The sequence below is a fragment of the Pseudochaenichthys georgianus genome, chromosome 6 (assembly GCF_902827115.2).
Source record: "Pseudochaenichthys georgianus chromosome 6, fPseGeo1.2, whole genome shotgun sequence".
NCBI classification, from domain to species: domain Eukaryota; kingdom Metazoa; phylum Chordata; class Actinopteri; order Perciformes; family Channichthyidae; genus Pseudochaenichthys; species Pseudochaenichthys georgianus.
The window spans coordinates 38371852-38516030 of record NC_047508.1 but is presented as its reverse complement, the minus strand read 5'-3'; the positions used below and the strand labels follow the sequence as shown (position 1 = coordinate 38516030).

At 40.9% G+C, this 144179-nt stretch overlaps 5 protein-coding genes across 10 annotated transcripts; 2 read left to right on the top strand and 3 right to left on the bottom strand.

The window, feature by feature from the left end:
• The first annotated feature begins 22843 nt into the window (after positions 1-22843).
• On the top strand, positions 22844-25387 carry LOC117447542 (uncharacterized). The gene is made up of 4 exons (XM_034084262.2): positions 22844-23029; positions 23165-23320; positions 23564-23656; positions 24959-25387. The coding sequence occupies exons 1-4, from the start codon at positions 22928-22930 to the stop codon at positions 25265-25267; spliced, it is 660 nt and encodes a 219-aa protein (XP_033940153.1). The 5' UTR covers positions 22844-22927; the 3' UTR covers positions 25268-25387.
• Positions 25388-36451: 11064 nt separating this feature from the next.
• Positions 36452-67714, bottom strand: sin3aa (SIN3 transcription regulator family member Aa). 5 transcript variants are annotated; one of them, XM_034084886.2, is made up of 22 exons: positions 65137-65344; positions 63239-63455; positions 61378-61575; positions 60825-60931; positions 59349-59655; positions 58434-58682; positions 57089-57241; positions 56757-56912; positions 56550-56639; positions 53607-53725; positions 53307-53517; positions 52948-53064; positions 51288-51526; positions 49619-49802; positions 47310-47889; positions 45427-45596; positions 45010-45180; positions 43739-43831; positions 42244-42338; positions 42135-42156; positions 41767-41959; positions 38222-38310 (listed from the first exon to the last, which is right to left on the bottom strand). In XM_034084886.2, exons 2-21 carry the CDS (start codon positions 63422-63424, stop codon positions 41816-41818), a joined length of 3591 nt encoding a protein of 1196 aa, XP_033940777.1. In that variant the 5' UTR covers positions 63425-63455; positions 65137-65344; the 3' UTR covers positions 38222-38310; positions 41767-41815. The 5 variants fall into 5 exon arrangements, with proteins under 5 accessions (XP_033940776.1, XP_033940773.1, XP_033940774.1 ...); XM_034084885.1 differs by lacking the exons at positions 42135-42156; positions 65137-65344 and adding an exon at positions 67660-67714 and having other exon boundaries at positions 36452-38310; XM_034084882.1 differs by lacking the exon at positions 42135-42156 and having other exon boundaries at positions 36452-38310.
• Positions 67715-70337: 2623 nt separating this feature from the next.
• ptpn9a (protein tyrosine phosphatase non-receptor type 9a) lies at positions 70338-97203 on the bottom strand. Its single transcript, XM_034084763.1, has 13 exons — positions 96683-97203; positions 89686-89829; positions 84777-84866; positions 82055-82179; positions 81455-81560; positions 80460-80570; positions 78802-79118; positions 77244-77331; positions 76824-76893; positions 75558-75636; positions 75258-75408; positions 73143-73350; positions 70338-72557 (listed from the first exon to the last, which is right to left on the bottom strand). Exons 1-13 carry the CDS (start codon positions 96713-96715, stop codon positions 72367-72369), a joined length of 1713 nt encoding a protein of 570 aa, XP_033940654.1. The 5' UTR covers positions 96716-97203; the 3' UTR covers positions 70338-72366.
• A 5228-nt stretch (positions 97204-102431) lies between these two features.
• snupn (snurportin 1) lies at positions 102432-113163 on the bottom strand. 2 transcript variants are annotated; one of them, XM_034085110.1, is made up of 9 exons: positions 113086-113163; positions 111368-111532; positions 109801-109978; positions 109333-109437; positions 106333-106429; positions 104588-104688; positions 104354-104431; positions 103799-103879; positions 102432-103407 (listed from the first exon to the last, which is right to left on the bottom strand). In XM_034085110.1, exons 2-9 carry the CDS (start codon positions 111523-111525, stop codon positions 103087-103089), a joined length of 1119 nt encoding a protein of 372 aa, XP_033941001.1. In that variant the 5' UTR covers positions 111526-111532; positions 113086-113163; the 3' UTR covers positions 102432-103086. The 2 variants fall into 2 exon arrangements, with proteins under 2 accessions (XP_033941001.1, XP_033941002.1); XM_034085111.1 differs by having other exon boundaries at positions 104588-104685.
• Positions 113164-113738: 575 nt separating this feature from the next.
• snx33 (sorting nexin 33) lies at positions 113739-134250 on the top strand. Its single transcript, XM_034085328.1, has 2 exons — positions 113739-116008; positions 130861-134250. The coding sequence occupies exons 1-2, from the start codon at positions 114568-114570 to the stop codon at positions 131112-131114; spliced, it is 1695 nt and encodes a 564-aa protein (XP_033941219.1). The 5' UTR covers positions 113739-114567; the 3' UTR covers positions 131115-134250.
• Positions 134251-144179: the final 9929 nt, after the last annotated feature.

Sequence of the window (144179 nt, the reverse complement as noted above, 5' to 3'; positions counted from 1 at the left end):
ATTGTAGTAATGTCTGTATAGACCAATTGTACTAGAAATAATTTGAAACAGTTTAATAAAGAATGTTAAACTATATTTAAACTGTAATTGAACTTCAACGTATATCAATTATCTGATTCCAGTGGCCAGTTGGAAACAGACAATCAACAAGGTTTTCATTTTGCAGCAACAGCGCAAAAGTTTCAATTACTGTCTGACTACATTGCAGTTAGCTGACGCTTTTATCCAAAGCGACTTACATTAAGTACATTCGACCAGTGGCGTAGCCAGGAATTATTGTGTGGGTGGGCCTGGAGAAATGTAGGTGGGCCAGGGGGAGACATTAAGTGTGGGGTCTGAGCTGAAACTTCATTAATGATTGTAATGATTTTTTAATGCACCAATAGAACTTAAGCATAAATTAGCAGTGAAAACAAACATAGGCACGGCGGCCTCAGAATGTGTGTAGAACTGACATCCACATAGGGATGGCTATCGTTAAGGCTTTAACGGTACTACTACTTTTATCGATAGCGCTTACGCTTATGCTCCAGGTTCAGTACCAACCACATCATAAAGTACGCGGACGATACAGCAGTGGTGGGACTCATCAGGGACAACAACGAACAGGCCTACAGGGAGGAGGTGAAACATCTGACAGACTGGTGTAACACCAACAACCTGATCCTGAATGTCGATAAAACAAAAGAGATGATTGTCGACTTCAGGAACAAAAAGCACCGTCACCCACCACTCCACATCAACGGCACAGCAAGTGAAGACTACAGGCAGCACCAAGTTCCTGGGGGTGCATATCACAAGCAGTCTGACCTGGTCCACTCACACTACATCACTATTTAAGAAGGCACAGCAGCGCCTACACTTCCTGCACAGCTCCCCCCTCCCATCCTCACCACGTTCTACAGAGGAACCACAGAGAGCGTGCTGACCAGCGGCATCTCCATCTGGTCGAGAGACTGCAACGCCAAAGACTGGAAGTCTCTGCAGAGAGTGGTCAGGACAGCAGAGAAGATCATCGGAGTTTCTCTCCCTCCCATCAGAGACACCGCTCAGAAACGCTGCCTGACAAAAGCCCAGAACATTTTAAAGACCCCACTCATCCTCACATGCTCTGTTCTCCCTGCTGCCCTCCGGCAAGAGGTTCCACAGCATTAAGAGCAGAACAGCCAGATTCTGCAATAGCTTTTTCCCCAAGCCATCAGACTGCTGAACAGCAAGCAGACCAGTAACATAAAGATTACATTACGCTGTGTAAAGGGCACATATTTGTTATATAGTATGTCTATTTTATTTATATGTATAGTAAGTCTTTATATTTTAAACGCACACTTTATCTTTAATTGTATCAGCACCACGTCACTATTATTTATTTATATGTACAATTTTAGCAAGTTTTTATATTGTCCTGTTCCTGCAGCCAGTACAACGAAATTTCGTTTTAATAGTACACTCTGTGTCTTGTTGAAATGACAATAAAGTATGTCTATCTATGTCTTATCGATCCGGTCCTTTAACATTACTTTTATCGGTTCTTTTGGAGAAAAAAAGAAGGTAAACTAACTAAACAAATTGTGAACAAAACTAACATTGCTTTTTATTTAAATTAAATACATAATATTTCACATCAAAAGAAACAACAATGTTTTAACAAATCATATTAAATAATGTGAAGACAGAACTGTAAACAGAATAGCTTAAACTTTAACAAAATAAATAACTCAGTTACCTCTAATCATTAACCCATGTTTGTATAATGTAGTTAACTCGGTGTGTTGCTGCTAGCATACACAACACCTGACGTGGAAACGTTCCTCGTGGATGGGGCTACAGAGCTGCTAGAAAGACAGTGGAACCCGGTGCATTCCTCCGTCTGGATGTGGAGCACTTTTGCTAAATGTTTAGACAAATTGCTCGTGTTACCGCCCTCACATGATAAACTCTTATTCCACTTTTGATAACGAGTATTGTCCACATAGACACGGCTATAGTTTAACCACACCTCGGAGCGCGTTCTCTCCGCCATCTCCTCCGTGTGTGTGTGTTGCTGCATGTTGTAGCGGCTGCGTGTGTGTAAACTGCCCCGCCCCCTCTCACACAGACGGGGGCGAGATCTCTTAAACGGAGTTGGCGACACTTAAACTGCAATGTAATGTTTGTGTAGCAATAATACATACAACATATATCGGGGGCACAGGTTGTTTATCCTTGACAGTCGCACAATGGGCACACACTGAGTGTTTTCATATTCAGCAAATGTGTACACGCTAAACTGCAGACCTCAAGATGAAATAATACTTTCATTCACTCACGGCAAAAGTTACTTTACTTACTATAAAAACTCACGGTAAAAAAATGCACTCCCTATTCCATTGTCATGAAGGTGGAATCTAACTATATCCAGAATACGTTTTATTGGATCCAGGCAAGAAAGATGTTTATTTCTGCTGTAAAGTTGGGCATTTTAACATGGGGGTCTATGGGAATTGCTCCTTTTTGCATCCATCCCCTGTCGGCCACTAGATGAACTGCAGTTTGTGGCACTTCCTTCTGGGCTTCCCGGCTCTGCGCTATGAAGCGCTGATTGGCTGTGGGTGGGCCAGACGTGCATGTGGGTGGGCCCAGGCCCACCCGGGCCCACCCACAGCTACGCCGCTGCATTCGACTAGGAAGACACAACCTTGAAGGAAACAGAACCCTATAAGTACATCAGGCCTCACAGAGCCAAGCACCTCAAGTGCTTCTCAACTGGCTATAGATAAGCCAGTCCTCATGTCTGAGTCTGGTTCTGTCTTATCTTCTTTGTTTTGGAATGTGTTCAATACATTACGTTTTTTTATTATTCATTATTACCATATAATACATAGATTTAAGAATAAATGAAACAAATAATACAACATTGAGCTGTTTGAGCTTTTCATCTTTACATTATTGTTTCATTTCTCTCAGGTCATTTAATTTTGGTGAAATAACTGAAGTTTTAGTTCATTTTACCCTGGCTGTGGACTGATTCATTATGAGTTGTTACAACGCATGCACAAGACGGCGGGTAGACAAACAAACACGAAACAATTATACAAACAAACACTGCAGTTAGACAAACAAACATAAAAACTCTCAACAACTCAGCCTGACAAAAACTCTTCCAGCCTATTTTAATCCGAATTAGGGAGACTTTCAGAGGGGCCACTAATTATGAGAGCCCTCTATACTCATAATTCTCGTGTATCAGCAATTCATACAACATTCTCAAAACCACACATTGAGCACTTTCTTTAGTTCAAAAGTGTCAATAATCGCGGATAATGCTGTATGCTCCTTTTTTCTACGTGCAGCTCTCCCCAGGGGGCGGAGAATCGGCACCTCAGCAGAAATGCTATTTATCCTCTGAAAACTCCTAAATTCGGCGATTTGTTTAAATACAAATCTTGCGACATTGCTTCTAATTCAGAAAATCCACTTTGCTGGTGCATCTCTCAAAAGTTTCTCTGAATATTTGTTGTGTGTAATTGCCTGGTGAGTTAATTCCAAGAAGCACACACAGAGGACATCGATGAAATTCGATATTCCTAGGTTATCATTAGCCCCAAATATTCTCATAGTTTTCACATAGGCCGTGTTTGCTCGTAGACACCTGTCCCAGCAACAAACACGGGGAAATCGGCCAGGACAATGTCCCCTTGACACCGATTCCTGAGGTTATAGATTAGCCTCCAGATGTAATGAGTAGAGAAACCCAAAAAAATGCAGCAGCTCAGTTCTCTCAGGTAATTTTAATACACCGTTGATCTCAAACGCTGGCGAGTCAATCTCAAAATAGAAATGTACTCACCAATGTTTCAAAGATCTGAAGGTGCCTGTCCGTGACGCCAATATGTGAGAGAGATTTTCTTTTCAGCAATGTTGATGGAAGAAATGGAGGCTGGAGTCCGCTTTATATCAAACACTGAGTTTAATGAGAGCCAACGGCCGTGAGTGAGCTCAAGACATTCACACAACATGCTTTGAGGAAACCCTGCAACTCACTGAAGCATTACACAGAAAACACAGACGATCTACCGGAGAATCCGGGAGGGGCCTCTATTTCGCGCGTCTTCTGATCGATAATCACAAGTACATGGATTCAGAGACAAAGACAGTCTGTTAAAGTCCTCTGGCAGTTAGTCACAGTCCCCCAACAGGAAAGCGGAACCTTTAACCCTTTAACCTATAACCTTTAAACCCCTGCTCTAAGTTATGGCAGACCTATGTGAAACACAAAATGCTTTTTGGTATAAACACTAAACAAAATATTTCCCTCACAATTGAATAATAAGTGCAACATGTACACTTTTGTGTTAATATTTGACTGCTATTTGAAGTATTATATAGCCTATTGCAAAACAATATGAAACCTCAGTAACTACTCTGCAAGATGTTCAAACTAACCAATTAACCAAATATCTGGACATCAGTTAGAACAACATCACGGCGTAGCAAAAATAAACCTGCTCATAAAATGATTGGAGCAAAAACTGCAAAACACACACAATCTTTTCAAATGCTTTGGACTGTGACACAGAAAATGAATACTGTATCTTAAACTCCTCAGGGATGTTAAGCCTCTTCACAAAAAAGCGGGCATGAATCATATTTGGAACCAGACACTCTTGGGACAAACAACTCGAAAACCCAAAACAAACACTGTCTGCATCTGAATCATATCTATCTGTTTCCATAACGCCTCCAGACAAAGAGACAAAACCAACAATTGCAGAGCTTCAGCCTCAAAGGAGGACTAGCGACCATAAAGCAATGGTCTGAGTGTCTGTGGCAGTTCCAACTGTAAGTGGGGCACATTTCCATACGATGTGCATCATCCGTTTAATTGGTTTAGTCTGAAAACACTTTAAAGGGCAAAGTCGAGTGGATTTTCTCCGGCTTCATCAGCCTGAAATAAAACGAAAAGATGACGGCACATCAGAGGATTGGACTCAGTCATTCAAAGCTTGGTATTGTGGATCTTAAGGGACGCATGATTACGTTATGAAGCAGTTTCTTCTGGTTTCATCATCAACAGTTTGCAGTATGACCGACATTGATGGCCATCCTTTTGACGGTGATGCTATTACACACACATCATAGGATTTCTTTGACATGTTTGCCTCATCCTGTGACAATGTGGGGATACTGTCATAACCCAACAATCTCCAAACAAGACATTTCAAATTAAAACCATAGACTTCTTTAAAAAGGTGTTTAGAGGGAATTAGAAAAGCGCTTAGACTTGTAGGGTCCAGTGTGCTTCAAAAGATCTAGTCTAAATGACATCTAATGGATTGAACGGCTACACACACACCGCCTCGTCTTGCATTTCTTTGAGGCCTTATAATTAGTACAATTGAGGACATGGTTTTGACCATCTGTACTCAAAGGCATCCATTGCGGATGTTGTAAATGTGTATGTCGGATTATTGGCTCGAGGCTAGTAGCACCATTTTAGTCCAAAATCCGTCCTCAACCTGTGCTCTTGAAACCTGATACTGGGGTGTTGTGTTTGTATGTGTCTGTTACCAGGGAGATAATTCAGGAAGAACAGTTTGGGTAACAGATCTGTCCATTTGGAGAAATTTCAGATACCAACAGGTATCACCCAACAGGTAGCAACAGGTATCATCATCTCACTCTGGGGCAATTGTCTCATGCTTATTTTCAACAATCTTGAGGTACGTTAAAAAAAGTAATTCACCAAGTGCACTTTGGCAACAATGTAACGCCTAGTTCAAATACATTATTTGGCCAAAACAGACTGGTTTCAAACCACTACAAAATGAAGATGCATGCAACAAGTACTTGGAGCATGTTAAGGCCTCCGAGACTGACTATAACAGGTGTTTGTTGAAGATGTAAAAACAGCTTGAAGGTAATTTAACATTTCGTTGCCAGCTGGCTGTAATGGCTACTCACTATCATTTATCTAAAATCTACGATTATCTTTTTGTTTCCTGCAGACTTTCGGGGCGGACGATGTAGTTTGCACAAGGATTTATGCCCGGGAATGAAGCTCTGCAACTTCATCAGGCGACGGGAGAGAGACCCGGTTGGACCACAACGCCTCGACTGAACCCAACAACACTCTGTCATGCTAACATGCTAACACATTCGCAACATACCCTGTGTAATCTCTCAGCATCAGTCTGCATAGTCTCCAAAAGCAATAGCAATGTGTCCGTTATCTGGTTAGTAATAGTGAGTATTGTGTCTGCAGTAGCAGTGTCCATATGTGCAACCCTGGTGTCGGCTGTGTGTGTAGGCTTTAGTCATGAGACGCCTTCATTAAGTATTCATGTTCAATGACAGGAAAACAATAAATAAAAGGAACAAACAGCAGCAGCGCTTCTTTCTTGAAAACATGTATTCCTATTAATGTGCATGACATTGAAGTGCACATCAAGCATGCTTAATACATGCATGCACACCTCCTGGCAGATAGTTTCCCTAGTTGTTAAGGCAGGGGTTTCAAACTCAAATTCCTCGCGGGCCACATTAGCATTAAGGTTGCACTCAATGGCCGGTTGTAACCATATAATATACATGTATAAATATATAATATATACAAAATAATGTATTATATACATTATTGCCTCTGCATTGGATTATTATCGGATAGGGTAATAACTTAGTATTAACTACGTCTGAAGCAGAAGTCCAGGGCAAATAATTCTCTTCATGTAACTGTATAAGAACGTATTATATTCTTTGCAAGCTCTTGCGGGCCACATGAAATTTAGTCGCAGGCCGGATTTGGCCCCCGGGCCTTGAGTTTGACACCCCTGTGTTAAGGCATTCAAATATTACATGTATCTCCAAAGCCTGTGAAAGAGTAACTGTGTCCAATCTAACAGTCTGCCTTGGTGGTGACAGCATGCTATTTCTACACCCTGCGATGTTGGGTTGGTAAGAGGTTCAATAACTGGAGCAGCTATTCCAAATGGTTTAAGTGATAAGAACAAATTGGCATGAGGTGTAAAATACACTTACAAATAAAAATCTTGTTATTTGATTGAAAGCTACTTTTTTTTCCACAAGAAAGTATTCATGCTTTGTAATAAACAACACAGACAGTTTATCTGCAAACTGCTTAAAGTAGTACGGATAGACATACAGTATTTATTCATTTAAATATCATCTGTTAATAGAGGACACAACTCAGTGGGTGGGGGGTGGACGATCAACTCCTGCTTGGGTTCAACACTATCTTAGGCTAAATCAGGTCTTCACAAGTGTCCTGCTTTGGTGGTCATTTCTAGGCTGTACGATAAAATATGGAAAAGGTGATTTGGAAGCCTTTAATAGACATGCTACTGAAAGGCAATACTGGTGGTGCATGTTTTGGAGTATCCTGCACATCTCCCAGCTTCGACAGATCTCAGAGACACTTCTTAAAAACCCTAAACTGCCTCTTCAAAAGAGCTTCAAACCCCACAGCTTCAAACCCCACATCCCATCATGCTCCAACCTCACAGACACTCCCAAGAGACACGTCTTTGTGTCCGATAGACTTCTGAGGCACAAGATGAAAGACAGAGTGGAACAGCGAGATAAGAACCAGCCTGAAGAGAATACAGTTAAAGCTTCTGAGCAGTCGACTAATCACAGAGGCAGGCGACATTAAGAGCTTCCATTCTTCACGGTGAGTTTTAAATCCCATGAGGCAAGAGGAGACGTTTGCGTGGCGTATTTTTGAGTTCAAACAGAAGTAAGAAATGAAGAAAGTTGTCCTCATGTGACTTCATCCCCGAGAGCCCTTCATGTGGAGGCAACTTTTATTGGAAGGAGCGGACACAGTAGCGTTGTGGTCACTTCCTCTCTCTGACCTCTTTCGCTTCTCTGGTCTTTCCGACCTCATTGCCCAGCGGTCTGTGCTGCCCCCCCTCGTTTCACCAACACGGTGCTCAGTCAGAGACGAGGCTGCTGAATACAAAGTGCCGGGAACAGGAAGCCAGAGAAGCAGTGATGGGAGCAGAGTTGTGTCAAATATAAAATGCTATTACATCTAAAAAAAAAATGGTTGGGAAGCTAAGTAACTGTAAATCACTTACGTGTGTGTGGTGTGTGTGTGTGTGTGTGTGTGTGTGTGTGTGTGTGTGTGTGTGTGTGTGTGTGTGTGTGTGTGTGTGTGTGTGTGTTTGTGTTTGTTTGGTTGGGGGTAGCCAGATGTTCCTCTTTGTGCCTTTAGGCCATAAAACCCCCCCAATGGTCGCTCTGTGGTCTTGCTCAGATTCTCTGCCCCTCCAAAGGTCACACCTGTGATTGACCTCGGGTGCAGGATTTTAGGAGCAGAGGAAAGGGGAGATTCCGTCCAAAATGCAAACCTCTCCATGACTTGTCTTTAAAACGTTCTTTAAGTCCTGTATTAAGTCTTCTGTTATGTAGCGGAAAATCCCATTTAAAAATGAAGAGCAAAATAGTTTAGTTTACTTCTCTGTCTGTTCGGATTTGGAAATGTTTATGATTTATTTTGTGTGCTCGTGAACGAGAGAAGGAGAAAAAAACATCTACCTTTGAACTGCAATTACTTATCTTAAAAATTGCAACATTATACTCCTTTAAAAAATTGCTCAATTCATTTAAACACATTTATTATGTGCACAATAAAACCTCAACAAGTATATTGATCCTGGCTTAACCAGCGACCTTTACTCTATTGTTCATAAGCTCAGTATTTGACAACTATTAGGATTGTAGTAATGTCTGTATAGACCAATTGTACTAGAAATAATTTGAAACAGTTTAATAAAGAATGTTTAAACTATATTAAACTGTAATTGAACTTCAACGTATATCAATTATCTGATTCCAGTGGCCAGTTGGAAACAGACAATCAACAAGGTTTTCATTTTGCAGCAACCAGCGCAAAAGTTCAATTACTGTCTGACTACATTGCAGTTAGCTGACGCTTTTATCCAAAGCGACTTACATTAAGTACATTCGACCAGTGGCGTAGCCAGGAATTATTGTGTGGGTGGGCCTGGAGAAATGTAGGTGGGCCAGGGGGAGACATTAAGTGTGGGGTCTGAGCTGAAACTTCATTAATGATTGTAATGATTTTTTAATGCACCAATAGAACTTAAGCATAAATTAGCAGTGAAAACAAACATAGGCACGGCGGCCTCAGAATGTGTGTAGAACTGACATCCACATAGGGATGGCTATCGTTAAGGCTTTAACGGTACTACTACTTTTATCGATAGCGCTTACGCTTATGCTCCAGGTTCAGTACCAACCACATCATAAAGTACGCGGACGATACAGCAGTGGTGGGACTCATCAGGGACAACAACGAACAGGCCTACAGGGAGGAGGTGAAACATCTGACAGACTGGTGTAACACCAACAACCTGATCCTGAATGTCGATAAAACAAAAGAGATGATTGTCGACTTCAGGAACAAAAAGCACCGTCACCCACCACTCCACATCAACGGCACAGCAAGTGAAGACTACAGGCAGCACCAAGTTCCTGGGGGGTGCATATCACAAGCAGTCTGACCTGGTCCACTCACACTACATCACTATTTAAGAAGGCACAGCAGCGCCTACACTTCCTGCACAGCTCCCCCCTCCCATCCTCACCACGTTCTACAGAGGAACCACAGAGAGCGTGCTGACCAGCGGCATCTCCATCTGGTCGAGAGACTGCAACGCCAAAGACTGGAAGTCTCTGCAGAGAGTGGTCAGGACAGCAGAGAAGATCATCGGAGTTTCTCTCCCTCCCATCAGAGACACCGCTCAGAAACGCTGCCTGACAAAAGCCCAGAACATTTTAAAGACCCCACTCATCCTCACATGCTCTGTTCTCCCTGCTGCCCTCCGGCAAGAGGTTCCACAGCATTAAGAGCAGAACAGCCAGATTCTGCAATAGCTTTTTCCCCAAGCCATCAGACTGCTGAACAGCAAGCAGACCAGTAACATAAAGATTACATTACGCTGTGTAAAGGGCACATATTTGTTATATAGTATGTCTATTTTATTTATATGTATAGTAAGTCTTTATATTTTAAACGCACACTTTATCTTTAATTGTATCAGCACCACGTCACTATTATTTATTATATGTACAATTTTAGCAAGTTTTTATATTGTCCTGTTCCTGCAGCCAGTACAACGAAATTTCGTTTTAATAGTACACTCTGTGTCTTGTTGAAATGACAATAAAAGTATGTCTATCTATGTCTTATCGATCCGGTCCTTTAACATTACTTTTATCGGTTCTTTTGGAGAAAAAAAGAAGGTAAACTAACTAAACAAATTGTGAACAAAACTAACATTGCTTTTTATTAAATTAAATACATAATATTTCACATCAAAAGAAACAACAATGTTTTAACAAATCATATTAAATAAGGTGAAGACAGAACTGTAAACAGAATAGCTTAAACTTTAACAAATAAATAACTCAGTTACCTCTAATCATTAACCCATGTTTGTATAATGTAGTTAACTCGGTGTGTTGCTGCTAGCATACACAACACCTGACGTGGAAACGTTCCTCGTGGATGGGGCTACAGAGCTGCTAGAAAGACAGTGGAACCCGGTGCATTCCTCCGTCTGGATGTGGAGCACTTTTGCTAAATGTTTAGACAAATTGCTCGTGTTACCGCCCTCACATGATAAACTCTTATTCCACTTTTGATAACGAGTATTGTCCACATAGACACGGCTATAGTTTAACCACACCTCGGAGCGCGTTCTCTCCGCCATCTCCTCCGTGTGTGTGTGTTGCTGCATGTTGTAGCGGCTGCGTGTGTGTAAACTGCCCCGCCCCCTCTCACACAGACGGGGGCGAGATCTCTTAAACGGAGTTGGCGACACTTAAACTGCAATGTAATGTTTGTGTAGCAATAATACATACAACATATATCGGGGGCACAGGTTGTTTATCCTTGACAGTCGCACAATGGGCACACACTGAGTGTTTTCATATTCAGCAAATGTGTACATGCTAAACTGCAGACCTCAAGATGAAATAATACTTTCATTCACTCACGGCAAAAGTTACTTTACTTACTATAAAAACTCACGGTAAAAAAATGCACTCCCTATTCCATTGTCATGAAGGTGGAATCTAACTATATCCAGAATACGTTTTATTGGATCCAGGCAAGAAAGATGTTTATTTCTGCTGTAAAGTTGGGCATTTTAACATGGGGGTCTATGGGAATTGCTCCTTTTTGCATCCATCCCCTGTCGGCCACTAGATGAACTGCAGTTTGTGGCACTTCCTTCTGGGCTTCCCGGCTCTGCGCTATGAAGCGCTGATTGGCTGTGGGTGGGCCAGACGTGCATGTGGGTGGGCCCAGGCCCACCCGGGCCCACCCACAGCTACGCCGCTGCATTCGACTAGGAAGACACAACCTTGAAGGAAACAGAACCCTATAAGTACATCAGGCCTCACAGAGCCAAGCACCTCAAGTGCTTCTCAACTGGCTATAGATAAGCCAGTCCTCATGTCTGAGTCTGGTTCTGTCTTATCTTCTTTGTTTTGGAATGTGTTCAATACATTACGTTTTTTTATTATTCATTATTACCATATAATACATAGATTTAAGAATAAATGAAACAAATAATACAACATTGAGCTGTTTGAGCTTTTCATCTTTACATTATTGTTTCATTTCTCTCAGGTCATTTAATTTTGGTGAAATAACTGAAGTTTTAGTTCATTTTACCCTGGCTGTGGACTGATTCATTATGAGTTGTTACAACGCATGCACAAGACGGCGGGTAGACAAACAAACACGAAACAATTATACAAACAAACACTGCAGTTAGACAAACAAACATAAAAACTCTCAACAACTCAGCCTGACAAAAACTCTTCCAGCCTATTTTAATCCGAATTAGGGAGACTTTCAGAGGGGCCACTAATTATGAGAGCCCTCTATACTCATAATTCTCGTGTATCAGCAATTCATACAACATTCTCAAAACCACACATTGAGCACTTTCTTTAGTTCAAAAGTGTCAATAATCGCGGATAATGCTGTATGCTCCTTTTTTCTACGTGCAGCTCTCCCCAGGGGGCGGAGAATCGGCACCTCAGCAGAAATGCTATTTATCCTCTGAAAACTCCTAAATTCGGCGATTTGTTTAAATACAAATCTTGCGACATTGCTTCTAATTCAGAAAATCCACTTTGCTGGTGCATCTCTCAAAAGTTTCTCTGAATATTTGTTGTGTGTAATTGCCTGGTGAGTTAATTCCAAGAAGCACACACAGAGGACATCGATGAAATTCGATATTCCTAGGTTATCATTAGCCCCAAATATTCTCATAGTTTTCACATAGGCCGTGTTTGCTCGTAGACACCTGTCCCAGCAACAAACACGGGGAAATCGGCCAGGACAATGTCCCCTTGACACCGATTCCTGAGGTTATAGATTAGCCTCCAGATGTAATGAGTAGAGAAACCCAAAAAAATGCAGCAGCTCAGTTCTCTCAGGTAATTTTAATACACCGTTGATCTCAAACGCTGGCGAGTCAATCTCAAAATAGAAATGTACTCACCAATGTTTCAAAGATCTGAAGGTGCCTGTCCGTGACGCCAATATGTGAGAGAGATTTTCTTTTCAGCAATGTTGATGGAAGAAATGGAGGCTGGAGTCCGCTTTATATCAAACACTGAGTTTAATGAGAGCCAACGGCCGTGAGTGAGCTCAAGACATTCACACAACATGCTTTGAGGAAACCCTGCAACTCACTGAAGCATTACACAGAAAACACAGACGATCTACCGGAGAATCCGGGAGGGGCCTCTATTTCGCGCGTCTTCTGATCGATAATCACAAGTACATGGATTCAGAGACAAAGACAGTCTGTTAAAGTCCTCTGGCAGTTAGTCACAGTCCCCCAACAGGAAAGCGGAACCTTTAACCCTTTAACCTATAACCTTTAAACCCCTGCTCTAAGTTATGGCAGACCTATGTGAAACACAAAATGCTTTTTGGTATAAACACTAAACAAAATATTTCCCTCACAATTGAATAATAAGTGCAACATGTACACTTTTGTGTTAATATTTGACTGCTATTTGAAGTATTATATAGCCTATTGCAAAACAATATGAAACCTCAGTAACTACTCTGCAAGATGTTCAAACTAACCAATTAACCAAATATCTGGACATCAGTTAGAACAACATCACGGCGTAGCAAAAATAAACCTGCTCATAAAATGATTGGAGCAAAAACTGCAAAACACACACAATCTTTTCAAATGCTTTGGACTGTGACACAGAAATGAATACTGTATCTTAAACTCCTCAGGGATGTTAAGCCTCTTCACAAAAAAGCGGGCATGAATCATATTTGGAACCAGACACTCTTGGGACAAACAACTCGAAAACCCAAAACAAACACTGTCTGCATCTGAATCATATCTATCTGTTTCCATAACGCCTCCAGACAAAGAGACAAAACCAACAATTGCAGAGCTTCAGCCTCAAAGGAGGACTAGCGACCATAAAGCAATGGTCTGAGTGTCTGTGGCAGTTCCAACTGTAAGTGGGGCACATTTCCATACGATGTGCATCATCCGTTTAATTGGTTTAGTCTGAAAACACTTTAAAGGGCAAAGTCGAGTGGATTTTCTCCGGCTTCATCAGCCTGAAATAAAACGAAAAGATGACGGCACATCAGAGGATTGGACTCAGTCATTCAAAGCTTGGTATTGTGGATCTTAAGGGACGCATGATTACGTTATGAAGCAGTTTCTTCTGGTTTCATCATCAACAGTTTGCAGTATGACCGACATTGATGGCCATCCTTTTGACGGTGATGCTATTACACACACATCATAGGATTTCTTTGACATGTTTGCCTCATCCTGTGACAATGTGGGGATACTGTCATAACCCAACAATCTCCAAACAAGACATTTCAAATTAAAACCATAGACTTCTTTAAAAAGGTGTTTAGAGGGAATTAGAAAAGCGCTTAGACTTGTAGGGTCCAGTGTGCTTCAAAAGATCTAGTCTAAATGACATCTAATGGATTGAACGGCTACACACACACCGCCTCGTCTTGCATTTCTTTGAGGCCTTATAATTAGTACAATTGAGGACATGGTTTTGACCATCTGTACTCAAAGGCATCCATTGCGGATGTTGTAAATGTGTATGTCGGATTATTGGCTCGAGGCTAGTAGCACCATTTTAGTCCAAAATCCGTCCTCAACCTGTGCTCTTGAAACCTGATACTGGGGTGTTGTGTTTGTATGTGTCTGTTACCAGGGAGATAATTCAGGAAGAACAGTTTGGGTAACAGATCTGTCCATTTGGAGAAATTTCAGATACCAACAGGTATCACCCAACAGGTAGCAACAGGTATCATCATCTCACTCTGGGGCAATTGTCTCATGCTTATTTTCAACAATCTTGAGGTACGTTAAAAAAAGTAATTCACCAAGTGCACTTTGGCAACAATGTAACGCCTAGTTCAAATACATTATTTGGCCAAAACAGACTGGTTTCAAACCACTACAAAATGAAGATGCATGCAACAAGTACTTGGAGCATGTTAAGGCCTCCGAGACTGACTATAACAGGTGTTTGTTGAAGATGTAAAACAGCTTGAAGGTAATTTAACATTTCGTTGCCAGCTGGCTGTAATGGCTACTCACTATCATTTATCTAAAATCTACGATTATCTTTTTGTTTCCTGCAGACTTTCGGGGCGGACGATGTAGTTTGCACAAGGATTTATGCCCGGGAATGAAGCTCTGCAACTTCATCAGGCGACGGGAGAGAGACCCGGTTGGACCACAACGCCTCGACTGAACCCAACAACACTCTGTCATGCTAACATGCTAACACATTCGCAACATACCCTGTGTAATCTCTCAGCATCAGTCTGCATAGTCTCCAAAAGCAATAGCAATGTGTCCGTTATCTGGTTAGTAATAGTGAGTATTGTGTCTGCAGTAGCAGTGTCCATATGTGCAACCCTGGTGTCGGCTGTGTGTGTAGGCTTTAGTCATGAGACGCCTTCATTAAGTATTCATGTTCAATGACAGGAAACAATAAATAAAAGGAACAAACAGCAGCAGCGCTTCTTTCTTGAAAACATGTATTCCTATTAATGTGCATGACATTGAAGTGCACATCAAGCATGCTTAATACATGCATGCACACCTCCTGGCAGATAGTTTCCCTAGTTGTTAAGGCAGGGGTTTCAAACTCAAATTCCTCGCGGGCCACATTAGCATTAAGGTTGCACTCAAATGGCCGGTTGTAACCATATAAATATACATGTATAAATATATAATATATACAAAATAATGTATTATATTACATTATTGCCTCTGCATTGGATTATTATCGGATAGGGTAATAACTTAGTAATTAACTACGTCTGAAAGCAGAAGTCCAGGGCAAATAATTCTCTTCATGTAACTGTATAAGAACGTATTATATTCTTTGCAAGCTCTTGCGGGCCACATGAAATTTAGTCGCAGGCCGGATTTGGCCCCCGGGCCTTGAGTTTGACACCCCTGTGTTAAGGCATTCAAATATTACATGTATCTCCAAAGCCTGTGAAAGAGTAACTGTGTCCAATCTAACAGTCTGCCTTGGTGGTGACAGCATGCTATTTCTACACCCTGCGATGTTGGGTTGGTAAGAGGTTCAATAACTGGAGCAGCTATTCCAAATGGTTTAAGTGATAAGAACAAATTGGCATGAGGTGTAAAATACACTTACAAATAAAAATCTTGTTATTTGATTGAAAGCTACTTTTTTTTCCACAAGAAAGTATTCATGCTTTGTAATAAACAACACAGACAGTTTATCTGCAAACTGCTTAAAGTAGTACGGATAGACATACAGTATTTATTCATTTAAATATCATCTGTTAATAGAGGACACAACTCAGTGGGTGGGGGGTGGACGATCAACTCCTGCTTGGGTTCAACACTATCTTAGGCTAAATCAGGTCTTCACAAGTGTCCTGCTTTGGTGGTCATTTCTAGGCTGTACGATAAAATATGGAAAAGGTCATTTGGAAGCCTTTAATAGACATGCTACTGAAAGGCAATACTGGTGGTGCATGTTTTGGAGTATCCTGCACATCTCCCAGCTTCGACAGATCTCAGTGACACTTCTTAAAAACCCCAAACTGCCTCTTCAAAAGAGCTTCAGCTTTTAAAACCCCACATCCCATCATGCTCCAACCTCACAGACACTCCCAAGAGACACGTCTTTGTGTCTGATAGACTTCTGAGGCACAAGATGAAAGACAGAGTGGAACAGCGAGATAAGAACCAGCCTGAAGAGAATACAGTTAAAGCTTCTGAGCAGTCGACTAATCACAGAGGCAGGCGACATTAAGAGCTTCCATTCTTCACGGTGAGTTTTAAATCCCAGGAGGCAAGAGGAGACGTTTGCGTGGCGTATTTTTGAGTTCAAACAGAAGTAAGAAATGAAGAAAGTTGTCCTCATGTGACTTCATCCCCGAGAGCCCTTCATGTGGAGGCAACTTTTATTGGAAGGAGCGGACACAGTAGCGTTGTGGTCACTTCCTCTCTCTGACCTCTTTCGCTTCTCTGGTCTTTCCGACCTCATTGCCCAGCGGTCTGTGCTGCCCCCCCTCGTTTCACCAACACGGTGCTCAGTCAGAGACGAGGCTGCTGAATACAAAGTGCCGGGAACAGGAAGCCAGAGAAGCAGTGATGGGAGCAGAGTTTGTCAAATATAAAATGCTATTACATCTAAAAAAAAAATGGTTGGGAAGCTAAAGGATCATATAGAGCAGGGGTGTCAAACTCAAGGCCCGGGGGCCAAATCCGGCCCGCCACTCCATTTTATGTGGCCCACAAGAGCTTGCAAAGAATATAATAAGTTTATTATAATGTTACGTGCCGCTTTACAGGAGAACGTTGCCCATAAACTACATGTCCCACAATGCATCTCATTTTGTGACATACGCAATGAAGAGACTTGCAATGATTTTCCCTGGACTTCTGCTTTCAGATATAGTTAATTATTAAGTTATTACCCTATCCGATAATAATCCAATGCAGAGGAAATATTGTAAAATTATACATTATTTTATATTTATTATCTATATATATGGTCTTAAAGTTACCACCGGCCCTTTGAGTGCAACCATAATTCTAATGTGGCCCGCGATAAAATTCAGTTTGACACCCCTGATATAGAGGCTGAGTGATCTAAATTAATGGTTGGATGGGGATGAGTTACACACGTTTAAGTTTTGGTTATATACAGTGCAATGTTAAAGGTAGGGTTGGTAAGAATAGAGAACCGCAGTGACGCGTCCTAAAACCCGGAAGTAAGTTAGCATTTTTACCACTGCCGGTTCCTTCGACAAAAAGCAATGCGATCTCTCCATACACTCAAAAAAATGATTCAAGCCCTTCTTAGACTTGACACATTAAAAATTGTTTCACTTTACTTAAATATGTTTATTTAAGAAATAAACCTAAGTATAGTTCATTAATGTAACACAAATTACATTAATCAATTCACTTATTAAATGTATTTAAGACAGAGCAACTCAAAATGAATTGTTTTCATTGGGGACCGCCCCTTTGCACATCCCCTTTGCCCATGCGCAACATCCATGCTGTCATTTGCCGCCTTTTGTCCTACACTGACTGTGGAAACTGACTGGAGAAACTGACGGTGGAAAGTCTATTATTTGGTAAGTATTTGTTTTTTCTAGTAGTTTAGAATGTTCCCTGTTTCCAAGTAATGCCTTTTCATAATATCGACAAGAATATTTGAAAACCACGGTGTTATATTTTTGCTCCGTTTTTAGTTGGGTCTAAACAGCAAGCTAGCTAGCTTGCTAGATATGGTTAGCATTGAATACTGGATAGTAGAGATCATTAGATTATATTACATTAGATTTAACGTTATTGTCATTGAACACAGTACACCGAAATTCAGTTTAAATTCAACCAAAAAATGCAAAGAGTAATTCAAGTGCATGAGGTGAAGCAGCAAGCTAGCTAGCCAGATAACTGGTTTGTTAGCTAGCTTGCTAGATACGGTTAGCATTGAATACTGGATAATGGAGATCATTAGATTATATTACATTAGATTTAACGTTATTGTCATTGAACACAGTACACCGAAATTCAGTTTAAATTCAACCAAAAAATACAAAGAGTAATTCAAGTGCATGAGGTGAAGCAGCAAGCTAGCTAGCCAGATAACTGGTTTGTTAGCTAGCTTGCTAGATACGGTTAGCATTGAATACTGGATAATGGAGATCATTAGATTATATTACATTAGATTTAACGTTATTGTCATTGAACACAGTACACCGAAATTCAGTTTAAATTCAACCAAAAAATACAAAGAGTAATTCAAGTGCATGAGGTGAAGCAGCAAGCTAGCTAGCCAGATAACTGGTTTGTTAGCTAGCTTGCTAGATACGGTTAGCATTGAATACTGGATAATGGAGATCATTAGATTATATTACATTATATTTAATGTTATTGTCATTGAACACAGTACACCGAAATTCAGTTTAAATTCAACCAAAAAATACAAAGAGTAATTCAAGTGCATGAGGTAACAGTATAGGAGGCAGAGCCTGCATGCAGCCCAGTAAGGGCTGCCATTTTCTATCATAAAGCTCAGCAGGTCTGTCCATCTCTCCTGGCCTTAGTGCAGGCAGGCAGAGGAGGACAGGCGGAGCCACTCGTTTCTGTAGGAGTTCAGTTGAGTTGAGTTTTTTACTGCCATATATTTAATATAAATAATGAGATAATATATATGTGAATCTTGCATGGGTAACCTCACTCACAAGCAGGCACCCAGAAATGTAGGCCTGCTTTATAAAATGTCTACTAGACTCTTAATTTTAAAGTGTGATCTGTTATCCTTTTTTTTTTGGGTTGTGCAATATTAGGCAATTATGTGTTGTCTGTGAAAATTCAAATATATAAGCCTTTTAATCACACCTCTAATATATTTTTGTTGTTTTTTGCAGTTTGATCAGCATTAACAAGCACCTTGGGGCAACCTCTTATTTATGGTAAGTACACGGCTACTTTCACAATACTTGCACAAGCTGATCTGTGACATTGTCAGTTGTGTCAATTGCTAATTCTATTTTTTCTCTTTTTCAGGTTATGCATGTGGCAGTGCAAACACTGCAGTTTGGAACTAGCTAGCAGGTATTTGTTGTTAAAACATTTCCGGCAGACACATTCACATTTAAGGGGCAGTTGTCGCTATCCATGTCCATATACTGATTGCCCATGTTCGTTTGACACATGGAGTAAGCTTTTAAATCACACATACAAAACTCATGCTAAACAGCTAACACCAAAGCCAGTAGAATTACCTACATTTCAGTGTCATGTGTGCTCACGTAGAGACTTAACAGAAAAAGATTTCTTCCAACATATTAATGGACATCTCAGGCATAATGAAACTGTACCATGTATGTTTCTAGGATGCACATTTAAAACTAACATTTACAGTACATTCAACACACACAAAAATAGGAAACACAGACAACATTCACTTAAAGACTTTATAGCCAATGTTGTCAGTACAAGTGGTGAGTTGGATCAGTCACACAGTTCTGCAGTTGGTCCAACAGAGTCTGTCGATGTAGACCAGGAATATGAAACACTAAGTTGTGGTGATGCTTCAGAAATACACCTTCCAAATTTAATCGAAGAAAAAATTGCATGCATTTTATTGAAGTTGGAAAATATTGTTCACATTCCAAAGACAGTTATTGATGAAGTCCTTTCTGAACTTCACTACATATTAAGTACACCATCTTTGCCTGTCACTAGAGCTATTGTTTCTGATGTATTACAGAGCCATAAACTACAGGTTGAAGATTCAGTAGTTGGTGAACTTTCCACTGCTCTATGCAATTCTAGTCCATTGGCCACAGCTATTGCAAAGGATGGCCCTCTTGCTACAGCATATAAACGTACACAGTACTATACATCTCATTTTGGTGTTTTAGAGCCGGTTGAGTACATACTAGATGCCCAGAGGAATAGGACATTTCAATATATCCCTCTGTTAAAGTCTTTGCAACATTTGCTCTCTCATAAAGGTGTCTTTGAACATATTGAAACGCAACAGCGGCTATTGGCTGTTCCCCAAGAGTACAGAACTGTAAGAGACGGTGAGTACTATAAACAGAATTCGTTTTTTTCTGATGAAGGTTTGAGAATCTCTGTAAATCTTTATGTTGATGATTTTGAGATTTGTAACCCTCTTGGGACATCTCGAAAGACACACAAACTTTGTGGTGTATATTGGGTTTTGGGTAATTTGCCACCAGGTTCCCATTCAACACTAAACTCAATCTATTTAGCTGTTCTATGCAAATCTGATGATGTTAAGACCTATGGCTATGGAAAAGTGTTGGAGCCTCTCTTGCAAGACTTAAGCATATTAGAACAGCACGGTGTATTTATAGCTCAGCTTGGTCAGTTTGTTAAAGGTTCTGTCCAGTGTGTTATAGCTGACAATCTTGGAGCCCATGGGCTCGGGGGATTTGTTGAGAGTTTTTCAGCTGGGTCAGTATGCAGGTTTTGTACTGGCGTCAAATCAGATTTTCAGACTAAGGATGTCCAGTCAGGTGCTTTCCAACTGAGAACAAGAGACATCCATGATGTTCATGTCCAGTCTGCTCAGGAGAATGCAACTATTTGCTGTGGTGTAAAAAAGCAGTGTGTTTTAACAGAGCACCTTTCCCATTTTCATGTAACTACTGGTTATCCTCCTGACATTGTGCACGACCTTTTTGAAGGTGTTGTACCAGTTGAACTGGCTCGTTGTATGAGTTTGTTTATCTCCAAAAAATACTTCACTTTTGAAAGGCTCACCACATTGATTCAGACATTTCCGTACAAATGGGGGGACAGAACCAATCGCCCTCATGCCATACCACGCTCTTTCACATCTAGAAACACAATAGGTGGCAATGCCCATGAAAACTGGACCTTAATAAGACTGCTTCCCTTTGTGATCGGGCACATTTTACCAGAAGGTGAACCAGCGTGGCAGCTAATTCTAGATCTTAAGGACATAGTTGAGTTGGTTGTGGCCCCTGTTCACACAGATGAGACCATTGCTTATCTTGAAGCCAAGATCTATGATCATAGACAGCGCTATCTTGAACTCTTTCCACATGTAAAGCTCATACCAAAACATCACTTTTTAGAGCACTATCCGCAAATGATTCGTTGCTTCGGGCCTCTAATTGCACTGTGGACAATGAGATTTGAGGCTAAACATAGCTTCTTCAAGCAGGTTGCTCGTCACACCAATTGCTTTAAGAACATACCTCGTTCACTAGCTACTAAACACCAGTTCATGCTTGCCTATCACACACATTCCTCCAGTGTCAAGAAGTCATCCTTGGAGGTCACACATGTCTCAATCCTGCCTGTTGATGTCCTTAATGAGGGAGTCGTGTCTACACTGAAACAAAGTTTCCCAGATGTGACTGAGGTTCATATGGCAAAATATGTGTCTAGCTTGGGTATACGTTACTGCGAGGGGATGATTATTGTACATGGATCTGCAGATGGACTGCCTAAATTCCATGAGATCATTAAACTTTGCATTGTTAAGGAGAAGTTGTGTTTTCTGGTAAAAGACGCATGTGCTTGGAACAGAGAGCATTATGGTGCTTTTGAGCTGTCTGCATCGCCTAATACAGAGGTTGCCGTTATTGAGCTTGCTGACTTGGTAGACCCCTATCCCCTTGCAGACTACATGGTTGGGAGTTTGCGCATGGTAATGTTGAAAAGATTCATCATTGTTAAAGGTGAGTATCATTTTTAAACCTAAATAGTGTGAGCTCTGGATAGCAGGCTCTGACAAAAACTGTAAAACCATTTGTATGTTCATCTTTGATACAATCCTAATGTGTTTCTTTCTTGTTATTCTTTCACCTTGTTTCTGCTCTAGATTAAAAGGTGTTCCATAATGGCAGGTCGGGCGCTTCTGCGCATCATCTTTGCCGACCAGTCTGACTCTAGAAAACTGACCCTGGATGCGGGAATCCCAGCAACAGTTGGAGAACTGCACACATTTGTCAAGACATCTCTTCAATTGAAAGAGGACTTCCGTCTGCAATACATGGATGTTGACTTTAACGAGTTCATGAATCTTACATCTGTCTGAAATTCAGGATAAAAGCACACTGAAAGTAATTTACTCTCCTATATTGTCAAATATTGAGCCCCCCATCACTTTGTACACAGTTGACTCATTTGATAAGACCTCAATTACTGGAAGCTCAGAGCCTCTAATCCCTGCATCATCAATAGCCTCATGCTGCAGTGACGATATGGTGTATACGTCAACCCCACAACCATCCCCTGAAGCTCAGGCCTCACAATTGTTATCCTGGCCCACAGTTTTTGTGGTTCCTAAGCTCACCTACGAGGCTGAATTTGAGCTTCATCTAAAGAATGCAGAGTTTGAGACAACTGGTACATACTTCCAGCCTGGCCTAAAGCTGAAAGGAGTCATTCTTGATGGCCTAGCCCAAGAAATGATCAAATTCACAAAATATCCGAAAGACTATCAGTGTGAAGAGGTAGCTGCAGCGTTGACGAGGGCCCACCCTTGTTTGGGGCAGCTAGGATCCAAGACAGGATTTGGGGGGTGGAAACAGTCTCTTAAGTACAAAAGGCAAAACTATCGTACAAAGCTTGCCCGTCTTGGACATCCTGAAATCCTTGTGAACTCCTTAAAGCACAAGAAAACAGGCCAAGGCAAAGCTGCAGCAAACATAAAAAAACCAAGAAAAGCTGAAGTTAACTACAATCCTCTGCACCCAAAAGGCGAAACCACAGAAAGCTTGGAGAACGAGAGAATTGCCTTATTGTCAGAACTGAAGAAGCGTGACAATGAAGTGGTGATAAAAGCAAAAATGGAAAAAACCTTCTCCCACAGACGCCTTGAGATTGTGGAGCAAAGGCCTTTGATAGGGGACTTCAAATGCAGATGGCCTGCTCTGTTTCAGCAGAGTGAAGTAAGTAAATATTTGTATTTGTTGACAGTCTTTTATTATTGTCCTTTGTGATTCATGTCTACATCCTTGCATGGTTGTGATTCTAATAAACAAGTAACAATTGGTTGTATTGTGCTTGTTAATAATATTTTTAAGGTGAATGCAGAGTTTTTGAGGATCACAACATCACCACTTCAATCAAAGTTCATGTGGCAGCTGGACCACTTCTCAGACAAGCTCTTGAAGATCTTCAAGACCAAAGGAGGACTGAAGGGGCACAAAATCAAGGAAGCCCTTGCAATATCAGATTCGGTTAGTATAAATGCAGAGAACCTCGTTTTTCACTGTATTGTTTTTGTCCATGCTCGTATGAACACATTTAAGAAATTGTCTGCTTTTATAGTGTTTTTAAGGCAATAGCTTATTGTGGAAAGGTAGGGTTAAGGAGTCCTGCTTAGGGACACACACGACAGATACAGCCCTCTACTTTGTAGACTACCTGCTGTGTTGCACATGCATTGTGCTTAATTGTCTTTGATTTATCGCCCCTGCTAGTTTGAAAACATCCACATCAAGAGGGGGTGCATCCTGCGAAGCATCGCGATCTACCTCGACGAGGATCCAGACTCTTTTTTTAAGGAGTATCAGGTATGTTTATCACAATATGTTTTCAATGTAGTGGTTAACAGTGTTACCCACAATTATAACCACCATTACTTACATTTATAATAAGAAAATTATATGGCACACAACCCTATTCCTGTTTATATGTTATCACATATCATAAATACATGCCGAAATAAATAAATCTATACATTAATATAGGAATGAATATATGTAAGAATGAATAAATACAGAAATAAAATAATAATAATAAATAGATACAGAAGTAATTTAATCGGGCAAGTGTTTAAATAAATATAGGAAAAAGTGAATTAATACATTTATACAGCTATAAATACATCTATAAATTAACATAGGAATAAAATTGATAAATACAAATGTGAATTAAAACATGAATATATCTGGAAATAAATACAAATAATAAATGAATGCTGAAATAAATATTTATATATAAATACATCTATAAATGAATAAATATGGACATGAATACATATGTAAGAACTTATAAATAATTAAATAAATACATAAATAAAATAATAAATAAATGCTGACATACAGAAATATATTAATCAATAGATTCATGTTTAAAAAGGTATGTGAATGCAGCAATTACTAAATTGTTAAAGGAATAATTACATAATCACATAAATCAAGGAAATAAATGATTAAAGAATAAATAATCAAATATATATCGAAATAAGTAGGTAAATGCATAATTAACTACAGGAATAACAACAAATTACATGATTAAGTAGGGATGTAAACAAATAACTTAATACCTGAATGAATAAATAAGATAAAGTTGATAATCAAACAGAATGTACAGGAATATATCTTTATAACTTATTTATGCAAACATTTTCTTACAAGCTTAATTTAGTTCTGTGTTGGAGGTCCTAACCTTCTCTGGTATCACTCTGGACATTTTTGTCCAAATTGGTAATTTTTCACGTCAGATTTGGCTATAATGATTTTGTGTTTTTTCTAGATACTTTTTGGAATTTCAATTTTTCTAATCGGTCTTGAATACACTGTACAAATTACACTAATTGTCCATTTAAAAAATGTTCCCACACTTCCCAAAAAGTGTGGGAAAAATATTTAAATATAATATTGTTATCATATCATTTTATCATTCAAGTTTTTGAAAGTGGACATTTATATCCTGAGTGGCCAAATAGGGTAGTACATTTGAGTGATACCAGAGGGTTAGTCTAAAACAGTTTTGATCAATTAGGAGAGCCACATAAGTAAATCTGCTTCTATAAAATGTAGTAATTCAGGTTTTAGTTAACACATGTGTTGTATGTTTGTGTCTTTGTTCAGGCCTCTGCCTCTGAAGATGCCAAGAGGGACATGGCAAACACAGTCATGGGCATATACACACTTCAAAGAGATGTGGATGGGCAGCCAGAGGACGTGGGAATTGTCATCGAAGGCAATATAGTCATGGACAATTTGGGCAGCGTGATTGTGGGGTTTGTCATGCTATTGGGACTTATTTATGCCCTGGATTTGAGCTTTCCGGACAACCTCAAACACACCTTCGAGTTCATGCAGAAGGTAGTGATGAATCTGGATGGGCACAAGCTGAATGGTAAAATCGAAAGTCTGAAGATCAAGTTGTTCGATTGAAATGTGAAAAAGAAGTGACTCATGAGTTCATTGTTGTCATTTTATTCACGAGTTTCCTAATCAGAGCAGATTGAGCCGTTATATCAATCATTTGTTCTGTGCTTTTCTGTATTGTAACTGTATGTAACACATTTTTATTAAATTATATTTAACCTCATTATTTCATTTTCAATTAATTAAATAGGATTTAGGTGGACTAGCATTATTTAAATTCATAAAGGTAATGTTATCATTTTACTTAAACTCTATTTGAAAAATTTGAGTTGGACTAACTCATTTACATTATACTGCATGGATGCCATTAGTTTGAGTTTGAGCCACATATATTTATTGGATGGAAAACCTGCCAACAATAAAATTGAGTTAATCCAATGAGTTATTTCTTTGAGTGTAGGGTTTTGGAAAATAGCTCCAAATAAGGTCTGTGTTTGAGACGGATCACGTTTTGTTCTACGACATTCAATCCATCAGCAGGGACCCCGCTGGTGATTTCTGAAGAGTTTACGTGTCTGAAAATCGATGGTTGTTACCAAGTGGCTGAATAGGACTACAGAAGTTGTCCAGGCCGTTTTACGTCATTACACCGAACACGTAAACACTCCTCTAAGTTAGTTTCTGTTCTGCTTGAAAGCAAGTCCCTGCCTCCTGCAAAGTGTTCAAACAAACGCTTCAACTTGTACCATTTAGAATCTGTATGTTTGAATATGGATCTGAAGTTGGCGTGACGTTGAAGCAGCGACCCTGCTGTAGTTCGTTTATAGCATAAAGTTAGCATTTTGCTTCTGGCGACTAGATTTATGATTATAAAATTATAAAAGTAGGATAGACATGTGGAGATTATCCGGCTGAACAAAACGTGATCCGTCTCGTAAATGTGTTTCAACCACAGACCTTATTTCCAGCTATTTTCCAAAATCCTACAGAGAAATTGCGTTGCTTTCTGACGAAGGAACCGGAAGGAGTTTAGTTCCGGGTTTTAGGACGCGTCACTGCGGTTCTCTATTGTCAAAGCATGTAATGTAGTGAATTACCTACCCCACCTTTAAGCTTAAATACTACAATGAAGGGGCAAGTGTCTTCTCCTCTCTTTTATGCAATGTTCGCCTTTGTTTTAGCAGCCGACTGAAGAGAATGGTATAAAAACAGTGACAAGTGAGGAGGGAGAGAAGATGTTAAACGCAATACAAATAGAAAATCCGGAGCTCACCTGGTAAAACGGGACCAAGTGCTAAGCCTCTGTCCTAACTGCATGTCTTCCCCTCTCTCTCTTCCGTTAGTGTTTATCTCCTGCTGTACTATTAAACAAGGCTAAAAAAAGCACCACAAAACGATTATATAGAAATGGAAATCGTAGCATAAAGCAGATGTGTAAAATGAATATGTTGCTCAGGTTCTTCGGCACAGCGACAGTGAGTGTTGCAGCTACTTGCAATGCTTACTGAATCCTGTTTTTCATGCTGCTGGTAAAGTTCACTACCGAAGCCCACCTACACCCCATGTTATGCTGGTCTGTGTATGATCAATGTCCGTCAATGCAAGCTGACCCAGAACTGTGAGAGATTCCCTGAGGAGGATCTGCAGCTATGTGCTGGGGAAAGGTTGTGGACCCTCGTGCTCTGATGGGAGATGGATGGGCAGACAGGCAGAAGAGCCACAGTGCAAACATTTCTGTAAATATCTCAAAATTACTACATTTCTATTAAAAATAAATTGTTTAATTTACACTTTTGGGTATTTCTCTTGGTATTCAAACCAGTTCATGTAAACTCTAACTTTACATTACAAGTGCCTGACATTAGAGGCCTGATGCTCACTTGTGTATCTTTTGTACAAAAAACAAAACCGAGATTAGATTTTTAACAACCATCAGTAGATACACTTTCTATTTATTCGGTTTTTTGGAGGGGTTTTATCCGTATTTCTCGATCTGTTGAGTTGGGGACAATTATTTTTTAGAATAGTTTTTTTAGATAAAGAAATGTATTCACACACGTTGAACCAGCTCAAGGTAAAATACTGTATTACATTTATTTTATTTGTTCAGTGTTTCAGTTTGGGGCTAATCTACTGCTTTGGTTCAAGAGCCAGGAAGTGCAGTGCTACCATACAAATCTCTCAAATGGAAGACCATTGGGGATCGTACTCAAATCATTTCCCCGGAGCAGGTGCAAGACCCATGCGTGTGATGCTCGGGGCCAACAGAGCCTCGCTGCAGTGAAACGTGTCGCAGCCTCGGTGGCGGTCAGAGGGCTTGGCTCGGACCTCAGTCTGGTCCTTGGGGTGGATATGACGAGAAAGTGGCACAACATCAAAAACAAAAAGCAAATCTGTCTCTGTCCTCCACGGCTGCCAGGGATTAGAAGGTTGTCCATTCAGCAAAACACTGGAACGGCGACTGTTCCCATTCCTCAACGCCAAGGCAGCTGGGACGGGTCGATGCCGCCCCTGCTTTTTGACCTGGTATCCCCTGAAAGAATGAGTTTCCTCCTCAGTGCACCGGGAAGCAAGGGCCAGGGCGCGCGCCTGCTGTGATGTTAATTTAATGACCAGCTGCTGTTCGGATGGCAGGTCCAAACAGCAGAATAAAGGCTTGTGTTTATGCTCCATTTTGTCGAGAAGGGGCCCCTCTGCCTGTCTTACTGCTCTCTTCTGGGCACCAAACAGTGGAGCCTCTGTGAAGCGCAGCGCTGCAAAAGACAAAAGTCTCCCTACTCGTCTCCACTTGGTGTCCCATTTGATCTCCTTCCTTGAGCTTGAGTGGTTTTGGAGTTTGGGACGCGTCTCAAAAGGGCCAATTGAGTTTTCTTTAAAATAAAACGTACTCATTAGTGAATTCCAGTTTAAAAAACAACCATGGTCTTTATTTTCTTAGTTTTGGCCGCCATTCCTATTGGTAATAATAACATTTGTTTGCACCAAAGTTCCTTGATGACATGTGGGAACGGGGCAAAAACATGAAAAAGAGGGCAGATGCAGCGAAAAACACGAGAAACCTGTTGGTCAGACAAGTTAAAAAAAACATCCAAGTTAACCAAATGAATTTGGAAGAGAAAATGAGGACGAAAAGTCTACTTAAAATTGTCTTCATAGTTTACAGAAATATATAACTTTGAGACACCATACTTAGTTTAGCTGAGCTTACAGTCTGATGCAATAAGAAATTATTATCGACATTTCTGCTCATACTAAGGCTCCAAAATCCAAATTCCAGAAATCTAAATATCTGGAAAATGCAAAAAAGTGATCTGATTTAAAGGGGCCTATTATGCTTTTTGGTGGTTTCCCTCTCCTGTATTGGGTAGGGTTCTGTGCATGTAAATGGTCTGCAAAGGTTAAAATCCCAAAGTTTCTCTCCAACACACTCACCATACAACGCTAGCTCATACCATAATGGTAAAACCAACTTTGTGTAGTCATGACGCTGCTAAAGCGACAGTCCAGGCTTCAGAAAGGTCAGAATGCTAACAAGTGAACCTGTATTTGACCCTGGGCAGATCCTGCTGACTAACCCTCCACTCGGGCGTAGAAGGTGTAACAAGCAGCACATTAACGTACATGTATTGGCTATGAACACCAAGGGAGGATGGAAGAGGTCAAGTTCAGCCAAGTGTGTGTTCAATTACCCAGCATGCTTTGTGCCTCTGACGTCCCCAAGGACCTTCTTCTTGTGGTATATTTAGTCACGCTTAGGTCTCGATACATGTCTGCTAAGAGGAGGGGAGAAAAATACAGGACAAATATTCTAATTCTGAGAATTTTTTTTTAACATTTCATTGTAACGCAATAATATGATTGTCACTAAAAGCCTTGTCTCTACATTACAATAAAATATAACAAATAATTGATTAATTAATAAGAATACAAATTCAAGTTAGTAGCTATAAAAGGCATACAAAGACAGAAATGTATAATTCTTTCTTTAATAGAAATGTTTCTTCTGCCCGTAAAGTGTCCAAACCAGGCTTGTCTGGATAAGCGCATTTTAAAAACATAGTCATTGTCCATGCCGGTTTCAGTTGGATTATTTGTCACAGTTGCTCCGATCAGATCGGTCTCCTCCATTTTGTAGATTATTTACGACTTTTGAATCAACATAAACACATCGGCAAAACCCGGCTTACTTTGAGCATGTGTTTTTAACAGTTTAATCCCTTTGTGAATTGTTTCCACTTTCGCTCCGTCCTTTAAATTCTTCATACAGCGGGAATCCAAATGAATGAATGCTAAGTCACTCCAAATATATAGTGCTCCTTAATTATGCTTTCATCCTCCTTTAACAAAATACTCCACATTCATCCAGTTTATGACGAGGTGTAGCATTTTTGAGACTTTGAAACTTTAATTACCACACACACACACACACACACACACACACACACACACACACACACACACACACACACACACACACACACACACACACACACACACACACACACACACACACACACACACAGCAACTTCCAACAGTAGTCATTTAGGGGGGCTCTTGGGGAAAAAAGGTTGGGAACCCCTGCATTAGAGTGTGAGGGATATTAACTCCAACAGACTGTGTCATACTTTCTCATGTACTCTAATGACACTTAGGCATTGCTGTTGGCTTAACAATACAAGAAAAACAAATCTATAGACATGCTGCTGTTTCTGTTAGGCTGCATTCAGCAAGGTGCAATGTCTATCACATTAGGAAGTTAGCATGCTAACAGTTGCTAATAAGTGCTAAACAAAGCCATAAAATACAGCTGAGGCTGATGGGATTGCAATAATTTGAGCAGGGTCTTTGTCATAAATGTATGAGCATCTTCGAGCTAGTGTTGGTGCTATGAAATCAGCAAATTCATTCTTGGCAATCTATAGTAGTTGTTCACACATTTCCCATAAAAAAACCCATAAAAGTGAACCTCATGGTGGCTCCAGAGGAATAGTCAGAAGATTACCAAAGTACAAGGATTTATCATCTGGGAACCATGAATTACTAAACCAAATTTCTTGCCAATCCATCAAATAGTTCTCAAGATATTTCAGCAAAAGCAGTTAATACCTCTAGGAAATGTGCAGCCTGTAGGTTAATAAAGATGTAGGCACACAATATATCCATCCAGAGTTTGGCAGATGACACCATGGAGTAAAGCGGCCGTTAAAAGGATAAAAGAGTTGGTGGAGAGTTTTACATTTGACTGTTCAGCCCAGGAGCTTGCAGCTGTTATGTAAGAGTGCCAGACTTCACTAATCCTTTTATAGCAGGAGAGGAGCCTGCAGGGTTTCTCATCATCAAGACAAATCAGCCTCTAACACATCTGCGCTGGGCATCTAAAAAACATACAGAAAAACACCCTCTCAATGAAAGGGGTAATAATCCCCCTTGAAGTCGTAAAACAGAAGAATTATCAAGAAAGATCAGAGCTTTGTGTTATTTCTAGCTGCTCCAATTCATGCTTCTTATTCTTCTAATCCGCCAGTTTTAAAAACCTTATAACCTTTTCCAAAAAAATATCATTTTGGATTATCTGCCCTTATTAAGCATCCATTGATGTCATGTGCTCACAAAGGAAAACAGTGCCATCATTCAAATGTTGTAAACGTCTAGTCAACGTTGCCAAGATGTTCAACTTCAACAAGAGCAGGACACGTTTTGTACGTCATCTGAAAAAGAGCAAAAGCCTGTTGAATTTAGAAATAAAGCAAACAATGTAAAAAAAAAAAAAAAAAAACAGTGGCCACTCTCAGTGAGTTAATTGCTGTGGACGGTGAGTGCCAAGGCCTCCGAGCTGCAGACCAAATAAAATTAAAATAAACCCCCAAAAGAAAATAGTTCTTTGATCAGTTCCTGTAAGGTCCTCAAAATCCTACCACTGGTAGCGGAAAGATGAGGTGTTCAGGTTGTCATTGGTAGCTCGCCATCCCTCATCAGGGAGAACATCCAGAGTCCACAATTCAGAATTCAAGGGTATCATAAAAAACCCAGCCTCTGTAATATAACACGGCTTAAAACATTGCAAATGTATCTTCAACACATGTTCATCAAATATCATAACTGTGCAGTGTTACATTATCAATGCAAATATACAACACATTATATACCATAATATGGAAAACTGTTACATTGTAAATAAAAGATTCATTCTAAATGCACTACTAAAAACACACTGACGTCAATAACCATGAAATCATGAAATGTAGATCAAGATAAGCATTTACAGTTTAAACAGTAATGCTCAAAACATTGTAGTAAACGAAATAAATGTCTAGTGCTTGTTATCACTGTATAGTAATACACAATATATAGCTACTGTAACTCTATCAACCATAACTCATATTTGCTCAATGTAACTGAACTCTCAAAAGAGCTAGGTGGCTAACACACCACGAGGTCCGCAGCATGCAGGCAGTAACTAGCATGTAGCGTGTTGCTTCACTCACCGAGGGAAATAAAATAACAATCAAAACTCTTTCGCTTTCCGAAGCAGCTCCAACCTCCACCGCCGCCCCGGTAAAACTCTCAATTTGCGCTGTTTTGTGCATATAATGATCACAAGTGTCTCCGTTCGTCCAGCGTGACGCTGCTCCCTCACACACACGTCTTCAACGTCCCCTCACTAACCTGAGTAAGGAGGAGGTGGGACTTGGCGGATTTTAGTCCAACTGCAGGCTAACGTTTAGCAGTAATGCTAACTCGGGTGCTAGCCGCCGCAGACACTTCTCCAATCCTAATTACTCTTGAAGAGTCAATTTAGGCACATTCACACCGCAGTACTTTTCCCACAAAGGTTCATGAGAACTTACTTCATGACAGAGCCATATGGCTCTGGTTCATGAGAACTCTTTTGTCGCGTTCACACCAAAAAGAGCCGGTACTAAAATTAGTTCACCCCCTTTTCAGTCCCTGCTAGAGAGCAGGGACTTTCGTGGGAGAAAAAGGTTCCTCTGTCTGATTGGCTGGGCGGATTGCAAACCACGCCCCGTAAAACTCACAAAACGTTTTGTGAAGCCGCCATTTTATTATCCTTGCATTAGCATTATTAGCATTCGCCCAGCGCAGAAACGCAGAGAGACTAATTTATGGCAACACAAAAGAAAACATGGGAGCGGTGGAGATGAGGAGGTGTCAGCGTTCTGGCGATTTACTCGGAAGGCTTCAGTCGAAGCCTAGTCCCCAACTCCGGGGACTTCCGGCCGGGGACTTTGGGCGGCAGTATACGCCGTGAAGTGGTTTGCGGCCTGCCAGTAAACCCAAAGCAGAAGAAGAAGAAGTGACGTCAGCGGCTTCATTTGCCTAATCTTCCCCAGGGATTTATTCCGGTGTGAATTGCGATCTGTACTTAGTTCATGAGAACTAAAGAGTTCTGATGGACTAAGTTCTCATGAACCTTTGTGGGAAAAGTACTGCGGTGTGAATGCGCCTAATACGAGCTCTGTGGCGGAGACAATAGATCTGCTCTCTGAGTCAGAAGTTGCGGAAGTGCCGACATTAGAGAGCTGAAAGCTGTCGAAAGTTCAGAAGAAATCACGCAGAAGAGCTTTGGGAAAATAAAAAAAAACTTCCCCTCAGCCGGTGCTGCCTTTGAAGAACTCATTGTTAGCGTTGCCAGTGGGAGGCATTCTACTGGCATGTGTCGGCCTCACTCCTCGTCAGGGCCAGCCGGGTAGAGCAGGGGTGTCCACACTTGTTTCACCGAGGGCCACTACAGCAAAATATACGAAGCACTGGGCCACTCACTAGACGTATATCGCCTCATAAATTCAGTTATAACTTAATACAAATCAATCAAATGTAGGTAAATGATGATTGTGACTGTTGGCAGCTCATCCTTAAAACAGAAGCCTCAGATTGATTATAATAAGGAGAAATAGGAATACAAAATTATGTAAATAAGTCATTTGGCTTTTTTCTTATCAAATGTTTGATGACTGAATTTATTTGAAAAGTGGTTTATTAACACGTGAATGCTACTGTGTAATATATTGTTGTATGTACTTTATGGGGTAAAGAGTGTGTGTATTTGAGAGTTTGGATAAGGGGCTGAAAGCTGCAGGTACTGGAAGGGGGAGTGTATGAGAGGGAGATGAAGTTTGGGTGAGGGGACATGTCCAGCCTCTCTCTGTACAGTATGCTGGACCACCCGTGGAGCTCCCTTTGGACCCGGGCCAGATTCCCAGTGAAATTAACTGTTTGCATCACAGAGCGGATTGTCCCACACAAAGAGAGGACTGCCTCTTCCATCTGCGGCAAATCATTTTCAGAGCTTTAGCACACACGTATTATTAACAGAGGAGTGGCGAGTTAACGTGATGACAACAATGTGGTTCCAAATTCAAATACTACCCAATGTGCTTTTGCCATATTCTTATGACTAAATCACATTTTGGGTAACGCTGTTCGTCACATATTGCATAGAAAACCTTTCCAAATGCTAGCATTATTTACAAATCTATTCAGAAAATCTTAAATATGTTTTGATGAAACTCTTTGATTATCAAGCCAAAATGTAAAAACAACTAAACTTGTTGATACTCTGCTTTTTCTCAGGTTAATTTAATTCATTTGGTCGTCCATAGATTTCTGGATATCACGATGGACTCTGTATCTTTTAATGTTCATATTTTACAGACTACATAATAAAGTAGTGTCCAGGGTATTATAAGAGTATAGAGCTCTACCAATGCCAATGCCTAAAAGTGAAAAATGTGTTGTTTTTACACCTCGTGATTTGAATCCTCCCAAAAATGATGGTATGTTCGTGTTTGTATCATGTTGCTTTTACCGCTTAGAATAGTTAACACATTGTACGGTGTCATGAAAGGCGCCTTAAATCAAATGTATTATTAATCAAATGTAACAGGCCCTTCCTTGCGTCATGTTGCACCCTTCGACCACCTTTCAGTAATCCTGCTGACAAACAAACCACACTAAAACACACAACCTCTTTGGCAGAGGGAATACATCCATTTAGACTCATGTAAAGAAAACTGAAATTAGTATAATTGCGGATGCCATTTTCCCACTTCTGCCTGGAGTGTACTGCTTCTGGTGTGATGAGACACTGATCCAATAATCATGGAGGGAAGAGACCAGAGAATCAGAAATGATGAAAGTCGAAATATTACACATAAACATTATGAGCCCATAACCTGTGTAAATACAGACCATACAGCTGCCATGGATTTAAGTCAACGAGTGTTTTCAATTCATGTTCAAATAAACTTAAAATTCAGCATAACAAAAACACAGTATGTGGAAGGTGCTCTTTGTGTTGGTGGACAGTTCAATGACTCCCTCTGCAGGGCTGAAAGGGAATCGATCATTTCATTGCTGGGTTCACCAAGTTACATTTAAGACTTTTTTAAAAACCACATCTCAAAATTCATTTAAATACCCAGTGTATGCTCAACCAAAAGCATCATGGAAAACCACAAGGTAAACTAAAGCTAAGAATTGCTCATTATTACATTACATGTCACTTGTTAGACGCTTTTATCCAAAGCGACTTAGTCAATACTGTGGGCAATCCCCACAGGAGCAATTTGGGGTGAAGGGTCTCAGGGACACAACGACATGCTGACTGCAGTGGGGTTTGAACCTGTGACCCCCTGATCCGAACACCAACCCACTGCACCACACGCCTCCGTATTATTAATTGTTTCACTAGTTCCGGCAGTGGCTCAGTTAGTAGGGGCTTGGACTGGGAGCTGTAGGGTCGCCGATTCAAGTCCCCGACCAGACCTAAAACATGGAGTGTGGACTGCTACTTGGAGAGGTCCCAGTTCACCTCCTGCCCTGCCATGGTGCCCTTGAGCAAGGCACTGGACATCCCCCTTCACTCCCATTGCTCCCCGGGAGCTGCCCACTGCTCCTAGTAGGGCTGTGCAATTAATCGTATTTTAATTGCGAGTACGATTATGGCTTGCGACGATTATGAAAACAGCATAATTGAGAAAATACGATTATTTAGCTGGGTGCGCGTTCGCCCCTCCCTAAAAGCCCACTCGGCCACGTGGGAGTGACATGTGTTGTGAGTGTTCAGCGCGAGCGAAGATGTCAGAACAAGAGCAGACACTTGTTAAAAAGAAGGGTACAACTATTTCCACTATTTGCAAGTACTTTGCCATTACATTTCACATCGCTAAAGATATTTGCCCAGTTAGCAACCAGGGCTTTAAGCAAGTTGTCAACACGTTGGACAAGCTTTACGCGATGCCGTCTCGGTATTATTTCAGCAGGTCTGCGCTGCCTGCACTATATGACAAATGCCGTGGGGAAGTTGAGAGAGATGTGGCTTCAGCTGACTACTTTGCTACCACAACAGACCTATGGGCTAGCCCAGGGGTGCCCAACCAGTCGATGGCGAGATGTGTCTAAAAATAGAACAACAATATTCTGTTTTATCGTTAATGTCCTGTAACATAATCTTCCTGTGCCAGAATAATGCACTTGAACGCATCAAAGCTTTGTGATTGGCCGGCGTCATCCCATGTGTCGGGGCGTGGCTGAGGGTCTTCAGTACAGGTGGCTTGTCACCTGCCTGCGCACATCTCTGAAACCAGACCATGTCAACAGGCTGGTGTTTCTTGCAAAAAATCTTTAAGAGATGACATGAGCAGCACTACCAGCATTTGCCATGGTGGCCTAAACATTTTTATTTGGTCTTAAATTGTAGTTCAACATTTATTTCCTGTTACTTCTGGACCATGACGGTTGGCCAGCCTTAAACGTTTAACTGAGTGGAATAATGAATATGTTTTACCAAAATGTTGGCTATATGTTAAGGGGTTTTCAGCAGGTTGTGACAGTGCACTGCATCATATTTGATTTAATTTATTTTGGTCTAATTTATTTTTAATTTATCATATTAATAATATATGTTTAGTATGGTTTTGGAAGTGCGCTCCAACATATATGTTGATCTTGTTTATTGGTAAAATATTATTTGTTTTAAAGTTCAATAAATGGTCAATGAATAATCGTCAAAATAATCGTGATATCTATTATTGACCCAAATAATCGTGATTATGATTTTTGCCATAAACGCACAGCCCTAGCTCCTAGTACTATAGACTCCTGGTACTAGGATGAGTTAAAAGCAGAGAACATGTGCGACCATTAAAGAGGGTTTCATCCCTCCCAATATTATATTACATGAATAACTATGAACAAATAAATCACTCAACAACTCCACCAAGGCTCCGTAGGCTACAAATGTCGTTTTTATTATTACTTTAAATAATGTCTAAATAAAGGGACTAAAGACATGCTCGTGAGACTTCTTCCATTATCAAAAATATGGTGTGGGGTGAAGTTTGCAGCAGAAATCTATCCAGGAGGGAAGCGTGCGTCACAAGGTGAGACCGTTGTGGAGTCCACTCATCCGGAGGAAAGTAAAGAGTCCCACCATCACCACGGACGGGGTCGGTTGTCAGAAATGGAGGCAGTGATTTTTTTTATAAACCAACCAGTTGTCACATTCAGCAGAAACAGAAAAGTTATTTCTCGTATATAAAAAAACCAAAAGACCTGGATACACTTCTACTTTTCCACATGTTTTTACTACAGAAATTAAAAAGAAAAGACATAAAAGGAACACACAAAGGGGGGAAAACAGCTATTTTTATAATCAACTCCCTTTGGTAAAAACTGTAATAAATGGTCTTGCATTTGTCTTTTTCATATACATACTAACTTTAGCCATTTATCACTAAAGTCCACAGTAAGCTTGGAAAGTATTACTAGCACAACACAGATCTGTCATAAAAAGTCTGAGACTATATACAGTGTATTTACAACGTGAGCGGCATGTGGACAGTCCTCGCAGAATGAGACAAGTGTGTGTGAGTGTGTGTGTAGCTGGTGTATTGGCAGAGGGCGTTTTTAAAAAGGTTGACTCCCAGGGCGGCGAGGATTATTTGTGTTAATAGAACTATATATAATATATATACACAACACATACACTGGAATACATGTCAGTATCTGACATTCACAAGCTATACCATTTTACAGTCTGAGAGCAAACAGTGTTGTGAGGCAAATTTTTCTTTTTTCTTTTTCTTTTTTTGTATAAACGCAACAGTGCTTTTTGAAGTCAACCCGACAATACTGTTTGGGGCTCAGGCACAGTTTCCAATAATGCTGCCGTGTGTTTAGGAAAGTAACCCTCTTTCCGTCTAGTGATACGTACATAATTGTGATTTGGCCGTAACGCAGGAATGTCAGAACCAGATATCTCATACTTTGTCGTGTTCCCTCCAGACCTTCAATCTGGGAAACAAAACTTTCTGAAACATGTTCTTCTTTCTAAATAAGTGCACTTGTCTACCGTTTATTATTCCATGGATACTGTAGAATAACACTATCGTAAAGAAATCCCTGTATGATTGATGGACTTCGATGCTTTTACTCTGATGGCCTCAGTGGAAAATCTGTGGAAAATCGAAACTGAAGCTCAGTTGTGATAAAGTACAAAAAGCACCACTCTATCTCTCCCAGGCTCACCGTTAACGTCTCAAAGCCCCGTGGGAAAAGGCTCAGGGAAGTTTGAGAAATGGCTCCGAGTGCTGGTAAGAGCTCAGGTCTGGACCGGATCGTGACGATTCCTAAGTTTTGAAACCAAAGGCCCTGCGAAAAAATGGGCCCAGCTAAAAACGCTGGTAAAATCAGTAATCCTGCCGCCCTGGGTGCAACACACGGTCGCTAGCTTAATAGTGCTCCCATGTCGGCCTTAAAAACACATTAAGAAGCCCTCGACCCTACCTCTACTCCTGACCTGTTTGACTTGAGACCCAACACCCCCAGAAATCAGTGTCTCTTAGTTTCCCCGCGGCTACGGCGACTTGCTGCGAGGGCCGTATTTGACGCGGTACTTGTTGATGTTCACATAGTGCAGGATCTCCGGCTGGCGGCTGGTGGTGCAGGGTAAGAGGCCCTCGCGAGCTTCGCCCATCAGCCACTTACTGGTCTCGGCGCCCATGTCGCGGGTCACGTGTTCTTTGGCCCACACATCCACCCAGTCCTGGAAGCGCTGGTGCAGCCGAGTGCTCACCCGCTCGTGGGACTGCGGAGAGAGCAGAGGATGTTAAACACTCAGAGGGTAGACAACTGGACGGCGCTGCTATGGACAGTCTTGCACTAATGCACATTTCTACAAGTTATTGAAGTGACTGTTATTTTGTATGTAATGATTGTTGTGCTTTTATTTATGTCTTAATGTGTGCATATGTATACATCAGGGTCGACTGCCGCCGATCATTAACGGGCGATATTCACTCTTAATAGTTTGATCGGTGCTCTCTATAAACAGGGTTCATACACTTTTTCATCAATGACTTCTCCATGACCTTCACCTAATTGTCCATGACCAAAAACATTACTCTTTCCCAGCGGTACCACTGAAGATGGTTTATTTTAACATGGAACAGGAAAATAAGGTCTGCATATGAAGCATGTTGTGCCTATCTAAACAAATAGTACGCTTACTAACTTCTGCACGCTAAGGCAACTCAAATCTCTCACCAGCAAAATACCTCAACAGTTAAATGCCATTTTACGTTTCATTACTATACGATACAGTATGTATCAGGGCTCGACATTATAAATGGCTCGCTGGCCCGGAAGCACTATTTAGACACCCCGGACCAGCATAACGTACTTTCCACTTGCCCGCTCGGGCCACTAAAGATATTGTTTAAAAAAAAATTGCTCCTGTGGTATTGGTATTTTGACTAGCAATTTAGTTAAATTGTTTCGTTTATCAACGCTACAACATAGCGTTCCGTGAGTCGGTTGTCGTTGTTGGGAGAAAAACAAACAGCTGTTTGCTGCGGAGCGCAGCGCGAGCAGGCTCCTGTGAGCGTGCTCCTTCACTAAAGACTATCGCGCCGCCAAAATGTTTTTAATACCAGCGGTAACCGGCCAAGCTCCGTGCAAAAAACAATCTTCAAATAAAAGAAAGTCACCGGAGGAGTTAAAGGAGAGTGACAGGGAGAGGAGAAGAAGAGGGAGAGAAAGCTTCAGCCAGCTTGATCGATGGAGTTGGCTGCAGTGACGCGTCCTAAAACCCTTTTATAATCTATCGATTAGATTTATGATTCGAAAATGATAAAAGTAGGGTAGACATGTGGAGATTATCCGGCTGAACAAAACGTGCATCTATCAAACAGGTTTGTTTTCCACAGACCTTATTTCCAGCTATTTTCCAAAACCCTGTCGAGAAATAAATCCCATTGCTTTTTGTCGAGGGAACCAGCAGCTTACTTCCTGGTTTGAGGACGCGTCACTGGCTGCACCTCTCAATATGATGCCAATATAAACAAGGTCTTCTGTCGGCTCTGTACATCAATGCCGACCTATGCTGACAAGTAAGTGAAGAGTAGACAATATAAAAGGTATTGGCTTTAGGGAAATGTCCCAGCAGTTTAGGATAATGAAGGTTCTAATCTAATCTATAGCCATTACATGTCTAACTCCTAATGACAGGAAGGCAGAAAGCGCATTATATGCCTACTAATAATAATACTCATAATAGCAGACATCTTTTAACAATGACCACAATATCATTATTTTAATAAACCAAATATGAACAATTGAGGAAAATGAGGAAGAACTGATTGTTCAAATGTTGTAGTAGTAGTAATGTAGTTAGTACATAAATTACTATTGCAACAAATGTGTTAATTTTCTTCACTATTAGTCGATCTTTTTTGGACGAATGCTCCGGGCCAGTGGTTACAATGGTGGGGCCAGTGATAATACAAGTCCACCGGCCCGGAGGGCCAGTAGCTTTTTACCCTTAATGTCTACCCCTGTGTATTATCATTATAGTATTACTATTTCGGCGATTAGATAAAATATAAATTATATTTGATGCAACTTTAGTTATATTTCCATGACTTTTCCAAAACTTTGGAAAAAATATTGTTTTCCATAACTTTTCCAGGTTTTTAATGACCGTAAGAACTCTCTATAAAGGCCGGTCAGGAGAGCTGGATCTGATCGATATGGACATAAACGCGAGTGAAGTCTAACCGGACACGAGAGAGAGATCAGAGATCAGCTGCTGAGTCTGACGAGCTTTAGCGAGCTGCATAAGAAACTGACGGGCTGTCAGGAGAATCTGATCTTTTCGATCTGTTACGATTATAAACTGCGATATAAAAATGACTCCCATTAACTGAGTTTTAAACATCAGCATATCCGGTCATAGTCCATAGTCAGACCTGCTAACGGAAACTCTGCTACACAATTATTATTATTATTATTATTGAAACATGACGAATTTGTCCGGTAAAATAAATAATTTCCGGACACTTGACCGGCAAGAAAGAAATCCTAGCGGAAACCCTGGTATGCATGCGTCTGTTGATTGTGTGTGTGTGTGTATATATATACAAATATGTATATCCTATATATATATATATATATATATATATATATATATATATATATATACACACACATATACATATATATACATATACATATTTGTATATATTTTTGTATTCGGGATTGTAGGAAACGGTATTTCGATCTCTCCGTCTGTACCAGTCTGTACACACAAACTGAAAGATTGACAGGCTTCCTGAGTGACAAGAGATTATTTGTAAATGTAAGACTCATTTTGTTATTGAAAATCACGACTGAATGTGTCTACCAACAACATGTGTTATAGAAGAAAAACACTGACCCCCTCTTTCTAATCCTACTTGTAGCTTTTTGATGCATGCAGTACTCACTTGTTCTACCTTTCTCACCGAGGCTGTTCTATCAATTAAAGGCAGATGGCTCAAAAATGGAGAATTACTAAAAACCTCTCTTTAATCTTGTTTTATGTTCAATATAATCTGATGATTTTTGCGGCAGTTAACTTCATTTATAGTTTAAGTCATTAACTTAAACTATACCTAAAGAATGAAGGCTTTCCTGACATGCCTAACATGCCTAAACTTTTCATCAACTAAAACTTATATGGCAAAAAAAAGGGACATTTGAAAGACGCCTAAGTCTTAAAAGAAAAATTGTTAAGAAAATTAACTCTAAGAATACACCTTTTCACTAAGCCTTGAACTGAATTTCCTGAATCTTCCAGTACTGTAACTAGCCGTTGAATAAGAGCGCTCCTCACTGGGGACTCAAAGGATAACATTCAGCTCAGCAGTGATATGTATGCCTTCTGAATCAGCCTTCTGAATCAGCCTTCTGAACAGTGCATAAACAGTACAGGCCTTATTTGTAACATGGTTAAACCGTACACCCCAGCACGTGCGCTCCGCTCTGCATCAGCCAAACAGCTGGCTGCACCCGCACTGCGAGGGGGACCCAAGTTATTATTTGATCGGTTGATAATCATAACTTTGTTGCAAAAATCTCCATTATTATGCACTTTTTCCTATGGTTTCATCAATCGTTATCAATCAAACTCAAAGACACGGCTTCCCTTACAACTTATAACCAGAGTCAGGGAGCAAAGCAGAAATCCATTTATCAGAGTAACTGAGTCGTTGAAAGGTAGTACCTGGTGAGCTCTCAGCAGCGCCGTGCGTCGATACATGTAATCCTCCGACTTAAAGACGTACACCATCTTGTAGGAGTTGAGCTTGAACATGCACTCCATCTTCTCCTTCTCCATGGACTTCTTGCCTCCTTCGCAGGCCTCCTTGTCCAGCTGCTCCCGGCCCTTCTGGTACTTCCTGATCCGCCTCAGATTCCTGATCACGAGCGCAAAACACAGATGTGATATGAGTGACTAATGAGAGCCAGCGGAGAGTCAGAACAAATCCATTTGAGGTCATTTCATCAAAAGGGTTTGCATTTGACTTTCATTAGGGCTGTGTTCAGATTTCTGAGCAAGATGTTATGGAGTAAAAAAGAAAGGTCCCTTACCATTAACATCACCCTATTTGTTCTGAGTCAAAAGAAATAAAACTGCATTCACAATTCAAACAGTTATTTGCAATTTGGACAAATCAAATGTTGTAAAGTGAAAACTCACCTGGTGAGAAACACGGGCTTCTGAGCGAGGTGCTCCCTCAGCTCAGGGGTGGTGGAGTCTGGGTTTAAGTAGCGGCCGACATAATCAGACCAACGCTGCGAACAGAGGACATTCAAAACTAAATTTACAGTACAGATCAGATTCAAAAACACTTACACCAGTATTACCAAAAGGTTGGCAATAGGCGCTTTCACACCAAGTACTTTGCCGTACTTAGTTCATGAGAACTTAGTTCATCAGAACTCTTTAGTTCTGATGAACTAAAGTACAGATCCCGTTCACACCGGAGTCCCCGAGGGAGGATTAGGCAAATGAAGCCGCTGACGTCTCTTCTTCTGCTTTGGGTTTACTGGCAGGCCGCAAACAACTTCACGGCGTATACTGCCGCCCAAAGTCCCCGGCCGGAAGTCCCCGGAGTTGGGGACTGGCTTCAGTAGAAGCTGCTGGGAGTCCCAGCAGCTTCTACTGAAGCCTTCCGAGTAAATCGCCAGAACGCCGACACCTCCTCATCTCCACTGCTCCCATGTTTTCTTTTGTGTTGCCATAAGTTAGTCTCTCTCTGTTTGTGCGCTGGGCTAATGCTAATAATGCTAATGCGAGCAAATAAAATGGCGGCTTCACTTTTTTGGAGTTTTACGGGGTGTGGTTTGCAATCCGCCCAGCCAATCAGAAATGGGAACCTTTTTCTCCCACGAAGGTACCTGCTCTCTAGCAGAGACTGAAAAGGGGGTGGAAAGGTTCTCATTAACTAAGTTCTAGTTCCGGATTTTTTTGGTGTGAACTGTGAACGCACATTTCCTGAACTATACTGGGAAAAGTACTCCGGAGTGAAAGCGCCTAATAGGTGGTAATATTTTTCCAAATGGCTTCCAATGGAGCTTTCCTAGATGGTTTGGTGAACCATCTGAGTCAGGCTAGTAATGCTCCATCACATGTTTCTATTACAGGGTGAATCTTAAACTGAAGCTTGACATTAAAGCAACCCAACGGAGGTTGCTTGTAAGTTTAGTTTTTTCACTCGTAGCTCGGGCTGCGGGGGTGCTAGAGACTGGAGCACGTTGATGCGACCTTCCTAGCCGGAGATATGGCCGCATTTTACAATAAACTTCCGCCGGGTCGCTTAAAAACAAATATCGCAAATCGAATCGCAATGTCCGTCATGAAAATCGCAATTAGATTATTTCCCCAAATCGTGCAGCCCTACTTAAAAGATATGACTGATTTTGATATTGAGAGCCAAATAAGAATCACTCACTCTCACTAAATATCAGTTTTAATGTAAGACCAAATTAAAAGGAAAAAAAAGATTCTGAGTTTTCCTTATTCGGCAGATCACTGACCAGCCGTCAGATTTGTAAATAAAATAAATATGTAAAAACATAAATGGTGTGTGGGTGGAGAGTAAAGGAGTCATTTCTTTTTATTCAAACATTTTGCTCACAAGCCAAGCCCTTGAACTGAAAGTCTCCTAGCGGGATTAAAACGTTTTTGTTACCTCAGCCTCCATGGGCTCGTCTGAGTTGTCCTCCTCCGTGTCGAGCAGCTCCACCATCAGCTGCACCTGCCCTCTATTCTTCAAAAACATCACCTGAGAGAGGGACGGAGAACAAGACAGTGTAAGACAACATGTAAGGGATAATGTGCAGCGAGGCAGTCATTGTCCCGCTTATTACATGGCCACATTCTCAACAAAGTAACGAGATGACTCCCAATATTAAAAGATAGTAGGCTATTATTTATTCAAAATGACATGCATCCGCTAAGATTAATTGTCCGTTGTTACCGTTTGAATTACGTAGCAACGGCAGGAACTGCTTCGATAGCGTTTTTTGAGGACCTTTTTGATTACAGAAAACATTGTTGCTTGCTTTAAAAGTAGCACAATTTATTATTATTGATTGTATTATTGTACTCTAACTGTTTATTGTACCCTAACTGTATTTGTGTCATTGTGTTATGTTCTTTTTTCACATTGATCTTGCAAGATACGTTTGTTGTTTTTACATTGCCAATTGTGTTTGTTGACTTGTGAAGCCCTCTGAGACAAATATGATTTGTGATTTTGGGCTATATAAATAAACTTGAATTGAATTATGTCAAACCTTGGAAAGTATCTAGATATCCCTGCCCTGATGCCAAAGTAACTGGCAACTGAATATGTGTCGCCGTTTGATGCCTATGTCTGGACCGTTGCGTTAAAAGGAGGGTTTCTGCCCGTTACTTCTCCGCTGTTTTCTTGTCCCTCTTGTCTTGTCGGTTTGAAAAGCAAACGGCCAAACGGTATACAGTTAAATCGACCGAACTTCTTTGTGCAGATGTGAGCGTCCTTAACGGTCAATAAATCCTTGACAGCGGTCTGTCTGTTCTGGATTAACAACGTGTCGCGTGTTCTGAATTGACCAATCAGAATTGAGTATTCAATTAAGCCATGTAATAAGTATGTATTTAACGTTCAACATCATAGGTGTTTTTATATATTTTGTATTGACGTTTGGCAGCAGACAATTACACAGTGGTTTTTTTCAGGACATAGTAATTGTACATCTTAAGTTTGTCTGTCCGAAATGCCTTTTTATTTTATCACCCAAAGATAAAAGAAAAACAGTAAAAAGTACGAACAATACGAACATTAGGGAGCGATCAGGACTTCACAGTAAAGACTAAATCTGACCTATGAGGTTTCAAAAGTCGTTTTCCAAATCATTCTTCAAGTGGAAACATGCAATCTCCCCAGTTTCAAAAACGGTAGGACCCGTGTGAGTTCACCTTGAAGCAGTTCTCGTCGGACATCTGCTCGGCTCTCCGCTGGTACAGGGTCTCTGCAGAGCTCCTTGAAGCCTGAGTGGAGAGCGTTCCTCCGCTGGCGCTGTTAGTGCTCTCTGAGAGGTAGAGGTCCGTTACTTGGACACAGATCTCATCACTGACGATGTGCTGGAGCTGGATGGAGAGAGGGAATTGTTTTAAAAAGTGCCCGAATACTCTTACTGTACTAACGGAGGCTTAATGTGACCTAGAAATGACACACAAAAGTACTTTTCCCAGAAATTGGAACCTTTTTCTCCCTGCTATATAGCAGGGAGAAAAGGTTCCCGAAAAATCTTTTTGGTGTAAACGTAACATCCCAGGAACTATGGGACGGGAAAAGTACTCCGGTGTGAAAGCGCCTAAAGGCTGGAAACTCACCTGCCGGACGATGCTTTGGATGAGCTTGTCCATAGTGAAGGCGATGTAAGCGTGAATGGTGAACATTTCCCTCAGAGAGTCCTCATACTGAGAAGCCTCCATGTTTCCATCCAGCAAATTCTTCACCATCTCCAGGAAGGCCGAGTAGTAATCTTCCACCTCAATGTCCACTGCAGAGAAGAAACAATATTTAAAGGTCACCTGTCATGCTATTTTTAGGCAATAGCATAGGTCTCAGATATATAAAAAAATATAAAAAACACGTCTATGAAGTGTTTTGCTCAAAATACCAAACAGATCACCCATTCTAGCCATGCCTCTATTTCACGTCCTGTTTGAAAAGTGCTGATTTGGGATAAAAAGCTTTAACAAAAAAAGAAGAGGAAATTGATTTTTAAAAAGGAGGGGGCTGAGCTCATGCGGGAGATTCTACCGGGAGATTCTGCCGGGAGATTCTGCCGTGATGAAACGCCTTATCATGGATTATCAAGGATTATTTCTGAAACAGTCTGGAGCTCAAATGCTTTCTCTCTTGCCGGTTACACCACAAGGTGAGTTCCTTTTTACTTCCTGCTTCTTCACACACATGCTCTCCAGTACAGGTTAGCTCTGAGTGTTAGCGATGCTAATGTAGACACCGACCATATTACGTCCAAAACAGTCGGGCATTGTTTCTGATAGCAACTTTCTGATCGGGCCGTGGGCGTAAAGCCAGCCTACATTTCCGATATTACGTCATATCGGACGCAAATCTGGATCAACTCCGTTGAAGCCCCGTTTTTAGAGATGTGGGTACGGAGGAAAAGAGAGAGGGTTTTATTTTCTGACGCTGCGTGAGTTCCCCGACACACCGGGGACACATTTATGTATAAAAGACATCAACAAGTGCATTTTGCATGATAGGTCCCCTTTAAAAAAAGTCAAATGGCTGGGTGGATCTATCTGGAAATGAAAAAGACTAATGGCAATTGAAATCAATTATCTACATTTAACTTAATTTTTTATCTGGATTAATACAAAGTATTCTTGTATTTTCATCCACCTTTAGTTTTTTTCTATTAACTTTTTTGTTTATTTACTTTATTGTTTAATAATTAAAGACAGATAACTGATCCCCTTCTCAATTATTATTATTTTTGCAATAGCCTGTAGGGCTGTTCCGAATACCATTTTCCGGGCTCCGGATATTCGGTAGTAATCAGCATCGAATATTCGAATATTTGTCCAGCGCAGGGGGGGTGGGGTGCGTAGTAATCAGCAGCGAACCGCTTCGACACGTGTATTTTGGTTTATTCGCGGCATTCTTTTTCTTATTCTACAGCATTGTTGTTTTATAGTTATTTGTTAATGTATCGCATTGTGTTTGTTACTTTCGTTGCAGTTGTATATGTCTTAAGTGTACTTTGGCTTGGCTTCCTATTTTGTATGGACATGCTTTTATTTTGATGGAGAGTTAGCGCTGTTGACAGGAAATTGTTGTTGCTATGGAAACAACGTGACGGAGATTAATGGAGAAAAAGTCATATCTACATATAAAGACGGAGAAAGTAAACGATAAAGTTTATGGTTAAGTGTTAGCCCCCCCCGAAGAGGCACAAGCTCTTACGTTGATATTGGAGATTTTTTTTTTTTTAAAGCAAAAAATGAATAACGAAATTGAAACCCGAATAGTACTCCAACGAACAAATATTCGGGTACAGCCCTAATAGCCTGCACACATTTTATAAATACTTTTCTCCGGGGTAAATGGGATAGGAATGATGTGATGGAGAGCAAATGCAGGCCAAATGTAAAACAAACAAATGCTTTTCTCCTGAATTAAACCATACAGTATTGTGTTTATTTCCTTCCCTATGAAGAACTGTGTGTGTGTTGCGACTCACTGGGCTCCTTCAGTCTGAGCTGGATGGCTGGGTTGTCGTTCTTCTCCTTCTTCAGTCCCAGCACCTCCTTCTCCCAGTCTCGTTCTCGCAGCTCGTCCTCGATCTGCCGCTCCGCCTGTCCGTAGAGTTTGAGGAGCCGCGAGCAGAGCGTCTGGTGCAGCCGCAGGAAGATGTACCAGTTGTTGTTGACGTAGAAAAGGTTGTAGGCGTCGTCGGAGCTGCGTAGCTTCTGTGCCGCCGTGTTGCTGAACAGCAGCTTGGACTTCGACGGGCTCCGGCTGCCGGGGACGCCATTGTGCTTTTTAGAGCCTTCCTCTAGATCCATGTCCTCTTCCTCCTCGTCCTCTTCCTCCTCCACCTCGGAGAGCTCGCCCCTCTGAGAGAACACCATGTCGGGGACGAAGTGGTAGATGATCTGCTTGATCTTGTATTTGTCCTCCTTCTGGATGCCGGCCTGCCTCTTGACATGGTGGATGATGAGCGCCGCCGCGTCCTCCAGGATCTGACTGTCCTCGTAGGCCAGGGTCAGCTGAGGGCCCGTGGGGGGGGTCACGTTCTCCTCAGACGCCTGCTCCTGTCGCTGCAGAGCAACAAAAAGAAAGTGAGGAAAATGTTTTGTTTACATACAGATCTTCATTTTCATTTAATTGTTTATTTGGCAGGGACAATGATGAACACTTAAAACATTCAAATGTATCAAGCGTAACAGTGCCAGATTTAGCAATACAATTCTAATCGAAGATCTGATCCAGGGTATGTGCAGGAATCCTGAAGTCAGGTGTAATATCTTTTAAGACCTTTTTTAAGACCCTTTCTATACATTTTAAGACCTCATCGCCACTTGGAGTTCTAACCGGTTACCTTGGCGACACACTTTACCTCACATTGACTATATACAGTATTGATTGTCCTTCCTCCTTATTGTCCAACCATTTGGACATTTCCCCAGAACGATGTTGTTAACAACCGGCGTAAACGGACCTTCGCGCGCTATCAAGCAGTGAGCGTGCGATGTCCTGTTCAGATGACGTCAAATCCAACGGGATGCCATAAATAAACTACACAGAATCACACTACACACCTACGCCATGATTACATTCAGGCAGACTGTAGAATACAACCTCTTTGGACCATTTATATACTTATTGAAAACAAGCTACAAAATGTAATACCTTGGAAAATGCCGTTTAAAAAGGTCCCATGTCATGCTTTTCCGGTTATTACCCGTCCCCTTGTGTGTTATGAAGGTTTTTATGCATGTAAACGGCATGCAGAGTCAAAAACCCTCAAAGTACTCCCTGTAGTGAATAAAACTAACACAGTCTACCTCCCCAAAACGCCTCGTTGGAGATTTCTCGTTTTCTTCCTGGGTATCGCTACGTAGGGATACCCAGTAGCCACGCCCAGAGCTATGGCCGCACCCTCTCCCAGCCTTTCACGAAACAAAGCTTCCCAAACCTTTCAGCGATTCATGCCGGATATGTACAGCGTAGGGCACTGAAGAACGATGCTGTTCCTACTTTGTTTGGGCCAGCGGGAGATTCGGGCACACAACCTGTAAGTATTCATTGTTGTTTGTGTATTTATGATGTTTAAAACAAACAAGGAATCTACCAAGACTGTTTAAATGGGTAAACGTTTTTCGGGCTACTAAGTTGGGATCGCGGAGAAATGCTCTCCGTAGACCCATGCTCACAGCGTTACAAACCTTTTTCTTCCTCGATATCAAGCCACACTTATTGTTTTTACTTCGGCTGTGAGTGTTTGTGTGCTCAGGATGAGTTTAGCTTGTTCTCGCTGTATCGCCGACCCGGAAGCCTGTCCGCTCCTCGCAGCAGATCGCAGCAACGAGCCTCGCAACGTCCCGACCAATCAGAGCAGAGCACACTGGGCTCATAGGGAGGGGGGGAAGGGGCTCCAACAAGCCGTTTAGGACAGAGAGTGAATACACATACTATACAGAGATGCTGTTTGAGAAACCAATGTGAGTTTGGAACATTGCACAGTATAAATCTATTTTTAGTATACCACAACAATGGAATTATGATCAGTAGAAATGGCCATAACATGGGATATTTAATACTTTTGAATAGCCTTCATTTTCGCTAAATTGATTGATCAACTTTTAATACTTTTTAAGACCCCGCAGAGACCCTGTGATCCTAGATAAGCCGGTTGAATCCGCACTTTAGACGCAGAGAACATATGATTTTTGGTGATGCTGAACTCTCCTGTTTATCATTATTTGATTGGAAGTTGTTTATGTTATTTTTTTGTAATGCTCTGAGGTATAGTAGAAAGAAACGCACCTCATCATAAATGCTTTCGATTTCATTCAGCATGGACTTGGATCGAAGCACTTTGGTGTCGTTCTGTTTGAAGTTGACGCCCTGATGGTCGAGAGACTTGAGGTAATACTTCTCGTTCTGCTCCCTCCAGATCTTGTTGAAGCCTCGCTGGGCTTCCCGCCACTCCTCCTCCTTAGTCTTTAACCTGGTCAGAAGAGAAAGTCAAGTTATTAACTCACACAATGTTTGAATTCATATTTCAAAGAAAAAATGTAGTTTGAGTGCAGCTCCTTCAGCATCCCCGCTGTCTCACGGAGAGATACCGCAGGTCTTTCCTTCCTGCAGCGGTCAGACTATACAACCAGCACAGCCCCTAGTTGACCACCCCCCCACACACACACCACAACACTCACCCCTTGCTGTTAAATACCAACCACCTATGTGCAATATATATAGATACCGTTAATAACTGTGTAATACATACCTGGCTGCTAAATCCTAAGAACTGTTACAGTATGTGTATTTTTTTTAATTATGTAACTTTTTATTATATATTTTTTTTAATTATAAATCAGCACTGGTAGCGATATGTTATACTTCATGCTATCTGCACAAACTATATCATATGAAAAGCTGAGAGTCCACAGATGCTATTGGTATAAGTTTCATCCCTGTGCGATCGAAACTCACTGCTCTGTGTGATAAATAAAAGAACATTGTACCCTGAAAATCAATAGCGGGTACATTTGACCCGTCTGGCGGTTCTAGTGTTAAAGAACATTCGGTACCAATTTACAATAATACTACCCTTATAAAAAGGGTTTACGAATAGTTTGTAATTAATTTATTAATTAGGTTGTGAACACTTTATAAATCATTAATAAGCTTTTATAAGACATGAGATAAACAGGGCGACTGTGACCGGTTGCTTGCCAAATAGTGAACCCACATTTATCTGTACTGCTAAGAAATAGTAACTCATTAATGAATGGGAATGTGTTTTACACTTTACAATAGGTGTGAAACAAGTTCTCACCTCCCTCACCTTCCACTTTACAATAAGGCTCCCTTTTGGCAACTATAAATGTTAGTAACTCGTAAATAAATGGTCATAAAGAGATGCCAGGAAACATCAAGATGGTTGGGGGGGAATCATCTCAGCGACATCAACAGATACCAAGGATGCTGGCTGATGAAGAAGACGAAGTAGTAGCCAATATAAGGCTTAGTCATCTTGCCAAATAGTGAGCCTGTGTTGATGTTGTCCGGCAGAGGCTCAGTCAGTAGGGGCTTGGACTGGGAGCCGTAGGGTCACCGGTTCCCGGGGGCTGTGCACTAGCTGCCCACTGCTCCTAGTACTAGACTCCTGGTACTAGGATGGGTTAAAAGCACAGAACACATTTCACCGTGTGTGCTGTGTGCTCTGCATGTGTGACCATTAAAGAGGGTTTCATCCCTCCCAATTCTATCTATTCTATTCTATGTATGCAAACTATGTTAGAACTGGTTTATAAATGGTTCTTAACAATTGAAACGGTATTTCGATCTCTCTGTCTGTACACACAAACTGAAAGATTGAAAATAACATTTACTTTTGACTTTGATTCTCTCAAAATAGCTTTTTCCACATATACAGATAGCCTTGTTACAAAGGAAACTAAACATTAGTCAGGATAAGGTTCCCCCCCACCTCTTTAGCACGATGGGCACAGACACAGCCGGGTTCTTCTTCAGGCCATCCAGGATGTCGGGCGCCTTGTCTCCGTATATCCTCTGGATGGCTTTACGGTGCACGACCTCCGAGGAGCCGCCCATCGTGTTGTCCAATCGGAACTTGGCCTGCTCCTCCGCCGACATGCGGGACAACTTCCTCTGCACCGCCTCCAGCCCTTTGATGGTGGCCAGGTTGGTCTCCAGCACTACGTCCAACTGTGGGGGAGAAAACACAGGGGTTTTAATATCCATTGCTGTGTGTTGCAGAGTATGTTGGAAATCTAAATCTCTTCGGTCAAAATAATTTCCCCTTAGCACAATACCGCATCAGTTGCGCCACTTATGTGACAGACAAGAAGAGTATGTGACAGACAAGAAGAGTCCATTCTAATGTCTAACACTTAATGTGGAGAAAGAGATATCCTGTATGGGTTGATTGTGCGTTGATCTGTTGGCATGTAAACAAATGCATAATGCTGCGCTATACTTTGCGGCCTCGCCCGGTTGCATAGCGACGCTTATTGTTCAGGTGTCTTTTGATAAGCAGGTAGTCATATCATTAGCTAGAACTAGCTGGATCTGATCGATATGGACAAACGCGAGTCTAATCTGACGGGAGAGAGAGATCAGCTGCTGCTGACGAGTCGACACGCAGCTCTGCATGATCACCTGCAGCGGTGAGCGGAACAAAACACACACTTCAGATTAGAATATCACACGTATCTATTTTAATAACCTCTCAAACTACCGTAACCAGTTATAGACAGGGGTGCACATATCTGGTACGCAGGTACGCATGCGCGGCAACAATCTGAAATGCGTACCGTCACTTGTGTCACAAAGCGCATTTGCGTACTGACGTACTTGTGAAGCTTTTCCAGAAGGCGGTTAGATCATCGGACGACAGAGTTGGTCTCCGTGTGCACAGACAGGGCTGCTGTTAACGTCGGTCTGTACAACGGAACTGTGCCAAAACTACGCCAACCGGCTGCGGAGGGAGACTCCCCCCCCCCCCCCTTCACTGGAGAACTGCGCTAAAACAGCTGATCACAACGTTCACACTCTGTGGTCACGAAGTACTCCACAAGATTTCAACTTTAACGGACATGTTGACCGGCAAACAAAAATGTGTTGATGTGCAGTCAGGAGTTTTTAAATTCAAATGAAGTTACTAAAATGTTCCAACCATGTCTACATGTTGTCTTATAGCCTTCCCCTATGTCTATCAAATAAAAACAGAAACATACAGTACATCTCCGTTTCATTTCAACAACATTTATTGTCCATTTTTAGAGCCGAATACTCGTATGAGTCACAAATACTAAGAGATTTAAGAAACTATAATAAATAATAGTAATAATTGAATTTTAAAATGTTGTTTTAGCTCAATGAATGAAAGTAAATAATCTTTATCTTTTAGAAAAGCTACAAACAGACCTTTTGCCAGTTAATTAGTTCTTATTCTCTTTATAATACTTTTGCAATGTTCTACTTTCTTTCCTAGAGACAGATACGTCTGTGACTGCCTTGCTAGTACTGTTGTTTGAATCTTTTGATGTTTGCAATGTTTTGCCATTTCCCCCCCACCTGTGGTGAGATCAACCGACAAGGTGTAAATATTTTATGTCCCAGCTCACCTCAAAGCGCTCGTCCTCACATCTGTAGATATTCTCCTCGTACTGAGTCTTCTTGGAGCTGACAAACGTGGAGTCCTCAGACCAGGAGGGGAAGGAGACCCAGGTGTCATTTAAGACCTGGACATGGCAGAAACAAACACTGTGTCATCTTAAAGGCTCTTTATCATACGTGGGATTTGTTCAATTGTTTAATCACTATGTTGGATAAGATTGATCAAGAAAAGACCATGGGAGTTTCAGTTTACCGGTCATAGAAGTAATAACAAAACGTGAGTCGTTATACAAAAATATGGCATTAATAAATGTTCCATATTTAACTCTTAATTATAAGTTTCCCTATCAACTGTTGCCGCTCTTACCTCTTTACAAAGTGGAGTTCTGCCGGTGCATTTGGGCTGCTGGTAGCTTTTGGGCAGAGCTCTGTAACTGGAGCCTAGTCTCTTACAGGAAGCATAATCGATCTCCATGGCGATGCCCTCGGTGGCCCGTTCCTTAGGATACGATTCGATGTGGGACATTTCCCGATATCCCAGGAAGTTTTTAAACCAGTTGAACAGCTCTGGGAATTTTCTGCACAACATAAAAAGGGAAAAAAACAATGTATGACATATACTGTTCCAACAAATATTTTAAATTAATTTTCCAGGACTGATACTCACCCTAAAAAAGGCAGCACCAGCTGCACCAGTTCAGCCCTGGAGATCACCTCCTGGTTGAAGATGACCAGGCACCGCAGGAAGTTGTCGTAAGCCTCTGCACTTCGCAAGGCTTTGCGCACCTGAAGAGACAATTAAATATCACAACAGCATGTAACAGAGCCGAGTGGAGGTATATAACAAAAGCAAAATAACTTAGCAAAGCTTAACTGTTGTAATATTGATACTTGATACATACTTCTGCCCATCCTACCACCTGTCCTCTGGACCCTATCCCTTCAAACCTCCTTCAGACTATCGCTCCTGATATTCTACCGTCTCTCACCCATTTCATCAATACTTCTCTGACTTCACTTTCCAAACAGTCTCAAGGAGGCAAGAGTAAACCCTCTCCTAAAGAAACCCACTCTCAACCCGTCTGATGTTATAAACTACAGGCCTGTCTCTCTCCTCCCGTTCCTGTCTAAAACACTTGAACGCGCTGTCTTTAAACAACTCTCCTGTTATCTCCATCAGAACAACCTTCTGGATCCGATCTGTCTCTGAGGAACTGTACACTGGCAAAGCAGCCTCCCTCTCCTCTGTCATCATCCTGTTGGACCTGTCTGCTACATTCGACACGGTGAACCATCAGATCCTCCTTCGCACTCTCCAAGAACCTGGAGTTTCAGGCTCTGCACTTTCCCTCCTCACCTCATACCTGAAAGAACGTACCTACTTGGAGAGGGTCCGAGTCCGACCCTTGTCAATTAACTACAGGGGTCCCTCAGGGCTCTGTTCTTGGTCCCCTCCTCTTCTCCTTGTACACAAACTCGCTCAGATCTGTCATTAGCCCGCAAGGTTTTTCATACCACTGCTACGCTGACGACACCCAATTAATTCTGTCCTCCCCGCCCAGAGACCCAGGTTGTCGCACGCATCTCTGCTTGTCTAGCTGACATCTCTCAGTGGATGTCTGCTCATCACCTCAAGCTCAACCTTGACAAGACTGAACTGCTTTTCCCTCCGGGAAAAGATTGTCCCACTCTTGACCTAACAATCAACATCGACACCTCTGTTGTTTCCCCGACTCAGACTGCAAGGAATCTGGGTGTGACCCTAGATAACAACCTGTCCTTCACTGCAAACATCGCTGCTACAACCCGCTGCTGCAGATACACGCTTTACAACATCAGGAGGATGCGTCCCCAGCTGACCCAGAAAGCGACGCAGGTTTTGGTTCAGGCTCTTGTCATCTCACGCCTAGACTACTGCAACTCCCTCCTGGCTGGTCTACCTGCATGTGCAGCTCATCCAGAATGCAGCGGCTCGCCTGGTCTTCAACCTTCCAACATTTTCCCACACCACTCCGCTCCTCCGCTCACTTCACTGGCTTCCAGTAACTGCTACAATCCACTTCAAAACAATGGTACTTGCATACCATTCTGCGAATGGATCTGGCCCTTCCTACATCCAGGACATGGTTAAACTGTACACCCCAGCACGTGCACTCCGCTCTGCATCAGCCAAATAGCTCGCTGCACCCGCACTGCGAGGGGGACCCAAGTTCCCATCAGCAAAAACACGTGGGTTTGCTATCCTGGCTCCAAAATGGTGGAATGAGCTCCCCATTGACATCAGGACAGCAGATAGCTTGCATATCTTCCGGCGCAGACTGAAAACTCATCTCTTTCGACTCCATTTCAAGCGATAGAATTACTAACAAAGCACTTATATACTAACAAAAGACTGGCATATCTATTGCCAGTTGAGTACCACTTGAAATGTTTGGCTCTATGAAACCTGATGTACTTTTATGATTTTTCTTCAAGGTTGTATCTTCCTGGTCGAATGTACTTATTGTAAGTCGCTTTGGATAAAAGCGTCAGCTAAATGAAATGTAATGTAATGATCAGAATAACAGTTAAGGTGAGCATATCTTTGTGTTTTGCTACCTAAAGCAATGTCGTGTGTTGTCTGGTTTTGCTTCCCCTGTCGCGAGTTCTGATCGCTCAGTGATGATACTTATATGTATGGAATCTGTGGAATCTCTAGCAAAGCTTGTTTTTGCAGATCCGATAAGTATATCGATCGATTTATACCTAGAGTTCTGTGCTATGTGCGTTAGCATTTTTTCGCTCAGGGCTCATTTAGATGCTTCTTGTGAGACTTGTGTTTTGTTTCAGTAAAAATGGTTCATACCGTCAGTTAGCTGAGTTTCTTCCCGTTTAGTGAGTATGACACATTCATAGTTTATTACATTTTAAGAAGCCAAGAGACAGTTTCGTGAAAAAAAACTGGGGGAAAAGCCATTATAGGGCTTAATGGGTTAAATCTATAATAGTAAATAGGGATGCACGATAATTATCGGGCCGATAATTATCGGTCCGATATTAGGAATTATGACGTCATCCCGATACCAGTATTAATAGCCCCGATAATATACAATATATTTTTAGGGTAAAAAAAAAAAAAAAAAAGGGGTGTGGGTGGATTGGGATGAGGGGCGCTTGTTTTTCACTCGGCTCCTCCCGTTTTGCCAGTACTGTGGTATTAGTGGTTTAGGAAGAGGGGAGTTCTTCACAAATCCAGTGCTCCCTAATACTTCGAACCTGATCAGTCACCTGAAACATCGCCATCGCTACGATGGTGTGTTAAAAGCGTACGAAGACGTACGTACATTTTTTTTTTATTATCGGTATCGGTCTTGAGAAGCAGGAAGTTATCGGTATCGGTTTCAAAAAACCAATATCGTGCATCCCTAATAGTAAACTATCAATTCTTGCCAATAGAAAACACCTCTCCGTCTTGCTTTTTCAAGCTTGTGCTTTATGTAAAATGCCATCTGCTCAACTTGTGAACTTTGCTTCCTTCCTTTACAACCCAAGAGTCAATATCCTATCATTTAATGACTGTTTGCTTCACATAGACAAAATGATGAAACTCAGCAAACACAAAAAAGCTCACCTTCTCAAAGAACAGAGATTCTGTCCCGACTCCATGCTTGCTGGCCTCTGCCACCGAGGAATCTTTCAAGTTCAGTAACTTGGGCTTTTTCTGTAGCGTTATCAAAACAAAAAGCAAGAGGACATCAGTACAATCATTACAAAAACAAAAAGGAAATAAAAAAGCAATAGAAGTGCACCATAGCTTCAGCAGGAGTTGAGGATGTACCTTGATAGGGGGGGTGGCCCCTGGAGTTGGATGCCGGCGGATCGGGCAGCCGTTCTGATTGGGCCGCTGTTTGTTGTTGAGCTGCAGCTTCTTAGCAGTACCGCCATGGTCGTTCCGTACAGCCTCCGCCTTCTCAGCTGTAGTCTTACTTAACAGCTAGGGGGAATAATACACAACACTGTTAAAGACCAAGGTGCATGTACATGCTCTCTTACACTCTGGAAAATCTATCTGAGGTGGAATATGGAGAGTTTAATTGGTACAAAAGCTCCAAGTAGGACACCAGTGCCAGCACATCTTCAGTGAAGTAAGAGGTAAAGTTCTCCGCTCACCACTGAGCTGTTGGCGTCGGGCAGGAATTGGCCAAACTCTGAGAGCAGGTCTTCCTGGTTCTTGAAGAGCCGTGCCACCTGAGCGTACACCTCCTGCTCCGTCAGAGCCGGGGTGTAGTTCCCACCGGCCTCCTTAGCGTTACGCTGCTCCTTCTGTAGTGGAGGAACACAGGTTTAGTGGGATTGATTTACTCTTACTTTTGTAAGAACTGTTTGTTTGTGTGAAAGGTCCTGTGTTAATAAAGTTGATCTCTAGAACTATGTGAAAGTTTACAGATGACTTCTCTTTTTTTTTTACAAACGCACTTCCCTATTACCTATATCAGGACTGCATCTACAGTGGGTTGAAAAAGGTAACATTTCGGAGATTTGCCATCATGTCACTGATCCAGCAAGGCCAAACAAAGCTAAAGAGGAAACTTAGGAAAAGTTGAAGTTAATTAAACAGCAACATTTTAAGTTTCACAAATAAGAGCAGTGTTGAGGGCAGCCCTTCTATATTGAGAGCTCTGCATTTTAAGCCCTGAGGAACAGAAACTATAACCATATGAAAACAACACGGTCCCAGCTATGTACTGACACTTCTCTACCAAGTGTGTGAGAACCTCTCTTAGTCACAACCACAAGTCTGCAGCTCTCCTAATCACTATTGCACCCTTTCATATGAGCAACAATATCATTAGCCGCGTTCACACCGAGTACTTTTCACTCGTACTTTCCGCGTTTAGTTCCGTTAGTACCCCTGATGTCGCGTTCACACCAAAAAAATGACTAAGTGCCGGGAACTTTTCACCCCATTTTTAGCGCCTGCTGAGAGCAGGTACTTTCCTGGGGGAAAAAAGTACCACAGTTCTGATTGGCTGGGCGATTGCAAACCACGCCCCGTAAAACTCGGAAATGTTTTTGTAGAGCCGCCATTTTATTATCCTCGCATTAGCATTATTAGCATTAGCATTAGCATTCGCCCAGCACACAAACGCAGAGAGACTAACTTATGGCAACACAAAAGAAAACATGGGAGCGGTGGAGATGAGGAGGTGTCGGCGTTCTGGCTATTTACTCGGAAGGCTTCAGTAGAAGTCCCCAACTCCGGGGACTTCGGGCGGCAGTATACACCGTGAAGTTGTTTGCGGCCTGCCAGTAAACCCAAAGCAGAAGAAGACGAAGTGACGTCAGCGGCTCATTTGCGTAATCTGCCCTCAGGAACTTATTCCGGTGTGAACGCGATCGGCTCTTAGTTCCATAGGGAAACTAAGTACAGCAAAGTACTTGGTGTGAACGCGGCTAAAGTATCTTTAAAAAAAAGGGACAAAACACTTTATTCAGTTTCAGTTTAGCCCCTGACCTGGTACGTGTGGAGGATCTCCAGGAAGGCTTTGTAGATGTCGGGCTGGCCCTGAAAGCGGTTCTTGATCTTGTTGACATAGTTGATGGCGTGGTTGAACTCCACGGGCTGGTTGTTCTGCATGGGTGGCCCGGTGGGGGTCCCGCTGAGTGGAAGGTGGAGCTGCATGGGCGGGGAGCGAGGAGAGGGGAAGGCCGGGATGGACGGATTGCTCTGACTGCTCGGTGTCAGCGCCTGGGGCTGAAGAGGCTGGAAGGACACAACAGTGAAGGTTAGAGTGGTGCAGGAATGAGTCCTAAAACCAGGGAACAAGTTAGCCTTTTAGCTATCATGAATGCTTGTCTCAAAGTCAACATATTTTTGATTGTTTTTTGGTAAGATGCCTGATATAGGGTTAACACAGGTCTATGAGTCTTCATGTTTGGTTTTACAACATGAAGTATGTCAGTAAACACCGCACTCGTGAATGTCTAAGGCGTCATAAAACGGTGGTTGTTAACTTGTGAATAAATGGGACTTCTAAACGTCCTCACGCTGGCACGAGTTCGACCTTTAGCTTCGTGCTGGTGAATTGAAGTCATGCGACTGAGCTGTAGTTTTTTTATAGCGTTATACCCTCTGGCTTTTGCAGTTACGCTTTGACTTGAATGTGGAAATGATCCTGCCAAACAAAATGTGTAATTATCATAAACGTTTGTCTGTCATTGAACTCATTCCAAAAGCCAATGAAAATGTCCCATTGCTTTTTGTCGAGGGGCCACTTGAGATGCTAACACGTCATGCCTGTGAACTGCAAAACATCTGATTTGTATTTGTTTTCAAACAAGATAGTGGAGAAGGGAATAACAATTGATATGTTGGGATTTTTGGCTATTGTTTGTACAAGTCTGCAGGTGTCCACTAAGAGTTTCTCACCTTGCTCATCTTGGTGGGGGTGGGTTGCGTCAGAAGGGGCAGAGCGGCGGTGGTGGTGGTGGTGGTGGCAGCAGACGGGAGCTGGGGCGGATGGAGGGGCGCTGCTCCTGTTAGTGGGATGTTTGAGACTGAAATGCCATGCGGGGTGATGTGGTGGATCTGACCAGGCGTGGTCACGTTGACCAGGTCGTTGCTCTGGACCTCGATCTTGTAGCCCGGCGGCAGGAAGGTGTTGAAGCCCATGATGAGGTCAGGGTGACCTTTGAAGAGCTGTGACACTCTGCTGATGACCCCCGGGGTGTCAATACTAGAACAACAGCGACACAAAAGACAGAATGAATTTATATCCACCATATTTGGTATCCTGTGAATCAAGTATTTAACTGAAGCTCCTATGTTTAAAAAAAGTACAATAATTTGAAATACTGCGACATCATGAATCCCAATAACCCTGACTCAACAAATGTAAGTTTGCAAGTTAAATTTGGTTGGTTAAGGATCAGATTGTAACTACTAGTTTTTAATGATTTAACCAAAAGTTTTAACTGATGCATGTGGGATAAAACACAAGTCATTAAAACTCAAATAAATGGTTACATTTTTCAGGAAGTGCAAGCGACAACCTTGCAGCTATGGAACCTCTGCATGTGAATGTTTGTACACACTCAAATAAGCAAAATGGTGCCTTCAGATCCTTCCATATCTTCTAGTTATCAAGCACTCTTAGCAAAAAATGGCCCCGTATTAATGTGCATTCACAAATGGCTAAATATTGCTATTAGCTCATAAATAGAAAATTACCAAAATAACAGTTTTTGATCAATTGTTAGTTCGAGAAAATAGAGAAGTTGTTTCAAAGCGAAACCAATGCTGTCGGGGGTTCTGACTTACAAGTTGTTTTGAAAGATAATGATGTTGATGTCGTCAAAATCTCATCATAATGTATTTTCCTAATCTGACAGATGCAGCAGCGACAGTCATCCTAATGTACTTGGGATGTGACTCGGGGTGCATTCAAAGGCTGCCAACATCGAGGGGCATTGAGAGTTTTACCAAACAAAGAGCAGAGCATACCCTTTGAACTTCAGATTGTTTTTAAACAAATGCCAGCTTTACCTACCACCTGTGACGGGGACAAGAGACCGGCCGTTCTCAGCAATGAGGTCAGCGAAAACATACTAATGGTCTTTGTGGAGGCCACAAAGATGGAAAGATTGAAAGGCTAGAAATTGACGTCACGTTTTTTTGGGGAAATGTGAGAATGGTTCTGGTCAAATTGCTATTATGCAAAAAAAAAACTAGTCTATTTGAGATGTATGGCCCTTTCCTTTGGCTTCTACATTTAAAAGAACTGTTCTATTAGGTGCCATGACCCTGTAGTTAAAAAGGTAGGACAGAAAAAGTAAGGACACTTAAAATATAGATTCTGGCTTAATTCCCACTACATTTGTCTCTATATTCAAACATTGGCCTCACCTTTGAGACTTGAACTCTTTCATTATGTCCAGAAAGTCGTTGTAGACCTGAGGATGGTTCCCAAACTGCAGTTTCACTTGATCCAAGTAAGACAGAGCATCTTCCACCTGAGAGAAGAGGGAAAGTCAATTTCACCAACATCTGCCAATCTGTTTCCTTCTAGATTCACTGATTTTGATTTATAACCCAATATTCAAGAAGTAAAAGAGCTATTAGATCATACAACAAATCAACAGTGACAATTAACCACAGCATTGCATTTTGAAATCTTGAGTAAATAAACTAATATTTTAACCCAGGTCTTAAAGTGTTCATTATTAGCTCCACTAACTATTTCAAACAGGGGTAAAGAGTAAACCAGCCTTTTTTTTTTTACCAACCATAACATTGGTCCAAAGTAGTAGAATCTAACAAATCAACATTTTTTTATGGTGTATTTTTAATACACAACTTACGCTAACTTCCTTGACATGAAAACTCAGTGACATTTGCCGCGTTTTACATGGGACGTGACAAGTGTGAGAATCTGTCAAAATGAAACGGGCCGACTGACCTTGAGCCTCTGGAACTGCTGGCCCTGTGCCGAGGCCAGGGGAGCAGCTGTGTGGCTGTGCCCTGACATCACTGAGGGCCCGTGGGACTGGACTGCTGGGCTGTGGTGGTGGGACCCCCCGTGGACCACTGGGCTCGGAGCGTGCCCATGCCCGCCACTGTTCTGGGGCACGGTGGGAACCTGGGAGAGCAGAGATACCTATAACAGCAATGGTAAGAAGTTAACTTCAGTATATCAGGTGGGTTAAATGATGGATAGCAATGTGACATGGTTGTAATAGGAATAATCACAACAAAAACAAGCATGTAAATCAGGGGTGTCCAAACTACGGCCCGGGGGCCAAATGCGGCCCATTATGAACCTTCCCTCAGCAAATTCAAAAGGTATAATGGAATATGGCCCACAAATGAAACTTTAGCTTTTTTTATATTGTAATTCTTAAATACAAAATGTACAAATAAATTACAAAGTAATATTAATGTGTTAATAAGCCCACTTTTCGAATAAATTCAGTAAATTAAGTTAACATATCTTTAAATTACTTATTTACATAATGAAATGAAATACACCCTTCCTATTTCTCCTTATTATAATCAATTTGAGGCTTCTGTTTTAAAAAAGGTCCCATGTCATGGCCATTTCCACTGATCATAATTCCATTGTTGAGGTCTACTAAAATAGATTTAAATTGTGCAATTTTCCAAACTCACGTTGGTTTCTCAAACAGCATCTCTGTAAACTACGTGTATTCACTGAATTTCACTCTCTGCCTTTAACGGCTCGTTGTAGCTCCAATAGCTGCAGCCCCACCCTCCCTGTGGGCACAGTGTGCTCCGATTGGTCGGGACGTTGTGAATCGCACTAAGCTCCATGGAGGTGTGGTTTCCTTGTTTAGTGATACACATCGAAACACAGCCAAACTCATCCTGAGCACACACAAAGTCACAGCCGAAGTAAAAACAGTAAGTGTGGCTTGATATTGAGTAAGAAAAAGGTTGATAAACGCTGTGAGAATGGGTCTGCAGAGAGAATTTTGCCGCTATCCCAACTGTCTGTTATCAGCCTGCAGCCAGGGAGGAGAAATCAGCAGAGCTGCCTGCACTGAGTGTGTGTGTGTGTGTGTGTGTGTGTGTGTGTGTGTGTGTGTGTGTGTGTGTGTGTGTGAGGAAGTCCGTGGATTGGTCAATTTGGACCAATCCGCGGGGGCTTAACGTAACGGCTCCGCGGATTGGTCCATTTGGTTCCGGGTAAAGCATTACCGTATCGCGTCATAGCTCTGGGCGCGGCTACTGGCCATCCTACGTCACAATACCCAGGAAGTAAACCATGGACAATGACGTATCTTCAACGAGGCGTTTTGGGGAGGTCTTTTCTGTGTTAAGAGTTTTACTCGCTACAGGGTGTACTTTGAGGGTTTTGACTCTGCACACCGTTTACATGCATACAAACCTTCATAACACACAAGGGGACGGCAATAACCGGAAAAGCTTGACATGGGACCTTTAAGGGATCAGCTGCCAACACTCACAAGAATACTTTACCTACATTTGATTGATTTTGCCAACTTATAACTGAACTTATGAGGCAATATACCTCTAGTGAGTGGCCCAGCCCTTCGTATATTTTTCTGTATGTGGCCCTCGGTGAAAAAAGTTTGGACACCCCTGATGTAAATCAATAAAAAGGGAGCCATGCTGGAAGATTACAGAAAGAAACATCTGCTTTAGTCTCTAACAGGCAGCACAAACTGATCTAAACTAATCTATGAGCCACAAATGACTTAAAACTGCTGTTTGACCTAGTTTTGAACTCTTAAGTCAGTAAGTTTAAAACAGATCTGCAGTGGACGAGCAGAGCCTACCTGGTATCCCTGGGGGACGGAGTACTGGACGCCTGCTGTGGGCTGCATGTTGTCGGGCACGGCCTCATACACAGCCGGGGCAGGGGCAGGTGCCAGGACCCGATGCTGGAAAGCCTCCGCGTTGCCAGCGAGGCGCCGCTGCTGGGACGCAAAAACCGTTTCCTGATCCTCCAGTCGCCGCTTCATTATGAACTCATACTCGTAAGAGCTGAGAGACCTGTGGATAAAAAGCATATGGAGATCATTTAATGCGGGAATCCATTAAATCAGCCACTTGATTTCATTTATTGTGGCAGTTTTTTTTTTTTTTTACTTCAAATGTGAATTTATGGATACATACAGTGCCAGCTAGAGGCTTCTGTTGTTAAGCTTGGGAAGACAAATATTACATAGTCTATTACCATAAATCCGATGAAACACCCAATGCTTTTAGTGGCCTGAGGGTAAACAGAGGTCAACTACATGGGAGTGTATTGATTGACTAACATGTTATAGCCCATGTCGATTTTGGTGTCGTACTTTGAATCATTTTCTTTTTGAAAATAGGTTTATGTGTGTTGTCACTGATTACATTTTTGAATAAGCTAACAGACGCCACATGTTACTCAAAAAGCGTGCTGATCAGCTCCAGCCTTGAACTGCATTACGTAAGAAAATGATTGTGGCACAGATATAAACAGTACACTCAAATTGTTGACATTTCTTATGAGATCATCATTTTATTTTTACAAGTTGACCTACTTTGTCATCTTTTTTTAAGTTCCTCCTGTCAACTGCAGAGATATCCCTGACGTACAACTCTTGGTTATCCAAGTAATAAATAATGATACTATTCTGCATGACACACGTATTAAACATCATGCAACTTCATCCCCAAGGTCTGTCATGTACTGTACACAAAGTGAGGTGATCACCGAGGGATAACGCGACGATTAAATGCCTCTAAATGTTACCATGCCTTGAATGTAAAGCTTGCAGTCTCCGTAGCCAATGAAACACACACAGCCTACGTCACCGATGCAACAAACAGGTGCTCGCTGTGGGAACGTGGGGGAGCCAGCCTGCCATTCAGAACTTCCTCAAGACAGCAACAACTGCATAAACACGTCAATGAATTGCGTTAAAACAAAGAGAAAGCTCAGAAACCCGACGGGGAAGAAAATAAAGTATGTTTCAAACCCCCAACGTCGAGAAAAAGTGACACTGTCAAGCTAAAGTGGACTCGACAACTATAGAGTCTCGCTCTGAACAGCCGCGGCCAACGAAAACGAGGCTGTGGTGCTCGTAGATACTTCATTTTAACTTGGTTTAATATCGATAAAGTCACAAAAAGGCAAATGCATATATGATTGCTAGACACATGCTAACAACAGCGCTTCACCATCCCCTTTATGGCCTGGCATCACAAGCACCGACCTCGAGTTACAGCCACGACGCTTTCTTGACGCCCGCCATTTAGAGCGTGGCGCAGGACAGCAGCAAATTACACTCCATTTCAAACAGGTAAGCATGACAAGTAGCTGAATTGCTCGCCTCCTGGCTGCCTTTCTACGTTGAAGTATACGAAAGCAGTTTTTGTATTAACTACAAGGATAACTTGTTTTGTCGACAGTGGCTGTGAGCTGCCAGTTAGCTAGCTGGCTAATGTAAACAACATGAGTACCCCAGACACCGAGCACCTAGCAGGGAAGCACATGCAGCTAACCATTAGCGGCTGGTTCGCTGTTACTGTCACATCTAAAGCCAGCATTAGTTATCGATTTATTATAGAACTCATGTCGGGTCTAGTTTGAGGTAATAGAGATTAAAAGCAACATTGATTTCCCATGTGGGGTACTTAAAACGGCTACTAACGGTAGATATAGCTAAAGCTGTGTTAGCTTGCTGAATGAACTCACCCCTCTCCCAAATAGCGAGCTGAAGAACGCAAATGATGCTTTGATTATCCGTTCTTTTTCTGGTTACCTGCTTACTCCTCAGGCCGGGGAAGATACCACAGTGATGTATATGCTAAAAGCAACTTATCATCGGCGTGTGCTTTAAAATAAACAGTTCAAGCTGCAAAGTGAAAATCTCCCGAGAGAGGAAAACAACCGTTCGGTTGGCTCTGGGAGGAGGCGGGGTTTCCGTGTGTAGCCCCGCCCCGACACTCGCTATTGGTCGGTTCGTTCAGAGGCTCCACGGAAGGGCGGAGTGATGTCCCCGGATTTGACAGCTTGAACTGTCAATCAAGGATTTCCTCGCACAGTATCCATGCACGCCCATTTTGACTTGAAGCGCGACAATATCAGCAGGAGTCCCGCTTGTATGGTGTGTCCACACAACTACAAGCTTGTTAATGAAAATAAGTCCTCGTATCTTACTTTTTGTGTTTTTTATGACAAGCCTGTCTCTTTGTCCTGCAGGACTTTCTTATCCTGCACAATATCTGCACACCGGTATACCTACATGACTCTTCCAAGACTGCAAGTATTCATGATGGACTTGTTGTATTTGTATAATATTGTTAATAAAAAGAATCAGAGGTTGCATTAAGCAATTGTTTTTGAAATGCACATGTTTTAATAAACTTGACTGCAAAAATGATCTTGCATTGCTTGCCCATGTAAACACAAGCACACACTCAGTATCACTCCATAAATACAAATACTAATAGCTTAGAATTGTTGTCAAGGAGTATTTAGAACATTTATATTGTACATTTTCGGAGATTGTTTATATCCATTCGTCAGTTAATATTTATGTGTATGTATTTGTATTTTGGAGCATATCCTTTCATAAAGTAGCCCACGATGGACATGATGTCAGCTTTATTTTTGCACAAAACAAGTAGTACTCCTTTACTAGGATATTATCTAGCCCCAGGATTTATGTATGTCAGTTGGTTTGTGGTAAATTGATAAAACAACATGTGTGAGTATAATTAAACAAAATAAATAATAAAGGTCTCAATACTCCGTTTTTACACATGACCCCTCTGCAGGACAGAGACAGAACATGTTTACCTTGTGTGACCCTTGGTAACCCATATCTTACTATATGTAAATATAGATTCAACATCTTGCTTTATATCTCAAATACAAAATATCTAGTATTAAAATAACCTGGTAGGACACAAACATTTCATTTTATTATGTATTATTATATTATGCATAGTGAGTCCTTTCTACATATCTCGCAAGCCTACTTCCTGGACTTTGGTAACACGTGACTCTGTATGAGGGAGTTTGCTTTTGCACTCGAGTCCCGCCTCTTTTTAAACACTTCAGCCAATCACTGCATTCAACCGTCATTACAAATGACCAAAAAGGTGGAACTTCCAAAATAAACCATCGCCCACGACAGGCGGAGCTGCAACACCAGCCCGGGATTCCTCATTCCAGGCTGGCAGGCAGAGGAGTCAGCAGCATCATAGGCTGCTCACACACACATTCACCACACAATACTCTACTATCCTCCCGACTAGCTTTCCCCACATTACTGCTAGCCTCTTTTGCAAAACGTATGCTCCAGACCGAGAGCAGTTTTGACCACAAAAACATATTTTTGAAAATTTAAATTTAAATGCACAATTCGAGTATTCTTTGGCAGCTTAGCAAGTATTTTATTTTTTAAGTTTTGTGCAAAAGCATGCAAGGCTGTGGAGATCCCTCTCCGAACAACACGGTGCCCACGGAGGAGGATCAGCCCCCCTGCATGCACTCCGCGTCAGTCGACGTGCGTATTTACAGTCTGCACTCTCCAAACAAAAGGCACTAATAGAATGCATCATCTGGTAATTGACGCTTTTGCATGTACGCTGGTGGGCACTCACGGTGAAGTAGGGCCTATAGGCGACCCGACACTGCATATTTTCAGGGCGGCAAAGATCCGATCCAGTTGCCCTTACTAAACAATGCCAAAGTCAAACGGAACGGGAACTACGCCGTCGCTGCCTGTGTGGAAACATCGGCCATTCTCCGCGATCCCATATAACACGCAGACGCATTTCTCTGCAGAGAAATAGGGCGACCGAGCACCAAACAAATCCTATTCTTTGTTTACTTCAATAGTGGGAAGTAAAATGTCTAACCTGCCTCACCACAACAACTCCCTCCCCCCTACGGATGCATTAGCGTATGCTCACACATCGCTGCAGAAAAAATGTTTCCAGACAGCGAGATGCCTCACATTTACAACACAGCCCGGAAAGAGTGTTTACAAGCCCACAAAATGACGTCCTGTAGATTTGGTCATCTATCGTGTTATGTTCCTGGCTATTTTGTTGTCGTTCACGACCGTAAAAAGCCCCCTTCAATTCATTTAAAGACACAACGAGGCGCGACTGACCCCAAGACGCTTTCCGTCTCGACATAAACATCGTTCACTTGTAATAGCAGCAATAACAATGGTATTATTTAGTTTAACCAGCTGTTACATACCCAGGAAAAAGACTCCTTACTCCGGATTCGTGTTTGTAACAAAATAGTTGGAGACGCCCCCCTCCGCTTGCATTGGCGCATACTGCCATCCACGTCACTTTATTTTGAATATCACCCGCTAAAAGTGAAGCAGCAGCAGGGAAACAACAGAGTCTCCATGGCTATCATCTAACCTCACCATCTCCACAGTGAAGAGAACCCACTGGGAACTGTGGCCTTATGTTGTTAGGCTCATCTAATATACTGATATAGGTATACTGTATTACTAGTATGCCCTCTTTATTTAGTTTTTAATACTTTACTCCACTAAAGGCTACTTCTTACTCCACTGAATTTTTGACAGAGCAAGATAGTTGACTACAAGTTGGCAGATTCAGCTTTCGTTAACGTATGACTTATCTTTACAATCAAAAAGAAAGAAAAGAGACACACACAGTCATGGTTACAAGTGACAATAACGAGGGGCCTATACATTTTCAGCATTATTTTTGCCATAAATTGTCATTTATTTCCCCAATTAAGTAACATTTCCTCTCATTCTAAGCTAAAGTTAGTTCAATATATAAATCATCAAGCCCTAACAGAACCAGCTGCACCCTTAACATAGTGCTAATATGTAAATGAACCGTAATGTTAAAGCTAGATAAAATAATACAACAATTTGAAACGGCTTGTATCTGCTTTTTTTTTTTTAAAGCTTTCACTTTAGATACTTCGAATTTCTGTACATTTATTGCACCAGTCAAATATGATATAAATGAAAATACACTGTCAACTTTGCTTTGAATCCTCTTTTCCCAAGGCCTCTAATAAGGTAACAATGCTGTGATTATAAAAAGTATAATGTCAATTGTTTACCTTTTTCTTCTGAAGATTGAAGTTAAGGAAACAACTCAAATTAGACTATTGCCAGAAGGGAATACTATAATTTCAAACTTGCAGCAGCTCCATTCATGTATTGAAGGCTGAGTTGTATGCAACAATGTGACACTTTCTGAAAACTCACAATGTATTCACACAAAACAAGTACATTATATCTCACATGGTTTACATTTGTGGTTTGTAAGATGTACTCTGCCCTACATTGACAAATACAGAAAAAGTCCTTATTTCTACATCTTAGCTTTAGGCTTTAAATGGGATGATCAGAGGTTTTTGATCTAAACGTTTATTATTTGTAGTATATCTCCAGGTGTAGGATTAAGGGCCTGTGATTCAGTGACATTGTAAAACTGGATTACTGGCATACCATTTAAAAGTAACTGAAAACTGTCACAGTGATCTTTAAAAGATGTTCCATCTATACAAAAGGGTTATAGCATCTGAATGTTGTTAAGACGTGAACACGGCAACAACAAGCCAAACGAAACATCGACTCAGCTTCAGGGTAAATTAGATCAATACTAAACAAAAGGTTTCTGCTTACACGGAATACTGATCTCCGACAGCTTAACTGCTCTGTTATACTGAGCAGAGAGCGGTCATTCTGCCAAGAGGACGTCATACCACACCCAAAAATAAGCATTGTTGAGAGAGAAATACCCACACACTGCAGTGTTACACAGTACTGGGAGTATACACGTCATTTTGTGGGTATTCCTTTTTCAACGCTGATGCTTACACTGCTTACTTTGGTGTGGTTTGAAAAGCCCACAGTCTAGCTGAAGTCACTGTAGTTATTGAGTGTTTGCAGCAGTGTAGGAGTCTTACTGCAACCCCCAGCCCTATGTTTCAAAAGAAAAGAGATGTTTGTCCTTCAGCTGTCAGCTCAAATGAATGGTAATCTTTACCTAGCCTTGTAATGAAAGAAGACTTTGGTTTAGGTTTGATTCCAGGAAGTTTAGAAATCTTCAAAACCTACACCCATTACACTAATTATTTAAACCTGTAGCTATTGATTCCTTTGTTTGGAAGCAGTTATAATCTCGACATTATAATGACTTTATAAAGTTGTTGCTGAGGTCAGTTGCCTTTTCATACGACAAGCAACAACATTAGCATTCATTACGGTTTAGTTTCTAAAGGCTTGTGAAATGTATTAACTCCTTTTTTGCTGTTTTGATCTCCACTAACTCTGAAGGGAAATACGAGGCTCGCTAGTGGATATGCTTCTTCTGTCCTCGCAAACACTACGTGGTTTTCCACCGTTTATTGCCGGGCCGGTTGAGAGCAATTTTGTGAAAGGCAAAACTGAAACAACAACCAGCTGATAGACGCTAAAATGCTGCGTTGAGCTGAGGGGAACTGTCGTTATTCTGCATGTCATACGAGCGGTGTCTTTCACTTTACACTGCGTCACGATTGTTGATATAAAAATATACATTTGTGCAGCATTAATGTTACTTTTCAACATTTTGAATTGGTTTCAATATTTTTATTTCCTCCATATCTGTGCATGTTTTGTTTTTCTTATCTTCTTTACCAGTAAAAACGTTTTTTTTGTTTTACCAAATCTTAATTGTGACTGCCAAATTGTAAAAACCAATCGCAATATAAAAAAAAAATATATTTGGTGTACTCGTGATTCAGATCAGCTCTAAATGGTATGGGCTCTTCCTTGGACCTTGCTATGCTTTCCCACAAAGTGTAAAGCAAATCCCTGCAGTAATCTCTCCATAATCCTGCTGACAAGTAAATAATCAACCTTGAAAACACAAAAATCACACAGTTTACGAATGTTTACGTTGACATAGTTTGTATTTAATACAGTATAGCTTGATTCAATAGTCATACGAATGGTAAAGTAATAGGTTATAATAGAACAAATATAAAATTAATGTAGATAACTGTATATCCTGGGTAATCGTATGAAAACAGTTGTTGAATACAATAGAAAAATAAAATAGGGCACATTTTGCGTCCATCATTGAAAGGAAAAATAATTGTAAAACAAGAGTGCATGAGGATGGCAGACTTAAAAAGGCTTCACTACAAGCAAATTCAATATGAATTCTGTAGCAAAGAACAGTTGTTTTTCAGCCAGCAATGACATAATGCAGCGTATGAAACAGTCAGTTTTTGTACATGTACTCTATAATAATGGCAAGATACTGGGACCAAATGAAAGCACTGATTACAACCACAGTCTGTAGAACTTAAAATAACAAGAATAATGAAATATACTTCAGACAAAACTCAAGAAGGACTCTGTAGGGCGGAGGCACATATTAGTGCATGCTTATTCAGTTCTATCATTATTTTCTGGCTTCCCTGTAACAATTATTTTTGATTCGTCCCAATAAAGCTTTATGCAGACGATTACAGTAAATCCAAAATGTCACTAAATGTTTTATATTTCAGCATTACTAAGATTAACTATCCCAGCATCACACGCAGAGCTACAGAACTAAGTTGTAGGTGTCATCACATCCTATCTCCACGATGACTATTCTCAGAGCACATTGGGAACAGTTATTTGAAAGTGCTAAGACATGATTTGTGAGAAAGAAAAAAAAAAGAAGTATTGCACTACTCATGAGGTCTTAACTGATGACTTTGATGGCATAGTCACTGCAGACTGCTCTAAATGTGTGCGTGTGCGTGGGCACTGAGCGATACATTCCCACAGTCACTGAAGCATGATGGCACTGCTCGTGAGCGAAGGCGGCCACAGACACGGGTCCCTGGCTGTTTCAGAGTCAGGAAATCTCATAGGTGAGATGGAAGGTCAGTGGATACATTTAGAAAAAAAGGCATTTAACAAGTGATCACAGGAGGGGGTGTAACGGCCATTTAGGAGTTTACAGCCCGGTCATTTTGGATGTGCTTACCCCTCTTTACTGCTGCTTTTTTCTTTACTAAGGCAAAGGAGAATGCATCATGTAACCTCAAAGGAATACAACGACTTCTTGGAAAAAGACTACATCGTTTTTTTTAAGTTGAGCCGTTTCACCTCCTTGTGTTCAGTGTGACACTCCTGAGACTGGCTCGTACCGTCTATGTGACAAATACCATGTGCTGAAAATGCACCACGCAATATTTCCTGGACATAGGAGGTGTAACCGGTGGTGACAAGCTCCATCATTTGGAATAGAAAATAGTTTACTTAGTTAAAGAATAGTTTCACCCCAAAATGAAAATGAGCAAAGTATGTTAGTCTCAGTTTACCTTATCACAATGATATTTTATGTATAAATTAATTTTGCCGATGTAAAAAAAGCCTTTGGATCAAAATTAAATGTCTCTTGGCACACAATGGCCATGTTTACTTTAAAGGTCAAATGTATCGTTAACATTGTCTTACAAACTTCTGCGGAGCTTGAACTGATATGGGATGAGAGACTGAAACATTTTGGGGTGAACCACTCCTTTAAAAAGGTCCCCGAAACCATTGGTTTTAAATGGCAGATAAATAAAAAAAGGGTGAATGGACATTACCTCAATTACGTCACCCACTATGCCGACCACAGACCACACAACTGCACAAAACAGGATCAGTTTGTTCACGCTGCCACGTATTGTCTGAGATATGTTGGGCATAAACAAAATGTCACATTGTTATCACATTGAAACATCATAATGTCAACACTCAGGACCTTCTCTTATCACCGTCTTGTCTTGGTCTGGCTTGAAGAATGACCTAGTTACAGAAGACGGATTCTGCGAGGAAGTTAACTTGCCTGGGCTCACAAATTGGTCACACAACACAGCATGGGGTTAACAGACTGACTGGCGCGTGGATTCATTTGGGGAAGTCACGGCTGAAGCTCACTGATTGGCTGGGAGCAGGCCCTGTCTTTGGGCGTGCTCCAGAATGGCATTGTAGCAGAAGTAGTACTGGTCCGGGGTTTGGATGCTGAAGGCTCTCTGTGTTCTCATGCGTCGCACCGTCTGGCAAACATTCAGCGAGCCGACGTCCTGTAACTGGGACAGACAGATGTCCAGGGCACAGAAGGTACCTGCAAACAACACGGCAGGTTAGCAGTGACACTTTTTAGGAGTGGGGTTATTGGTGTTGAAACACAATTGTTATTAATATATATGAAAAAAAAGGAAGCAGATTTTTGTTTTTTAGATTTAGTCTTACCCTTAATGGTATTTTCCACACCTTTTACCTCGGCCTTAAAGATGGGGCCGCAAGTAATGATTAATTGTATTTTCCAGACTAATCGTTTGGTCTTAAAACACTAAGAAAAAGTTTGTACCGGTTTATTTCTGACTATGTTGTTTAGTCAGTCCAAGACATTCAATGTAATAAGATAATCAAAGGGAAAAGCAGTACATCTGCACATGTAAGAGAATATTCTGCCCTTTTTGCATTAAGTATTACTTAAACATGAAACGAACATCAAAAATAAATGCAGATTTAAAAGGAAAAAAAGTGATAAATTAATCATTGCGTCTCTTTTTTAAGGCCATACTATCATTCCAAAACGTTGCGTCCTAACATTTTAAAGTCTTGGAAATGTGTTTCATTGGAAAACAGTCTGTTGAGGACAGAAAAAATAAAATAAAATCAGGCATGAAGTTTTTGAGGATCTCACCTGTTCTCCCGATGCCTGCGCTGCAGTGGACCACCATCGGGGGTCCCTGAGGGTGGCCCGCCCACTGAAGTCCCAAAGCGGTCACCATTTTCCTCTGTTGTCTCTTCACAGCTCCCAGGAAGTCAATGAGAGTCACTGCTGAGGTGGGAACGCCGTAATCAGGCCAGCTGAGGTACTGGAAGTGACTCACTTGTCTCTGTTCACACGTCTGAATGGATACAAAATGAGGAACACTTAAATATTTGGAGAAATATGCTTACTTGCCATGAGTATATCAATGCCTCACTATCTTCTGTACGCTATATAAGAAGGTAAAGTTTGGTCGCAGTTCGCTCACCAAATATAAAGACTGGAAATAAGCTTGACTAGTACAAAGTAAAAAAAAATGTAATTGTTACTATTCAACACTGCATCTACTTTGTCTTAAAAAGGGACAGAAGATACATTCTTTATACTATTTCCATCTGACCCTGTTGAAGAGGAGAAGACGGACCTTACTATAGAATTTTGTAGGCCATGCTTCTTTAATATCACTGACTCTACGATGCACGTTTGCCACTACTGTATAATACATTTGTTTATTGCTTTCCTGTTGCAATACATATTATTGATTACTGATATGTGTCCATGTTGATGGACAGTTGATGGAGCTGCTGTGATGAAAGTCAAATTTCAGACTTGATCAGGGGCCTCATGTATAACGCTGTGCGTAGGCTTCACGTGGGAAGTTTGCTTACGTAGTAGAAATCCAAAAAATAGGTACAGAAATGTTCCGACATTTTCCGATTCACCAAACATTGCATACCGGCGAGGAAAGTGCATACGGCACTTCCTACGCCGGTTTCCCTTTATAAATCACAATCAACTCGAAATGCGGTGTAGCTTTTGCGGGCTTCACGTAACGCCCATATTTGCCTATAAATAGTCAAAGAAACGCCCAGTCATTCATTCTGACTGACTGCATGAAGAAGATCGCAGGAAATGACGACAGAACAGCTCAAAAAGACATCTCACACCGTGTCAGATTTGGGTTGTTTTGGGGAGATCGAGATAAATCATATTGTTTGGTGGATGCAGTTTGAACCAGAGTAGCAGCATGGAGGTCGGATCGTCACCAACATAAATAAATAAGTGGTCCGAAGAAGGTTCATGAAAAAATAAATACACATAGCCTTCCTCAGGCAGTGTGTTTGTACCGGGGACAGGAGACACACTTGATGAGAAGCTCTAAGAAGTGAACAGGGAATCCCCCCGGTGTGGAGTCATGACGACTGGATCTGAATTATGTTTTCGTATTTGGTGGTTTGTGTCCCAGCTGTCGATCAGCTGTGCGCAGCGTCTCCACTGCAGACTGTGTGTCTCAACCCCCCCCCCCCGCAGCAACTCTATATCCACCAGTTAGAGGACATACAACTAATGTGTTCTGTTATATTAGCTGCACAATTTACCACATATGGTGTTCTTAGCTTCCATACCTCCTGTGTTTTACGAGCGACTTATCAAGTCTTGGCAAACAGCATAAAACACGATTAAACGTGATCGTATATAAAACCATGCTCGTATCTACAACCGATAGAAATGCAAAACGGCCTCAGTTTAGACGTAATTCTGTCCTCCTGCTCACCGCATCATTTATGAGAAAACATTTCATAACATTAACACAACATATTCGAGCTGGTTTTAAATAACATATCCGTATTTATTTATTTCTCCAAGTTATGTTTTTGTGTGCACTGAGGAGTCTCAAACAGGCGTTTGTTTAATCATTTTAAGATTGGCTTTAATCAATGTTTGAAAATGAATTCTTCATATATGACAAATGAGAGGTAACATTTTATTTATGGTATTATTTCCACATATCTCTCTCCATTCTTCCTTCTGCCAACGGTGTCGCAGTTTCTCGTCTCTCCCGTGTTTGTGCTTAGTGCGTACGCATGGGTTAGAGTTTGCGTGGAGGACCGCACATTTTCCCATCAAATTAGTATTTTATAAATCGCAAAAATTGCGTAGAAACTGGCGTACGCCATTTATTGAGCGTATATCCTTTTATAAATGAGGCCCCAGACCATTAAAGTAATATTTTATTGATCGTATCGCATTAGTCCATGTCTGTACCTCAGTGTTGTGCAGTTCGAGGGTGGTGTGGTTGTAGTGGGTGTGGTTGTCCACCCTTTGGTTAACCACTGCCATGTGGCAATAGACCTCCTGCCCCCCTTCATCCAGAGGCCAATACTGTCCACACTTCCTCCGACTGCCCTCATCTGTCCTGCAGCACAGAGACACGACACTCGATTAAATCTATTCCGTTGTAATCCTGACCTACTTCGAAAAAGGAGAACCTAGTACATTTTCTGACAAATGAGCATGAATTTGAATTGTCATTACAATAACTAAATAACAAACAAGTGAAATTACCTGGTAGTCATGACGATTACAAGCACGTTTTGTTCCCAGACCATTCTCCAGAAATCACTGTAGGTCTTTTCCAGCGGTCCTTCACAAGTTCAAAAGGAGATTCACAGTAAATTAAAAAGACTTCTTTGTAATGGAGAATGTCCATTTGTTTCATGGAATGGCAGCTGAAAGAGCTTCACTCGACCCAAACACTAATCAAGACAATCATTACCCTTTTTCTACGGTAGTAAAAAAAACCTTTCCATGCTCTAAATCGTCATTTACTGCTAACTGCTAATTTAAAGCTGTAAGTCTGCCATGTTATTTAGTCAGTTTGAGAAAGATCTTAGGAAAATGTGTGTTTATAACATATAAACATCCTGTCTATTTGACCTGCTAGTTAAAAACCCAGCCCCAACACTCCCATAGCAAATTAAGTTTTTGAATAATTTACACTATTGTTTTCCAAATTACCGATTGTAATGTAATGGAACTAGGGTTGGGAACCGAAACTCGGTTCCAGGTGAGAACCGATAAGAAAATACCGGGTACCCACACAAAATACACAATTTCAGTTCTGCTTAACGGTTCTGCTTAACGGTTCCTAAACGCGGTAGACCTTGTATTCCACCGGGTCCGTCTGCGCCGCGGTGACCCGGTGAAATACAGGGTAAGGGCGGGCTGGCCATCTGTGTGTTCTGGAGAATCACAGAACGGCCGGTCGTCAGCGGTTCGTTGACGGCCGGCTCGGTTCGCTGAGAGGCCGGCACCGTCCTTATTTTTTTTTAAACGGCATCATGTAAGTTGCGCTGACAGGCGACGCAGCGAGGCTCCCCCCGCCCTCCTGTACACAGTTCACGAGCTCAGTCACTTCATGACACCAAAGATGGATCGCGGTAAACGCTCTAAAGTGAGGCTCCACTACGCTAAGAAAGAAAAAGACAAGGCACAGTGTAAATAAAGCACAGCTATTGTGCAATACATTTGTATTGCATGTATATTTTTTATTTGTAAAAATGTCAGTTAAAGCTTAAAAGAATAAAGATATTTTTGTTACCTAAACGTTTGACCTCTTTCTTTGACAATTTTGGAATCGAAAGGGGGAATCGATAAGAACCGGAATCGATAAGAACCGGAATCGATAAGAACCGGAATCGATACATTTCAAACGATACCCATCCCTAAATGCAACTGTGTCGCCCTTATGCAATACTGATTAGGGAATTGTATATTAAAACACTAGCCATCCAGAAATCATTAAAAAAAGATATGTAACCGTTGTTATACCTTGAGTACCAATGTATGCATTCCTCTGTTTGTAGCCGTCCATGAAGCTTGCATTGATGTAGTCTGTTCGCTGTGGGAACAGAGTTTTGTTATTAAGACGGAGATAACCCTGAAAAATCATGTCAGTTTAAGAAAACACTCAAATGTGAATAGTAGTGTTCTGACATTCATGTGACAGCAAAGCCTAGATGTCTCCATAAGGCTGAAGGAGTATTCACACAAGTAAACACAACAGAAAAAGAATACCCTGATTACACTTTCTGGATAAACACCAGAGGCAGCGTGGCAGCCTTTCAAAACGATAAAGCGTGGCACGTTTCTTGGCAGCTGAGAGATATCATGAATGGGACTGGCAGTGTTTCTCTTTTCGCATGAATGACAACTATGATATGCATATTTCAAAAGAATAGAAGCACCAACCTCATTCCTTCTGGGTTTCAAACGAACTCTGGTTTGATCAAGGCACAGCACGTCGCCATAGCGATTCCTCTCCTGGTTGTAGGCTGATCTGTAGACACATGATAACAAAATGTATTAACACACATCAACAATACTGTAGCAGCTCACCATCTGGGTTGCTAATTTGTATACAGCAGACTGTACAAAATACAAATATATTTTATTTATTTATTTATTATCATGAATGAAAAAGATTACATTCTCATATTTGAGAAGCTGAAATTATTAGCAAATGAGTTTTCTGTTAATTCAATTATGAATGAATGGTTTTAGCTCCAACAAAACGGATTATCATTGTGTGTTTAAGTTAGTTATGTGAGCTTAGGGCAACAACAATAATTCACTCAATGAACACATGTCGCCTAAACTAGGAGAATCGCAGTTAATCCCAGAGATAGAGGCAAGGCAAGTTTATTTATATAGCACTTTTCAACACAAGGCAATTCAAAGTGCTTTACAAAAAACGAAAGACATTAAGAGAATGGCATTTAAAATCAGTCATTAAAAAGAAAAGATAATAAAATAAACATAAAAAGAAAAAATACATGGATAAAAGTTACAGTGCAGTTTAAGATATTAATAGTTTAATTAAAAGCAGCGACAAAAAGAAAAGTCTTCAGCCTGGATTTAAAAGTAGTCAGAGTTGCAGCGGACCTGCAGGTTTCTGGGAGTTTGTTCCAGATATTTGGAGCATAATAACTGGACGCTGTTTCTCCATGTTTAGTTCTGACTCTGGGGACAGAAAACTGACCCGTCCCTGAAGAAAGGACATTAAAGGCCTCCTTTATTTGTTTTATGTTTGTAATGAAACTCTGATGCTCCAGATATTATCACTTGAGTCTAAACAACTCTAAATGGGAACCGTATCACTATTATCGAAATAGCTTTTAAATTATAGAGTTTTAAAAAGTTTGGTTTTAGCATGAATGCAGGTGTTTTGGAAATAGTAAGTAAAACATTTAATTTGGATATACTCCTTATTTACTTCAATCCATCAAAGCTTAAATTCCTTTAATGATTCTTTGTTCACCTTTGAGGCATGCGAGAAAAACAAAGTATTCTTCACAAGTTCAAGGTCACACGGGGTTGAGTAGTTCCTTTATGCAGATGTTTGTCTGCTAATGTGAACTTAATACTAGTTGAATGTGGCATTTTGACATTTAAATATGTTTCTAGTTATTTATTTAAGTTTTTTTATCTTGTTTTATAATTGTACTCCTATTGTGTTATTCTATATTGTATGTGTTTCCTGTACAGCACTTTGGTTAACTGAGCTTGCTGTATGAAAAGTTACGTCCCCTCCTAAACTAGGGGTACAAAGGGAAGTAACAACATATAAAAATAACCGGGAGAGAAATAAAAAGAGAGAGAAAACTGATTTGTGAAGCCACAAGATGATGTTTTAATTAGTAAAAAATAAGAGGGCTCACCAAAGTAAACTAATGACAAACAAAAACAACTTTCTTGTTAAAGAGAGCGACAACCATACACCATAAATAGAGACTGAGATTGAACTCACTGCGCGCAGTTGAAGGTCCCGGGCGGCGGTTCTTTGCGGACCTCCTCGTACTCCAGATGGATGCCGGTGCGCTGAAGCCTGCCGAGGTGCGTCAGCAGCTCCTGCGGGCGCATGGCCTCGGCTCCGGGGACGTGGATTGAAGCTTCTTCCACGGGGATTCCCACCAGCTCGTCCACTGGGTCCACTCGGCCGTTCTGACCCGCCAGGAGCTGCTGGTTCCAGCTGAAGGACTCCAGAGGCAGCAGGCCGCCCAGGTGCTGCGGGAGGCAGTCTCTGGGGAGGTGTTGGCGCAGCTCCTCCATTCTCACCATCTGGACCTGAAGGAAGGAGAGAAACAGACCTACAGATGTGAATAAGTTCACATGGTAGTCAACGGATTGTGATGTGTATGTGTTGTTTGCATTTTATTGTTCTCTTTTATCCTTTCGCCTGTATCTACTTGTCTTTCGTCCTTCTTTTATAACTAATGCTGTTGATGTATTGTTATTTTAAGGGTGTCCATTATCATCTGGAAATTAGCCATGTTTGCTAAAATTAGCCATGATTGCTAAAGCTGCCCCATTTACTGTTTTTAGTAGCAGTTGATCAATGGGGACTGTCCACGACAATATAAACAAATAAACTAAACTCTGGTAATCCTCAGGAATTGCTGACAACAATATATTTCATTTTGGAATTTATAATTGTAGTTACTGGCTGCTACTTCTTCAGAGTGTAACACAACTGTTGATAGTAACAGAACTATGTGCAGCATATACTAATACATATATAATCTTCTCTGCCCTGAGGCCATGTCTGAGCATACTGGAATTCCTCAACAGAGTGAAGAGGGACTCTGGGGTATTTCATGTAAGAGAGATAAAAGGAATGTTTTTTTAATTGCACAGCCATTTAAAAAGTGCCTGTAAGTCTACATTGACATCTGAAATGTGCTGACACACAAGTCTACAGCCATGCTAGCAGCACAGTGATGCTGCACTTTGAATTGAATGCTAATATCAGAATGCTAATAATATGCTAAAGTTTAGGAGGTATAATGCTAAAACAGTGTGCACCATTTCTACAATTATAATACATGATGTAACTGGTGGCTGCTTAGCTTCAATGTAGTTATAATCCTGCTTCTAAGTTTTCTTCTTCTAATAATTACAATTTAGTTTTATCACCGTATTCTTGCCGTATTTTAGTCAACTCATCTTATTTCTGCCTTTTATCCGCACCGTCTCTGATTGACAATTTAAATGTCCCCGCTGTGGGACGAATAAAGGATACCCGACTCTGAACTAGCATTCAACATTATTTTTCTCTTTTTACGTCAAACTGTATTTGTTTGCATATTATTGATTAAATGAATAATCTTGAAACCGAATTTACTGTAGACCCCGGTGACTCTGAATAAATCCATACTAATGAAATTCTTCAGGGGCGGTAATGTAGGCAGGGCGATCGACTCCTGTGAATCAAGCATTAACATCTCAGGGATCCATGTGCGGTAAGAGAGAAGGCTCCTAATCAAATGATCACTTGCAGCATCCAATAACGCTGAAGTGCTCACTCATTGAACGCCTCTCCAGATCAACTTAACCGGATTTCCCAAAACCCGTAGCTAAGTATCATAAACATGGTGCAAGAATTACAAAAAGAGCGCCTCTATTTACCCTCTCCCTAAGCTTGTCCTTGAGAAGCAGGCTGAGCAGATTGTAGGGCACTCGAAACCAAACGGGGGCCCCGACAATCAGCACCTTCTTCAGCCTGGCAGGGAACGCCCCCTAGTGGAGAGAGAAAGCACAAAACACACAATTAATATCTGCTTCAACAGGAAGTATTTAGAAATCCTTAATGTGTCTAACCACAAGCAAAATGACGTCGCTGTAGTAAGGGGGACAACGCAGATAATAAAGGCAAACACAATAAGTATATTTAACATATTACATGTAATCCTAAAAACAGATTAATGGAATAGATAAGTAAACATGCATAGTAGGATTTAGCAGCAATATAAGGTATGTGTAAGCAAAGATGACTTTGAAAGATTTACTATGAGAGTGCCCTGTCTGTCTATTTTCTCTGAATGTTTCAGCTGAATTGGATGAGGCCAACAGTCCCTTTATAGATCAATATGTGGGCACTAAATACATGCCTTTGATGCAGATGTGGCCACACAAGTGTCTCTGTTATTGACTCAAGATGTCATACCACTAGATCACAAATCACTTCGAGTGGTGCTTCATTTGGCAGGTCTCTGCAAGTCTGCCTACAGCCGAGCACTGCACAGTCACGGTCTGTGGATTAAATCATTCCTTTGCTTGTAAACCCAGGCTGCGAGACATTGATTTTGCCCTTTGGATGAACACTAAATTCTGCGAGGACACCAACGCTGCTTTAATCAATCCGCTTCTCAATCGGATGAAGGACACAACTTTACAGTTATGCGTTAACTCGACCCTGGAGAGGAGTGATTAATGTTCAACCACGACAGATTATTCAACCTACCTTCTTTTACTAAAAGGTAGTCTTTCAATCTTATCCTGTGAATGTTACACTGTCTATTTCTCAGAATCAAGCATCTTGTTTTCTCAGATATTTGTCTTTTTTTGGCATTTACTGTAAACATTTGATGTGTTGATGTAAACAACAGCACTGCAAGTCAAACCTTGAGCAGGTTGAGGATCTTCTTGCTCAGGTCCAGCTCGAAGTTTGTGTAGTTGGAGCCCGCCATGTCGTAGATGAACACCAAGCCGTTCCTCTGGGTCTCAAAGCTGAGGGCAAAAAGAGGTTAAGACATCACCGTTAAGATATCTAAAACATTAACCAACAGGTCAGGTAACGACTAACTTATGCAGGAACATTTAACAAAGTGTTTTCCATCATAGTAAATGGAGAAAAAGTGATAAAAACCTAAAATATATAAAAAAGATACTGTACCTTACTTTGTAATTTAAGATGTTGCCATTTACATGCACAACAACCTATACAACACACATAACATAATCAGGCCTCTTTAATGTAACGTTTAGTATTACATGTAAAGGATTCCCTAAAGAAAAAAACTAACACTTGCCAATAAATAAGGTTATATATCGAGTAAGGTTTTTAGTTGAAGTACAAATGCTTAAATAGTAATTATTTTTCTAGGGAAAGATGGATGCCCACCATTGATCAGATTTTCAATAATAATTGAAAGTGAAATGTAGCTATTATATGATTAATTTTTCTTTTATTTATGCAGGGTATCCCAAACCACAGTCCTCACCTTTCCACGGCTCGATCCAGGAGGTAGAAGAGAGCCTGAAGCACCACATGGTTGCCTGTTTTGTTTGGGTGATGGAGCTTGGCAGTGTACAAGGCAATGGACGCGCCCGAAGGATCCCGTACACTCTGGAATACACACATTTAGAAACAAACTAAGCATTTTCTTTGATTTCTGGAAGTCTTATTGTCCTCACTTGTCCTGTATCTTCAATAAATACCACCTGATTTCTCATAAGATGCATGTTGTTCCGTTGTTTATGAGAAAATGTTAAAAGATGTATTTTCCCTATGTGGTTTAAGGTGCGACTACAAGGCAGACAAACGGTCGCTCTGCTAAAGTGAAGGCTGAACAATGACCACAGGGGGGCACTTAAGTTCATATGCTGCTTTCTGGCACTCTGCCAAAAAAAAAAGGCCTGTCAACAATTCTTGTTAATAATGATGCAGGTCTCACCACCCCCCCACCCTTTCCACCAATCAGTGACACAGAACATATTTTTCACATCAAACCTGATGAGTGTTAAGGCTGCTGGTGTCAGGAGAAATGGAGGTCTCTCACTTGAAGGAAGCCACAGGAGCAAGATTACAGGGAGCCGTCCTTTGTAAGCAAATAAGACCGTGTTCCGGGGCATGGCGGCTAAAAATACCCTCAGACAGGATATGAAGCCCGCTGCTGAGCAGGAGACCTCCGACGTCACACAGGAGGATGTGCAGCATCAATGCCACTGTGGCACGTCAGCGGGGAAGGAAGAAGGGAAATGCAGGAGTGTGTGTGGAAACTGGAAAGGGGGCATCATTTACGGTTTTCATTTAGCTGACAAAAGGCTAAATATATCGGACACAGGAAATGCACTTGGCAAATCACTCGATATCTTGCACCCCAAAATACCTCTTAATTTCCCATTATGAGAACTTGAGCTTCATACTCCGATAGACCTTTTTTGGTGAATGTAAAATAGGCTCATAACATTCGGGAACCTTTAAGGTGCCAGTTATTGATTGATTGACCTTCGAGCTTAGCTATTTCATTGACAAGTTTAGAAGAGCTTACATTTCTAAAAAGGTAACACATAAGAAAGAAACCCTAACCCAAACCCAGTGGTTCTCAAAGTGGGGGGCGCGCAGAGGCATGCCAGGGGTGGCGCGAGAGAAAAATAGTTATATATAAAAATAAAAAAAATTACAAAAAAAAAAAATCATAATTTGAAAAATGATTGTGTGTGTGTGTGTGTGGAACAAGCCATTTTGTGTGCACGAGCGAGAGCGCACCGGTACCAGAGATCGTTGTTGTTAGCTTCTGGTGCTAGCGAGCTACGCTAACGGATATAAGGAGTTTTTTCAACAACAAAGTGGAGGGGAGCCCTCTCCTGTCAGACTGAGAGACTCAGTGAGCTAAAGGACTCTCAGTGTTATCTCAGTGGGTCTCAAACGTTTTGGTCACCATTAATGTAAACAATTATTTCCGAGGCACACGTTTATATGATCATTATAGTTATAAAAAAATAAGAGAATAAATGAAAAACAGCTATGAAATACTATATGACAGTAAAACAAGAATAAAGTTTAAAAGGGTGATTTGTAAAATATCCATAAAGAAAAAGTCAATCTGTTTACAGTTCTATTTATATGGGTGTTGAGAGATATCCATAGATCTCTTCATGTTGCTCTCAAAGTGCACCAGATTGATGCTTTTAACTTCAATATTTAAAAATAAATCTTCCCGGGGGAGCATGCCCCCGGACCCCCCTATGTGAGGTCCACACACCACCTATAAAAATAGCACTTGACCCCTGCTTACACCTATACGCCGTGAGCTGATTGTCGAGCCTTCATTGTAACAGTTGCGGGAACACTGTGTATTTGCATGTGGGGAGTGTTGCAGTAGAACGTTCCACTGTAGCACTCGGTACATTAATGGGAAACCCTAAATGTTTGAGCACCCTCTATGAAACGTCAAGTTACCCCACAGCACCCCAAAAGAAATCTCTGGCGCCGCCACTGAGTTTGACTTGTGTTGGGGGGGCCCGACTTTTTTTTTTCCTCCAAAGGGGGGGCCTGACAGAAAAAGTTTGAGAACCACTGCCCTAGCCCAAGGTGAGACCATGCAACTAAGGGTACTTCTTTTATTAGCCATTTCTAAACCTGAACTATGTTATTGAATACAGAACCAAAGCATGGTTTACTATTATAAGCATGCAACATCTTCATTTGAACATCAAATTGTAAAGCTTTGTGTTTTTCCTTTATTTGTTCTTATCAAAAAATTCCATAAAAATACCAAAACCAGTCTTTTCATTTCTCACTCTATTCCTACTAGAGATGTAAATCCTTTAAAGCAGATCACAAGTATCCTTTAAGTTTGAATAGAGGCCTCATTACTTCCACTATATCACTACAACATGTACATTTGTTGAGGACTATTTTCAACTGCGGAGTAACACACATTCGGTGCTCTAGTAAGCGTATATAACACCAAGACGGTGTGTGTGGGATCAAGAGGAAAATAACTAAAGAAGCCATTCAAAATAATAATGACAGAACATGTGACAGAGCGGTAATCTGTCTCATTGGTTATGTGTTTTCAATCCTTTTTGAACAACAATGGATGATCATGGGAGGGAGGATACACAGACAGTACTTTTACTTGTAGTAGGATACATTGTTTCTGTTATGATCCGTTTCTCTCAGGGATACAAAGTAGAGGAGATTTAAGTGACTCTTACCAACACTGTGAACTTTCCACTGAGCAGCTCCGAGCGCAGAGGTTCTTCCTGAGGCTGGAGTCGGACGATTCCTTCTTTAAGACGCGTTTCCTGAAGAAAACAGATCACAGCAGGTGAAGTCAGGCTGTATAATAGGCCGTCACTTTGAGGTAAATTCCTCTGCTTGAACAATGGAGCGCTACCCGCCTGACTTTCCTGCAGGAGGATCCCTCTCCACAAGGTTTCCATTCCTTTTTTCCATCCCCCGAGGAGGCTGTGTGGGAGTTTCTTTAAACTTATTCTTACCGGCCAAGAATGGGAGGTGCCATTTTCATTCACCATTTCCTTCTTTTATAAATGTGGGCCAGTAAATTAGTTATTAAGAAGTATATAAATACGTTTTTACCACTGTTATAAATATTGGATTAACTAACTCAATTTAATAAACATTGGATTAACTCAATTTAATAAATTCCCTATCATTTCACTGAATAGATATTAACAGAGGGTTTGGTTTTTAAAGAGGCTTTCCTATTTAAAATCAAAATAACTCGATTGATTATTTAGGAATGGCATCTCTTGTATTTCTAAGATTATAATTTTTTTCATCAATCATTTGTAATTGTTAAATGGTAGATAATTCACTTTTTTGTTTACAGTATCAAGTATTTATTTTATTGTAAAATATTTAATTATAGTATTCTTTCTTATTCACAGATTTTATTCGCAGCATTATATCGCTTTTACTATTTTATGAAATCGTATTTTCTTTCCCAAAGACGACCATCCCTTGTTTGACTGTGTTTCTATACACCGATTGAATGTATATGTATAGGTGTGTATGGACACATGTATGTGTATTGTATGTATATATGTATGTTGATATGTATGCATATGTACATGTGTAGACATTTGCCATTTCAAACAACCCCCATGCACTTTTTCGTTTGTTTTTTTTGTGACACATTTTGTTTGCCATTTCATTTGTCATTTTCGGGTCTCTAAAAATTTATGATTTGAAAAACTGTACTTTTAATATAATGCGACCCCAAATAAATAAATAAATAAATAAATAAATTGTATTTTCTTGACAATTTTGCATGCCTGTTGGATTGTTTGAAGAACCTGTGACTTAATATTTTCAATGCAAAAACCTCACCGAAACCATTGTGCACATGACAATGAAGCATGCGATTGAATCTTGAAAGAGAAACTAACATGAATAGATATAAGCAGTTTAAAAACCTCAAGGATATATAAGAGCTTATTGTACTTTATGCAAATTATAGAAAGTAAAAATACCCATTTGTTTATCGTACGGCTACGATTGATTTAAATACAGCAAATCTGAGCTAATGCTTCTCCCGCGGCAGTTCAAATAGATGCTAAAATAAAAACACCCTGATGTTTCGTGCCAGGCCTAACGACCAGCCTCTTCAGTCTGAATGCCAGCTTGGTCTGTTTGCTCCTGCCCCCCCCCCCCCCCTTCCCAAACAAACACTTCACTGGAAAGTTTCCCCCTTAGTTTGTTCTGACAAATGACTTGTCCCCAGCTTCTGTCCCGGTGCTGACGCAGCATTAAGCCGAGTTAAATGAACTGTGGCGTGGCGGGGGAGACTAATCCTTCACAGTCAAGGCATTCATAAACGAGTCGCGTTCCCGCACGACAACTATTCATTGCAGGAACAAGAACCCCGGGTGATTGAAGCGACGTTACTGAAAAGGTAGGAGGTAAAACCCTGCCACGTCTCAAAGCTATGCAGGGTCTGTGCGAGACGTTTGAGAACTTTCCGTTTGCTGCGGGGGATAAAACGGATTTGAGCAGATAAATCACTTTTTACATGTTCAAATTTGGCCAGAATTAAACTTACAGCAGTAAAGACCATTTAGGGACACAACGAGACATTATCCTCAACTCTGGTATTTATCACGTGCCTCAGAGGAGAAAGGTTATTGTCTAGATGTTATTTTCAGATCATAAAGTCAATGAGACGTGCAGTTTGAGCCCTAAAGGTTTCATCTTAGGGACGGGTGGCGCAGTGGTCTGTGCATCCGATCATCAGATCAAGGGGGAGTGCTGGGGAACTCCAGTTCGAAACCCGCTCCTGCCGCCACTGCGTCAGGCCGTTGTGTCCTTGGGCAAGACACTTCACCCGGATTTGCTCCTGTGGGTATTGTCCACAGTACATGTATACTATCAATGTATACTTGTAAAAGCGCCTCGATGACTTCGAGGCGTGAAGATGGACGGTGTGGCGCAGTGCGCTGTGCAATGATCATCAGATCAAGGGGTGAAACCCGCCGCTGCTGCGTCTGTAAAGCCGGTGTGTCCTTGGGCAAGACACTTCACCTGAACTTGCTCCTGTGGGTATTGTCCACAGTGACCATTGCATGTATACAAAATATGTGTAATGTGTATATGTAAAGCGCTTTGAGCATCTGGAAAAGCGCTATAATAAATATAAGGAATTAATTAATTAATCTTCATCATGATCATCATCATCATCATCCTCATCCGGCTTGATGGTAATAATATCACCAAGGTCACCAACTGCTATTTAGTGTTTATAGAAACAAAGCTAGCTAATAAAGATCCATATACTCAAACGCGTGGTCGTTAAAGCCATAGCAGTATATATACGCATGCATAGTTCTTATGCTTCAAAAACATTTTTAAATATAAAAATAATTAAATTGACCTATTACACACACATCACAAATATTAAGTCTATTATTGTGTCTAATATTGTTTTGCATGCTGACACGACACCCTTTCCTGGAAGACATGTTGTTCCTCATTTAATTGAACCTCATAACCTCAGCTGTACCAACCAGCACGCTTTTTCTGATGACAGTGCAACCCTTCTTTTCGGATGGGCTCCAAGCTCTCAGTAAAGTTGAATAAGCCTTCATGCTGCGTCTTGAATGACCCCCCCGGTGTATAATTCAGTGTAAGGGTGTGTGTTTCTGGCTCCGGTTTTTGGTGCATCTGTTTAGGCGATCCCTTACTTGGCGAGAGCTTCTGAAGACATTCATTTAATGAAAAGGGGATTTTGTTACTGGGTTTGGTGAAGATGCTCCACAATATGACCTCCGCCTTCTACCTTTGTGTCAATCTGTGCGTTGTTCGACTGATATCCATCGTCTTGAAAATACCTTTTAAAGGGGGCCTATTCTGCTCATCAGGTTCAGATTTGTATGTAGTGTCTCTACTGGGACATGTCTCCGTGCTTTAATGTTCAAAAGGCTCTTTATTTTTCTCATACTGCCTGTGCTGCAGCACCTTTTCTCACCCTCTGTCTGAAACCAGAGCCCAGTCTGCTCTGATTGGTTGGTTGGTCAACGGCTCAAATGTCCCGCCCCTATATAGTGCAATGTGTTGGAGCGCTAGCCAATAGAAGCGCATGTGCTACAAAGTGATGTCACTAAGAAAAAGCAAACCTAAATAACACACTAAAGCAAAAGGAAGACTCAGAAAAAATAAAATCTGAAATGATCACGAAAGTTAGCAAACTGAATGAGAAGCTGTACTCACAACAACTTTTCAAGACGCAAGCCGAAACGAGTTAATCTAACAATAAAGTGGTTCTGTGTTCACTCCACTCTTTGAACTCTTTCCCTTCTCCATGACGCTAGGCGGTTGGAGAAGCGCGTCCCACGCCCGCTCCGCTTCTTCTGAGACGACTCGTCGTTACAGACTTTGCAGTCGTGCCTCAAAAGGTTCATATAATGCAAATGACTCTGGAAATAATATGCAGTATAATGAGATCAGATTGTTCCAGTGTGGGTGTAGACTCCTTCGATTATTTTGAAACCAAAAGCTGAAAATTAAGGTTTTATCAAAACAAGTTAGAGCTTGAGATGACTCAACATCTTATCGAAAACTATTTACTTCAGGACATTTGCTTTGTCTGGCTCTGTTATGGTTTTGTAATTTGTCAACGATTGGCGCAGTTTAGAATGATAAAACAAGCCAATGTATTTATTTTCCTGCTTTGACTTCAGTATGACAATGGAACTTTATTTCTTAATGGGTGGCCAAGAGGTGTTGGTTACATTGGTATATGTACCATTGTGTGTGTGCCGTATTTACGCAATTTAGAGGAATTAAAAAGTAGTTCAAATTGGTAAATTCACACTAGGGCTGCACGATATATCGTGTCGTGACGATAATCGCGATATTCACATCGCAGGACGTGCGATTAAAAAATATATAAATATATTATTTTTTTATTATTTTTTTTAGGACTTAAGTAAAATATTATATTTATATAAATATTATATTAAGCAAATGAACTCAAACACGTCATGTTACAATTATTTTGCTGCTTGCTACAAAAGGAAAACTTGCGCGGGGTACTTGAGTGAGTGACAGCAAACCACCAATCACAATCAAATCTCCAAAGCCAACGGACCCGGTGATCAAAGGTAAAAACACTGAATAAAGTCGTTTAATGCGTTTCTCCAGGGCAGTTCGGCGCTGCTAACCGAGCTAGCTCAGCTTGTTGCTCTGATAACTTAAGATCCAGACGTCCGTGACTACAATCCTTCATCCGGTTAACTATAGTTAAAAACATACCAATTGTATAGCATTAAAGTTGAAGAAAGGATGGTTTGCGGGGGAAAAAAAAAAATCGTGCAGCCCTAATTCACACTGAAGTCCAAAAATAGACGCAAACTAAATTCTTTCCGACTAAATTGTGTGCATTTCAAAGGGATGTTATATGCTGCCCACTTGGTTAGCTAATTATATGCTGACATTCAATATTAATTACAAAATAAACAGTAGTGCAATACACCCCGTGTCTACTGGATTGTATTAAAATGGACATGTCCAGCTGTTCATAGCCACTGTAGAAAGGGTGCTATGTCAGCGCTGCTCCAAAAATAAAACAGTTTTAATCCAAACAATTCTCTCCAGTCTTCTTACCCTGTAGCTGTGGAAAAGCTCGATGGCTCGCAGGACGTCAAACTTTCGGGCCATGAGGAACTTGACGGCCAATTCCCTGGACAGCGGTGACACTCCATGCTGACTGGTCCACTTGTTGATTTCCTCCAGAAACTGCCTGGTAGCCTGAACACAAACAGATGTGGTCACCAACGTTGCACTCCCATAATCGAAAGGGTCAAAGAGAAAAGGAAGTGAAACGGCGCTTTAAACTTGATACATCCTCACAGGAAGCGCTATCTACAGTCTCGCAGAAGACACCATTTTTAGGGCTATGATAATGATCCATAGCTGCTGTATAGTCTGCTCACTGTGAGTTTACAGAATGTATATACACGGGGCGGGGCAAAGCCAAATGTGTGAAGTGAACTGCAATTTGTGCAGCCAACCAAAGCGATTGGTTTTACACTAAAATGTTTCTGAGTTTAGCCGTCCTTCCGGTGTGTTAACCACAGCTATCTTGGGGAAAGCTTTGGCACTTTGTGAAATCCATTAATGGACAAACATTTTTTTTTTAAATCCAGTCACGGATGAGTTCAAGATAAGAGCTTACAATGTCAAAATAGTTTTTATCAAGTGAGTGCAAGAGCATGAGAGGAGAGAGCGCTGGAATCTTGCCGAACTGGTGTTTATGACATGAGGCTGCAATAATGACGGGTGACACACTTAATAATACTTGGAAGTAAAGCCAGTCATATGCAGTCGTTGAGTGCTGGTAAATCCTTGATAACACTACACTGCCTGATAGGTTTGATTAGTCTTCCAAACTAGGTTTATATTTGTCTCCTACAGGAAGAAGATGATGAATGAACTCCGTGACAGTAAAGCTTACACATGTGCATCTAACATTTTCAGGATGGAGATGCTAATTCGTTTCTTGTGAAATCTGGCTTCTACTAAAGTAAAGGACTCCAAGAGAGGAGTGGAAAAAAGCTAAAAACTGAAGTTATGATGGATTACCGGTGATTACGTCCCATTAAGTACAATCCCATAATATACTCAAGGGAAACTTGGTGAGACAACTGAGTGTTTCGTTTCATGTTAAGTATTAGCAAGATTGAGTAAATGCTATATTTATTTTTTAAGCTCTTTAGGGTTTCCACAAATTCAAGTGCAATGTATATTAAACTACATTAAGCAGATGTTGAGATAAGTCGAATATTCACTGGTCTTTTAGCTCGTTCTTTGTCCCCACCACCTCTCCAAATGTCTCTTAATGTCCCTCCATGTTCAACAGCTAGTTGCTAACTGTGTCTTTCTGCCAGGAAGGGAACATAAAGTGGGTTTTTAAAATGTCATCTGCTGAAAACAGATGTCTTCTCTGGCCAGATATGCACCCTTAGAGCAAAAGGTGAACGACAAAACAGTTGCCCTGACATCTTTGGCAAAAGACTAGTCGTTTGAGACATTTTTAAGATAAAAGTGATTTTAAGAAATCGCACGGTTCTTAAGACCTAGCTAACAAAGCAAAGTGGTTATTTTTTTAATCAGACACTGGTTCAAATCTAAAAACATCCAATGAAATGCGTATCATACACTGCGCTTGCATTTTGGAAAATGTGTTTACCATAAAGGCCTTCCACCCATCTTGCAAATAACTTATGCGTTTAGCCCGCAGTCTTTCGGGGGCTTCCTGTCCTCCCCCTGCTCTTATTATACACTCCCTCAGGAACCTCCTCCCCCCCTCCTCCACCACCCGCAGAGTGAGCGAGTCAGCACCCAGTGAATCGTCAAAAGGCGACACAGGAGGCAATGAAAGCTCCCACTTTAAAACACAGGCTCCCACTTCTCTGGTGTGGCACAGCGGCGGTGGGGCATGCATGGGAGACAGGAAGTCAAGTTGTGGGAGTCCTCGGCTCTTCAGGAATACAAAACGATCACTGAGGAGCGCCGAGCCCAGAGACAGGACGCCACTGTCTCTCCTCAGGAAAGCCAGTGCTTTCACACACAGGAGGGCCTGCAGCTTCTCCTCTGTTCGGGGGTCTTAACATGCAGGGGATGAGGGACGATTGCACCTGACAGCGCAGAGGTCGCTTCATATCCGATTCTCATGGGGAGGGGTGGTATTCTGAGCTTCTCAGTGGAATAGAGAACGGATATCTGATCATCCCGAGTCATTTCTCTATTATTGGTATGCAATACTGACAATTTTGACATAAATTGACTCGTAAATGTTTCAGATTTCACAATTTAACTATAAACTAGACAGTGTGGCCCTGCAATGAGTTATTTGACTGGGTGCATTGCCCTTACGAAAATAGTTCTTATTAGAAAACTCTACTAATATTTTATTGTGTTTAGAGGTTTAAATGTTTTCAGTCCAATTAACTAACATGTACTTCATTATGTGCACAGTTCAACTCCATCGAACTGTCTCTTTGACCAAAAGGGCATTATTACACCATTCGTCAGTGTACGAATCACCAAGTCCAGTCAGAGCATGTAATGGGAAAGAGCCTTTGAACAGAAGCTTAACAGAGATCAAGAAGGATCAAGGAGGTCAACCACATCCTTTCCCAGAAACCATCTTTAAACATTTCAACATGTGCTCAACGTCCATCCTGTAGCTGAGCCATCGCCTTCCACTAAAGTAAACAATAGTGGTGATGAATTTCACAAAATGTATTTAACACATCTCCCTTTTATTGCATTTCCCCCTTGGTCACTGGGTGTTTCGCTATCGGTTTTTAAAAAGTGTATGGAGTTAGGTTATTGGGCGTGTAATTAGTTGGAGCCATTGATCTGGTGAGAATCACAAAGAAGATGAGTCAGACAATTGACAATAGTGGCTGACTTCCTGTCTTAAATCTTTGTTTGATTCAAGCTTGTCTGGGGCAAAATCAATCCGTTTAATTGGTAAACAAAACAAATTTAAAAATAACTAAGAGGGAAGAAACTGTATAATTATCTTAGAGAGAAAACTGCAGACATATATATGACGTATTAAAAAGGTAGGGTAGGTAAGAATGGAAAACCAGCTTGTGTGCGCTAGAATTTGAAAGTACGCAGCCGGAAAGAATATGCCCCTTCCTTCAGACTTCCTCACAGAGCCCCTCCTCCAACACACGAACGCGCACATGACCGATGAGGGCACGAGATAAGTTTGTGCACAGATGGAAGGCTGACAGTAGGCCATCCTCGTGTCGTGCTTTTTACAGCACCACGGCTTCCACAGATGACATTTTTTTATGTATTTATTGTCAAAGCATTTAATGTATTCATTGCTATCGGGATGTTAAGAGCATTCCGTGGAATATAACAAAAAGTGTTTCTGAAGTGAGTTACCTACCCTGCCTTTAAGAAAATGAATTTGCAAAATAAGTTAACAAGTATTCCCATCAGTATTCCCATCCTTGTTACAATTGGTAGTTGTGATTCAAATGTGTTGGACTGCGCAGATTAAAGATGTTATTTGTGCAGTCCTTCAACACGAGGTCCACGAGTTCCTAATAATAATATGGTGCAATCTGCTCTCGGTTGTTCCATTGTTAAGCGGTAATCCTTCGATGTAGGCCAAAGACAACTTCCTGTCAGATTGCTGTCAGGTACACTCGGCTTTCCAAGATTTCTAATGTTCTGACAGCTGCTCTTTCTCTCTTAGCCTTTTAAGGATAGCCTGCCAACTCCATGCAGTGACCCTCTGTTCCTGGAGAAGCCAGTATTGTTTGGTTTTTCTGCACGAGGGGCCATATCCGCCAGAGTGGAATTTGAGGACGAACCCGTTTGTTTTCATGAAAGCACAGCAGACTGCACTGGAAGACTGACTGCGGAGGAGTCACTTTCTCAAGTCCTGGAAGATGCATAAATATTTGCTTGACTTGCTCCGGGTCTGATAGGGCAGGAGGTACTTCCTCAAAGTTCTCCAAACACTTAATTCTAGCTTAAACTGCCTGACGTAAATCTAAACAAACTAGAAGGTGCAAGTGCAGGAATAGTCTGGTCACAATGTTCCAATCTTCACTGGCTCAGCTGTCTTTATGTGTTCAGTTAGTCTCTCTCAAAGGCCGAGTTATGAATTTTAAACAATAAACAGCGGACCAGTTTGCTGTCAGGGGGTTGTTCATTGGCAGAGTTGACAATGACTGTCGATAACTAATTGATTAGGTTCACTAGGAACACGATGTGCTGCGAGTTCGTGGAGGAAGTTATAGTTGGTTCTTTGCCAAACAGGCATAAAAACAAGTCCATGGGTCCAAAGAGGTTGGAGACACTGACCCAGGGAACTATGACATCAGAGGAAAATTGCTGCCAGAGGGAGACGGCGGCTGAGTCTGTTTTGACGTCCAGTAATAAAAAACAAGAACTGCAATGATGGGTTACTTGCTTTGTATCATCTTAAACTTAACGTACTTGGGTTTTGGACATCAACTTGGACGTAGAGGTCCAAGGCCGGGAAGACATTTTCTTTGCAATCCTTTGTCAAGACCAAACAATCGATTGATTAATCCAGAAACGACTAAATATCTTTGGGTTTTGAGTAGGGCTGCACCTATACAACTATTAGACAAACTATGGAAACCAGCACTTATTAGTGTTCAAGGTGTTAAGACCAGTCATATTTGACAAATCATTTCAACTCTACAAGCTTTGTCAAATATTGAAACCACGTTATTGGCAGAAAACTGCAGAGGAAGACTGTTGTTGCCAACCACTACACAACCCTATAAACCATTCTCACTGCATATTGTGAGTAGTGAAATGTAAGCATGAAGTATTTTTATAATAGCTGCATCTCATTGAGATGTGTCATAGCCAGGACAATGCATTACACATGCTGGCTAACTGGCAACCCCTTTTTGATTGTTTTACTTGACATCAGGGTGATGCTTTGTTACTGGAATGGGTCATTACTATCCCAGTATTGACCTACCGCCACATTCCTGCCAGAAGGAGTCATATTGTACATAGTTTGTTTCGCCAGAGGAAACTCTATTGAAGGGTTTTGAAGTAGAGACGGTTACTGCAGCTTCCTGATCACACCTTGATCCTCCAGACAGAACTAATGCATCTCTTCATTGTTGGATTTCAAATGGATTCATGGCTGCCCTGACATTGCCCTTCCTGAATCTATACAATAACAGATGCCCTGCTGACCTATTTACAAATGTAGGACTGCTGTTGCCAAGCAGCTTTGCTTCACTTCAGTGAGTCCCATTTGGCACGAGTCAATACCAAAACAGGAAGTCAATGACGTCACTCTCTCCCTATTCCCCAATTTCTCTCACTCCACTGCTTCCTGGGAGTAGACTCAACACACACACACACCACACATTTTCTCTAGAGCACATGATAGACACACACAAACGCACTCTGTAACTCATAAACTCCCCCTTCCCCCGAGTCTAGTGGAAATGCTTTTAACAGCTGCCTTCAGAATGAAGTTCCACTACACCCGTGCATGCTCCCGAGAGAGCCGCACACGCACACAAAACACACAAAACACACACAATCCAACCAAACACCCCCCACAAGGCTGGGGATGTAATGAGGGCCTCCGGTACCCTAGCGGGGGCCCGGGCTCACACAGGAAATGGAGTAGCCAGATAAGGCTTTCTGCTGGCCAGATGATGAGAGGAATCAGGAGGAAGAAAAGGCACGCGCGTGAACTGAGCACTAAAGGAAAAGACTAAATTAATCAGATTCAAAATCTTCATACTGCAAATTATTTATTATTCTTCCTCCATGGTTACGTTTTATTTTCTTAGTAAAATGATCAATGTGCAAAAACAGTCTTTAGTGCGCATGTTCTTTATATATGGCTTGGTTTATACTATTGCTTTGAGTGGTTATACTTAAACTACAAATCCATACATGCTTTAATTTACAATACGTCTATTAGGTACATGTATAACATATGCAATAAGAAGGTTCATGTTCAGTTCACAAATGTTCTTATAGATGGGTTGATTCGAATTTAAGTCCACCCTCATTGATATAAAAAGGAGTGGCACAACATATCAGAGACACCTCAGTCAACGATACATTTGAACTACTTCCAAAGCAGCTACAACAATTATAATTTCCATGAAGGTAGGATTTGCTGCAGGGTTGTTTTACGTCAAACAAACAACCCTGCAGCAAATCCATCCCAGTCTAAAAGATGATTAGACTGCATTACTTTTAGCTATGGGCTACCTAAAACATGTTTAACTGTACAATGTGAGCTTTGATCTTTAAAATGCAAAGAGTCTAAAGTCATGTCTCCAGGGCCTGACTCCACGAAGCATAACACAAGCCTACATAATATAAGAGTTTACATTATTTATGACTTAAATTGGTTCATCTGCAGCAATACTGCATAATCAAGGAATCATGTATATAGTTTTCCTTATTCCAAGTGTGGATATTTGGTGGTTCTTGAATTGACTGATAGTAAACTAATGATGGGAAATGTGTCATAACTAAGCTTTAGTGGCTAACATAAACATTGTACACTATAGAAAGTAGTGTGAAACTCATATGCTTTGATATTATCAAAACTAATTAAGGAAAATACATGTCCTATCCTTGAAATGAGTGAATGTATGCCAGTTTATCAAAGTCACATTGCTAGCCTGTCAATATAAACCAAGTTTCTACTGTAAGCACTGCTGAAATAGCCAAGTGTTGAACAAGACGGAGTCCAACGGTGTCCAAAAACATTCCCCGGTTTAATATCACACTCTGCCCCCACCAATGAACCCCTAAACACACGGAATCAGTATTTTACATCTGTGGAGAGCGACTGATAAAGGCGAGCTCGGCCTGTTTCGCATCACATGAGCTCAGCCGCTGGAGAGAGGATCTGACAGTGATGCAACGAGAGCAATAAAGCGCAAGAAATCGATACAATATTTCCGCTTTCACGACCATTTCCCAACAAATGCATTTCGCACTCGCTGCGGTGGGCACACGCAAAGGCCAACATACCTCCAGGTAGAGCCGAGACTGGAGCGTTTAGGTTAAAGAAACACAGATAGGAAAGAAGCATAGGGCCTACCTGTTCTTCCTCCGCCGATAGAGTAGCTGCCATCGTCAGTTCTGTGATCACCTTTCACCGAGACGCGTCCTTTTCATGAAGTGGAAGATGACGGAGATGTGTCTGTCCCTCGTGTAAAAAACGGGCTTTAGGGGTTGTCCCTCTTGCTCAAAGTTGAAAGCATCTGCTGCAGTAGGAGCTCCTTTCCTCTTTGCGAAACAAGCAGGCTAATTAGCCCACCAAACTACATAGAACACGCGCTGGTGTTCTATCAAAATTCGTCTAAGAGAAGAAAAGGAGGACAGTGAGGAGGAAAAAAGAGGAAAACACTCGACCAGCTAGACGAGGCTTGACTTCGGCTCGGTAATAAGTGGGTTCAGAGCCCGCTGCTCCACCACCTCCTCACCTCTCACAGATCATAGGGCTGCTGCTGCCGCCGCCTCCTCCATGCCATGAATTGCAAGTTTTTAGCCGTGAACGTCGCCTTTATGTTGTGGGGGAAACACACACCCATACTCACACACACAGCTCTGAAAAGTGAGAGAGTTGAGGCTTTTTCTTTCTGCATGTTGCTCTACCCCCTGGTGGTAAACACTAGAAAATAACAAAAGCTCATGACCTCCGCCTTCATTCATAAAAATAGGAAACCAAACAGGAAAATCACCATTTTGAGTGTCAGTCTGAATCTGGAGGCGCGAGGAGGACTCACAGCCAGACGCTATCATTACTGTGGAAAATACGCTATTCGCATATACGAAAATAAAGGACATTAAAGTCCTCTCACTAAAAATGTGTTTTGATAATGTAAACGTTTCTTTACCTAGCCTAAATTGACGAATGGCTGTTATGTGGAAATGTGTAATAAGAAGTAGGACATGTCAACGGTTTATTTCCATGAAATGCAGAATATTAATAAATCTTCAATATTTATGCATTTATAAGCTATTTTCCGTTTTGGAAGAAGTACTCAGATCCTTTACTTATGTAAAAGAAGAATGGCCTTAAAGTACTATATTATAAGTAAAAGTCCTGATTCCAACATTTGACTTAAATAAAAGTACAAACGTATCAGCTTCAAATTAGACTACTAAAAGTAAAAGTACTCATTCTGACCCATTTCATAATAATGTAAAGTAGGCTACTGAAGTATTATCCGGTAATTGTACTTCAAGTATCAAAAGTAAAAGTACTTTATTTTAACAGTATTATATTAATATGTTTATTATATCATCCTGGTTTATAGCAAGAGCATTTTAGTGTTGTAGCTTTTCAATGTGGAGCCGTTTAGATACAATACTGTGCAGATTAGTAGTACAGTAGGCTACTGCATTATACCATATCAGCATATATTATTTGTATGTACAACTGTGTTAGTCTTAGTGTGGTAAAGTACAAATACTACATCAAAAAAGTACTTGGTGGGGTATGTAATTTATTTCAGAAACACTTTTTGTTATATTCCACGGAATGCTCTTAACATCCCAATAGCAATGAATACATTAAATGCTTTAACAATAATCCATAATAAAATGTCATCTGTGGAATCCGTGGCGCTGCAAAAAGCACGACCAATCATCTGAGCCGGCCCGGCTAAAGTAACTGGATGGCCTACCTGCCTATCAGCCTTCCATCTCGTGCACAAACTTATCTCGTGCCCTCATTGGTCATGTGCGCGTTCGTGTGTGTTGGAGGAGGGGCTCTGTAAAAAAGTCTGAAGGAAGTGGCAGATTTTTTCCGGTTGTGTACTTTCAAATTCTTGCGCATTCGAGCTGGTTTCTCCATTCTACCTACCCTACCTTTAAATACAACAATTGCTTATATGCTGTAGCTTATATTCTTTTCTGAGAGTAGTACATTCCTGTACTCTCTGTTAGACTTGTTTTTCTTAATTAAACCAACAATACCTAACTTATTTATTAGAGAGCTTCTTGTGTACAGATTATGTTACCTTTGGAAAGAACTACATGATTCCCCATTTACAATCTCTATGCTAAACTAAGCTAACCACCTTCAGCCACTGCAGTCTATATTGAGGTTATTTATCTTTTTGTGCACATCCAGGCATTAGCTATACATCACAAGGGCTGTCTCCAAAACCATCAATGCATTAAGATACTGCTGCATTAAATAAAGTAAGAGGAAATAACTAATAATAGTAGCAGGTATTTCCGCACTTGTTGCAAGATTAGCAATTTAATTAGTGTACCTAGTCTGGACTCCCTCAGGCTACATTATGATCCAGTACACTTTACAGGAATTGCATGACATCATAGGAAGCAGAAAATACCCCACCGTACGATAAAGTCACTGTAATAACCCCCGAAGAAACCTCAGGCCTCCACAGAAACATAATATTCTGCTGATATTTCTCATCAGGATAGTTAAATAGTGCAGTCAGGATATTGTATTTCCTGTAAGCCTATTGATGGCCTTCATTTCATACATTGATGAGATCGTAATGAGGTTGTAAAAGTAATCTGATGCAAAACAGGCACACAGTGTGAGAAGTTGCTGAGCTTTCTCAATGCTGTGTTAACATCATTGTTAGGCCTGTGGTTGAATAAGGGAAAGCCTTTTGAGACAAATGATTCATTTCTTCGACTTCAAGTGTTGTTGTAAGAAAAGAAGCTAGAAGTTATAGGTACAATCACATGCTGTTTATATTTTTCATTCCACAAAAAACAATCCCACAATAGGCAAACTGTAAATAATAAGCCGTGAGAAAGTCTGGCTTGAAAATCGAAAGGAAAAGGGAGTAGACAACAATAGACTTCCTATCAAACTAGCTGACATTTGGGGAAATGTGATTGGTAAACTCTTAACCCTGCCCTTGTAATGTACACCCTGACATAAAAACTATTAAAGGCCCATTTTCACACACTGGTTAGCAGAGGGTGAAAGAAAGGCATTCACAGTCTAAATGTATCTGTTTACTCCAAGATGTTGTCTAAGTGTGGCGATGCCAAGCAACATGTAACAAGTCTGGAGTGACTGCTTTTTATGTAAAGGCTGCTTGAAAATCACATTTAACTGGATTTTTCTAAGAATCACAAATTAACTGAGCAATCCGTTACTGACCCAGATTACACATAGAAGATTGATTCTGATGCATTGATTCTGAATCATTTTAAATAGTTTTTTGTTTTGCACAACATATTAATTAAAAATGTTATAATATAATATGGTTGCCAATTTAAGAAGTATGCTTATGCACTTTCTTGCCAAGCGTTAGATGAGAAAATCAATACAAGTCTCACATGCGCACTTTAAATATTGAGCTACATTTCACCAGTATTTTCTTTTTGTATGTGGCTAGTCCAAATGTGTTCATATGTTGGATTTCAGCTTCTTGGAATTTGGGTTCAGTTTGGAAAAGAACAAGACTATTCATCATGTCTGAGAGTTGCAAGAGAAACACAAATCTGCCTCCTTAAAAGGCATGTGACAGGGTTTTCATAGTAATCAGAGAAGCCTAAGTAACCGTGTGTGTGTGTGTGTGTGTGTGTGTGTGTGTGTGTGTGTGTGTGTGTGTGTGTGTGTGTGTAAGGAACTAAGCACACTTAATAAGTGCAACTGTGTACTTACAGGTGCTCAGTTCCTGGAAAGTGATCTGCGCTGCTGACTAATAGCTGAATTCTTGCAGTAACCACATGCCTGACTTTGCTCTCTTTGACAGGCGTCTAGGTGTAGTGGTGACTGAATGTGGAAGACAAAAACATCCGATTGTACCCGATGAAAAGCATTTCGTCAAAGATTTTGTTTTTAAACACTGAGTCAGAAGGAGTCAAATGCTTTGGACCCTTCTACAGAAATATGTATTTGTACACTTTTTGACCACATAAAAAAATCAACGGGAGATCAAACATTATTTATATAGTTTTTCAATCTGATTTGTCACAAACCACATCAACTCTGTTTAAATGTTCCTTGTCTACATTTAGGTAGAATTCATTTAAAAGCAGATAACCCAGAACCTTCTACTGCTAAATACTGTTATCTGCTTTGACTTTTCAGATCAGTCAGTGATGTTAATGCTTTCCAGGAGCAATCACCTGATCAGATTTTGAAATGTGGTTTTTAGTTCTTTCAGCTGCATTGTGCACTTTCCTCTACTTAAGTCAGTGATCTCCTATTTCCCAGAATGAGATATATAACAACCCCCCCACACAAGGGTGGTGAACGTGTTATTTTCACCTGTAAATGTTCCGTGTAGGTGGTGAGAGCAAAAGCGATACCATCATAAGAACGAGAAGAAAGAAGAAAACACATTTTTTTTCCTCCAGAGTAGAACAAGTGAGTAGTTGTTCGAACACAAGACGAAAGATTTCTTCTAAAAATTATTAAAAATAACTGCCTTTCTCCAAATGGAAACATAAGTCCAAAAAGTACGTGTTAAAATGTTTTTAAATTAGATATAGAGTCTACAGCCAAAGTAGTAGTTCTTTGAGGTTGTTCTCTGGGACAACATTGCTAAAATGTCACCGTCTAAGTACCGTTAGCATGCTATCATTTGCCCCTCAGTGTTAAATAAAAGGAAAGCTGAGGTTCAAGTGTCAGAGCATGTGAGTTGTTTAACATTTGAAAGTGATCACTAAAGTCATTGCAGTTAATTCTGAGGGGGAAATTAATGTCTATAACGTCCATCATATTGTGGAGATATTTCACCTTCATGTTAAACTCATGGTAGGCTAGTGCTTGAGGACAATCCCAAATATATAGGGTCACCAAAGCATATTTGGTTTATCCTCTGGACACCATGAATGTACTTTGGAGATCTCTCAGTCTTGACCAACGTGTTGGACTGACCGACGACACGGTACGGTACGGTGTCCTTGGGTGTCATGAAAGGCGCCTAAAAATAAAATGTATTATTATTATTATTACGATTAGCTGTCGAGCTAACGCTAACTATATGTAGAAATAGAATAATTTGTACAGATAATTCCTTTATGTTACCACGACTACATCAACCACCTGTGAAGTCAAAGTTCAAACTTTGCAGTGGAAACAAATGAAACAAGTTTTAAAACAGTCCACAAACAATTTAACTGTAACTATTCTCACCAAAAACAAGGCAACGAAAAGGAAACGGAGAACCAGGCTGCTTCTGATCCTCAGATATTGTAAACTAGTTCATGCAGCACAGATCTCGTAACCTGTAGCGATGATATTAGGTGTTTTTATGTCAAAGGATATGCTGGCACAGGTCGACGAAAACTGAGTTCACGACCCTGCCAGACACTTTCTCGATTCTCGTCTTTTCCTGTTGACAAGTTCCTTCTAGCTCTTCAGTCACGCAAATGGCCTTGTGAGCTCACTCAGTGCAGAGAGGAAGAGATGCTCTCGATGAGCTCTCAGCACGATGACTCACATCCTATCATATCCTGGAACATCAGACACTCGCAGGTTTATTGACAGTGCAAGTGCAGTCAAGTCAGAGGTGTGTTTGCAGAGGATTTGAAAACCCAATTCAAAGGATTTTCTTAACTTAACATCCACTTCACTTTATTGTTTAAATAAGTTATATATACACACACAACTGTTTAAAAGTATTTGATTGTATATAGGGATCTTTGCTTTGTCACAGAGTAACCATTCAGTTAGAAGCCTGATACATGTAAAGAAGTCCAATAACCGGAATCTAATTAAATGAGCATATTAACAGTTTTCTAATGAAAAAAAACAAAACCTTAAATGTAATGTCTCTCCCCAAGAACTAACCTGATCCGATAAAAATACCTTTAAAGAAATAAGTGGGAACACTGTAGGCTGATGAAAAAAAACATTTTATTAAGAAACGTACTCTTTAAAACATATTTTTCAACATTGTAAAAACCCACGTCACTGCTGCCGTCTGACTGTCGGCAAAACCTCATCTCAGAAAACTCTGAGTGCAGCTCTCTATTTCTGTGTTGCACGAAGTAATGATCTGTTTACGAGTTCTGTATTGTTTGGAGGGTAGTCGTTTTAGAAAGTGTGCAAACTTACAGCGGTAATGATGTGTGTAATGCGAAATCCAAAGCAATCAAGCCGTAACATTTACCATGCATTATATCTCGCAGACAAAACATATTTTTTGGCATATGCAACTACCCATGGTGTTATGAAAGGGAGTTGCATATCAACCATCACTTAGTAGTTATGGTGGGTAAATACTGCCCAATTACTCTCAAAGAAACTAATCTGTTCTAGAGTTCTGCAGCAGGTACAATATGTGAATGTCAGAGTTTTATCCATTTAAAAACACATATATAACATAGCTCAACTGATCTGCACTCTGAAAACGTCCTGAGCAGTGCCGGATTAGAATTAGCCATGCAATGCAATTGGTCAGATCTGGAAAAAGCATTCAGCAGACCTTCTAAAGGAACATATGGAGGCCACTCAGAAACACTGAGTTAGCAATCCGCTTGTAAGCTTAACTCTCAGACCTCCATGTGCGCTTCCTGTATTGGCTTCGTATTTAAAAAGTTCAGAGGGTCCTCACTGTCCCGTAGAGGGGTGGACAGGTACTCTAACTCGTAGCCCCCGCTCCTGTTGGCGGGGCGGACTTCAGTCGATGGTTTTTTGTGCTCCAGGATCTGCTGCAGCTGCTGGCTGGCGTACTCGGGCTTGGTGGTGAGGGGGCCCTCGGGCACCTCGATGCCCAGGATGTCAGTGACCATGTAGGGCCGCAGCCAGCCCACCAGAGGGGTGCTGCCGGGGGTGTAGTGGGTCTGCCGGTGGTAGAAGAGAAGACCATCCACCTGCAGCCAGAAGATTAGATATTGAAGTGACTGTTATTTTGTATATATTGATTGTTGTGCTTTTATTTAGGTCTTAATGTGTGCATATGTATAAATGTGTCTTTGATTGTGTAAATATATATAGGTATGTATTTGTTTTTGTACTCTAGATTGTGGGTATTTTGATCTCTCTGTCTGTACACACAAACTGAAAGATTGACAATAAAGTTGATTTTGACTTTTGACTTGGAAATGAAAGCCTGATGAAGTTCCTCCATTTGTGTTTCAGAACCAAATGATGTATAATCCCACAAATACATGAATACACCGAGTGTTTTAAGCAGCTACTTGACTCTACATGCAATGTGCAGCAGATATGTTTTGAATTGAAGGAAGAGAGATATTTTCTTACGCTGAAGCTGTACTCGGCAGCCAGGGCCTTCTGGATCAGCTCTGCAGTGCAGGCTGCACTTTGAAGGCTCACAAACCGGAACTGTAGGACCAAACAAAACCAGAGCACACCACGCTGTTAGTTCAAAACACAATTTGTCCTCGTGCCAAATGTGAGAAATTACTTTCCGATGGAGAGTTTACTCTGCAAGGACTAAGCCTGATTTAGCTCCGACTGGGCTGTACCACAGGAAGGCTGAAGATTAAAAGGGGAATAGGAATTCAAAGTTCACCCGGGCTTCCTCTAAGCCCCGTAATTATCGAGATTTGTGTGCAATAAACACTATAGTGCACAATTAGTACCAAAGACGGCAATGGGAGTTCGCTTTTGATTTCTTTGTCTCCTCTTTCCCTGAGGAGGTTCACATTAAGGACTCGTGTGGAAACGAGGTGCAGCAAGGCACAACATGCAGAACGTGATTGGATAAACATGTAACAGTGTCTCAAATAACAACACTGAAAACTAGACGGGACAAAATGGGGCTTGAAGTGAAGATGCTCTTTTCCTGTTGCTCACAGGGTTGCGTTTGGCGATTTCTGAAAGGCCGTCCGTCTCCTCGACTTTGGACTGCAGCCAGAAGAAACGGAACTCGGTCTGTTGATGAGAAAACAAGAACTGTAAACAAAAACCTCCTTCTTCAAAATCCAGAGCCAATGAGAGGGGCAAGCGTGGCAAAGAAGCACATCTGTGGCCCAGACTCGGCTACTTAAGCAATTAGACGAGCATTCCTGGATTAGAAGCCCGTCTTACCGGGCAGTCGTAGACCGGGTGGCCTCGCCAGCACATGACGTCCAGGATGTAGAACGTTCTGTCCACCTCGCTGTAGATGCAGTCCAGGATCGTGTAGTCTGCTTAAGGCACAGAAAAAAAAGGGGCAACATGATCAGACATACACAATACACTATTATACAAAAAAATACTTTTACAACTTTATAGAACACAATGATTCCAACATCTGTATATGCAAAGGGTTTAAAAGCATTATTGACCAATATAGGAGTACAAAAGTTACTAGTTCTGATTTATTTGGTTGTTTCTTTTAGCACCCGTTTGATAAGATCTAATAAAAGACAGAACTGTATGCTTGCAACAATATCTAGTAATCGTTGGGTGTTTAGTTAGATCACTGCTCTCATTGACCCCATCCACATCTAGTTCTAAACTATTATTTCCCTTTCATTCAAATCCTCTGTTTTCATTTTTCAGTGTATACACATTTACAGAATGTTCTTTCTTATTATCTACCTTTGGAAAATGCTTTGTCTATAAGTATCACATTAAAAGCCGCAGGCGGAGCTTCTCTAAATGTTGTTGCACTGCATTTCACTTTGTGCATATCAACACCTTCTTGTAGAAAGCATCATCCATCAGCCCCCAATCAGTCGCATATTTCTTATCAATTACATCCAGGATCGAATAGAATCATATTTTGTGTGATATGTATTAGGGCTGCACGATATTGGAAAAAACTGACATTGCGATATTCTCTTCCCCTGCGATATGAAAAGATACAGGAATTGAAGAAACCATCCGCAAACCATCCTTTCTTGAACTTTAATGCTATACAATTGGTATTTTTTAAACGATATTTAACCGGATGAAGGATTTTAGTCACGGACTTCTGGATCTTGAGTTATCAGAGCAACAAGCTGAGCTAGCTCGGTTATCCTGCTGTGATCTGATCAAGAAGGATTGTGATTGGTGGTTTGCTGTGCATGCAGAGCCTGCATGTCACTCACTCAAGAACCCCAGACATGAGAGCCGCGCGAGTTTTCCTTTTGTAGCAAGCAGCAAAATAATTGTAAGATGACGTGTTTGAGTTCATTTGCCTACTTAAAGGTGGGGTAGGTAATTTAGGAGAAACCAGCTCGAGTGCGCTAGAATTTGAAAATACACAGCCGGAACAAATCTGCCACTTCCTCTCAGAGCCCCTCCTCCAACACACAGGAACGCGCACATGACCAATGAGGGCACGAGGTAAGTTTGTGCCCAGATGGAAGGCTGACAGGCAGGTAGGCCATCCAGTTACTTTAGCCGGGCCGGCTCAGATGATTGGTCGTGCTTTTTACAGCGCCACGGCTTATTATAGTTTTTTTATGTATTTATTGTCAAAGCATTTAATGTATTCATTGCTATCGGGATGTTGAGAGCATTCCATGGAATATAACAAAAAGTGTTTCTGAAGTAAATTACATACCCCACCTTTAATATTGCACGTCCTAAAAAATACAAAGTAAATAAAAAAATGCGATGTGAATATCGCGATTATCGTCGCGACACGATATATATCGTGCAGCCCTAATATGTTAAAGATACAATTACATTTTACATTGAAGAAAAGAAACAAACATGTTCGTGTATGCCGTCAATTACAGTTCATTTGAGAACCGATTAGAATATTGCCCTCATCATATCTCCATTTTCTTGTGCTTCATTAATTGCCTAAGTGGTCTCCTGTATTTAACCACTGCACCACATTCAGCAGGCCCACCTACCTTTGCCCATGGCCGAGTTGTGGCGGTTGCCCCCGGGCAGCAGGGAGGGGAAACGGTTCACACAGTATCCGCTTTTGGTGTACGCTGCAGTGGAGCCCTTCAGGAGAGAAAAGACAGCGAGGACACATGAAGGAAGAGTTACCACGACATTATCACTGAGTACAGAAGTATTGCGACTAATGAGAAAAGGAACAAAGCGATCAGAACACTGGATCATTCAATTTCTTCTATCACGTTGCTTTATTTACACACTTCTTAGCGTTTGACTTTGTGACACACTTCAGAAAGCTGACAGTTGTGCAATTAGCTCAAACCAAAAGTCACAGTATATCAGCTCACCTGTTGTTGCCCTATTTTGCATTACATGACACATTTGTAAATTAAGACTAACAATGTGTATTCATTTTTTAATGATAATGAACTTTGAATAATTTATTTAAACGACATAATTCAGTAAAAACTTTAACAGCACAATCATATTGTAGAAAGAGCGATTCGATTAGTTAATTGTCACATCGTTATTGCCTATTGTTTATTGTGAGGAGCTTACTACCTGCACATGCACATACAAATGTGTGCCTTAAATACTCAAGAAAGGGGGATGGTGGTGGGTGATGAGGAGAGGGGAAATATGGGCCAAACAGGGGGGTTTACATAGTTACTGCAGAGGACATAAAAGTGACTACCGATGAGACATGTTCACGTTTCCTCAAGCGACAAACACCATCTGTTTCGTAATGGCCTCTGTATCGCGGCGTCTCAAATATTTGCCGTCAATGAGGTCAAGTTCTGAAATACTGAATAAGGAAGCAGGTGACAGTCATTCGGATAATATAAGCGGTTGCATCACAGGGTGTGTGCAGTGTGATCGGAGGGGAACTGTAGCCTCGGGCCAGCGCGACAGGACAGACTCTCGTACAACATGTACGAGAGTTACCAGAGAAATGCTGACACGTGTTTTTATTACTCATAAACCACACAACTGAATACGTGGTAGATGAGGCGATTGCTTTACCTTCACCACTACTGAAGAAACATGCAATTGCGTAAGAAAGTCAAGTGGAAAAACACTACAGATTGTTTTAACATGAAGTTATTGATAGCTAATTTTGTTTCTTATAAGTTAAGGTTAATGATGATTACGAAACGAGAGGAAGTCGGCAAGAGGAGACTGTTTTTCTGAATTCACAACATCGTTTTTCCGGGTTGTTCGGGGGACATGAACAAAGTAATACAAGTCACATTATTAAAAAGGAACTCTAAAGCAATATTCCCCTTTGTCAACATTGTTTTTATGCATGTTAACAAAGGTCCAATATAATAGTGTAATACATACATGACTCAGGCAGGTTGAGCTAAGAAGGTGAAGCTGATCTAAAATCAGTATCCTTTCAGCTGCCACCATTAGTTGACTGACTGAAAATTAATCGGCACATTTTCATAATCATTTAAAATAAAAACGTCAATTATTCTATGTTTTAGTTTCTCAGATATGAGATTTCCCCCCCCAAACATTTCATTGACTAAACAGTAACATTAAATCAATAAAATAAAACAATGATGTCCCTGTGTTGGGCTTGGCAGATCACCACGAGGAACGTTTCAGAGCAGACAGAGCATGCATAGTTCAAATCAATTACAACCTCCTTTCACCATTGACCTGTACTATCCGTCTCTTTTCTGACGGGATCACGTTGTGCACCTGCATTGTAATCTAATGACTGAATGCACATTCACGTCGGCATGGTGAGGACTTCTCTTATTTCCAAATGAACGGTGAGACACAACGTGGCTCAATACCACAGCTTCTGGTACTTCCTGTTTTGCAGAATTTCTCATGACTTCTTTGGCGTGAAAGCCAATCCCTTTATCTTTTTGCATTACATTCTTGTAGTCATGAACATGCAGCTGTATTATATTTTATTTTATAAAAACTGCCTTACATTGCAACTCAAGACTCAAAATCAGATTTTAACATTAATATGGTAAAATAAACCTACATCTTTACAGTATCATAACGAAAGCGATTCTAGTTTACAGGAAAAGTATTCCTAACAGTTCCCCTATATTGTTTATTGTGTGTAGGATTTCTAAAATAATTGGTCTCATCTTGCTCACAGACATAACTCACCTCAGGCCGTATAATAAACCCCCCCACACAAACAATGAAGACTATAAAACGGACAACTCAAATCAAGCAATCTGATTGGTTCTTACTCGTGATATAATGAGTGTTTATCACGGGTAGAATTGTAGTTACTTTTCACAACAAGTCAGTATCCCTCCGCGTCTGAGAAAAGCTACAACCGTTACATTACGTCCGTTATGAAACTAACTAACTAACAAACAACGCTTAAGATGGAAACATGTAAGGGAGAATGTGCAGCAAGGACTTATTGATCGTTGTTAAGGACTCTCACATGCGCTTCGGGCCGAACCGCGCCCCTTACCTGTGATATAATGACCATATACCACGGCCTGTCGTGAGCTATTGCTGTAAATTGTGTAATTTTCCCTTTTTATTTGTAATATTTCTATGAATGCTTCTTCATTATATTAAGCTATCTGTGGCTCTCGACTTGCTGTAACAATGTACATGTATCCTCTGTGGGACACATACAGGTACTCTGATACTGATAAAGGGCATGCAGTGTTCAATGTACAATAAATGCACAGTGGGATAATCCTCTCGAAACATTGACTAGGTCGACACATGACACATGACATTGCATTTAAACTAGAAGAGTTTCCTGCTGTTGTTTATCTTGATAAAAGGTCGAAGGTGGTTAGGCTTACAATTAGGACCGGAAGATGACTCATTAAAAATAGAAGAGATGGAAACTAGTTGAAAGCACATAATAAGCAGCCTGCAGGATTTAAATTGAATTTGATTGACAGTTCTACATATGGTGAATGATCAATGCGGTGCTTTAAAACAAGTACCTTCTCCCTGTCGGAAAGGATCATGTGCAACGCGAGAAAGCATTGACAGGTTTTTACCTTGGAGGCAACAATGAGGGATCTTTTCCCCACGGGACAGACGACCATCAGCCAATCAGTGTCCAGCTCTGATGGCACATCCACCAGCCACTCCGACAGCATTATCTGAGGAGGAAGAGGAACTTTGTAACGTTTCACTTAGCTGATGCTTTCTGTCAAAGCGGTTTTCAATAAGTGCAATCACCCATCAAGATACAAACTCAAAACAGCAGGAATCCTGTAAATACATTAGCTTCAAATAAGACAAACCTTTCCAAGTATTGCATAAAGACCTGGTGCTTTTCTATTGGCTGAGGAGCCGTTGTTAACAGTCATTTTAAAGAAGAACAACATGATCAAATGTCAAATCTGATAGCTTCAACAAACTCTATGAACTCAAGCGCCCTCTGCTGATCGAGATGGTGCATCGTTTTTATTCATTTAGCTAAAGCATAGTTTTGGCATTGAACATCTTAAGTTAAAACTGACCTGGTTTGCATAATGTTTTGGCAGCTTCCTCTTCTCAATGTCCATCCCCTCCTCCTCTTCCTCCTGCTCCCGTTCCCTCTCCTCTTTCTTCTCCATGTCCTCCCCTTCATCGCTGTCTGCCCCGGTCCAATCCCCATCAGCCAGGCGCCGAGCATGGTTGACGTAGTTTAACCTTTTACTGAGATTAGCGATAAGGGGAAAAAACATTAAACATTAAAACATGCATTTACATTACGGCCAGAACAGGAACCAGTTCATCTGCAAACCTGCAATCTTAAAGAGACCAATTCTGGCAAGCTGGGAGAACATCTGGAAAGGGTTTTCCAGCACTGCGTCCAGGATGTAGATGACAAGAGTTTCTGTAGTCATAAGTATGCAGCTGGATTAAGGCGGTGTTTACACGAGAACGAAACGGGTTGTATCGGCTACTTTTCTCTCGCGTATAGCCCGTTCATTCACACGAGGCCGTAACGGAACCACGGAAACGGACCCCACGGTGGATAGATCTGCAAACGGAACGCTCTGGGGGGGCAAACGGCTCCGTGTGTACGTCCTATACGATCATTTCCTGATAACGATGAAGCCATAGCCCCGCCTCTCCCCACCTCTGCTGCTCACTGCTGTGGCATGGTCAGTAGCTACTGTCAGTAGCTACTGACCATGCTACAGATGTTAGTGCAACATCTACAGCTCCTCTACCACAACCATCAGCAACAAGTGGACATGGAGAACTACATGAACTACATGTTGCTAAATCTACCATGGGGCATAAACAGAAGGGCAACCATGGCAACCATGCTCAGGGGTCTTCTTCGCTGCTTTTGGTGTATTTTGTGGCTAAAGTACCGCGCAACTTACAGACCCGGCATATGTACTACAGCGTCTCCAGTGGTCTCGTGTGAACGGACACGTTAAATGAGCCGAATGCGTGTGAACGGAATACTTTTTTGAAAACGAATTCGGTGCGTAACGTTCCCGTGTAAACGGGGTCTTAGTAGAAGCAGAAGCAAATGCAAAACGGGCTCTGGTGCATTGGCTTTCCCTGTTTAGCAGCAAAGGTATTACAAATGTGTTCATGGTGCAATAATGAAACAAGAAAGGCAAATAACATTATTTTAAGTACTAAAACTAAATATAAGTGTGGAGTAGTGACTCTAGTTTGGAGAAAATCCTACCAACAAGGGACAGGGTCCGTACTGGGAACTTGTAATAACAGGATCTTATCACCTTCGCTCTGAGGACTTGTTTCTTCTAACTGAACCAAAAGTCTGCACTGAACTGGGGAAGAGGGCGTTCAGTTACGCTGCTCCTGTGGCTTGGAACCAGCTGCAAGTTGAGCTGAAACTCAGAGAGCTGGTCTCTTTAAACAAACTCAAAGCTACTTTCACTGACCTTGAATCAGCCGCTGTGTCTGTAAATGCTTTGGCTAAACTTGTTGTATGACTGTTTTGTGATTGTGTGTTTTAAAGATTGTCTGTAACTGTGCTGTTACCATTCTTAGGCCAGGACGTACAAAATATATACTTAGAACCTCCAGGGTTAAATACTGATAAAGAAGAGCGTTTACCTTTTCTGCAGCTCAAGGAAGCGTCGGCGCCTCTCGCTCTGCTCCAGAACGCTGAACTTGCTCTTGTACTGGGCCAGCCGAGGGTGAGCGGTGGCGGTGCTGTTGGGCTCCTTGGACACAGCAAAGCTGGCCGAGAGGGCTTGGGTCAGGTCATCCATGGGGACTCTGGAAAGGTGGACATTCAGTTGAGTAACAATATATCATTCAAAGAAAAAGAGAATAGTGGCCACCAATTATTAATAATCTTTGGGAGCCGCAATGACACTACTTTTGTGCTTGAAACACTTGTAAACCTATAAGAATGATGTGAAATCAACAATATATGATAAAATATACTATGTGGGAAGGAACCATTACATGGCACTTGCATAGTGGAGAGATCATTGAGTGGTGATTGAAGATTCATTTGTGATTTTGAGGCAACATTGTATCCATCAGTTACTGCTAAAATATTCTTTATTTTGGTGGTTCAGCCTGTTGCCAGTTAACCTCTGTTTCACATTTGCATAATGGCACACATGTTCCTGTTGTAGTGTGATTACATATTTTCCGAAGTCCAAGTTGATGTCTTGTACTTTACAACCCAACTGCACTATTACTATAAGATTAAGTAGCGAAAAGCAGTATATCGTTGTGATTTAAGATGTTAAAATCACAAAAGCTCTCTAAAACTTATATCCATTAATCATAATCAAAATAGTTGTCATAGTTTAGTTTTCTGTTATTAATCCCTCCAGCATTAATACATCATCACATTGTGACACACAGCTTCAGATAGCATTAACAACAGTCATTGTAAACATCAATGTATGTGCTAATATACAGTGTTGGAAGAAGTACTCAGATCCTTAACTTAAGTAAAAGTACAAATACTAAGGTCTTAAAATACTCCATAACAAGTTAAACTCCTGATTTCATAATTCGTCAAATAAATCATATTGTACAGAAGTGTAAATATACTTCAAGTATCAACAGTGAAAGTACTCATTACGCAGAAGGGACCGTTAACAGTATTTTTATTACTATGGATATTATATTATCCTGTTTTGATACATGTTAAGAGCATATTAGTGTTGTTGGGCCACATTTAGATACCGTGTAATTCAGCATGTGTACAAAGTAACTAGTGACTGTGAGTGATGAATGATGAAATAAATGCCGTGGAGTAAAAAGTACATATTCATCTCTAAAATAGCATTAAATGGAAATACTAAAGTCAAGTACAAATAGGTCTACTTATGTAAATGTATTAGTTACTTTCCATCAATGTTAACATATCCATTAAGTCTGTACCCTCGACCTTTAAAATGCAGTTCATGCTCCTCAGAAGAAGTGTTGAGGAGTTCACATGGTTAATCAAAACTGAACTAATGATACGAAAGCATGTAGAGTTATGTCCGTTTAAAATAACTTTTTAACCACATTACTGTTATCTTCGAATATGCAATCTACAAGGAAGACAAACCTCTAAACAAACGAGTGATACAACGTGAAAAAAAGCCCGGGGGATCTTTTTTAAAAACCCACTGCTACAACATTCGTAATGTTAGCAGTTAGCATCGAGCTAAACATGATGCTGCAAAACAGTCTTTAGCAACACTGGTTATACAGCGTTACGTGACTGTTTTAAGTGCACACTATCTACACATACTTATTAGACCCAATGTAACCATTTGACAAGATAATAGTATTACAAATATCACTAGCTAAGGAAGTACCTTGGAGATGCAGGGAGGAAGCTGCTGTGACGTCACTCTACCATAGTTCCCTTTCAGTTGGCCGACAATATACAGAAAACTAACCCGGAGTTTTACAGAGCAAACTTCAAGATATATATATAGATAGATAGATAGATAGATAGATAGATAGATAGATAGATAGATAGATAGATAGATAGATAGATAGATAGATAGATCCCAGCATTCAGTAATAAGTCATGCATTCAAAATGCACTTAGGCCTGAGAAAAAATATTTAAATATTAGCATCAACATGTTCTTAAAATGATATACTTAAAAGTATTCATCATGCAGAATGGACCATTTTAGAATAATATAGGACTACATTATATAATTGGATTTATTATTATCAGATCATTTCAATGCTGCAGCTGATAGGGCTTATTTGAATTAACTAGTGTACTAGTATCTTAAAAATATGAACGTAAGAAATTATTCCAATACTGCTTTTACTACTTAATCACCAGCTTTATCATATTTTTCTGAAAACTGTGTGTCGTTGTTTGTAGTTTGTAAGTAATGTGTTCCTCCTGTAGGAGGCGATGTTGAGCCAGTTTCTCCTCTACAAAGAATATAAAGGATCTGATGAAAAAAAAGAGAACTTGCCTTCAATTGTCCAAGTCTACGGTCATGGAAAGAGTTACTTTGTTGCGGCTCGCACAGGAATAAACCCCAAGAAACAACACTGGCCAGAGATGTGTGTTGATACTTTTTAGCAGGACATTGGTTGGTTTCTGATGTTGCTTTATTTTCTAATTGTAAGCACCGACTGAAGATGCGCAGGAACCTGTTTACAAGGGACACGCTGCAAGTATTAGTCTGAGGGAATGCGGAGCAGGCTCACAATGCACCGGGATACCATTACTCATCGCTCTGTTTTTCTCCACGCCGGGGCACTTTGTTTCCCGGATGTTTTCATCAAGGAGCGTTTTAGGATCTGTAATGGCAAACAAGGGTCCGACAAGTGAACAAAGCGAGGCTGCAGTACCGTTTCTGAAGGATTAAAACAACCCACGGTGCTTATGGAGGAGCTCTTTGGTGAAACCAGTTTTGTACCTGTTGTATTTGTGATGTAAAGGGAGTCCTTCTGTTATGAGGAAGTTATTGAGTTATAACACATTTACAGCCTGACGTTGTTGTTAGACTTTTAAGGACAGGACAATAGAGCCTCAATGGGCTGAGGATGCTAGTGGTCACAGTAGGTATATTTTAGACTTTTTTGGCGGATAGAAGTAATAGTTTTACACAACTGTTGTCTTCTCCTTCTAAGTGTCAGATTATTCAATTTACTAAAGTCATAGACTACTGTGACACCTGATCCAACAGCTGCCATGTAATTTGAGGCGAGTTTAATTATTAAAGTGAGCTCGTGTCAGATGTTTCCAAAACAGTAGCATAATTATACTCTAGGCACTATGTGCATGTAGGGTTTTCTTGCTGTTGGACCCACTGGAGAATCAAGATGTCAGCGAAAGCCAAAGCACTCTACACTTTCCAAAGTGAAAACAAAGAGGAGATCAGTATCCAGGAGAATGAGGAGCTGGTTATCTTCGACGAGAACTCGGTGGACGGATGGTTTCAGGGGGAGAACAGCCGAGGGGAGAAGGGTCTCTTCCCAGCATCCTATGTGGAAGTTATCCGCACTCGCTCAAACTCTAACGTGACAAACTGCTCCATCAGCCCAGCAGGGTCTTTGGGAAATGACTCGTCCTTTTTATCATCATCAACCCCAAACACCTCTTTGACTTTGCAATCGAATATCTACGACAATGATGAAGATGATGATGATGACTGGGACGACTGGGATGACAGGTCGACGGTTGTGGACGACGGTGACCACAGGAGCCCTGGGGCCAATGGGCACCCCCATCACAGCCCACTGTCCAACAATCCCAACGTGCACTACCGGGCCAAACCACACATGGAGAGACAGGACAGCATCTCCGGCTCGAGGAAAGGCAGCGTGGTGGGCAGGAACTTGAACAGGTTTTCCAGCTTTGTCCGCTCAGGGGTGGAAGCGTTTGTGTTGGGGGATGTACCCATGATGGCGAAGATAGCTGAGTCATACACCATTGAGATGGGTCAATTGGGGCCAGTTTGGCAGGCGAGCCCAAAGCCTTTCTCCTGTTCCGTCGAAGACCCCACAAAACAGACAAAGTTCAAGGGTATCAAGACGTACATTTCCTACCGTGTCACGCCGAGCCACATAGGGCGTGCCGTGTACAGACGCTACAAACATTTTGACTGGCTGTACAACCGCTTACTGCACAAGTTCACTGTGATCTCCGTGCCTCACCTGCCTGAGAAGCAGGCCACGGGGCGATTTGAGGAAGACTTCATCGAGAAGCGCAAAAGGCGACTGATACTGTGGATGAACCATATGACCAGTCACCCAGTACTCTCCCAGTATGAAGGCTTAGAGCACTTTCTAATGTGTACTGATGACAAGCAGTGGAAATTGGGCAAGAGGCGGCAAGAAAAGGACGAGATGGTTGGTGCCCATTTCATGCTGACCCTTCAGATCCCCAACGAGCACCAGGACCTTCAGGATGTAGAGGAGCGCATCGACACCTTCAAGGCCTTTGCGAAGAAAATGGATGACAGCGTTTTGCAGCTCACACATGTTGCTTCGGAGCTGGTTCGTAAACACCTGGGTGGGTTCAGGAAGGAGTTCCAGCGGCTGGGAAATTCTTTCCAATCTATCAGCCATGCGTTCACGCTGGACCCTCCCAACAGCTCAGAGAATCTCAACAAAGCCATCTCCCATACGGGCCGCACCTACGAGAACATTGGAGAGCTGTTCGCAGAGCAACCTAAGAATGACCTCTTCCTTATGCTGGACAAGCTGTCCCTCTACCAAGGCCTGCTCGCCAACTTCCCGGACATTATTCATCTACAGAAAGGTAAAATCATATATGAGAAGTTTTAGTGTGTGAGAAATGTATTTTATGTCCTTCTGTATTACTACCTCATTACAGGGAAACTACAACAACATGTGAATGGTGATTACTTCCATAATCCACACAGATGTTTGGATGAGTCCTCAGCCTCCCGTCTGATTTTATTTCCTGCAGCTTCATTCATGTTTTACTGTCCATCAGGACACATAATTACATAATTTCATAGCACAGCAATTAGCATGTATCAAAAGGTGTAAGTTGATTATCATGAACTCTCAGACACACACACCAATTATAACTCTAACAGGCGACGAAGCGCTTTTAAATTGAGAAGTGTTGCAAAAGCTTTAGTAATATATCAGTATGTCTGCTAAGTAGCAATGACCTTATGGCCAGTGATCACATTTTGCTCTCAAACTGTCCTATACATTTGGTTACGGATGACAGGTTAGGTCATCTCCCCTTCTCACAGACAAACACATGCAGAGACGAGTGACATTTGAACCCAGGAACGGAACATATTGTCGGATGTGTTGCAGTCAGTCTGATGAATATGAGGTCAGAGTGTTCGTCAGTAGCGGCTAAGGTCAACTGTTCCACCTCATTGACCCCAACCCAACCAGAACAAAACACACACATACGACCAAATTCTCTCGGTTCAACAAATACTTTCATAATAATGACTGACTTAAACAACCTGGACAAAGTATCAGAAAGAATAATCACTCATTTGCTCCATTATGGAATCACACCTCAAGTGTAATAGTCATAGTAACTTTATTCGTTTCAATAGCTCTTTATGATACTGACATCATTCAGCGTGGTTCTACGTGGTTCTACGTGGTTCTACGTGGTTCTACGTGGTTCTACAGTAGTTCCATAGGAGATTGAAGTGATATTGACAATTGACCTTGTGTTTAAATTGAGTGCATTTCTTTTGGAAGCTCAACTTAGACTCCTCTTGGCTCTGTCTAAAAATGTATGAGATAAATGGGCAAGAGGTTTTTTGTGGTGTTATTTTACAACTAGCTGTCATGATGAGACAACGGCACCTGAGTGTAATCCGCAGGGAGTGGCTCATTGATATGTGATGTCATTTTAACTCATGTGACTACTTTTCAAGAAGTGGTTCAGCTTGTTTCCAGTTGTCAGCACTCACAACTAGTGGTGCACGATAATTATCGGCCCGATAATTATCGGTCCGATATTAGGAATTATGACGTCATCCCGATAAACCCGATAACAGTATTAATAGCCCCAATAATATACAATATACTTGGGTAAAAATAAATAAAAAAGTACTGCGGTGTGGGTGGATTGGGATGAGGGGCGCTTGTTTTTCTCTCGGCTCCTCCCGTGTTGCCAGTACTGTGGTATTGTGGTTTAGAAAGAGGGGAGTTCTTCACAAATCCAGCGCTCCCTAACTCATGCCTGGCTGTAGCGTAAATGGTGTGCGGCCGTGAAGCCAGGACAGTAAACAAACATGTCGTCGGTAGTATGGGACTATTTCAAAGTTTCAGAGTTAGATCGTTCGCTTGCTATTTGTATTAACAAATGCAATGCAGAAGTTCCACGAGGAGGGAACAAGGCAACGAGCTATAATACTTCCAACCTGATTAGTCGCCTGAAACATCGCCATGGCTACGATGGTGTGTTAACAGCGTACGAAGACGCCTGCGCTGCTAAACTAGCGGCGAATCCAAAGCCAGCTGCAAAGGCACCGGCGCTTTTACCTATCGACGAGGCTTTTGAAAAAGGCAAGAACTTTATTTGGGAAAATAAATATGGTCACTTTGAAGTCAAAACTGTTCTTGGCTTTGTTTTGTTCATAGTGGTAATGCTCATGTCATTTGCTCACTACTAGTCTCTTTTTTACCACCAGGTGTGCAACAACTACAGGTACATTTAATATACATATTATTATTATTATCGGTTATCGGTATCGGTCTTGAGAAGCAGGAAGTTATCGGTATCGGTTTCAAAAGCCCAATATCGTGCATCCCTACTCACACCTGTGTGTAAGCATAACTGCCCACATTGAGAACTGGTACTGGTAGCAGCTAATGTTGGAGTTATTCTGTTTATATGTGTTCAAAATGGCCACCCCATCGCTGGAATCAATGGCTTGTTGTTTGACTGTCAGGAATTAGCATAACGCTGGTTAGTCAGTAACCCGCAAACCATAAAGCTAGCATTTTCCTGTAACAGTAACATAGCAGATTTGAATACTCTGCAACGGTGTTTATGACGGCTGATTTTCATAAACCTCGTGGTGAAATATGCTGCACTACAACTCATGCCTCTCCTCTCGTGACCCTGTGGTCCAAGACAGTGAGAGCTTTGACGTATCAGCGCTCTGTATCAGTTCTCAAACAAATAACTGTATCAGCTGTTGGCGTTAGTTACAGAGGAAGGAAAGGGATGCTGCCAGGAGTGTACAGTAAATATTATTATCCTACTTCAAACAGCTGGCGATCATTATCCCAGAGGTCATCTGTGATACCATTCAGATTAGTGACATGTAGCCACTCCACCCACGGATACATGAGAAAAACAAAACCTTCTGAATCATATTAAAGGGTCAGTCCACTCAACTCACAAACTCAGCAATTATATCATTCAACCCTGGTGGGGCAGATCGTTTTCTGTGCAAAAGTCTTTATAGGTCTGGCTCTAAAATATTCTAAATACTATAAAACCACAGAGGACATTTGATTCACACTTATTTTATCGGGATGAGAAAGGTGGATATCACTAATATCCATAATCTGCTTGTCTACATACCACCACACGCACACACACACACACACACACACACACACACACACACACACACACACACACACACACACACACACACACACACACACACACACACACACACACACACACACACACACACACACACGCTGAAATGTAGCATTCAATAATTCATTTGGTTCTTTTTTTGGAAGAAAATATGACAACAAATGCCCCCTCTTCTGACGTACTTACTCTTTAAACAAGTTTTTCTTAATTTAAATAAAACATGTGCAAAGTTTAGACTATTTGACAAATATCTTGTGCCCTGGCTTTATTTAGACAAACTTGGCTTATATTTTTTACATAATTTGTATAAAATGGTTATACTCCAAAGCAACGGTTTTTTCTTTTTAAGTAAAAGGTGAACTAAAATTAGGTTTGGTGTAGGGCTGCTCAATTAATCGTATTTTAATCGCAATTACGATTATGGCTCGCAACGATTACGAAAACAACGTAATCGAAATAAAACGATAATTTTTTTATTATTATTACTTTTTTTTATTATTGGTTTTTCAGTTGAGTTATACTTAAAGTTCAAGGTAATCAACTGTTAAAAACATACTGTTCAACATTTTTTTAAATTGATGTTTTCAAAGTAAATGGATCATCGTTTTTAATAATCGTGATATCAATTATTGACCCAAACAATCGAGATTATGATTTTTGCCATAATCGAGCAGCCCTAGTTTGGTATTGGAAACAGTATTTTACATTTTTTGTACCCAACCTTGACGCGAGACAACACATACTGTCCTCGAAGAGGTTGTGTCGCAGCGTGTTTTTGAAGGCAAGGACCTTTTCTGGGTCTTCCTCCAGATGAATCCCCTTGATGTGACTTGTTCTGCTGACCCACATACAGCTGTGGCAACACTCAGATCCCACAGAACTGAGGTCAAGCTTTTCCGGTGATCTCCTCCTCCTCCTCAGGTCCTCATTGCTGCTATTTTTGCCTCACCGAGTTCTATAATAGTTGTTTCTAACTGTGATCCTGTTGAGCATGTGAACTACAGGAATGTTATTTCTCTATGAGATGTGATGCGGGGTAGCGACTGCATGTGGCCTTGATAAAAAGGATCCAGGGAGGAGAAGATTTAGGGGATTGGCGTCAACATGTCAGGGAGTGCTGCAAACATCTCTTTCTCCACTTTTCTCAGTTCTGTCCTGACTTACTTCTCTGTTGGTCTCTGCTTTTGCTCAATCTAGAAGTCATTCTGTCACTGTTTCGTTATCCACTTCATGTCTGTTTTATTTTCTTTCTCCAAAGAAAGTACCCATATCAGAGTTATCTGTCTGGGCAGCTGCCCTGGTTTCAATAATGGAGAAAGTAAATCTAGTCTGGTCTGAAGGCGTGGACTCCTAACAGTGCTCTGCTGCACTTTGAAACCCCGCCAAAATGAATCCCAAAGACTTTGATCTCTTTTGAAGACAATCGAACATCTTGATCTATAGGATTAAATACATTCCATTCTTATAGAATAGAGGGCCTCCGAGGCTTCATTGTGAGGCCCAGATGTGAGCAGGGGTTCATTTGTTATTTGGTAACCCATGGAATTGAATTATTGTACATAACCATAAACTAAGCTTGTCATCAATCATAGACTTTATGTAAGACGTGGACATAGTCAGCGTAACGTCACCCATTGCTTTGTGGACTACAGTTTTGGGGCCTTGGTCGTTTGACTGTTTTCATCTTGGTTTTTTGGACCCAGAATGGACACAATAGAGTAGAGCAATGTACAGCCAAATAATGAACAGTCATTTTTAGGTCACTCAATTGTGAAAATTAACGTTAAAGGGGACCTATCATGCAAAATGCACTTTTGTACGTCTTTTATACATGAATATGTGTCCCCGGTGTGTCAGGGAACTCACCAAGTGTCAGAAAACACAACCCTCTCTCTTTTCCTCCATACCCAAATCCCTAAAAACGGGGCTGCAACGGATCTGATACAGACTGATCCAGATTTTAAATTGTTCTGACGTCAGAAACGGGGTGCTCCGCCTATATGGGTAACTCTCCACCAATCAGGGGAATGAGAGGTTGCGTGGCATGGTAACAGCATGGTAACAGCATGGTAACAGCATGGTAACATGACGCTTGTGCCTCGCCCCTCTCCTTTGCAGGGGGGCGTGGTCAGCTGCATCTTATTTGCCACAGAATCAGCCCTTGTGAAGACAGGGCTGGAATAGAGCAAATAGAGTGAAATGAGGCATGGCTAAAATGCATGATCTGTTTGGTATTTTGAAAAAAAAACTTCAGACATGTTTTATATAGGTATGGCCCTACAATATATTATTCAAATATAGCATGATAGGTCCACTTTACAGCATGCTTTGATGGGCTCATGGACGATAACACAGAAAACACGCAGTTTGCTTCATTCCAAAGTAGTCATCACAAGGTAGACCCAACCTAAAGCATACCCTGCTTTATTGTATATCTTACTCTAAAGGGGTCATCATTTACCAAATGAACATCATGCTGTGTTGAAAAATACTTTACACTGGTGATTGCAAACATAAAGTCATCAGTAAAAGGTTTGCTAAAGTAATAAATCAACTATAGACTTCAATTCAAATCGGACTTCTCTTTGCTACTAGCTTATTTGCTTCCTGCTGGATGTTAGAGGAAATGCTACTGTAGTCACTTCACTATTGGCTTCACTTTTCAGGCCATCAAACTGGTCTTCAATATGACATTTTCTTCAGCAATTGTAACGTGTAAGGTATTTATTTGTGCAAGAATATCAGTTATCATGTTCTGTAGGTTTTGTTACCTGGCAAAAAACGGAGGTACTTATCTGAGACAAACCACCACCTCACGAAGCCTTTGAATAAACACACAAGGGTTCACAATAGAGGGAAACCAACCCGCCCCACGGTGAGGGTATCAGTCCGATCTGATCACATGTGTTTGAAGATGAAATCTGAGGCGTTGGATCTGGATCTGCATCACCTGTGTCCTTAGAATGACTTGTTGAGGAAAGAAAGGCAAAGTTACAGTTCAATTCCTGTGGATAACAACAAAAGCGGTGATGAATACATTTGACTTTGTGGGCTGGCTTGGAAACGCCACTTTGGAATTATAACAGTAGAATCCTGAAGTACAAGGTCATACATGGCCTTAGACCAAAGCAAAAGCCATGACAAATGTGATGTGGGAATATGCAGCACATACACCAGACCTAAGCTGTTCTCATTTTATCTTGACACCTTTTTCGGACATTTGGATTGTTCTTAAGAAAATAATTAGTGGTGTTTGTGTGATCCACAGCAGTGCAGACAATTATTCAGTTTGAGAATGAGCCAGATCCCCTGGGACACATCCAGCAAGCCAGCAAGCCAGCAAGCCAGCAAGCCAGCAAGCCAGCAAGCCAGCAAGCCAGCAAGCCAGCAAGCCAGCAAGCCAGCAAGCCAGCAAGCCAGCAAGCCAGCAAGCCAGCAAGCCAGCAAGCCAGCAAGCCAGCAAGCCAGCAAGCCAGCAAGCCAGCAAGCCAGCAAGCCAGCAAGGCAGCAAGCCAGCAAGCCAGCAAGGCAGCAAGCCAGCAAGGCAGCAAGCCAGCAAGGCAGCAAGCCAGACTTTAATCTGGACAAGAGTTTGGTTGTCCTCCATATGGCAACACATTACACCACATGCAGGCTCTATCAGTTTCCCCCTTAATCAGCAACAGGGGGTTGTCTTAACTTTGGGATTCTGCCTTCTTTTAAATGCATTTGTATCTGAACAGTATTCAATCAATGTTGTTTAGTTTCCAAAGTGCTAACTCATGCCGTGTTTATATTTTCTGACAAACATGTTACCGATTAACATTCAAGAAAACACAGCAGAAAAGAATGCTCTGTCAGCAGGTAGAAACCCCGGCTCGGGTTTCAGGAACGTGCCATGGCCCAGTTATTGCACCTGTTTAAACATTGATTATGTTGTTTTGTTGGCTACAGTTCACATAGCTGTCTGTGGTGACTATGGAGAGCAAATGTTTTCTCTCCTATTTGCTAACTCATAAATCTTGACAAAGCCTAGGCCTTCGTCTTCACACATACTGTCTATCCTATCCACATGCTTCTGCATTCCTGCCCGTGTTGGCCCAGTGCACTGCTGTTTCACACTGAAGGAGATTACAGATGTCTCCAAGAACTCAGTCTTTACCACCGCCGGCTCCCTCTTCTCACATTGTGTGGTTAAGTGTCATAAGACTGAAAAAGACATGCAGTAAGAGAGTAAGCTTATATTGAATGACTAGTGCTATAGCTGCTCCACATAACTTGTTTTATATATTCTGTCCCACTCATAGAAACAGCAGTAATTTGATAACACATTTTTACCTTTCAGAGTACAATGCGGTCTAATACAACACCACCAATATTCAAAACCTCAATTATAAAAGAGTTGAGACGATGCTTCACAAAGGAGAATAAATGATAGCTTTCTATCGTAGCTAGATTCTGTCGTTTCCAGTAGCTATTAAGGCCATGATCAGAGAAACAATAGCCCAAATGCAGCCTCCTGATTCATTTCAATGGGACCACTGTTTGGCATCGGCAGTGAGGTTGTGCCAATATCAACCTCTGTCCGACATATGCCTTAAAACAATGCAACATCATTGAATTGGACACAGAATTAGCGAAAACAATGCATGTAAGTGTAATGTGTGGCAATATATTGATATTATATCGATATCTTGTATTGAAACTATATTAATTTAGATTGTGTATATCGTAATATAGCATATCCTGGTTTTAAAGTATGTCTTAGGAAAGTAACTGCTGTTCGGGTTAATCCAAAGAGCATGTAGATATGGATGTGTTTGTCTTTCTGTACGTGTTAGCCTTGTGATTGACCGGCAACCTGTCAAGATTGTACCAAGTTTCTTGCTCAATGCGTGCTGGGAAGGGCTTGAATCTCCATCAACCCTTAAAGGGACAGTTCACCCCAAAATCAAAAGTACATATTTATTTTGACCTGTATTTATCAGTCTTGATTTAGGGAAATCAGGCACAGAGTTGTCTGTCTTCTCTCAAAAATAATGGAAGTAAAGAAAAATAGAAAAGGAAACCAGATGGTGCTCAGCTTTTGGTGCTCATAGGGCCCACCTTTTTTTTCTTCCAGATATCATGACCTGATTATTCAAGATAATTCACAGGCGTTGTTGTCAGCATTTCAATTGAGAAACAGACGGAAGGGTTATTCATTTCTGATTTTGGGTGACCTGTCCCTTATTCAATAATAATGGTTTTGGAGATAGAGTGCTTGTATTGTTGTGAATAAAAGGAAAATAGAGGTAATGTTAGACATCTGTATCTGTTTATGCTATGATCAATTCATTCTTTGGCATCACATCCACTAGTTAGGTCATACTTTCACTGTGTATCTGCCCTTTGAGCTTCAGTGCAGCTAAAGTAACCAAAAACTAAAACGTCATATTCTTTGTCTCTGTTTTGCTACAAGTGTTCAGCTAAAAGGGAGCATTTACCCAAACAGTATCCTCATGTTACCTCCACTGACAGCAATAAAGCTTTAAAGGGGCCCTATTATGCTTTGGAGGGTTTTCACTTTTCCTAAAGTGTGTTATATAGGTTTTGTGCCTCTAAATCTGAAATGCATTGATTGGAATCTATTATTTACTTCCGCAACATAGTAACATTACTACGTAGCAGTCACGCTTCTATTAGCTAGGGGCGAGACATCTCTAAGCGGTTGACCAATCGCGACAGAGCCAGCCAACTAACCAATGAGAGCAGACTGGGCTCTGGCCCTGCTGCAGCACAGGAAGTAGGAGAAAAATAAAGCGCTTTCTGGACATTAAAGCATGTAAACATGTCACTGTAGAGGCACTGAATACATATGAACCTGAAAATGAGTATAATAGGGCCCCTTTAAGCTTCAGAGAGATTTATCTGCTCAGAGCTGTTGTCATGGTAGCACTGACATGGTAACGATGCCTGTGGTTCACATGGCGACACCATCCCTCAGAGGACAGCATTGCATTCTCTGGTCTTTTCTTGTGTTACGCAAAAAAGCATCATAAAATATAGGACAATGGAAAACTCTTGTCATCAGACCAAGTATTTAATTTCATATGGTATGTCATTTGAGGCTGGATATCCTGTTGAAATAATGTATTGCATTTGAAAGCCCAATTTATTTACATTGTGATCATCCAATTGTCTTTCATCACAGGGATAACTTTGTTTCTCTCTCAAGTAATTGCAACACTACGCAGTGAACAATAGTTCCATGGAAGACTCAAAGCAATACAAGAAAGACATCTGTTCTTTGTCAAAGGCAATGAAACTGTTATAAATTAATTGCACAATCAGAAAAGGAACAGAAAGCCTTAAGACTCGGAGGAATTTAAGGAATCATTACTCTTGTCTCTTAAAGATTAGAGTAAAAGTGATAAGTTATACCAAGGAGTAATGATGTCCCAGTTAATGTTGACACATCTATAGTTATTTATTAGTTCATGTTAACTCATAATATAGTTATTTTTTGTTCCTGGTCGCAGCTTCAAATCCCATAACATTTCCATATCAAGTCCAATTTTCGATTTCACTGTGACAGCATACAAATATAGGAGCTGAAAAAGAATGACATAAATCCCTTTGCTGAGTTATGTTATATAATACTGGGGACTATTAACAGCAGTGATGAATTATATTACCCTTCAAGATCAGTGATGAGCATTTCCTTCTTTAAAATCAAATCCATCTGATAGAAACATGTCTGACATCAGCCTAGGTTTAAAAGAGCATCTGTGTGGAAGTGTAGTGCACGATAGTGTTTTAGATCAGATTCTCTTAACGAAATAAGTACAGAACATCTGTTGCTTTGCATGGATTCAATTAAGAACTTCAATTGGAGCCATTGGAATCTCACTGTCTTATTTATGTGAGCACTGTTGCAATCACGGTAAAAAAACTAGTAGATGAGCCAAAAGTTATATCATGTGTGCAGAATAAATTGACTGATCACAGATTAAGCACTTCTGGTAAGTAATTCCCCCTTGCAGGCCATAGAGGGTGGTTGTGTTTCTACATCCCTCGGAGTGATACAACAAATCAAACAATTGGAAACATTTGTTTCAGTGTCTCATAGCAAATTACCCCCAAAGATAAATTGACAAAGGGTACTTGAGATGGCTAAAAGCGGTTGGAAGCAGATTCCAGCTGGGGACATGAACGCTCTCTGTTTTTATCTGTGTATCTGATTTGGTGGGATAAACACTATAACTGTTAGATTACTCAGCAGTGGGGTTTTCTCATGTTTGTGTATCCGTGAGGCTTTTAAGGCCCACATTAAACGCTGGCAGTACTTTTGACCCTGTCATGCATCCTTGAAGCTGTGTTTCAGTTTCTCCCTTTCCAGATTTTCTGCACTTTTGCAATCTTTTGTCCTGTATTTTTTACTTTCCTTCCTTCTGTACTTAAATAGTTCTGTCCCTTTTAATTTCAGTATTTACTTAGTTTGCTTTTTTTTAAAAATGGAAACATTGCCAGTGATTTCACCCATGAGACAGTTCTGACCGCAATATGTGTGTCAGCTAGTTTGCTTTCCAAGCTTAGCTTTTTTCTCCCACTTTCATTACCCTACTTATTATTTTCACCCATAAGAAGTAAACAGCTATGTGTTTTACCTTCGGAATAACCTTATTGAAATCAATATCGTAAAACCATAAGAGGAACAAAGCCACAGAGTACAGATCAATCCGAAATAAGGTTAAAGAGCTAATGCAACTGGTTAGCGTTAGCATGTTTTTTACTTGCAGATCACCCTACAAGTTCTTTGTCAGTAAGCCGTTTTCCCCTATTTCACATGGATTCACCTATAGTTTGCAAATGTATGCTGTTACTTTAGCTAAGAAAACATTGTGTAGCAGCAATATTTTAGTAAGAAGCCTTTTTGTTGACTTTATGTGAGGATAAACTGAGAACAAACGCCTTAGTTATCAGTCCTCTGTGGTGCTTGACGCAGACGTCAGCAGTCCCTCCACACACACACACACACACACACACACACACACACACACACACACACACACACACACACACACACACACACACACACACACACACACACACACACACACACACACACACACACACACACACACACACACACACACACACACACACACACACACACACACACACACACACACACACACACACACACACACACACACACACACACACACACACACACACACACACACACACAGCCCTATACTAATGGTCAGTGTTTTGTGGTGACAAGCCTAATTTGTCCTCTGTTGAATTTTGTTTCTGTTTACTCGACTTTCCATTGTGAATAACATCCACTAATCTTAGTCAGTCACGTTAGGTCTTGTTTGATATCTTTGGTCCAAAATCACAGATTTGTTTATTTTACAGTACAGAGAGTCCTGGCAGTATTTGGAAATGAAAGAAGATAAAGGCTTTTAGTAAGCAATGTTTTCATAATTGGTGATTGTATCCAACTTAACCTCTTAAAGGAAGGTACAACCTTTGAAGGAGTGTATCTTGAATTCTAAATTCCATTTTCCTAATGTCCAAGTCTTTTGGACAAACAGGTTATAAGTCATTCTATAATTGGTGACATAAACACAATAGTACATAAGTAATGGCTTTGTACATAAAGCAAACCATAGTAAACCATCGCAAAGCTTTAAGAATTTGGGTATTTTAAGGGAAACGATATTTACCCAGTGATCCAAGTAGGGTCACATCAACTTGGCCGTACTTTGGGTAACTTAGTTAAACAGGTAAGATAGTTGACATCTTCCCTATTTTAGCCCATTTCAATGGCATTGTTCGATTTATATTCTCCTTGACAATACACTATTAAAGATAAAATGTTTAAAACAACGAGAGGACACTAACCAGTATGCATTGAAAATGGCTGCCACTGAGATCCATCATGTGACGCAGGTCATATGGTTTCGGAACAAACAATTTTTTTGTTGCAAGGGGATATTCTTTTTGATTTTCTCTGACAAAAAATAGGAACGCCATTTCTTTTTTATTGCAATGTGTGCAAACATTTTGATTTTTTTATATTTGTTCCCCTTAACTGCTCAAATATGATCATTTGGAAGACATTTATCACTTTTTCAGTTTACTAGCTGATCTGATGACTCAAGAGAGCCATTTCAATAATATCGCAAAAGTTGATTCTACGACACCACCTATCAACCAATGTTATTTTTATCCTGTCTGATTAAATACAAATTAAAAGGGGAATGATCATTTATACTAACAAGCCTCAACTTAAATGGCTCCACTTCAGTTTAATGACACCTTTATTTATTAAATAGGAAGAATTATTTAAATAGCTATGACTGGAAATCCCAGATGAGAAGGAGTTCAGATTAAACACATTTAAAGAACTTGAAACTGCTTTCTGCAAATGTTTGGATCTTAGAAGAGCCTTCAGTCTGTGGAGAAAAGTCATGCTTAAGAGAAGGGATTGGGACATTTCGAAAGACATAAAAGAACCCAAGCGACACATAAACAAATACAAATATCTTAAAGAGAGACTTCCGTTCTTAGTTTATTGTTTGTGTAAAACGGACAGAAGGTAGATGAAGACGTGGAGAAGAAGTGCTGAACTTCCTGAACTCACTCTGCAGTGACCTCGGGCTGTGGGAATGGGGAATTTAGCAGATGCCTGAGTTCAATTCCCCAGAGGGTTGTGGCCGTAATGAATCTCCACCGTCCTCATTCTTCTTCTTCTATACACATACTGTATGACTTAATAAACTAGATAGGGTATCTGCAGGTCTTATGAAGGACAATCTTCTTCTAAAAAGGCATTTCCTTTTCAAAATGTGTAAATATTGTAGGCATATGCAGTCATGTTGTATAACAGGCCTGTAGCTAACACTGTTAAGACAGCCCGCTCGTTAGAAAGCAATTATGTAATGAAGGGCGAGTGTTGAGTTTGGCAGACAACTTTATTTTTGAATTGGTCAATCATCCATTCACGTTTACTGCCCTTTCGCAATTCCAGGTTGCATTTATTTAAATAATTATTTCATCAGGGCCTGCTTTATATACTGTTGTTGGTAAGTAGTAAGCCGGCACAGACCCATGAAGCTGTCACATGTGAAATAGTGCAATCCTCTCTTTGGCCACCACAGCCATAAAGCATGTGGTCGCCAGTCTGGCTGGGCAAGATAAACAAATCTGGTGACTTTCTAGACCACTGGCCATGTATCATAGAGCACAGTGGCGAGCCGTGACTTTTATACCTAGGCCCTCTGGCAGCCTGGGAGAGAAGGATTGGATTTTTAGAAAAGAAGGAAACTTAAACAGTAGTTTTTGGGCTTTAATTGTGTTAATTGCATCGAGTTAGAGAGCAGATTTAGCTGCGAGGAAGCATTATCTGATCCGAACATGTTGAAATAATTGGGTTTAAGAATAGAAGCAAACCAAAACAGCCTGGTTTTAAATCCAACCATATTTGTTGGTGACTTGTGTCATGTAACTTAGTTTTGCAATATAGAGAGCAGATTTAGCTGCGAGGAAGAATGCATCTTTGTGATGAGATTGTGCATTAGCTGATCCAAAGATCCACCCCCCATAAATCCCCGCTGCACACACAACCATGAGCTCCTTTCCTTTATGTCCCACTGACATGCACATTCTCCTCTCATGTGGAAAACTGAATTCATGAATGTAGGTCAACGCCACTGACTGTACTCCACACGCCTCCTCGCTGGAACAGACTGAAGGTGCTGTTCATGCTTTCCCAGACTACTGCCAGGAATTCCATACAATATCTAAGGCATGCACTTGAATGCATACAACGTGCAGTGGATACATTAAAGACAGAACAACTGCCTGTCCAAACTAGTACTGCTAGCTAGCTTATACATGTCTAAAGTCAGTATTCTTCCTGGTATGGAGATCAGCTCGTATGAGACAGACTCTCTAATTTAGCCATTAGGCTGCTATGTACGTCATTCCGTCTGTGTGACTGTGGTTACAACTTTTTCTGCATCAAACTGAAACTAAACATTTAAGTATGCAATGAAACAAAAAGTAATTGTTCCCTGCTTTACCTATAAAGTGTACAGCTTCACTGGAGCATAGGGGAAAAGTTGTTTTTTACTGCTGATTTCCATGACGGAGATATTTGTATAGCATTACTGCAGCATTTTCTTTCCCTTCCATATAGCTAGCACAACGTAAAGTAATCCACCCAAAGCCAGAAGAGCAATCAAAATCTGAGACGGTTTTTAACTATAGTTATCTTTTATGACCAAATTAGCTTTACGGTTTTTATTTTTATAGTTTAATCAGAAGCACATTTTACAGCTTTTCACTGCCTCTATCATCGCTGCATTTTATTGGTACGAATGCATTTTTAGATTGTCTGAAAATAGCTTTTGGTGACTTTAAAGGCCAGTCCAACCCAAACACAACCAACCTGCTAAAAATGTCAGTAGCCAGATGGCAAGGTGAACATGTGCAATAGTCACAATCCAGGACGTACAATATCATAATAGGCACATTCACATGTATAGGATTTCTGCTGGTTACAAAAGGAAAGCATTTTCCATAACTAAGTTGCAAGAAAAGTCTGTCGGTAGTCATCATCTACTCCAAATGAAGGGTTGATAAATGTGTTGCCAGTGATTGGCGCTGCATAAAGAGGACAAACCGCCAATCTCAGTCATTCATGATCAATTTAACAAACAACCCAAGCAGGATATAAAAGCAAAACGAGCTGCTTATCGAGGACACACTATTTGTCTGTGGGTGGAGGCAGACATCTAAGAGATGGATATCTCAAAAAGTTGGCAAGTTAAACAGAAAGTGAATCACCACATACCACCTACGATAACCTTTTCTGTTTATTAACATCACGATGTCCTTAGCCTATATTCAATGCAATATGTGATGCAGGTCAAATTTCAGACTCGATCTGACCAATAAAGTATTATCGTTATCGTATCGTAATATACGTCTACCAATATTGACACATAAGTGTTTTGTTTGTAATATAAAATACTGTTTTTAAAATATATAACCTTTTAACCTTATCCCAGGTGCCTTCGCCAAGGTGAAGGAGAGCCAGCGGATGAGTGACGAGGGGAAGATGGACCAGGGCGAGGCCGATGGCATCAGGAAACGCTGCCGGACGGTTGGCTTTGCCCTGCAGGCGGAGATGAGCCACTTCCACCAGCAGCGAGAGGTGGACTTCAAACAGATGATGCAGGCCTACCTCACGGAGCAGATAGCCTTTTACCAGCGCGTTGTGCAGCAACTGGAGCGCACCCTGCACATGTACGACGGTCTGTAGAGACACCAAACTGCTGCCTGGTTCGAGATGCCAACAACTAGAGAAGAGAAGGAAAAAGGAAGATTTTGACTCTAATCAAGGCGTTTTGAGGGGTATTGGAAGAGTTGGAAAAGACTTTCAGATAAATTAAGCAATAATTACTGGAATGACGTACTAAGCCAGTCTTTCACTTTGACGGATATAAAGTCAAAACATTTTGAGACCTACTGTACCTTTATATTTCTGAAATACACATCACATAGGCAATGTTGCAGCATATTGTTTATTTTACATAATTTAAGGTGATTGTAACATTAAAATATGAATATAGGTTACAGATTTATACCTAATCTGTATTTTATTGTACAGTGTAACCATGAAACGGGTTCTGTTTGTCCCCTTCTCTCCAACATCATGCACTTTGGATTCTCCTGGGACTGATTCTTCCAAAATGTACAATTATCAAGGAAAACTACTATAATATTCTGGTTCATTAACCACCATCAGAAAAACATTCCAGATGCTCTTCAATATAGCATTTTAGGATTGTATTGCAGTCACTGGCAATGAAAACATAAAAATGTTGGCCAAATTACAATTACATTGGGAATGCACCTTCATCTCGCTCAGATGTTCACTGCAATTAAATACATATCATTTTGTCTGGTATCTCGAGAAGTCACAAATATATATCTTAACTTTGCACCATGTGGAAGACTTACTGATATGATATTCAGTTTAATAGTTACAGGTTTAGTAATGTCATTTTTCAAGATTTTCATGCAGAAAGTGCCTTTACTTTATCCGAGGCATTCTGATGGAATATTTTTAAATGGACCATTTGTCTGTAGTATGGCTTGTGTTTTATAGGGGGAATTATTTCGAATGAGTTGCATTTAGTAAAACGTTTGCACATGTTTTTATACAGTAGTGGGTTATACTGTGGGTTGTGTGTTTATGTGTGGGTGAGTGAGTGAAATGAAATGAACTACTGTGCTGATCAATTGCCTTTTCCATCGTGTAAAACTAAATGTTTGATATGTAGCAGAAGGTTTGCCTAGCCTACAAGTATGAACATTATCAGACAGTTGAGGCGAATTAACTGGTTGTGTGACGCAGACGATCGACTTAGCATTTAATTGCAATTTCCTGAGTTGTGTAGTCACAATATATCAGAGAACAGTGTTCCAACAATTATTTTAATTTGTCTGTCAACGAGTGAGGTAACACACTGGTTATGCAGTCTATGGTCCGACTGATTGCCTTTGCATTTCCACTATTAAGAAACTGGGTGCGGTGACATTTCACTGTTTGCTATTACTCAGCAGTGTTTGATATGCCAGAGGTTATAGGCAGAGCTAACACACCAAACACATTTTTCAACTCACCTGTGTGTGTGTGTATCAGCGTTGTGCTTTTCCCCGACTAGTGTGGCGGGTAGACGGTTAATATCTTAACAAACACTCATGACAAAAACAATGAAGCCCAAATTGTTACTTTATCAATAGTTTTACACAGTTTTGCAATAAATGACATGCGAAGATTGATACCACTCAAATGAATGGGCTATAAAGGTTTCAACTAGCAGGGGATTAGCTTAGCTTAGCTTAGTTTATCATGAGGACTGGAAACAGGCTAGCAGCTAGACTAGCTGTGTCCAAAACTTGTCTCACTATTTAAAAAGGTCATATTTTGTATTTATTTAATATGTACGAAACCAAAGTGTAAAGCTTTAATTGGTTGTGTTATGTGTTAAACCACATTCTGGTTTCTGGTAGGCAGAATGAGTCAGCTGTTTCCAGTCGTTATGCTAAGCTAAGCTAACTAGCCACTGACTATAGCATTTAGTTGATCATGCAGATATCAAGTGCTCTCAATCTTTTCATCTTTCAGCAAGGAAAATAACACACATATTACCAACATTCTTGAGCTAGTCTTTTAATTATAGGCTATAGATAATATATGTTACTTCACTTCTTACAGCTACGATCATGTTGAAGTGTCACACTTTACATTTAGTTTTCCACACAGGATGAGTTATGACAATAAGGATTCATTTTCCACTGTTTGTGTTTATTTCTTAATAACAGCTGTTCCACTAACATTACTCATCCTCTTTAACAAGAAAGAAAACAAATCATGGCAACTTTTGGGTTGACGAGACTATGTCAACCTAAGAGTTTAATGTGGAGTCTGCGTTGCATAATCAGCATTACCTCGAGAAGTGAAGGAAGTGTTTTCTTGTGAGCTTGACACGCTTCTCCACGAGCAATGTCCAGTGTTTATTCCTCAGCTGATTATTCATTTTGATGGAAGAGGGTTTGATCTGTCAGCGGTGTGGATGAAAGGTGAAATGAAAAATGATTTTCTGACATCTCTGCCTGGTGTTTATGAGTGTCAGAATGTGAGTTTCAAGCCTTATTATGGTTCTGCCACAACAAAGAAGTGCTGATCAGTGCAGGTTTCAGTAAACAAATGTGCCTGTGTGTGAGAGTGTGTGCGTGACTCAGATATGAGTGTCTCAGTTACTGGTACTGTTCAGTCCACATCTGCAGCCTTTAACGCTTTGCTGTCTGAATCGGGTGTTGTTTATGTCTATTTTTTAACAAACATTTCCTTTTCTTACTTCAGCATTTCTATTTTATTTCTGTCAACAATTGCGCTCAATTGCAGTTTCTCTGAGACCAAAGAAGTCAGACATGTTCTGCTTCCTTTTTTACTTTGTTAGGTTAAAGTGAAATCTAATGTGCTGTCTGGTTTTGTAATTGAATCTGTTCTACTCTGAGGAAAATGTGAAGAGAGAATTTGGAATATCTAACAAAAACACATTCCATGAAGAAACTTTAGGACAGCGCAGAAAAAGACAGATTTTGGGCAAAAGAAAGAAATGCAAGGTGAAAAAGGAAAAGGGTGAAAATCATTAAAGAAGTGCTTGAAACCCTAATGAGACTTTTCTCTCATGTTCCAGAGCTGCATGATAATAGATGCTAGGTATTTCACAGAGGGGACTGTTTCTTAACATGAATGTGTGAGCGGGTGAGGTGCAGGAACTCTATGCTTCAGTTTCAATCTCTGAAATAACAGATGGTGTTTTTCCGTAAGTAATTTGTCCCTTGATTTAAGGGAAGGGGACCGAAAAATGTTAATAAAAGCAATGAGGCTGAACTCTCTCTCTTCTTTGTGGATTTGTGCAGCAATGTTGTGAGTTGATTTCCATGCATACATTATATAGACTACTCAAGTATTCTGGTTTATATATGAACATGTGAACATCGTATTTTATTAACACCCATATAATGCATTTCTTAAGTAGTAATTTACAAAGAGAACATTGAGGAAAAACTGGGACACTAATCCTTGTAGTCACTTAATCCAATGATTCGTTATTTTCTCTGTTGTGGTGTTTTTTCATGCAGTTTTTTCCACCAATGCTCAGGATGTGATGACACACACACAAACAGTTTGTCCTGAATATAACCAAAGCAAGGAAGCCAGGAGCTGTTATCCAAATTTCTGTTTAAACGTAAACACACTGACGCAGTCATGTTATACCAAAATAATTGAGACACAAAGAAATATGCTCAGGTTTGGCTGGAAATGTGAATACTTAAGATTAAATTCAAGTTCAAGAGTCGGCAATCTGTTAGGTCTATTATCTGCAGCAGAAAGTGTTACCGTGTTTTTAACCATGGCAACACTGTGGCTGGCATTATTTGTTCAGACTAATATCTCAACAACTGTGAGATGGATTGCCATACAGTTTTGTGCAGACATTCATGATCCCCACTGGCAGAAGCCGACTGATGCTAAGTGATCGTCTGGCTTTTCCTACAGTGCCACCAGAGAGGTTACTCGACATAGAAAACTACTGGTGGGATTTTTGTGACTTGAGCTTATATTTTACAAATATTAAATGGGTGAATTAGACTCACTTTTAACTCTCAACTACTCCCTCACAGATATGCGAGTATGACTGTAGTCATGTTTCATATTTATGCTGTTTTAGCCATTTGTGCTAAAAAAATATTTTTGATGAAAAAATGCCACACTTGTCAGATTGGTATGGACACAGTTTGGGCAACTATCTACTGGTTCAACTTTGAAGGAAAATCGCTCACATTATTTAAATTGTTCAATAATTGAAACCATTTTTTCTTTTTTGAATTCCACATTTGTGGGGTAACTTACGAGAAAGCATCTTCTAAAAAAGACACAATCCCTGTTGTTTAGCTGAATGTCTCTGAATAAGGCCAGTCTGATATGAACTTTTAGTCTAAGAACATTTAATTGGAAGTTTCCTAATACAAGTGAGGCCTTCCTGCTGGGTTAATGCTTGGAGACAGTCAGCTGATGAATGCCAAACTGGAGCCGTGGACATAAAGAGAAACTCCGACCTTCCCCTTTAATGTGATCCAGATGTTTCGGAGGCAAACATTTCATTTGGACAGCTCAAATCATCAGCGATGTTGTTAAAGTGAATTAGGTGTGTTGGCATAAATCTTAATTATATTGAGCTCCTACTATTTTAACATTGAGTTCCTTTAAAGTGATAGTTCCTCTCTTGTGTTGACATGAAATAGAAGCTTAAGGAGGACACATTTGCTCCACTGTTTGTCAAGAACAAAGTACCCAAACCCACTTTCAATCTTTTCAACAGAAACAAATAAATGTCCAGATGTTTCTATTAGAGCCCAATGCTGGCGTCTGATGGTAATGTTTCAGACTGTTTAAGGTTTTCGTATGCAACTGGAGCGGCGGGGTGATGTCACCTTCGTGATATGTGCCAGAAGTTGGAGAAGGTGTCATCGAGTTTTCTTAGAAACCCAAGACTGACAGAGAGTGTAAATCTACATTCAGGGCATACATCACGACACTACTTAGAGTGGTGAAAGCAGATTTAAACTGTGTTTGCAGGCTAATTAGGTTTGCCTGCCATACACTTCTATGATGTACACCACAGGATATTAGAGAAGCAAAAAGGCCTCAATGGCAGTAAAATGACACCTTGGAAAAAGTTTCAAAAGCTTGAGGTATTGCCAAAGTAATGCTAACAGTGCAATTCTCCACACAAGCTAATTTGTGTGAGCCAAGGGAGTGGAGGAGATGAAAAACGGTCAACTCTGCCTCCTTTCAAGCTTTTCCATCAGACACAGCTGAGTGAGCTAACTACCTTTTTTCCTTGAGAAGGGAACAGTTATTGAAACGGCTTCAGCGTGGTGCAAAATGTCTCCCAGAAAAACAAAAAAATGTCCTGTTGCTACTGGTCTGGTCATGCTCAGGTGTCATGTTACGAGTCACTTTCACATTACTCAGCACATCCTTAATTTCTCATGGTAGAAACTTCTGAAGTAACTCACCTCGCTACTCTAAAGGGAACGTGTGGATGTATTCAGTGCTGCCGGGGCACATGGTAAAAGCGTTAAGGCCTAAAGTGTCAGCAGATGTCTACAAAAGAACAAAACCACAAGATACTGAAAGAAAGAAAAGAGCATTTCATGTCTGCATAGGAGGAGAAGTGCACCTCCAGGATACCTCGGAGGACAGGACGTACCCAGAGTCCTCATTTTATTCCCTTAATGAAAAATCAGTCTGCACTCCCAGCACAGCATGTGTTTGGTTAGCTGTCTGTAACTGTTTGACATGAAGCACACATTACTTTTCCAAACATGTCAAGACTCCACGTTTTAAACCTCAAATTTCCCAGTCATCTGTACGCCGAGCAGTAAACGGGATGTGTGTGTTAAGAAAATGTCATTGCTCTCACATTCACGGGTGACCAGACAGGATTGTTGTCCCACTCCAGGAGTGACATGGACTTGACCTGCAGAGTGCGGGGGATTACAGCGTCTTCATCGAGCATTTGCAGGAAACAAAGGCAACAGATGGTCGTATCAACACACATGGTGGGTTTGGTGATCCCTCCTCCTCTCGCTCATGCTGCTGGCAGGGCCAAAAGCCAAAATTCAGACCAGATTTGTGAGTTAGTTTGGGAGAGGATTCCTGGCACTGACTGTCTTTGGGAGCAGTTATTGTCCTTTCATGGGTTTACAGAAATGAGCGAACGAAAAAGTTTTTTTTGTACCCTCAGAGAGTTAATTAAGTATTTCTCTCATTGAAGTCATGAAAAAACACATGATATTATCCACATACCTCCACATGGCAATGTTCCAAATGAAGTGTGAGACCCATATTTATTTATTTAGGGTGTAACCCCGAACAATTAAGTAATATTATGACCGTTACACCCAAGTTATGAGGCATGTTAACAGTTCACCAAATGATTTCCTCATCTTTTTGACTCACATGAAGGATTCAAAGGCCTTTAGAGATAGAAATCTACCACAAGAAAAAAACATCAAATACATTTCAATAAAAAAAAACGATTTTAATGCAAAATGTAATCTTTCTTACCATGAATGTTTGTTCTCTTTCCTACTGGGGGATTTTTTTGAAATAAGAAACGCTTATTAAATGCCAACTCGTCACTTACTGAAAGAAATCTGAATCCACTCAATTACATTTATTTATAAACCGGGGAAAGTACATCTCTCAGCAAATGATGAGTCATGTTTCTTCCTAACATGAACATCTATTCTTCATCCCGAATCAAAGCCTCTAATAAACATTCCAGAGTACACAGATGTATTCAGTAAATCTCTCCCTCAACACACTCAGTGTTTGAAATGTCTTCTAATAGTTTTCTTAACAGACAACAATAACAAGTAGACGGAAGCAAACTGGATTTGAAGCGTCTGATGAAAACATGGCTACTGTAGAGCTTAGTTGAGGTTTGAAACAAATACATCAATTGCATGTTATCTATAAAGTCAAATATCAGATTTTAAGGATTGTACTGCATAGAACAGGGTCCTTAAAGACCCTCGCAGTTCACAATGAAAAATGTCCGTTGTAACAATACCTTTCACTGGAGTATTGTAAATGATGTCATGTAATTTAAGTAGTTGCAGTTTCCTATATATGTCTTTTTGTCTGTCTGCCCTCCTTCCCATCCCTGTCCCCCGCTCATCCTTAGGGGGAGGGGGGACCGAGACGTCAGACTGACTGGTACCAGATGCATCCCCATTGAGGTTTTACTTTATAAATGTAAGATATGGGACTTTTTCAACTTGGCTGTGCCATTTAACCTGTTAACCCCTGAGCCTGTTTTTCAGGTCTCAGGCTCGAAAATGACATTCCAGAACAAATGACTATATCTTCACTTCTAAAAGGGCTAAATTAATAATCTTTTCTCTCAAAGCAATGATAAACCTGTGAGTTGGATGTAGAAAAGTAAGAATCAATATAGAATTTTTTTATTTTAAAGTAAATTCAGATTGAACATAGTAAAGTCCGTCCAAAAAAACCCCATTACTTATAGTGAAAACCAGTGGTGTAGTGGGGATTTTTTTACTGGGCGGAAGCTATTTTAATTAGGTCATCCCAAACAATGCCCAGGTGTACAGGTTGTACAGGTTGTACTTTTCCACTCATGAATGATATTCTTTTTAGAAAATAAGTCAAATAACGTTGTGTTGCCTGCCATTATAGAGTTGTTTCGTTTAGTTCAAATACACACTTGCAACTGATGACACTGGCAATGGTTTTATATTTATTAGACTATTCCAAAAAAAATCATGCTTCAAAAACGTGGGGGCTCCAAATATGTGGGGGAACGGCGATCCCCCGCGTCCAACGACCACTACACCACTGGTGAAAACCACCCTTGAATGATGGGATTGGAGACTAAAAGCTTTAGGAATATATATATATATATATATATAACATATATATATATATATATATATATAACATATAATAAGTACCCAGTATCAAGATTGGTGCAAAACAAGTGACATTTGACCTTTTTAGAGAGGTTTAGCTAAAAAAACCCACCTCTGGGGTCATTTGGGTGGATTTGGGTGGATTTGCCGTTTCTCTGGAAACCAGTGGTCGATTTTGATGATTGACACCTCTTTTTAACCGTTAGAGCCAATAGAATCGAGGGGGAAGTTCCTAAATCCATCTATATGTTACCATGAGGAGTGAGAGTGATGCGCACCCAGTTTGCCCAAACCGAAAGCTTAGGGTAATGTTGTGAATCGAGTGGCCTGTGTTCGTCGTCCATAACATACGCCTGCCCATACCATAACCCCACCACCACCAAGGGCCACTCGATTCACAACATTACCCTACCCCTACCCCTACCCCTAACCCTAACCCTACCCCTAACCCTAATACTACCCCTCACACCAGATACTGACTGGTTTTCGGACCCCCCCAGACCCCCCCAATAAAGCAAAAATGCACGTTTCAGAGTGGCCTTTTATTGTGGCCAGCCTAAGGCACACCTGTGCAATAATCATGCTGTCTGATCAGCATCTTGATATGCCACACCTGTGAGGTGGGATGGATTATCTCGGCAAAGGAGAAGTGCTCACTATCACAGATTTTTTCAGATTTGTGAACAATATTTGAGATAAATGGTTATTTTGTGTATATAGAAAATGTTTTAGATCTTTGAGTTCATCTCATGAAAAATGGGAGCAAAAACAAAAGTGTTGCGTTTATATTTTTGTTCAGTGTATATTGCCCAATATCACAAATGTTACATTTGTCTCAGTGGACTTCACAGTGTGTACAGAATATCAGTATGGAAATACGACACCCTCTGTCCTTAGACCCTCACATCGTACAAGGAAAAACTTCTGAAGAAAACCCACAGTTTAAAGGGAAAAATGGGAGAAACCTCAGGGAGAGCAACAGAGGAGGGATCCCTCTCCCAGGACAGACAGACGTGCAATAGATGCCGTGTGTACATCGAAGAGATAATACATTTACAACATAGGTAGACCAAATGTTTGGAAATGCATGTGTGTATAATAAGAAGATGAATCCACGTGGATGTCAGCAATCTTGTGGGAGCCATCAGGGAAGTAGTATGGTGAGAGTCTGGCAGGACCGCAGAGACTGGTTCAGCCACGACTCGAAGTTCAGGACTCAGATCCAGTGCTCAGGATAGAGGATCCAAGACACACGACCACAGCAACAGGATTAGCCTCGACTCAGGATCCCGGCGTAGACATGGACACAAAAAGAGATTTGGGGAAGCTGGGTTAATCGGAACATGAGAGGACACAGGTACAAACAGCCAGAAAGACGGAGTAAGGTGCCCCCCCAACAGTCCAAGCCTATAGCAGCTAAACTAACGTGTCTACATACATGCACTCCCTGAGGATAGGTTGAGGGTAAAGGGTAGCAAGTAAGAAGTAGGAAACAGAGGTGGAGAGGCACACGACCTGAATTGGTTAGAGGTAAGGAGTAGGTCTGTGGCTACGTTCCACACTCCCGGGCCGGGCTAGGCCTTCTCTGCAACCTGTTACCCTCTATTAGAACCTCGAGAGGTCATAGAGGGGAAAGGTTTGGATAAAGTTTTAAATATAAGATCTAAGTCATCAATGCTGACATCAGAATACCGAGTATGACTAACTCCTCTGACCGGTTTCTGACAGGAAATAATGAACACCCATTACTTCTTGAGTGTCAGTGCTGTCAGTGATTTTGAAGTGCTGAGAAGATATCAAGTCAGAACATGTGGTACTATAATCCTGGTACTTTACAGATGTCTTAATCAGTTGTGAACGTACAGTAAACGTGTGTGGGAAATCTTTTCCCTGCCACAGGCCCGGACAGGTAATTCATTGTTCGCGCCCGACTGGTTTCTCTTCTGAGCATTTACAGGACATCACATGCCAACGTCTTGTTCCAACAGAAGTGAAGAGATTATGAAAATGAAAGATCTCGAGATAGCAGGCGAGTTAAACGTGAGGTAGCTGTAAATTGCAGTGGCTGCTGGGTAAATACAGACAATAGCTTAGGCTTAGATCAGACACATACAAAGCCTGTTAACTATTATGCCAGGAAACGAAATGCTGCATCCGGATCACAGTCTCTAATTGAGAAAGAACAAAGTATTGCTGTGTCAATACATGGAAAATACAGTGGTGGTACTTCTAATCTTAACAATTCTGTTTCCCTATAAATGTTGGCAGTGACTGGGTTATTTGTCCAAGTCATTTCATAGAGAAAAATCTTGGACCATCTCTGTCTGACTCTTGTAAGCAGTGGTACCGCAAGGGGGTGAAAAGTTAGGACGATTCTAAGGGCCCGTGACTGACAGGGTCCCAAACTATTTTAGAACATTAAGAAAAGAAATGTTAAGTAACCAATGTGATTATCTTTTCATGGGGCCCAAAATCCCTGGCGGCGCCCCTACTTGTAAGTGTTTTCGAATATTTAACTCAATCTCAACCCTTGGTCCCAGCTTTAAGAGTCTTTAGACTTGACTGATTTCCTTTGGTTTGACTGATGAACTGTTGTCCGCATAAATTCATTTATTGAATGCTTATTTTCCTTGTGTTCTAAATTTCCTCTTTTCTGCCTCAAAGTTTTAATGGAACATAATATTGTTTTTGTAACATAATAGCTTTTGTAATGTCAATAATTGTGGTAGAAATTGGTACATTGCTAAACTCCACTGTAAACTTAGATGAACTCAAAGATAGAAGTGAACAAATCTGAATGGACACTGTTTTCATTTTTCAGTCTTGTTGTTGACTATTTGGACTCATCTTTCATGCTCATAAATTTGCCTTGGACATAATAATAATTCCTTACATTTATTATAGCGCTTTTTCAATGACTCAAAGCGCTTTACATATACACACATTACACATATATCATACATGCAATGGTCAGAAACTTTGGACAATACCCACAGGAGCAAGTTCAGGTGAAGTGTCTTGCCCAAGGACACACCGGCTTTACAGACATGACTTTGACTAAAGACCTACTAAATGTAAACATGTTTGTGAATGATGCATCTTCCTGTTCTTTCCATTCCTTCAGAGAGATCTACTTGTGGTACTCAAGCATATAGAAGTGTTTTCATGTTGATTTCAGATGTTCATGTAGCAAAGGGTTTCAACATATAAGAGTAGGAAAAGTTCTTTTTTGTGACAAAAGAAAAGATTTCAACTTTTTGGAAATTTCAGATCACATCCAAACTTCCACTTCAAAGCGGCCACCAGGAATGGGCCGTGGAAGTGATGAAGTGTAGCACGATGCCATGTGACTGCCAACCTGAGCTTAAAGTGGCGAAGGATGACCTGGCAAAGAGAACCCAGAAAGAAAAATAACATATAAGGACAGATATTTGTAAGGATCAACAAGAGGTAAATGTGAGATAAGGGCCAAAGGAGAATGACGCATGACACATCTGGTACAGCAGGGAGGGACCGTTATTCATTTTGACTGGAGATAAAGGGTCATTTCACTGTTTCTGAGCCAAGAAGATAGCATAAGTAATATCCTGCTTCATAAAAGTAATATGCAATGTTAGAGTGATGTCTAATACATGGGCTGTAGGTGCTGTTTACCAAATAAAGTCAAGATGGAAAAGACACACTACTGAAAAGAACATTTCAAAATGGCTACAGGGTGTTTTTGGTGGCAACTGGCACATACAAAAAGCACAATAAAAACAACTAAAATTAAATCTGGAACAAATTAAAGCATCCTGTTTGAAAGTAGACCTCAATAAAGGGCATCAAGATAACAAGCTGTGTGAGTTTTGGATTGCTTTAAAACGTCTGTATACTTGCAGAGTGAAAGAGAATTCCGATCAGTGAAAAGGACGCCCCCTCATTGTCTTTAGAAAGGTCATATTACGGTCATTTTCAGTTTCATATTTGTATTTTGTGCCTCTACTTTGACTTGTTTCCATGCAAAAAGGTCTTTATTTTTGAATTTCGAACCCCTTTTATTCTCTGTGATTCAGAATTATGATATGAAGCAGCAAACAGGTCTCTCATCCATCAACACAGGGATTTGTAAGGATCCTCAAGAGGAGCTTGTTCAAATGCGAGCCACTTACTTCCACCACAGAAGCTGGTAGACCACTTCTCACTTCAGATTATTCTGACATAATTCAGGCTGAACAACTCATGATTGACAGTTTTCTTCTTCACTCACAAATAAACAAAAACTACGCTGCTTCAATTTCTCAGGCTGTGAAAATATGTCGCTGGAAATTCCTCGAAACTATCCCGCAAAATCAGTTTCTTATTAGAAATTGTGCTCACATGTTGCTTTAAAGAGGATGTTTGCAATTTCTAAGAGACAACAAGTAATTGTACTATTTTAAGATTCTCCATGGATAGCTAATCTGCTTTGTATCAGAACCAAATTACTCCAAGAGGATGTTTCCCAAACATACAATTCATAACGAAACTTGTTTGTAATTCTGGCTGCGTGAGGCAATAAACAAATAGGTTAAATAAATAGTTCAACATGCTCCCTGTGCTACACATAAAACGTCCCTGTCGTCCTCTCCCCTCCGGGGGTGCAAGTTCCCTCTAGAGACAACAACCATTTCCTCAGAACTCTGCATTCCTGAGTCGCTGGCCGATCCCTGTAAACAACATTCCTGCTTTGGGAAACAAAAGCCACGAAAAACATGATCTCACTGTCCGATCCGAAAGCCTCCTCTCTGCCACCTCTCTGTCCTTTCTCCCTGACAATAATTAAGGTTTCAAACACTTTATTGTCAGGCCAGGTTCATGACAATGACTGGGGAGTGTAGACAACATTCAATACATTTGCATCCTCTTTGTTTTTGACACAGAAAAATTAACCTTAACCCTAACCCTAATGTTTCTGTTTCCCCAACAACATAAAAACAGTACACTTATGACAATATCACAACAGAGACAAGAAGCCTAATGGATAATTTCCTGTACTTTTCAATCTGTTTTATTCTTATACTGTTCGGTATCCAATCTGACAATCGATCCTGACATTTTACTCTTTACCTTGAAGTCCCTGTAGATGTTGTCGAGCAATAAGTCAAATTGGAGTGTCTTTTTAGAAGATGATAACAGCATTGTGCGTCTCTTGGTATTCTTTGTATAGTCCTATTTATCTAGCAAGCACCCAAACTCAAATTGAAACTTTACCAAAGGAGTGTTGAGACTTGATACAAAGTGAATTTCAGATGCAGAATGAAAGCATATAAAGTCAGTGGAAAGA

Bases quoted from the DNA above. Each gene is read 5' to 3' on its own strand.
- snx33 (XM_034085328.1), top strand. From the start codon at position 114,568: ATGTCAGCGAAAGCCAAAGCACTCTACACTTTCCAAAGTGAAAACAAA. The intron at 116,009-130,860 runs GTAAAATCATAT...ACCTTATCCCAG, and splicing joins CATTATTCATCTACAGAAAG to GTGCCTTCGCCAAGGTGAAG.
- ptpn9a (XM_034084763.1), bottom strand. From the start codon at position 96,715: ATGGCAGCTACTCTATCGGCGGAGGAAGAACAG. The intron at 84,867-89,685 runs GTAAGAAGACTG...TGTTTTCTTCAG, and splicing joins AGCTTTTCCACAGCTACAGG to GAAACGCGTCTTAAAGAAGG. The intron at 80,571-81,454 runs GTTTGACTTGCA...TCTCTCCACTAG, and splicing joins AGATCCTCAACCTGCTCAAG to GGGGCGTTCCCTGCCAGGCT.
- sin3aa (XM_034084885.1), bottom strand. From the start codon at position 63,424: ATGAAGCGGCGACTGGAGGATCAGGAAACGGTTTTTGCGTCCCAGCAG. The intron at 53,726-56,549 runs GTGAGCTTTTTT...TTGTCTCTTCAG, and splicing joins AATCTCTGTTCTTTGAGAAG to GTGCGCAAAGCCTTGCGAAG. The intron at 51,527-52,947 runs GTGAGCTGGGAC...TCTCCCCCACAG, and splicing joins GTGAGGACGAGCGCTTTGAG to TTGGACGTAGTGCTGGAGAC.
- snupn (XM_034085110.1), bottom strand. From the start codon at position 111,525: ATGGATGACCTGACCCAAGCCCTCTCGGCCAGCTTTGCTGTGTCCAAG. The intron at 109,438-109,800 runs GTCAGTTTTAAC...CTTCCTCCTCAG, and splicing joins CAAAACATTATGCAAACCAG to ATAATGCTGTCGGAGTGGCT. The intron at 106,430-109,332 runs GTAAAAACCTGT...TCTCTCCTGAAG, and splicing joins CCCTCATTGTTGCCTCCAAG to GGCTCCACTGCAGCGTACAC.
- LOC117447542 (XM_034084262.2), top strand. From the start codon at position 22,928: ATGGAAAAAACCTTCTCCCACAGACGCCTTGAGATTGTGGAGCAAAGG. The intron at 23,030-23,164 runs GTAAGTAAATAT...AATATTTTTAAG, and splicing joins CTCTGTTTCAGCAGAGTGAA to GTGAATGCAGAGTTTTTGAG. The intron at 23,657-24,958 runs GTATGTTTATCA...GTCTTTGTTCAG, and splicing joins CTTTTTTTAAGGAGTATCAG to GCCTCTGCCTCTGAAGATGC.